General features: G+C 45.7%; 2 protein-coding genes and 1 long non-coding RNA gene across 5 annotated transcripts; 1 reads left to right on the top strand and 2 right to left on the bottom strand.

The window, feature by feature from the left end:
• Positions 1 to 24,083: 24,083 nt before the first annotated feature.
• foxl3 (forkhead box L3) lies at positions 24,084 to 26,561 on the bottom strand. Its single transcript, XM_069905577.1, has 3 exons — positions 26,323 to 26,561; positions 26,054 to 26,222; positions 24,084 to 24,554 (listed from the first exon to the last, which is right to left on the bottom strand). Exons 1-3 carry the CDS (start codon positions 26,430 to 26,432, stop codon positions 24,084 to 24,086), a joined length of 750 nt encoding a protein of 249 aa, XP_069761678.1. The 5' UTR covers positions 26,433 to 26,561.
• A 16,482-nt stretch (positions 26,562 to 43,043) lies between these two features.
• Positions 43,044 to 77,305, top strand: LOC138746957 (uncharacterized). Its single transcript, XR_011347205.1, has 9 exons — positions 43,044 to 43,176; positions 44,784 to 44,859; positions 46,252 to 46,589; positions 49,127 to 49,392; positions 49,907 to 50,168; positions 68,745 to 68,855; positions 69,949 to 70,061; positions 71,093 to 71,935; positions 76,740 to 77,305. It is a non-coding gene; the product is annotated as an uncharacterized lncRNA (long non-coding RNA).
• Positions 67,998 to 137,522, bottom strand: LOC138746955 (extracellular serine/threonine protein kinase FAM20C-like). Of its 3 annotated transcripts, XM_069905706.1 has the most exons (11): positions 136,663 to 137,522; positions 124,872 to 125,044; positions 98,608 to 98,686; positions 87,913 to 88,005; positions 87,698 to 87,813; positions 83,323 to 83,503; positions 78,970 to 79,079; positions 78,391 to 78,472; positions 69,717 to 69,776; positions 69,447 to 69,555; positions 67,998 to 68,874 (listed from the first exon to the last, which is right to left on the bottom strand). In XM_069905706.1, exons 1-11 carry the CDS (start codon positions 137,088 to 137,090, stop codon positions 68,704 to 68,706), a joined length of 1,602 nt encoding a protein of 533 aa, XP_069761807.1. In that variant the 5' UTR covers positions 137,091 to 137,522; the 3' UTR covers positions 67,998 to 68,703. The 3 variants fall into 3 exon arrangements, with proteins under 3 accessions (XP_069761807.1, XP_069761808.1, XP_069761809.1); XM_069905707.1 differs by lacking the exon at positions 69,447 to 69,555 and having other exon boundaries at positions 136,663 to 137,520; XM_069905708.1 differs by lacking the exons at positions 67,998 to 68,874; positions 69,447 to 69,555; positions 69,717 to 69,776 and adding an exon at positions 75,033 to 75,140.
• Positions 137,523 to 144,179: the final 6,657 nt, after the last annotated feature.

The raw sequence follows: 144,179 nt of genomic DNA, 5'->3' as shown, positions 1-144,179 counted from the left end.
GACTGTCAAGAACTTAAATTTGTTCACCCTCTCCACCTCTGATTCCCCCCCCCCCCAGAGATCACTGATACGTACACCTCTGGTTTCCTTTCCTGGAGTCAACAATCAGCTCCTTGTCCTAATTCTGAGACAATCCCAAACCCATTGGTTTCCCCATTGCCATCTCCAGTCTTGATCCACATCCAGATCACTGTCACATTCTGGGCACCTCAATGTTGCATGAAGCAGTAACAATCTGAGTCTCAATATGGGCAAGATGACTTCAGGAGGAACAGGAGCAACCACCCTCGACACATCAACAACTCTGTAGTGGAGAGAGTGGAGAGCACTATGTTTCATGGTTTTCACTTAATTGGTGAACTATCGTGGACGCTCAACATCTCCTCACTTGTCAGGAAGGCGCAACAGTGACTGCACATCCTGAGAAGACTGAAGCGGACAAGGGTACCGGTCACCATACATTCTATAGGAGCTCGATTGAAAGTGTCTTGGTTGGCTGCATCACAGTGTGGTATGGTTAACTGCAGAGAAGTGGATCAATCCATAGGACCACAAGAGTGGCAGAGAGGATCACTGGAGTCTACTACCTTCCCATTGATGAAGTCTACCAGGATCTGTTGTCTAAAGTGGGTGCGCAAAATCATTGAGGACCCCTTCCACCCTGCACACACCATCTTTCAGCTGATCCCATCGGGGTAGAAATCCAGGAGTATCAGAGCCAGCCCCATCAGGCTGAGGAACAACTTCTTCCCATGGGCAATGAGAACACTGAATGACCAAAGGAACTGCTCATGCTGACCATCCGAGACTCTCCCATTCACAAAAACAATATTTATTTATTTGTATTTATAAACACTTGTCTTGCATATTCATTATTTGTTTGTATGCGTACTATATCTGGATGTGTGTCTGCATGTTTTCACACCGAGGACTGGAGAACACTGTTTTGTCGGGTTGCAATCAGATGACAATAAACTTGACTTGACATGGCTTGGCTTTAACCACTCCGATCCAAAGGGAAGCTCCCAGTCTGGAAAAATCCACCTGCTCCCTACAGCTAGAAGACACAGGTTAAGGGGAGAGATTGAAAAGGGAACTGAGGTGCAATTTGTCCATGCAGAGGTTGGTCTACATCTGGAATGAGTTGCCAGAGGAAGCTCTGGAAACAGGCGCAATTGCAACACTCAGAAGTCATTTGGACAGATATAGGTTTAGAAGGATTTGCCAAATGCAAGTATAAGCCAGAAGGCCCTCTTGGTTAGCATGGATGAGTTGGTCCAAAGGGCCTGTTCTGTGCTTCGTGATTTGATGAGACCACAACATCTCCAACCAATACAATCCCAATCTCCACTCTCATCATAATCCTACCACCATCCATCCCTGACCTCATTACCCTCAGCGTTAGTTCCACATGTAGAGAGAAAGGATATAATTTCATTTCCACCCAGACAGTGGTTGGAAGCGGTGAAGATAGACGTGCCCACATTTCAGAAACAGTTGAACTGCCCAGAGATTAAATGTTATGAAAGCCAGTGCTGGTAAAACACAGATGGGTTTTGGTATAGACGTAGAATTAAGGGTTACGGGGAACAGGTCAGTAAGTATTAGCAGCACGGTTAGCGAAGATGGGCAGTATGGTTAATGTGGTGGTTAGCGCAACGTTATTACAGAGCTAACAACCCAGGTTTGAATCTGGCATGGTCTATAAGGAGTTTGTACATTCTCTTCATGTCTGTGTGGGTTTCCTCCAGGTGCTCCAGTCTCCACCCACCCTTCAAAATGTACTGGATTGTAGATTAATTTGGGTGAAATCGGGTAGCACAGGTTTAAATAGCTGGGTTTGGCTTCTACTATCTTGTAAATTAATTTAAATTTTTTTAAAAATTAAATTTAGGTGGAGTTAGGTCCCCAGCCAGATCAGCCATGATCTTATTGAATGGGAGAATAGGCTCCACGGGCCGGATGGCCTCCTCCTGCTCCTGTGTCTAGTGTCCAAACCTGTGGTCATTTGCATTGGTATCTCATCACATGTCCCTCTGGACATTTTAATCAGCAAATACAAATTGATGTTCTTGGGTACATTGCTCTACCAGAGGAGACTGATAACAGTCTGAGTGGGTTAATGACGAGCTGCATCATTAACCAGTTGTAATTAACAAGGTAATGCTAATCTATGGATTAATCCAGTGAGGTATATGGATAAACACACAGAAATGCTAGAGGTGCTCATCAGGTCTCTCAGCCTCCATAGGAGGTAAAGACATATTACCGATGTTTTGGGCCTGAGCCCTTCTTCAAGGTATGTATTAAGAATAGGCAGGTGCATGAATTAAAAGGCTGGGGAGAAGGGAAGAAAGGGCAGGGGGAGGAGCACAGACATTAGACAAAAAGTGTTGATTGGACATGGAGGGGGTAGCTTTGTGAATGCAGAGCTGGAGGAGAGGAGAGAGAAAGAGGCAGAGCTAGAGAGGAGATATAGAGATAGATGAGGGATGGGGGCTTATGGACACTGGAGGTCGACATTAATACCATCTGGTGGAGGGGGTCCAGATGGAAGATGAGGTGTTATTCCTCCAATTTGCAGGTGGTCTCAGTCTGGCTCTGCATGAGACTATGGACAGACATGTCAGCAAGGGAATGGGATGGGGAATTGAAATGGGTGATCACTGGGAGATCCATGCTTTCACAGCGGCAGCACTGAGGTGCTCAACGAAGCGGTCTCCCAGTCTGCGCCCGGTCTCCCAGTCTGCGCCCAGTCTCCCAGTCTGCACCCGGTCTCCAGTCTGTGCCTAGTCTGTGCCCGGTCTCCCAGTCTGCCCCCGGTCTCCCTGTTCAATGGGTGGGTTCTTGATGGGGACATTGTCAAGCAAAGGGCGTGTTGGTGTGCGACAGGACCCTGTGACACCTTTGGCATTACTCCCCACCCCCAGCAATCTCTACAGAAAAGCACATTTGTTCAGTGATTGAAATGTAAACATGGCATTTTTGACAGAAAACCCAAGTTTGCGCACTGAAAGGAAGGCAACGTGTCAGCGAGCGGCGATGATAGATGATTGAATGGTAAATCAATTAGCAATCTAATAAGTCTCAAACTATTTATCTACTCAACATAAAACAGTTGGCCAGTTTAATTGTGTATACGAAACACAATAGGGCTGTTCAACATGGCACAAGACATGGCCCCCCCCATACTCTATCCAAAGGTAAACAGCAATTAAATAGGACCATTCCAATTGAAGGCTGCAAATAAATTTACCTTTGATAAGGCGAATTTGATCAGGAATGGCAGAAGATATGGCAAATTGGTTGCCGCACATATTAATGAATTTCCATTCCTCCCTCAGTTCAGCTCTTGGTCAAACTGATTAGGGTTAATCTTCTGATTAGCATCAGTTTGCTAATTACAACTGGATAATTATGTAAGCCTTTGTTAACCCACTCGGAATATTATCATTCTCCTTCTGGAAGCAATGCATCCAAGAACTCTGACTTGTCCCTGCTGATTAAAATGTCCAGAGGGTCTCTACCGGCGTGAAATGACATAACTTTTGGCAATAAGTCTCATCATGAGATGTCATAAACCTGGAGATAGGAAACAGGAGCAGGAGGTGGCCATCTGGCCTGTCGAGCCTCTCCTTTGTCAAACAAGATCACGGTTGACCTGGCAGTGGACTCAGCCGCCTGTGGGCGCTGTGAGACCAGCTGGGTCCCTCCAGCATTTTTGTGTATTCACTACAATCTACAGATTCTGGTGTTTCACTTCACTCAGCTCCACTTACCTGCCTGTTCCCCGTAATCCTTCATTCCCCGACTACTTAAAAATCTGTGCATCAAACAGATTTAACATCAGAGATAGGAGCAAGAGTCGACCATCCAGCCCATCAAGCCAGCTCCGCCATTCAACGAGATCATGGCTGATCTGATCTCCACCGACCTGCCTTTTCTCCATATCCCTTCATTCCCTCATCATGTAAAAATCTATCCAACCTTGCCTTAAGGATATTTACTGAGGTCACCTCCACTGCTTCAATGGGCAAGGTTCTACTGCCTAGACCACCCGCTGACGGCTTAAAGAACCCAACAGTGTTTTATTTTAAAATCCTGTGACTGCTGGATCTGGACCCTGTCCTGGCAGTGGCCTTGAGGGGTTGTAGACTCCAGGGAAGAAGAGAACTTGCGCAGGACACCCAAAAACAGGGAGACCACTCTCCTCCGCTCCCTTTTGAGAAGAAGGAGAAGCAGAAGAGACAACCCTACAGGATGGTGACTACAGCGGCCGACCAGTGAGGGGGACTGTGCTGGGGAACACACAAGCTGCTGGCAATTAGCAATCATTGGACATAGAGCCTGAAGGCCGCTGGAGACTGGCTCGAGTATTGCTCGATCCATTTCAATGCTGAAGGCATTGGAACCGAGGGTGCCAAGGGTGGGAGGGGTTCCCAGTGGGCCTCGGGTGCTGAGGGCTTCCCGATCATGTCGATTACATCCAGCCCAGTGGGCCATGGGGCCAAGGTGGGAAACTATGGATTTGCTGCAAATGGGGCAGGAGTTCACGTTTCTGCCACTTACGCTGGGAGAGGCAGACAGATCAGGTTTACAGGGCTAATTTTGTAAGTGCCAGAGCTCACCCAAAACGGCGACAAGGAGGTCTCGCGAGACTTGGCCTTGGTGGCCACCATATTGTATTTGACGCTGTATAATTAACAGTAAACTACGAAGTAGGATGACTGGCCGTGGAAGAAACAGGTATGTCCTGAATAGAGAATAGCTCTCAGGGTGCCAGGGTTGTCTTATATGTCGGGGTCCCTGAGCGGGCCTGTGAGGTGCCAGAGAGACCCAAAGCAACCCGATGAGGTGCCGGCCTGGAGCACCACTTCATCTTTAGGAAAGAGAGAAACAATTACATGTAAATCAGTGGTTCGCAACCTTCCCTTCCCACCCACATTCCACCTTGAGCAATCCCTTACAAATCACAGAGCACCGATGGCATAGGGATTACTTAAAGTGGGATCTGAGTGAAAAGAAAAAGGTCGAGAACCAGTGGTGTAGATGTTTCAGGAGAGAGAAAGAATATTGTAGACACATTCACAGAGAGAGAAGCAAGGAATCGATATTTTGTGAAAGAGACAATGAGATGGATTAGGTTGTGGATATTTTAGCAGTGAATGAGAGAACTGTCACGTTTACAAGATACAGTGAAAAGCTCCATCTCCCGTGCTATCCAGACACGTCAACCCATAGTACAATAACAATGAATGAATAACACAGAAGCGAGTTGTATTGCAAATAGTGTTGGGTGTAGAGAAATGCGTAGTTGTAAACATCATCATTTGCCAATGTGAAATCCATTTCAGAGCCTGCTAACAGCAGGAAAGAAACTCTCCTTGTATCTTGAGGTTGGTGGTTTATTAAATGTAGTTGTACAGCTCGGTAATAGGCCCTTACGGCCCTCGAGCCCATGTCGCCCAATTATCCTACATCCCCCGTACATTATGAAGGGTGGGAGCACCCAAAGAAAATCCACGCAGATATTCCTTACAGTCCTGTTTTGCTGGCGCTGTAATAGTGTGGCGCTAACCGTTATGCGATCGCATTTTCAAGCACATGTATCTCCTGCTCCACAGGAGTGGGGAGAGGAGAATATGACCAGAGTGACATGGAACTTTGTTATGTTCTCAGCTTTACCAAGACAAAAGAAGGTACAGATGGAGTCGATGGACAGGATGGGGGTAGGGTTGTGTGGTGTGTACACAACTAACTTCAACTCTCTGACTGAGAGAGATCAGGAGAGGGTCTGCTTGTTGGAGATTGTCCAGTGAACAGTTTCAAGCCCAAAGTTCTCGTAGGCCCCACAATGGCTTTCAACTCTGTCGCTCTGTAAGACAGAGGTTCGGAGGGCCCATCTTGGCAAGACCAACTGGAGGGCTGATCAGAGTTGTAGGGCGGACAGATTTGGGAGCAAGAGTAACGATTTGTAAACCGTGCATTGGAAGATTAGGCGCTGGCGAGGTTCGTCGGGAGCAGAGATCATTGAAATTCAATGCAGGATCTGAACAGGGAGCTGAGGGATGAGAGCGGAAGTGATTATGAGGAGGGGGAGTTTTCAGATAATAATAGCTCCTGAAGGAGTATAAAGGGGGGAGGGGGCAGACAGATAAAGAGAGGGAGAGAGAAAGAGAAAGATGGTAACTTTCCAAGTGTGGCGGTGATGATAGTAATTTGATTTTGGTAGTATTTTATGGAAGATCGTTTCACCTTGATGTGAAGCTCACTATGGTGACATAATGCTGCCACCTGGTGTTCAGGTATTGCTCCAACACTGGAATCTGAACTTCACTGAGTTCAACATTATATTTCAACACATTGATTTTATTGGGTTTTTGAAAATATCCAGGCACAATTTTCTTCGTTGTTTTCTTGTCCTTTGATAGAGTAGGGAGCACAGAGAGTAGGTTATGTTACCAGTTGTGGAGTTCAGAGGCATTTAAACTCAAATATGTTGTGGTCCTTTTTCCTGAAGACAGTGCTCCTTTAGTGTCCTTGCAGAATGGACAGGATGTTCAGTGTGTTACAGGGCAGCAGGTTGTGTCCCACAGGCCGTTCCATCCCACAATTACATCGCCTGAATTTTAAACCCCAATGTATTATTTGCCCCCCTGCACACACACACACACACACACACACACACACGCACTCACTAACACACACACACTCGCCTACTCACACAAACACACTCACACACACACCCTTGGGCCAAAATGGCCTGTTGCAGTGCTTTAGTCTAAAATTTAAAAGACACATTCAGCAGGAAGATGGATAGGAAAGGTTTAGATCAGTGGTTGTGAACTTTTTTTTCCACTCACATACATGTGAGTTGCCTGAATGCAGACAAATGGGGCTAGCTTGGCCAGCATGAATGAGTTGGGCCGAGGGGTCTGTCCCCATGCTGTAAAACACTGTGAGTCTAACTCTGTAAAGTGAGAAAATCCTGGGTGTTTCTGCTAGAGGTCTCTGTATCTGCTCGTGTCGGCCCCATCGAGCGCTCCTGGCATTTTTCACTTTGCCATGTATTTTGTGTTTTCTGTTCTCATCTAATTACTGACTGACCTTTTCCCTTTCCAGTCCTTGTTCTAACTTTACTCGTGTGAGGCGAGCAGTTCTTTGATCCGTTAAATGTGCAAGTTGCAAAATAAAATGCCTGCTGTTTGCACTGATCAGCCCCGGTGAACAAGTTGCTCTGCGGATGAGTTTAGTCTCGGAACGGATGCCAGGGTGCTGCTGAAGTTCAGTGGAGCAGACTTTCACCTTGTTACTTCCAGGTGAACTGTGGCGCCATCAGAGAGGTTCCAGAGGAGGTTCACAAGCATGATCCCCTGTGACGAAAGGGTTATCAGATGATGAGCATTGGATGGGCCTGGGACTGCACTGGCTGGAGAATGAGGAGTGGGAGCGATCTCATTGAAACCTATTTAATCTGCAAGGCCTGAATAGAGTGGACATGGAGGGGATGTTTCCTGTAGTGGGCATCAGAGGGCGCAACCTCAGAATACGAAAACATCCCTTTAGTCCAGAGATGAGGAAGAATTTCTTTACCCCGAGGGTGGTGAATCTGTGAAATTCATTGCCTCATTCGGCCATGGAAGCCCAGTCGTTGAGTAGATTGAAGATAAAAGTAGGAGGGGGAATCCAGGTTCTCGGGGAGAAGGCAGGAGAATGGGACTGTAAAGAACAGTAAATCAACCATGATGATTGGCTGAATAGTCTAAACCCACTGCTATGCCAAAATCATGACTTTAGTATTTAATGTGTGGTTCGTGGAAATATGAGAGAGAGAAAGAGAGAGGGAGTGGGAGGGGAGAGAGAGGCAGACAGTTTGCTACCGGCAGGAATTGCCGAAGCGCATCTTACAGTCCAAACCATTGGCAACCCGAGCTCCAGAATCAAACCTCCAACATGGTCAGGGACACTTCAGCGCCTTCGGCACCTCCTTGCATCCCAGTTCCGATACCTGGTCACCCTCCAGCCAGTTCGTATCAGTCTCCAGCAGTCCGCAGCCCGGTGCAAGACTCCCGATAGCGATCTCCAGCAGCCCATAGCTTCCACGGGTTCCTCGCCTCGAGTCGCCAGCTGCCCGCCACATGCCCGTGGTCACCGTCCCCGCGGGTCATCCCCTCCGCTTCTCCCTCTCAGACGGCGCATGATCTTCCCATCCTCTGGTACCCTGGTCCAGTTCTCCACTCACCTGGAGTCTGTGCCCCCTTGTGGCTGCTGCCGATTAATAGGCGCCGCCATCTTGGGCACTGACCCGCAGTCACGGGATCTTAACTAAAACCACCATCAGCTCCTCTAACGGCCCATTCAAAGCCCATCCAGTCGACGGGGTGGTTGGATCCCACAGGAGCATTGCATCTCCACTCCCTCGCTCCCCGCGGGTCCACACCAGCGGTAACACCACCACTACAGCAACTCCAGCAGTGCCACCATTTTACTGACACACTCGTGGAAAAATTCATTTCAATTCCCTTTGGATGGGAGTTCCGCTGGAAATCATTCCTATGTGTAAAATGTGCAGTTTGCATCTCAAGAATGGATGCCAAACATTGACTGACCATTTTTACCATGGATGCTGATCAAAAAACAAGCAGCTGGAGGGGCTCAGTGCTCAGGCAGCGTCCATGAGTTGAAATGGCCAGTCAACATTTCAGGTCAGGACTGTGAAACACACACTCAGTGACTCTCGTCCCGTCTCCAAAACGTTCCAAGCTTTTTCCAGAGCCTCGGGCACTAAGGACTTCCTGATCATGTTGGAGGGTTTGGATCTGGAACTTATGTGGCTGATGAATCAAACAGGAGCCTTTGTGGCTGCAGAGGCTGCAGGAGCACTGGAGGCGAATCCATGGGCACACAGTGACCCTGAAGGGGCTCCCTTTTGCTTCTCTTTCTCTCTGTTGTGTTGGGAAGAGTATCAGGTTTGGTGGGTTCAGAGACGAGTTTGGACACGTGTGATAATCACACGTAACTTTTATTAACACACAGGAAGAAAATAGGAAACGTTAAACAGTACTCAATCACTCACTGAAGCAATGATATGGAGATTCACCTTGGATTAGGTTGGACTCTGATAAAAGTGAACCTGTACTCGACATGCTCACACACTTGAGTACACACACTACAAACAGAACACATGCCATACCTGCCATGCCCTAGATATGCCCCTGGGTTTAAAGATTAATGTCCTGCTGGAGGAACTCAGTGGGAGTGAAAAGAACAGTCAACACTTAGCTCTAGTAAGTTTTTGCTATAAATGTCTTTAGGTTTAGGGTTGTGTTGTTCCTCAAGTTTCCGCTTGGCCTCACCCTGAAGTAGATGAGGCTGAGGACCGAGACATGTCTGTGTGGGGATAGTGAGTGGATTTTAAATGGCTGGCTACTGAGGGTTCAAGCTTTGATCCACAGACTTTAATTTGGGTAATCATTTCCTCACACCCTTCTCCAATAACAACAGCCCATGATGGGACATCGGTGTTGATCGTTGATTTGCCCTTGATTGTGATGTTTGGATCCAAACCCTAAGAATTATTGGCCAGTTGCTTGAAAGGATTTGCTTATTGTTTCAGAATGAGTTCTGACCAGCACGTTGTCGAAGACCTCAATTCTCTCTATCTATCTCAGCTGATCAAAGACTTAAAATGCACAGATCAGCTCTCAAAAATGCACAGCCCTCTTCCCCGCCCCCCCCCCGTAAAGATATTTGTAAAAATGTTGTTCCCATAGTGGGAAAGTTAATTCATAATTTAGACCTACTGCACGATAACAGGCCCTTCCACCCCAAAAGAGCTTGCCACCCAAATACCCCAATTAACCTGTACGTTTTGGAGGGTGAGAGGAAACCAGACCACCCAAAGGATACCCACCAGAAACCAGGGTTCAAATCTGACACTGTCAGTTTGTACAAAGGAGCTTCATGATTTATCCTCTCATGTACAATTCCTTGCAGGTTTTCCTCAGCAAACCCCAGTAAACATTACCTGAACAGATAGGAGAGATGGAACAGCAATATCTTGTGGTTTAGAGTGTTCTCCATTGAGATAGTGAACAGTTAACTCCAATGGTACTACCACCAATTGGGAAGCTGGATTAATTGTAAAGTTAATTTAAACAATAAAAGTATATTATAAATCTACTGATAGTTTTGTGAAGCAAGACTGAGTTAATAAATTAAGGAAAATACTTGCAATGTTTTAGAAATGTTAACATTTCTAATATGTTACAGTTTAATATTATGCATAAGCATAAATCACTAAATCAATGGTCAAATTATACTCAGTGCCATGTTTCTTCCTGTAAAGTAAATTGTGTTTTTTTTTTTTACACACAAAGTTGTGGATGCCTGGTGGTGGAGACTGAAACATTGGGGGCATTCAAGAGACTCTTAGACAGGCACGTGGATGGAAGGAAAATAGAGGGTTACTAGGTAGGGAGGGTTTAGTATTTTTTTATAGGAAGGAATATATGGGTTGGCACAACATTGAGGGCTGAAGGGCCTGTACTCTGCCGTATTGTTCTATGTATGTTCTAAAATAACTGACAGATTCCTAAGTGACATCTCTAGAGTTTAAGCTAGACCAGCTGGGAACATTTGATGCATATTATGGTAGGTCATTGACAGTTTTTTGCCGTTACTTGAAATTAATTGACCAAATTTTAAACAACCAAGATTCTCTTTTGTTTCTCTTTCTCTCATACTCTAAGGAGCGCCTGACAATATTAATGGTAACTCTTTGTTTGCCTTAAGGCAGAGAAAAATTAAAGTATTTTACATTTTTTAATGCATTATTATGTGATAATAAAAGGAAACTTGAACCTTGACCTTTAGTTACAGGATAAGTGTCTGGAATTCTGGACCATCGAATGACAAACATTTTGAATCCTACTATGGCAGCGATGAGTTTTAAATGTAGATCAACCTGGAGTAATAAACTAATCTCTGCAAGGCTGGCCAAGAAAGGGGTGGATTGTAAAGATCCATCCGCTTTAGCAATCGCCCTCAGGGAAGGATATTTGTTCCCCTTGCCCGAATGCGATTCCAGGCCCACTGGTGTGATTGGGAATGTCAGCGATGGGCAATAAATGCTGGCATTGCCTGTGATATCCACAGCCCTGTGAACAAATACATTTTAAAACACACATCTTCCTCCATCCTGTTTCAGTTTTATTGGATAAACACTGAACCTCGGTTACTGGACCTCTAAGTAAAGCTATTAGAAGAGAGGGGAAGGGGTCAGAACAGAGCCTGAGTCCTCATGCAAGAGGGGCCGCTTTCGATAATGCAGTATCCTTTCAGCATAGCCTTGTGGTCAGCCTTACGGAATGAGGGTTTGAGACGAAACATTCAAAACTTCCCAAAATATTCCAAATCATTTTACAGGGAATAAGTAAAACCTAAAGCCTTCATTTTAAGTTCACATTCAGGTTTATTGACATACGCACTAAGATGCAATGACAGAGGTTGTTTTGCAAGCAGCACCAGTTCGACATCTCATACACAGTGTGGTGCGCTGTTAGCCAGAATCAGACACACACAAGGTAAAGACTGTACAACAGGCTTTAATCCACAAAGACTTCCACAGAGCCAGGCTGGCAATAGCTGCAGTAACTCTGAGTGAGCTTTGAGAGGCCGGTGCAGGCTTATATCCTGGAGGGTGATTGACACCCGACCGGGTAGGGCTTGATCCCTTCAGGCTGACTGATTGACAGCGGCCAGATGATGTCCTGTCCCCTTACACTCCAGCAGGTACAGGTGTTGCCCCCTGCAGTAGGCCGGTGGTGTACCACCACATTCACCCCCTTCTTTAAAATTGTCCCGGGGGTGGGGAGGGGGGGTGCACAGTAACAAGGAATCATACCCACTATGTACATACAATATTTACAGGTTGAGATGGTCCAGCGGCCATTGGGGTCTCTGTGACCGTCGTAAGACTGGCTCCTGGTCACTGGTCATAGGGGAAATGGGGGGGCTGGCGGCAGGGTCTGTGAGACTGGTGTGGTGCCGTGCGGAGGGGTGGCCGGGGGCTGGTGTCAACATATGAGGGTCATATTGGATGGGTGGGGGGGGGGGGGCAGGTTTGTTTCCCAGGGCTGAAGCGGGCCCCTGGTGGTCAAGGAGGTCCTGCATGCCCCATAGCTGCTTGAGGACGGGGATGTATGCCTGGTCAGTGCTGTCCTGGGCTGGAGGATGAAGTAATGTGGTGGGTGCTCCTGCTGGTGCCAGGTCCCTGGTTGAGGTGGTGTCCTCCCTGAACCTAACGTAGGCATAGTTGTGGTTGTGGTTTGCATGTAGGAGGAAGACCTGCTTACGCAGGAGCACCGGTCCCAGGAATGTGAGCCATGCTGGAAGGGACATTCCTGTCGCCGACTTCCTGGGAAATGAGGACATTCATGAGGGGTCTTGTTGGTAGCTGTGCACAGCAGTGATCGAATGGCATGGAGCGCCTTGGGCAGGGTGTCCTGCCAGTACTCCATGGCCGACCCTTTTGACCTGAGAGCCAGGAGGACTGCCTTCCAGACCATCCCGTTTTCACGTTCCACTTTCCCATTGCCTCTCGGGTTATAGCTCGTCGTGCGACTGGTTGTGATTCCCCTGGCGCAGCTCATCACTCATGAAACTAGACCCCCGGTCGCTATGGATGAAGGTGGGGTAGCCAAACATAGTGAAGATCTGCCCCAGGGCCCTGATGACGGTGGCCATAGAGCTGTCCGGGCAAAGGATAGCGAAAGGGAAGAGTGAGTACTCGTCCACTACCGTGAGGAAATAAACTTTCGGTTCATGGAAGGCAGGGGCCCTTTGAAGTCCATGCCAAGATGCTCGAAAGGCCGAGTAGCCTTTACATCATGGGGCTGGGGCGGCGGAAGAAACTGGGTTTACACTCCGCACAGACCCAACAAGCCTCGGTCATGTCCTTGACGTCCCTGATGGTGTATGGCAGGTTCCGGGACTTAATGAAGTGGTACAACCTGATGGCACCTGGATGGCAGAGGGACTCATGCAATGCCTGCAGCCTGTCATCATGAATAGACGTGCAGATGCGAGAGAGGGAATGGGGGAGTCATTAAACTTCCCAGGGCGGTACTGGATGTCATACCTGTAGGTTGCCAACTCGACTCTCCAGCGCAAGATCTTGTTGTTATTGATCTTGCTCTTGTGGGTAGGGTTAAACATGAACGCCATGGCCCGCTGGTCCGAGGAGGGTGAATCTCCTGCCAGCCAGGTAGTGGAGCCAATGGCAGACCGCTTCCACAATCGCCTGGGCCTCCTTTTCAATGGCGGAATGCCCTAGCTCAGAGCCGTGGAGGGACCTGGAGAAGAAAGTGACAGGGCGCCCCTCTTGGTTAAGGGTAGCGGCGAGGGCTACCTTGGAGGCATCACTCTCCACCTGGAAGGGGGAGTCTTCATCCACAGCCTGCATCATGGCATCCGCGATGTCTTGCCGATGCGGATGAAGGCTGCCTGCACCTCGGGTGGGAGGGGAAAAGTTGTAGTTTGGGCCAGTGGGTGGACCTTGTCCAAGAAGCGAGGGGCCCACTGCGAGAAGGTCGAGGTACCTGCAGAGGACCTTTAGCGTGGGGGGGGGGGGGGCGGGGGGAGGGGTAACTCCATTAATAGGTGCATCCTTTCTGGATCTGGGCCGACGACTCCATGGGCCACGATGTACCCCAGGATGGCGAGGCAGGTGGTGCTAAACACACACTTCTCATTGTTGTAAGTGAGGTTAAAATCCCCGGCCATCTGGAGGAATTTCTCCAGGTTAGCATCATGGTCCTGCTGGTCTCAGCCGCAGATAGTGACGCTATCCAGATACAAGAATGTCGCCTTCAGCTTGTGCCGGTCTAACATGCGATCCATCTCCTGCTGGAAAATGGAGTCCCCTTTCGTGACCCTAAAGAGACTCAGCAGAACTGGTACAGGCGCCCGTCCGCCTCAAAGGTGGTGTAGGGCTTGTCCTTCAGATGGATGGAGATTTGGTGATATGCCGACTTCAGGTCAATCATGGAGAAAACCTGGTAGCGGGCTAACTCGTTGACCATGTCGGCGATCCTCAGCAGGGGTTAGGCGTCCAGTTGGGTGTACTGGTTAATGGTCTAGCTGTAATCTGCGACCATCTTCGGCTTATTCCCCCTTTGACCACCAGGACTTGGGCTCTCCAAGGGCTATTACTGGGCTCTATGACACCTTCTGCCAGGAGTTGCCGCACCTCCACCTTGATGGAACTCTCTGTCTGTGGCGCAATAGCATCTACTTCTGGCGTCGATTGGCTTGCAGCCTAATGCAAGATGTGGGAAGAGTGCTGGTGGAGTGATGCACAGTGTGGAAAGGCCGCAGGTTGCCCAGGGCTGAAAGGTTGGTGTGCTGTGTAACGTGAGTGGAGGTTGGGGCCCCCGAAGGCAACGGTGACACTCTGCAGGTGGCACTGGAAACCTAGGCCCTGGCGCTGAGTTTGGGCATGACCAGGAGCCTGAACCCTATGTAAGTCTCCCCTCCCACAGTTATATCGGCCAAGCAGCGCCCGAGGGTACCAACAGTCTTATCCTTGGCGGTGAGGGCGATCGAGCAGGTGGTGGGGTGGACTTTTAATCTCAGGGAGTGGGCCACGCTTGGGTGAATGAAGCTCTTGGTGCTGCCACTGTCGAACAGGCACTTTGTTACCTGCCCGTTGACTTGCATGTCCATCATAGAGCGCCTGAGGTCGTGAGGGATGTCCCTGGTCAGCATGGTGGCGGTTAGGACTGTCTCGGAGTTGGAGTCATCACTCACCAGTTGTGCGCAGCGATTTATGGCATCTGGGGGTGTGGGGAGCGTCGTTACGGCTACCTGGTCATCGCCCGAGTTGACCATGTCAACATCGGTCATGGGGTGCAGCGTGTGGAAGCCGATGGCATGGGGAGCATCAGGAGGGTAGCCTGGTCATTGCCCGTGTTGACCACGTCGACGTCGATCATGGGGTGCAGCGTGTGGATGCCGATGGCATGGGGAGCATCAGGAGGGCAGCCTGGTCATTGCCCGTGTTGACCACGTCGACGTCGGTCATGGGGTGCAGCGTGTGGATGCAGATGGCATGGGGAGCATCAGGAGGGCAGCCTGGTCATCGCCCGTGTTGACCACGTCGACGTCGGTCATGGGGTGCAGCGTGAGGATGCAGATGGCATGGGGAGCATCAGGAGGGCAGCCTGGTCATCGCCCGTGTTGACCACGTGGACGTCGGTCATGGGAGCAGCGTGTCGAAGCCGATGACATGGGGAGCATCAGGAGGGCAGCCTGGTCATTGCCTGTGTTGACCACGTGGACGTCGGTCATGGGGAGCAGCGTGTCGAAGCCGATGACATGGGGAGCATCAGGAGGGCAGCCTGGTCATCGCCCGTGTTGACCACGTGGACGTCGGTCATGGGGAGCAGCGTGTCGAAGCCGATGACATGGGGAGCATCAGGAGGGCAGCCTGGTCATCGCCCGTGTTGACCACGTGGACGTCGGTCATGGGGAGCAGCGTGTCGAAGCCGATGACATGGGGAGCATCAGGAGGGCAGCCTGGTCATCGCCCGTGTTGACCACGTGGACGTCGGTCATGGGGAGCAGCGTGTCGAAGCCGATGACATGGGGAGCATCAGGAGGGCAGCCTGGTCATCGCCCGTGTTGACCACGTGGACGTCGGTCATGGGGAGCAGCGTGTCGAAGCCGATGACATGGGGAGCATCAGGAGGGCAGCCTGGTCATCGCCCGTGTTGACCACGTGGACATCGGTCATGGGGAGCAGCGTGTCGAAGCCGATGACATGGGGAGCATCAGGAGGGCAGCCTGGTCATCGCCCGTGTTGACCACGTGGACGTCGGTCATGGGGAGCAGCGTGTGGATGCAGATGGCATGGGGAGCATCAGGAGGGCAGCCTGGTCATCGCCCGTGTTGACCACGTGGACGTCGGTCATGGGAACAGCGTGTCGAAGCCGATGACATGGGGAGCATCAGGAGGGCAGCCTGGTCATCGCCCGTGTTGACCACGTGGACGTCGGTCATGGGGAGCAGCGTGTGGATGCAGATGGCATGGGGAGCATCAGGAGGGCAGCCTGGTCATCGCCCGTGTTGACCACGTGGACGTCGGTCATGGGGAGCAGCGAGTCGAAGCCGATGACATGGGGAGCATCAGGAGGGCAGCCTGGTCATCCATTGCCTGTGTTGACCACGTGGACGTCGGTCATGGGGAGCAGCGTGTGAAAGCCGATGGCACCCGGAGGCGTGAGGAGCGTCAGTCAGGCGGCCTGGTGCAGGAGGACCACATCATTCTCAACACTGTCGGGGGCCCTCCGTGTCGGCCGCTGCCTGACCCACGATGGTGGCGGCACGTGGGGGCCCGCTGCGTGGCTGACCTCTTGCCCCAGCCGCGTTTGTTGCACCGGGGAAAAGTGACGTCATCATGGCCGGTGGCAGTGAGGTCGTCACGCCTGTCAGAAGTGACGTCACTCCGTGAGCTGGAAGTGACGTCGCTGCCGTTCTCCCCCCGTGGCGCTGGCGGGGCCGGGGTGCTGGGGCCACACGCTGCAACAATCGCTGGCGGGGTCGGTTGTTGCACTTTTGAGGTCGGGGAAGGCAGAAGTCGTCGCGGGGACAATGGGGCCACCTGGCACGCACACGTGGAGGGGCCCGCGGAGGAGGGGCCCGCGGAGGAGGGGCCCGCGGGGGAGGGGCCCGCGGAGGAGGGGCCCGCGGAGGAGGGGCCCGCGGGCGAGGGGCCCGCGGAGGAGGGGCCCGCGGAGGAGGGGCCCGCGGAGGAGGGGCCCGCGGAGGAGGGGCCCGCGGAGGAGGGGTAAAGGGCCGCTGAGCTGCGAAGTGGCCTTTCTTGCTGCATCGAGAACAATACTGGGCCCCAGCCGGGCAGTTTTGGTACGATCGTCGGACTGACCCACACCAGGACCCACTGTCATGGTTAAGCCCTCGAGCGTAGCCCTCGGATGAAGGCGTCCTGGATCAGCCTCTCGACTTCTTCTACATCTCCCCCGGGTTCAGCCAGACACGGTCGGGCCAACACTCGCAGGTGTTCCAGGTAAGACTCAGCCGTCTCCCCGGGTTGCTGGGCTCGGGTGTTGAGGAGGTACCTTGCCCAGACTGCATTCATGGGAGGCTTGTACACATTCTCGAGAGTGTCCATTGCGCTCTTGTATGTGGAGCAGCCTTTGGTTGCCGGGAAGGCGTGGGGACCCAGCTTTGACCGGAGTAGGACCAACCTCTTCCGAGTCCAGGATGCCGCCTTCGTGTGCCTCGATAATGGCCTCGACCGCGTGCTGCTAGATCTCAAAGCTTCCCGGCTTCCCGGTGGCGTGGGTCGACTTCGAGGCTCCCTACGCTCAGGAGTTTTTCCATGGCAGCCATGGGAAAATTTTGTGGATTAAATTGTGGTGCGCTGTTAGCCAGAATCAGATACACACATGGTAAAGACTGTACAACAGGCTTTAATCCACAAAGACTTCCACAGAGCCAGGCTGGCTGTAGCTGCAATAACTCTGAGTGAGCTTTGGGAGGCCGGCCCAGGCTTATATCCCAGAGGGTGATTGACACCTGACTGGGTGGGGCTTGATCCCTTCAGGCTGACTGATTGGCAGCCGGCCAGGTGATGTCCTGTCCCCTTACACTCCTGCAGGTACAGGTGTTGCCCCCTGCAGTAGGCCGGTGGTGTAAAACAGAACAGAGAGGTGCAGAGTTACACAGAGAGATCAGTTGGGATGGAGCAAAGACAGTGTAGATTGACTATTTTAGGGCTCATTTAGGAGTTCAATAACAGCAGAAACTGTTCTCAAATATGGTGGTGCGTGATCTCACACTTGTGAATCTTCTTCCTGGTGGGAAGGGAGTGAAGAGACTGTGGCCAGGATGAGTCATTTCATGTGTTGGAATCTTTTCCAAGACAGCAGGAGTTGTAGATGGAGTCGATGGAGGGGAAGAAGCCATGTGTGATGGTCTGAGCCATGTTCACAGTCCTTTAGTTTCTTAGGAGGAGAAGTCCCTGTTCCACGTAGACATGCACCCTGACAGGATGCTTTCAGTAGAAGTTGTCGAGGGATGAAAGGAGCTGCTGAGTTTTCTCATGCTTCTCAGGAAGTGTAGACACTGGTGCACTTCAAGGACATCGCGTTGACATGGGTGGACGAGGACAGGCCACTAGAGATATTTACCCTGAGCCTTCTACCATCTCCACCTCAGCACCATTGATGTGGGCCATGGAGTGAGCTCCACCAGTGCCTTGGTTGATGACTTTGAGGGGGATGCTATGGTCCTGACACCACCACTAGTTGCTCTAACTCTCCTCTGTGCTCTACCTCATCATTATGCTTCTTCACATAACCACATCGATGTTGCAGTGATGAGTTCAGTCCATTTCCACGGAGCAGGTGAGATTAGCAGCAGGGCGAAAACAACCATCTTAGAAGTGGACACCAATTGAGAGGCCTCCTGCAGTCCTGGTTGGCTCGGATTCTGAAAAGAAGCAAGCGGAAATCTGTGCCAACTTGCGGTTTGCATTTCCAAATGAATGCTTCCTCCCCACACCTTCCCCCTCCCTCCCCTCATTCAGTTCTGGGGTCCCAGGTTCAATCCTTACTTCCAGCACTCCCTGTGACCACATTTGTCTTCCTTGGGCGTGCTTTGGTTTCACTCCTCACCCCAAACACATGGGGATTGGCAGGTTGTAAATTACCCCCAGCATGCAGGTGAGCATCAGAGCCTGACAGGTGTTGGTGGGACTGTGGGCATATGGAATCAGTGTAGACCAGCCATTCTCAACTGGAACCCATCCCTGGGGGGCCACAGCACATTTAAGTAAAAGCCCGGCTTTCTTTTCATCTCGCGTAACTTAAATATTTTATTCTGTTTACTATGAGGTCAGTAGGAGGGTAATACAAGAGAAACCAAAACTTGACTGCTTCACAGGGAAACTTTAAGCTGAGTTTTAATGGGGGCCATGGCCAAAGAGAATGGCAGGTGTAGACAAATGCTGATGGGTGAAGTAGGTGATAGGTGGTTGGGGAGGTTTCTGTGACCTATCCCTCTATTCCCTTTCCTACAGGAATCATTCACCTGCCAAATGTAGGAAGCCCCATTCATAAGCACCTGACGTCCAGTTCAGGAAGGTTCCCAGTTACAGATGTTCACAAGGATGGTGGCGCATTGAGAACATTTCCACAATGGAAATCAAGGGTCCGTTGGTCACTGCCAACAGCAGGCATACTCTGAACCATACGATTTACATTTTTGGGGACCCCTGATTTTCAACCTTAACTTTCATCCCTTATCATCCTCTGCCAGTGTTAATGTTAGTTTGTGAGTGTGTTCCACTTCTGGCTTGCAGCAGGGAAGAATTTCAGTGCATCTGCCCCCTTGTGCTTATGTAGATGCCAATAAACCAGTGGTTCTCAACCTTTTTCTTTCCACTCACACACCACTTTAAGTAATCCCTATGCCATCGGTGCTCTGAGATTAGTAAGGGATTGTTTAAGATGGTATGTGGGTGGAAAGAAAAAGTTTGAAAACCACTGTTTGAATTGTATATGATTGGCTTATTATGTGCACGGTTTCAGAACGCTCAAGGAAATGGGGCAATGACCATTTTTCTCAAGTGAAATATTTCAGTAACAATTGGGTTTAGAGCAGTGATTCTCAACCTTCCCTTCCCACTCACATCCCACCTTGAGCCATCCCTTACTAATCACAGAGCACCAATGGCATAAGGAATACTTAAAGTGGGATGTGAATGGAAAGAAGGTTGAGAACCACTGCAATAAAGTCTCATTCAAGTTTATTGTAACATGTGCAACAGACAAAATGCTGGTGGAACTCAACAGATCAGGGCGGCAATCTCACCATTTCCCACCTCGCCCCTCTCTGCAGAAGTTTTAGAATCCAACTTCCATTTGGGTTGTGCTCAAGTTGACTCCTGTGTCAGGGTCAAGGCTAAACACAAATTTATTGTCAGAGTACATACATGATATCGCGTGTGACCCTGAGATTCTTTTTCCTGCAGGCCAGACAGAATTTTTACTTATTGGTAGTGTGTTTTAAAAAAACCCAGACTCAAGACAATACATGTAAATAAATAAACAAACTGACTGTGCAATACAGAGAGAAAAAAATCAGAATCACAATTTATTGTCATGAACAAGTCACAAAAGTCATTATTTTGCATCATGTTGCTAACATTCATATACACCACCCCTTAAAATAATAAATGTTTAAAAGAGTGCACAAAAAGTGAGGCAATGTCTTTAGTTCGTTGTTCATTCAGGAATCTGATGGCAGCAGGGAAGAAGCTGACCTTGTGCCACTGAGTCCTCATCTTTAGGCTCCTTTTTCCTGATGGTAGCAGAGTGAAGAGGGCATGGCCTGCATGGTAGGGTCTTTGAGGACACTGACTCTTGTAGATGTCCTCAGTGGAGTGAAGTCTGGTGTCTGTGATATCGCAGGTTGAGTTAACAACCCTCTGGAGTTTATTCTTGTTTCGAGTCTTGGTGCCTCCATACCAGGCAGTGATGCAACCAGCCAGAATGCTCTTCACCGGTACTTCTTCATCTGTAGAAGTTTACGAGAGTCTTCAGTGACATACTGAATCTCCTCAAACGCCTCCCAATGTATAGCTGCTGACGATCCTTCGTGATTGAATCGACATGCAGGCTCCAGGACAGATCCACGGATATGTGGACACTCAGGAATGTGAAGTTCTTGACCTTCTCCACTATGAGCCTTCAATGAGGACTGGATCATGTCCCCTGACTTCCTCCTGAAGTCCAAAATCATCTCCTTGTCAATAAATCATAAAGTACAAAAGTAAGGGTCCTTAAATGAGTCCCTGATTGAGTTTGTTGTTGTGGAGTCTGATGGCGGAGGGGGAGCAGCTGTTCCTGACCCTGGTGGTGGTAGCCTTGTGGCACTGATATCTCTTTCCTGATGGCAGCAGCGAGAATAGAGCGTTTGCTGGGTAGTGAGGATCCTTGATTATGGCTGCTGATCCCTGACAGCAGCGTTCCCTGTAGATGTTCTCGATGGCGGGGAGAGTTTTACCTGTGATGTCCTGGGCTGTGTCCACTACCTTTTATTTAATTTAAATCGCATTTGTCAGGTTGAGTAAGGTTCCCCCTTCCTCACCGGCCCTACACATGCCCCAGCCCGTGAAGCGCCACCGAAAACAGTTCCAGATAAACATTGTGACCTTCAATGCTCATAGCTAGAGAGACGGCAGAAGCAGGAATCTGGACCAACAAACAATCTGCTGGAGGGACTCAGCGGGTCCAACAGTATCTGTGGGAGAAAAATAGTGGAGGTTGCCAGCTGGGACCCCTCATCAAGACCCGAGGTGCAGAGGGGAGAGAGCCGGGGTAATGTAAGACACTATCACTGACAATGCTTTCTTGGACACCTCGTTAAACCTCCCTCCGATGGATAATTCAGCCTGGCCACATTCTAAAGAGGAATGGAAAATGCAATACACGGTGTCACACATCTTCGAATCCTTCTTTAAAAAAATCATTTCTAGGGGTCAGATACACAATATATATATATATATACTTCCTGATGCTTCCCAGTGTGGGACGGGAGGTGGTGAATGCAGCTGAGAACATCATGCAAACCTCCCTCCCCTCCATGGACTCTGTCTCTCGCTGCCTCGGAAGATGCACTAAAGGATCCACCACAGCCAGGAAATCCTCCCTTCTCCTTCCTCCCACGCCCCAACGTGGGAAAGCACTTACCAACAAGCTTAAAGACAGTTCCTTCCCCGCGGCCATCAGGCTCCTGAACTAACCCCACCACAGTGTCTCACACTGCCGTTGCTTGGCCATGAGGAGCAGAATTAGGGGGTGTGTGTGTGTGTGTGTGTGTGTGTGTGTGTGTGTGTGTGTGTGTGTGTGTGGATAATATCCTGTAAATATATACAGGGTAGATAGTGATATAGAATTTGTACATTGTTTTAATTCGCTACATGCATTTAGCACCTTTGTGGTTTTTTTTTTGTATTATGAGGGTTTAATTTATGTAAAATTCTTCATAATTGCCAATTTTCATGAAACCCCAGTGATCCGGAACTCGCCATTCGCTCGCGGTGTTGGAGTTAATATCACTGATCGATCAAATAATTTGCAAAGAGCTGGTCGTAGTATTTAATTTTAATTACTTTGCACGCGGGCTTGAGCTAATGGTATAGGGCACATATTCAACAGAGTTCGGGCAGTTCGACCTCGGGGGGTGTCGCTCGCTCGCCTATTAAACGCCACTCATGCTTAACGACGCAAAACAATTTAAAGGTTATATCCTAGGAATTGCAAAAAAAAATCTACGCAAGTTGGTCCAACCCCACCAGGGCTATGCCGATGGTAAAGTGATTGCAAGGTACTCCCGTCATCTTGCGCACAGGAGCACAGACTCCCCAAAGACAAGTCGGAGTAACTTAGCCGGCCAGGAAGCATCCAGGGTAGAAATGGTCGGTCAGTGTTTGGGGTCGGGCTCTTGACATTAACGCAGGCTTCGATTTCCATTCACACACCACTTTAAGTAACCACGGAGTAGCTGTGGAACCCTATGCCACAGGTGCTCTGTGCTTTCTGTGGGATTACTGAAGGTGGTGTGTGAGTGGAAAGAAAATAGTTGAGAACCACTGTTTACTGAGGTGTCCCATGATTCGGGGGCTAAACGAGCTCATTTTATTTGCAGAAACCGACGATAAATTAAATAACCGAGTGAAATGCACTTTATACACAGTAAGTTCTTGCCACAAAGCGAAGGATGGTCCTCCCTGGGCATTCAAGGCCAAAACTCTCCCCACCTTCCAGAACATCTACATTCATCGGGGTCCTTGATTAGCCAAGGTATCAAAGATTATGGAGAGAAGGCCGGGCAAGTGGGAGAATGGATCAGTTCATGATTAAATGACGGGGCAGACTCGATGGGCTGAATGGCCTATTTTGCTCCCGTATTATGTTCATTCTTACCATAAGATCACATGAAAGAAGGAAATAGATAAGAAAATTGTTTAAATGATTGTTGTTTGATCCAACAACTCCGCCAAATATTATTGGGTAGGCTTAAAACTGTCCGTTGATTTTAATTTAAAAGCAGCACTTTGACATTGGTCATTTTCAGAACTTAAACTGGGAAACAATAAAAAAAAAACCAGCCACGATATTTGAACGTTACCACCAGTCGTTTTAAATAGAGTCATAGCGCACTACAGAAGGGAAACAGGCTTTCAGCCCAACTCATTCATGCGGGTCATGTTGCCTGCCCGAGCCTGGTATGGGGACATTAATACCCATGAATGTAAAGCCCTCCAAAAGGTAATGGACACAGGCAAAACCCTCCCCACCATCAAGAACATCTGCAAGGAACGCTGCGGCAGGAGAGCAGCAGCGATCATCAAGGATTCACACCACCCAGCACACACACTGTTCTCGCTCCTGCCATCAGGAAAGAGGTGTCGTGCCACAAGACTCGCACCACCAGGTTCAGGACCTGCTGCTCCCCCTCCACCATCAGACTCCTCAACCACAAACTCCATCAGGGGTTATTTTTCTGTTTTGCAGTTTGTCTACACTTCTTGTTCACATTTTCTCTTAAGGACATGCATCTTTTTCTGAGTACAGTATTTTGCACGACCTATAGTCTGCCTGACCCGCAGGAAATAAAAGAATCTTAGGATTGTATGTGAAAATAAATCTGAAGTCACTGAAGAAACGGTTCACAACGCGGTGCCCGAGTTATGACAATGTTAATGTGCTCGGGGGCTTGTCCAATACTGAGACGGCCAAGGCATGCTTTGTAAAAACACAATACTGGAAAAACTCAGCAGGACTTTAGAGAGCAGAGATCAACGTTTCGGGCCGGAGCCCTTCATCAAGGTAGACAAAAACATGGACAAGGCATGCTTTGTGACCCCTGCCAGATATTAACGAGGGGGAGCTTCACGTCTGTCCGGAGCTGAGGGGAAGAGGTTTCCGGCTGAGGGCACAGACTGAGCCGGAGTGGAAAGGGCTGTTTGAAGGCACGGGTTACGGATAACGGCGTTACTTACGGTGAAACGAGTGCATCGTCCACAGCTGGCGATCCACTATTAGGAATTCGTTCCTCTGTGAGTTGCTCTGAGCTCTGAGGCCGGGTAGAGGATCAGCAGAGGACAGAATGTAATCGATGCTGAATTTGATTTCGGACCCCGCTCTCTGCTCTGTTCCAGTGTCCCGGGGTGGTTTGCTGGAGTTTTCGTTCACGAGGAACATTTCGGGACTCAGCAGCCCATTCTGAGAGCCGCCCGCCTTGCCCCCGTGAGAAAGGTCGCTGTGCAACACGTTGTCCGCTGTTGCTGGGTCGGGAGAGAGCGGCGGTGGGCCCTTGCTGGAGTGAAATTTCTGCATTCTTTTCACACTCCGCCTCCTCCTCCGGTAGTTGCCGTTTTCGAACAGATCCAACATCGATTCGCAACCCGACGCGAAAGTCCAGAAATTACCCTTTCCCCTTTCGTGTCCTTCCAATCTTGGAACCTGGTTGTGTTACAGAACATGTAGAAAAGTTCACCACATTTAGTAATGTTGAGACTTTATATCGGAAAACAGAGCGTTCAAAACCCAGAATCAATCTACAACACCCCCCTTCCCGCTTTTCACTTAAAGCCAACTTCTCGGGAGTCATTGCAGTTTTAAGGACTTCTGCGTGAAACACAGTTGTTAACTGATCCCCTCAGACAAGCTGAAGTGGATATGAGGCCTGGTACAATGGAAACGACCGTTATACATTTTTGTCTCCTATTGACCTGTGGCAATGAGGAGAGTACAGGAGGAAGATGGATCGGCTCGTTGGGTGGTGTCACAACGACAACGTTGGCAAAACCGAGGAGATGATTGTGGACTTCAGGAGGAACCAGGAGAACACCGACCAGCCCTCAGGGAGGGGTCAGAGTGGCTAAATTCCCGGGTGTCAACATCTAGGATTTGATCTGGAGCCTTCATGTCTCTGCAATCAGGAAGAAGGCTCGCTTTGCGAGGAATTTGAAGAGATTCGGTAGCCTCTGAAGAACTTCTACAGGTGTGTAACATGGAGAGCATTCTGGCTGGTTGCACCACTGTCTGTTATGGAGGCACCAACGCTCAGGACAGGAAATAACTCCAGAGGGTTGTTACTCGGCCTATGGGCACCCGACTTCACTGCATCGAGTTCATCTACAAGAGATGGTGTCTGAAGAAAGCAGCCTCTATCCTCAAGGACCCCCACCACCCAGGCCATGCCCTCTTCACTCTGCTAACCATCGGGAAGGAGGTCCAGGAGCTGAAGATGAGCACCCAGCGGCACAAGGACAGCTTCTGCCCCTCCGCCATCAGATTCCTGAGTGAACAAGGAACCCCAGACACGGCCTCACTTTGACTTTTTCTTGCACTATTTTTATTTATTTTGTAAGGTGGTTTATATAAATGTTGGCCCTGTGACGCTGCTCCAAAACGACGAATTTCCTGACTCGTTCATGACAATAAATTCTGGTGCGGAGGTCCTCCGGCACCTTTGTGTTTTTACCACAATCACGGCGTCTGGAGACGATCGCCTTTCACTCCAAGGAAAAGTTTCCTCAGCGAGCAGCGGTTAAATCTCACACAGGGACCGAGCGGAGAAACGCAAACACGGCAGACGCTGGACCAGACAACATCCAGGGAGAGGAAATGCTCAGGCAGCGTTTCGGGATGGGGAAACAACGCAGAAATACTGGAGGGACTCAGCGTCCAGGGGAGCTCAGGATATTAACAATTTCCAACGGTTCGCACAATTAGATCTTCGAGTTACAATTACCTAAAAGGATAAGTTTAAATTTAATCCAGCAAGAATTATTGATAATCAAGAAACTAAAAATGGATCGGAACGAATCGAACGCGTTTCAAAAGTTTTGCCACGTCGTAAAGTTTATCTCTCCTCTGTGTGGGGAGAGGGCGGAGCGAGTTCCCACCCCAGCCCCTCGCATCGCTCCCATTTCCATCTCGGGGCCGTGGAAGCTCACCTTGACGAAGCAGCTGTTAAGGGACAAGTTGTGCCGGATGGAATTTTGCCAGGCTTTCTGGTTTGATCTGTAGTAAGGGAATCTGGTGGCGATAAAGTCATAGATGCCGGAGAGGGTCACTCGGTTTCCAGGGCTCTGTTGGATGGCCATAGCGATGAGAGCGATGTAACTGCAAGACAGCACGAAGCGCGCGTGAGTGTCGCCTGCTTTCCCCCACGTTGGCAACCCCTCTTCTTGCCCCCCACCCCCCCCCCCCCCCCCAGAGCTACCTGTAGGCAGGTCGCGACACTGCCCGCTTTCCCTCGTCTGATCCACAGGCAGGGTATTCGTCGCCATCGTAATTAAAACAGTTGTAAGGGTATTGAGAATTGTCAAACATTTCCCAAACCGTGGATCCAGTGATCCTCCCACACCCGGGTCGTGGTTTAAGACTCCTTCCCGCCAAAGAAATGCTCGCTTCTAATCGCTGGGAGCTCTCCAGAGAGGTTCACGGAGAAGGCTTCCCTATCTACCATTTAATCTGCCGAGAAGACTGGCAATAACTTATTAAATTGGTTAATTCTCGCATGAACCTTTGAACTCGCTGTGTTCAACCAGTGACTGGGCTGCCTGTGGGTGGTCTGACGCGAAAACGCCACCAACCCCTCGCCGGCTCGTTGCGCCCGATATTAGAAGGCAACGTTGTCATTTAGTCGGGGTTGGGGGGAGTGAAGGGGGTCTGCTTTTATTTGATATGCAGGGAAATAAACAAAAAGAGCCCACCCCACCCCCTCCCTCCAACATTTGGCCAATGTGTATTTACATCAGCTCTGTCTCGTTCCCCACCCCAGCACCATCTCGCAGCGCAAGGGGCTGATGCGATCTAGAATGCGAGATAATAGCCACAAATTGTATTTCCGTGACTGAGGCAGAGCCTCGCGTTCAAAGCCGGCGGAACAGAGAATTTCACTGATTCCTGACAAATCGGGGGAAAAAAGTTAAAAGAGAAACAGCCAGAGGGGCATGTTTTCCAGTTTGCGTGTGGCCTTTGATCTGCGTAAAGAATTAAACTAACAGCCACTGTAACGGGGAGAGAATGTTTCCTTCCCCCCTCAAAAATAAACCAGTTTGTTCCCGTTCGGAGCGGTTATAGCGGAGGAATCCAGATCAGGGCGTCAGTGGAAGAAGCCGTTCGGCCCCTCCCTTCCTGCTGTTCCATTCCTTCCAGTCCTACAAGCCTCGTCCTTTCCCCAGCCCAAAGGCAGGGAAACGGGTCGAGCAGGGTTTCGGGGGCCAGGACCCTTCGTCGAGACTGATGCTGTTCGAGATCCTATCTCGATGAAGGGCTCCGGCCCACTGTGTTGACGTTAGCCCCTTCTGGAACAAGCCAATCTATCCCATTGGAACCAAAGCACAGAAATAGTCTCTGCGGCCCTTCTAGTGGGACTAGGCCGAACTATTCTTCTGCCTAGTCCCACTGTCCTGCACCCAGTTCAGACCCCACCTGTCCATTTACCTGACCAAAATGTTCTTCAATGTCAAAATTGACCCTGGGTTTACTACTTGAGCTGGCAGCTCTCCCTGTGCAAAGAAGTTCCCCTTGGTCTTCCCCCTAAACTCTTCCCCTTTCGATCTTAACTCTTACTGGAAAAAGCCGACCGACATTTACTCAATCTCAATTTACTCAATTTTAAATACCTCTATCAAATCTCTCCTCATTCTTCTAGCTCGAGGGAATAATTGGAGGTAATAATAATGACCTTTCCCTGTAACTCAGTTACTGAAGTCTGGACAGCATCCTAGTAAATCTTCTCCGTAATCTTTCAGTTTTATTGATGCCTTTCTTGTTGTTAGGTGATCCAAACTGCACACAATACTCCAAATATAGCCTCAACAATGTCTCACACAACTTCCATTACTCAGCTCCCAAGTCACCCAACTTTTCTCTCTCCAAAACTCATTTCTCCAGTTCATTTCCAGAATCCTCTGTCTGTTTCTCTATGGAAATGAACCCACACCTGCCCCTCGACACTTTTTCACACTTGCTCTATGTATTTATCATCAGGCCACCAGGAAGTAAGAGGAGAACAAGGGGACACAACCTCAAGGTTCAGGGGAGTAGTTTTAAGACAGAACTAAGGAAGAACTTTCTCCTAGAGAGCAGTGAATCTGTCGAATTCTCTGCCCAAGGAAGCAGTGCAGTGGTTCTCAACCTTTTTCTTTCCACTCACATCCTACTTTAAGTAATCCCTACGTCATCGGTGCTCTGTGATGAGTAAGGGATGGCTGAAAGTGGGATCTAAGTGGGAAGGAAAGGTTGAGAACCCCTGCTCTAATCCCAATTGTTACTAAAATATTTTGCTTGAGAAAAATGGTCATTGGCCTATGTCCTTTGGAGTTCTGAAACCGTGCACATAATGAGTCAACTAGGGTCGATTAAAACAGTGGTTTTCAAACTTTTTCTTTACACCCACGTACCACCTTAAACAATCCCTTACTAATCACAGAGCACCTATGGCAGAGGGATTACTTAAAGTGGGATGTGAGGGAAAGAAAAAGGTTGAGAACCACTGATGTAGAGGCTGCCTCATTAAATACAATGAAGATAGATAGGTTGTGGCTGTCCCTCGAGACGAGGATGATGACCTTCATTCCATTGATCTATCTGTGGGCCCTCAAGTGACTTAGGAGTCCAATTTTGGAAAGTGTCCCACCTAGCGAAGACATCTCTGCATGTATTGTTTAATGTGTACTTGATGTTTCATTCCAAGAAGCGCACAGTACTTAACAAATCAACGAATCCCAATGGCATGGAGACGACGACGACAAATGGATTTGTTGCCACCTTCGTTCGCCTTCACAGCCGTGGAGTTCAGAGTAACTTCATCTACCTGCTCCACCGTTGGTTGGATTGTTCTTGCCAGGGACCTTAACACCATGGGTGGGCCTACCAGGAGCACAGCTCCAGATGGCATCACTCTCAGGATCTCACAAGCTTCTCCACCATGAGAGAGAGAACATGGAAACGGTGCAAGAGGCACATTGAATAACAGGGAAATTAAGGGTTGTGAGGAACACGCAGTGGAAGGAGCTGAATCCATGGCTAGATCATATTGTCAGGGGTGCCAGGCAATGTCATGTGACTCTTTATTTGCCTTACTGCAAACAGTAGTTGGTACATCATGTATGATACGTTTTTATGGGCTATTACATGACAATTAAAAAATAATTGGAAACACGGGCATCAGCCATGATTGTATTGGATGGGGCAGCAGACTCAACAGGCTGGATGGCCGACTCCTGCTTCTCATGTTCTTATTATAGAAGATTCCTGGAATGTAGGGATTGGTTGGGAAATTGGTCTTGATGATGAAGAGGGGCTGAATGGCCAAAACTGTTCTCCAACCGTTCTGAGAAATGATGGGGGATTGTTCTGGGCCACGGAAAGGAGAGCAAGGCGGCGGCTCAAAAAGAAATCATTTCTATTCCAAATAACGCTGCTAATTCTCCGAGCGGGTGCATTGTGGGCAGATGGAAAAGGCAGCGTTACAGTTTTAGAAAGTTCATATGAGGCGTTCGCTGCTGATACTTCGGCCGAGTTACACATCAAGTTTAATTTCACATCATCAAAGTTATGGAAGGGACGCCGACAGCGATCAAAGCCGAGCATCCGCGAGTTTCCATTTTACCAGTCCATGAGCCGGTGACGCCCAACTACCCCAATTTACCCCCTTCCAAAACCCCGGGGGAAACACCCGCAGACACGGGGAGAACTTGCAGGCAGCGCCGGATTCGAACCTGTGTCGCTGGCGCTGACCGCACCGCAGCAGAAGCAAAATCTATTTAGTATTTACTACCCGGCTCCCGCCGCTCCTATTATTTGCTTTATAGCCAGTTCAGGCGTTTTATGCAAGGCACGCGAGATCAAAAGCACATCGCGGTTGAATTACATCTGTAATTATGTGGAATCATTGTGTCTCCAGTTGCATCTGTAAACTACACACAAGGAAAGCCCTGGAATGGATTGATCTCCTGCATTCTCAGCCCTTGGCCATGGCTCCCTTAGGACTCTGCTCAAAGTCTATGGGCCCCCTTCCCTGTGATGTCAAGTTTTGGGTTCTTCCTCCCCATTACCTTAAAAAACCCAAAAAGTGATGTTAGGTGAAATGAAAGGAAAACAAGGCTTTTACTTCATTGTGCTGTGGACAGGAGAGGTGGGGGGGGGGGGGGAGCTGTAAGACCCCTGTTGAGAATGGCTGCTCTGAGCCAAGTGTTTATCTGCAGGGGCTTCAGATTTCACCCAGGCTAAACCTCTGGAAATCTAGAGTAAAAATAGGAAGGGCCAGAAACACTCAGGCCACTTGAGAAATGGGTGAGGTTTCAGGAAAGAGTGGCCCCATTTCATCTGGAGGAATAGTCCTTTCGTTGGCATCCATGTGCTGGGCCAAATTGACTCAGTGATCTCAAAGCAAAAGGCACAGGTCCAGGTGCCCAGTTATCGACGAAGGAGGGTGTAAAAACCAGTGAAGTCCAATGCTGATAGGCACGAGGGATGATGCATTGGGACTTCAGGATTGAGAATGGAGGTGCGGAGCAATTTCGTCAGCCACGTCGGTGGAATTTGTTTGCCACAGGCTGCTGGAGTCCAAGTTAATGGGTATATTTAAAGCAGTTCTTCATTAGCCAGGACATCAAAGGTTTATGGGGAGAAGGCTGGGCAGTGGGACTGAGTGTGGAAAATGATCAGCTCATGATTGAATGGCTGGGCTGAACTAGTGGGAGGTTCTATTGATCCAAGCAGGTTGAATCAGTGGCCAAGAAAGTACACCAAAGGCTGTTTTTTTTTAAAAAATGTTTGTCATGTCTCCCATATCCCTCAATAAGATTTACATTGTGGGATGGGAGCTGCTCTGCTCAAGATCGGAAGCTACTGCAGAAGATGGTGAATGCAGCTCATCGCACACATGTAAACAAATAAAGAAGTTTAAACAAACTGCAATACAGAGAGGAAAAAAAAAATCAATAAAGTGCAAAAGTAAGAGCCTGTCAATGAGTTGAAGGTTGAGTTTGTTGTTGAGTCTGATGGTGGAGGGGTAACTGCTATTCCTGAACCTGGTGGTACGAGTTTTGTGGCACCTATGCGCCTTTCCTGATGGCAGCAATGAGAACAGAGCATGTGCTGGGTGGTGTGGATCCTCGATTGCTGCTGCTCTGTGATGCCAGCATTCCCTGTGGATGTTCCTGATGGTGGGGAGGGTTTTACCCATGATATACTGGGCTGTGTCCATTATCTTTTGCAGGGCTTTACACTCAGGGGTATTGGTGTCCCCATACCAGATTGGGTCAGCACACTTTCCACCACCCATCTGTGTTTGTCATACCAAACTTTTGTAAACTCCTGAGGAAGGAGAGGCACTGATGTGCTTTCTTCACAATGCCACTAGTGTGTTGGGTCGAGGAAAGATCATCGGAGATAGTGACTCCAAAGAACTTAAAATTGCTGATCTTATCCACCTCTGATCCCCCAGTCACTGGATTGTGCACCTCTGGTTTTCCCTTCCTGATGGCAACAATCTGCTCCTTGGCTTTGGTGACTGACTGTTATTGGTGCACCATGCAACTGAGTTTTCAGTCTCCCTGCTGGATGCCAACTCATTGCCCCTTTTTATACAACCCACTGCCATGGTATCATCAGTGAATTTATAGATGGTGTTTTGGAACCAAGCCACACATTCATTTAATAAACTCTCATCTCAGTGGTTTGAAAACATACATAGAACAATACAGCACAGTACAGGCCCTTTAGACTTTGATGTTGGCCTGTCCCTTGTATTCCTTCCTTAAAAACAAGTACTAAACCTTCTCTACCCTGTAACCCTCTATTTTTCTTTCATCCATGTTTCTGTCTAAGAGTCTCTTAAATGTCCCCAATATTTCAGCTTCCACCACCATCCACAGCAAGGCATTCCAGGCACCCACGACTCTTTGTAAAATAAAAACTTAACCCTGCGGATAAAAACTTACCTTAGGATAAAAGGCACATCTGTGGATAATTCACATTTCAGGGAATGTTCACAGTGGAACGTGTGGCAAATTCCTTCAAAGGAAGAAAACAATTATGTAAAAATAACTTTAAACCTTTCAACCCATGCCACCCCATTCATTTAAGCTAATAATTATCTTGCAATGAACAGTGAAGGATCTTTCAAGTAAAAATATCTCTCGGGCTAAAAACATAAATATTATATTTCTGGAAAGCATTATTGGCAAAATGTTACACAAAGGACATGTTAAGATGAAAGGGATGGTTTAGTATTTGGAGACATTAAAGGCTGTAGATACCAGAATATGGAGCAAAACCAATTCCTGGAGGGACTGGGGCAGTATTGGTGGAAGGAAATGAAAGGTTGAGACCTTTCATCAAGATTCAATGTGGAATTTGAGCTTTCTAAAGAGTCTGAGGTGATTTGACATGTCTACAGGTGAACTGTAGAAAATAATCTGACTGGCTGCATCACAGCCTGGCTTGGCAATACAGGTGCCCAGGAACTTAGAAGACTGTGGAAGGCAGCCAACACAGCCAGGTCCATCACAGGTTCTGACCTTCTGTCCATTATAGGTATCTGTGTGAAGTGTTGCCTTAAGGCAGCAGCCAACACCATAAACACTCTGGTCACAACCTCTTATTTCTGCTCTCTTCAGGCAGAAGATTCAGAAGCCTGAAGTCCAGTGCCTCTTGAGCTCAAGAACAGTTTTAATCCAACATCTATCACACTCTTGAACCTCCCTGCTTGAGCCTTAACTGCTCCAACAGCACAAAGGGACTGTCTGCACAACTGCAGACAGTTGCATTATAAATATTTATTATCTATCTTATGTATTGTCTCTTAGCTTAATTAAATCCACTTATAAGACCATAAGTTCATAAGACATAGGAGCAGAAAGAGGCTATTCCTCCCATTGAGTCTACCCCACCATTTAATTATGAGCTGATCCATTTTCCCACTCAGTCCCACTGCCTGTCCTTCTCCCCATAGCCTTGATGCCCTGGCTAAACAAGAACCTATCAATCTCTGCCTGACATACAATGACCTGGCCTCCACAAGCACACGTGGCAACAAATTTGGTTGAAGAAATTACTCTACATCCCTGTCCTAAGCGGACGTTATTCAATCTTGAAGTTGTGCCTTCTTGTCCTTGACTCCCACCATGGAAAGCAACCTTTCCACATCTACTCTGCCCATGCCTTTCAACATTCAAAATGTTTCAATGAGACACCCTCATTCTCCTAAATTCCAACAAGTACAGACCAAGAGATGACAAACTATTATCGGTTTTCTTTACAAAGACCTATTCAGCTGCAGCAAGTAAGAACTTTGGTGCATCTGTGCCTTGTACAATGTATATGACAATAAAATCTTCTTCATTATCATCAATCTCATCATGTGGAATTGACAGCCCAGCCACACAGGAAACATTTCTTTGCACAAAAAGTATTCAGTGGAGATGGGTAGACCCTTGCTGGTTAGGGAATTGAGGAATTCTGGAGACAGATTAAGAGTTTAAGTCAGGATAGTCTCGATATCTTTGGATGGAGGAGCAAGCCTGAGGGAATAAATCATTAAGAATATCTACTGGAAAGTTAGGAAAAGACAAAGCACAACAAAATTTAAGAAATAGAAGATAAAGTTACAGAAAAGAGAAAGAACATGGCACCCAAAAAGGAGAAAGTAAAAACTGAAAAAAAGTAGAAAAGTCACCGAAGGTGGCCTTACCTGCATGAAGGAACAGGGAGCTGTGGTGGCGAGGAGTGCCCGATCCCCGAGGTTAGTGCCGGCCCTGAGGTGTCACGACCTCCCGGCCAGTGGACTTCAAAAATGGCTCTCTGAGCCAAACAAAAGTGTGCAATCAAAGGAAAAAGACGACACCAATGGGAGGGGGGCTCAGCCGAGGAGAGGGCAGCCACAGTCCGAACAGCTGAGGGTTGCCCGACACCAGGGTACTCAGCTGGAGGACGTGAAAGGCAGCAGAGGAGGGAGTGAGGAAACAGATGAGGGAGAAAGACGGAGAGGTGACTGACAAGAGGATTCATGTCAGGAGGCCCGACAGACGAGCAGCTCAGGAGGAGGCCCAGCAAGATGAGGCCCGACAAAGAGGTACAAGCAGTTCATTAGGAAAAACAGAAGAGACACAGACACAAAGAAAAGACAAACACAGATACAGAAGAGGAAGAAGAAGACCAAGAACACAGAGAAATAGAAGGTAAAACTGATGGACAAAGAGAAATAAAAGGTAAAACTGATGGACAGAATATAGATACATTTTTTTTGAAGAACAAATGAGATCACTAAAAGAATGGTTATCTTTAGAATTTAGTGCAATTAAAAGGAAAAAATGAAAAGAGCAGAAGATAAAATGCAAAGGTTAGGACTGGTAATGACAGAAATAGGGAAAAGAGTAGAGAATGTGGAAGAGCAGGAAACGGCTGTAGAAATGGAAGTGAATGACTTAAGAAAAATTGGAAGAAAGTGATAAAAATTTAAAGAGACACAAGAGTTGTTATCTCAGAAAATTGATATGTTGGAAAATTATAGTAGGTGAAACAACATAAAAATAGAGGGCCTGAAGGAAGATGAAGAAGGCAAAGACGTGAAGGAATTTATAAAAGGATGGCTCCCGAAGGACCTGGGAATGACAGAAATGCAGGAAGAAATGGAAATAGAAAGGGCACACAGAGCATTAGCTCCAAAACCACAGACAAATCAAAAACCAAGATCCATCTTAGTAAAATTTTTGAGATATACGACAAGAGAAAATATACTGGAACGGGCAAGGAATAAAATTAGAGAAGATAATAAACCACTGGAATACAAGGGTCAAAATATATTTTTTTAACCCAGACCCAAGTTTCGAACTCTTAAAGAGGAGGAAGAAGTTTAATACAGCGAAATCAACTTCATGGAAAAAAGGTTATAAGTTCATATTAAGACATCCAGCCGTGCTTAAAATATTTATACCCAGGGACCAAAAGAGACTCTTCTCGGATCTAGAGGAAGCACAAGAATTCACAAAAAGTTTGCAGGACAGGAGAAGAGATGCAACAAGAATGAAGAACGGCGATAAAGTATATATAAAGATGTAAAAACAATGCATATGTAAGGAACTAAAGAGGGAAAAGAGAAGGGAAGGAAAGAAGGAAGGGGAAAAAAAGAGCTTTGTTATATATGTAAAAAAAGTGTTTTCTGGGGAGGGCTGGGGGGAGAGGGAATAACCGTCACTGCAAAATCAGTTGACGCTTGCGAGCAAGATCATAATCCAAATGGAAAGGGGAGTTGAGGTTGCCTGGCAAGGGATAAGGGGCAACTCAAAGAGGAGGGAGCATTTGGGGTTAAGGTATTATTGGGTGTGGGGACTGTTGGGGTATTTTATGTTTTAAATGTGTTGCCATACATTGGGTTTAATAAGGGAAAACTAAGATGAAAAATGGGGAAAAAGGGGGATGGAGGTGGTGAGGAAGCTGAAAAGAGGTGTAAGCAAGATACAAGATGGCCACGTTGAACTATAAGACTATAAACATTAATGGAATACATAACCAAATTAAAAGAAAAAGGCTACTAAATTTATTGAAGGAGGAAAAAATAAATATAGCATTTGTGCAGGAAACGCATCTAACTGAAGCGGAACATAACAAACTAAAGAGAGACTGGGTAGGACACGTAGCGGAAGCATCCTATAATTCAAAAGCTAGAGGTGTAGCCATTCTAGTTAACAAAAATATACCAATCAAAATAGAGGAGGAAATAATAGATCCGGCAGGGAGGTATGCAATGATAAAGTGTCAGATATACTCAGAATTTTGGAATTTGCTCAATATATATGCACCTAACGAGGAGGATCAAAAGTTTATGCAGGATATTTTTTTGAAGATTGCAGACACACAAGGAAATATATTGATAGGAGGGGATTTTAACCTTAATTTGGATCCAATGTTGGATAAAACTGGACAAAAGACAAGCAAAAAGAATAAAGTAGCCAAATTTATGGTTAAATCAATGCAGGAAATGAAACATGGATATATGGAGGAGGCACAAAACATATTCAAGGATTGATATGTTTTTGTTGTTGGCCCATATTCAAGGGAGAGTTAGGAAAACTGAGTATAAAGCTAGACTACTATCTGATCATTCACCCCTGTTATTAGCAATAGAACTGGAGGACATCCCACCAAGAACTTATAAGTGGAGGATAATAAACTTCATGCTACTTAAAAGACAGGAATTTAGGGAGTTTATTGAACGCCAAATTAAAACACATTTTGAAAAACACAGTATCAGTGAAAGACAAATTTATACTATGGGACGCAATGAAAGCCTTCATTAGAGGGCAGATAATAAGTTATGTAACTAAGATGAAAAAGTATTACAATCAGGAAATAGAGCAGTTGGAAAGGGAGATAGTAAGTACAGAAAAGGAATTAGTAAGAAGGGATGATATAACAAAAAGGAGAGAATTGGCAGACAAAAAAATTAAATACGAAACATTACAAACATACAAGGTGGAGAAGAACATAATGAAAACAAAGCAAAAGTATTATGAACTGGGAGAAAAAACACAAAATATTAGCCTGGCAACTTAAAACAGAACAAGCTAAAAGAACTGTATTGGCATCAAGGAAAAAGGACAAAAAAATTACATATAACCCAACAGAGATTAATGAAAACTTTAAGGAATTTTATGAACAATTAGACCAAACTGAGAACAAGGGGAAAGATGATAAAATAGAGGAATTTTTAGCTAAAATTGAACTGCCGAAATTTATACTCCTCTTCCTCCGAAAGAGGAACAAAACAAACTAATAAAACCATTTGAAATAGAGGAAGTACAGGATATATTAAAAAAGCTGCCGAACAACAAAACACCAGGAGAGGATGGATTCCCAATAGAATTTTATAAAACATTTAAAGAGTTATTAATTCCTCCTCTCCTGGAAGTAATGAACCAGGTAGAAGAAACCCAAAACTTGCCAGATTCATGTAAGACAGCAATAATTACAGTAATACCAAAGATGGGGAAGGATCCACTAACACCAGCATCATATAGACCAATATCTCTACTTAACTCCAATTACAAGATAATGGCGAATTTATTAGCAAACAGATTGGCCGATTGTACCAAAAATAATAAAACAAGATCAAACTGGATTTATTAAGGAAAAACGAACAGCGGATAATGTCTGTAAACTTATTAATCTAATTCAAGAAACCAACAGTGGCTGTTGCTTTAGATGCAAAAAAAGCCTTTGACAGAGTAGAGTGGAAATACTTATTTAAAGAGCAAAAAAAGCCTTTGACAGAGTAGAGTGGAAATACTTATTTAAAGTATTACAGAAGTTCAATCTACCAGAAAAATACATAAACTGGATTAAAGCATTGTATAATGGACCATTGGCAAAGGTAGCAGTAAATGGATATGTATCGAATCAATTTAAATTAAGTTGGTCAACTAGACAGGGATGTCCATTATCTCCCTCATTGTTCGCCTCAACAACAGAACCTTTAACAGAACTGATAAGAATAGAAAATAAAAGGGATAAAAATAGAGGAGTATAAAATCAGCTTATTTGCAGATGACATCATAGTATACCTAACAGAACCAGAAATATCAATAAAAGAATTACATAAGAAATTGAAGGAGTATGGAGAAATATCGGGGTACAAGATCAAAGCAAATAAAAGTGAAGTGATGCCAATGAGTAATGCAGACTATACAGAATTTAAAAAAGAATCACCATTTAAATGGCAAACACAAGCAATCTGATACCTAGGGATCACGTTAGATAACAACTTAAGCCACTTGTACAAACTAAATTATCAGCCACTAATAAAGAAATTGCAGGAAGACTTAGAACAATGGAAAGAATTTCCACTAACGTTGATAGGGAGGGTAAACTGGATTAAAATGAATGTGTTCCCAAAGATACAATACATTTCAAATGTTACCAATTCCTTTAACAGAGAAATTCTTTAATGAACTAAAGAGAATAATAAGGAAATTCTTGTGGAAAGGGAGGAATCCAAGGGTAGCATTAGATAAAATAACAGACAGGTATAACCAAGGTGGTTTGCAGATACCAAACTTTAGAAATTATTATAGAGCCGCACAATTAAGGTATTTATCAGATTTTTACCAGACAAAGGAAAAACCAGACTGGACTAAGACAGAACTAGATAAAATAGGGGAGAAGGTACTGGAACATATACTTTAGAAGTGGGATGAAAAGTTGGTGCAATATAAAAACTCTCCAGTACTGCATCATTTACTTAATACATGGAAAAAGATCCACTTAGAAAGGAAAAACGAATGATCAAATACCAAAATTACTATTGACGCAAAATCCGCTAATCCCTTTTACAATAGACAATCTTTCCTTTAGAGAATGGAAGAGAAAAGGAATCAAAAGAATAGAAAATTGTTTTTTGGGAAATAATTTATTAACATTTGAACAGTTGAAGTACAAATATGGAATAACTCATGGTACAATGTTTGCATATTGAAAGCGTGTTTAAAAGATAAATTGGAAAACAGCTTGAGATTACCTAAGGAAACAGCTTTGAATATGTAATTACAGACACAATGATAATTAAATGATTTATAATGAACATGTACATTAAGCTGCAAGATAAGGAAAATGATGAAATAAACTATAAATCTAAACAGAAGTGGGAAAAGGATCTAAACATAAAGATAAAAAATGAAGTATGGGAAAAGTTATGCTCTGGAACTATGAAGAATAAACACAAGGTTACACATGATACAATATAATTGGTTACACAGGGTATATATCACTCCTCAAAAATTAAAAGAATGGGATTCAACATTATCGAATAGATATTTTCGCTGTAAGAAGGAAATGGGAACAACATTACATGCAACTTGGGCATGTACGAAAGTGAATACGTTTTGGGAAGAATTAAATCAGATACTAAATAAAAATCACAAAAAATAACATACCAAAAAAAACCAGATATTTCTTTTAAGTAACATAAGAAGTAGAGAATTAGGCCTCAAATTGGATAAAGTGCAAAAAAGATTCATTATGATAGCCTTAGCGATAGGAAAAAAAATGTATAATGTCAACTTGGAAAATGGAAGAGAGCATGAGAATACAGCAATGGTCCATGGAAATGAATAAATGTATTCCATTGGAAAAAATAACATAATTTAAAAAATAAAGTCACAATGTTTGAACAAATTTGGGAACCATACATGGAACATGTCAGAGAGCTTGCCTACGACCTCCATCCCCTAAACTGAGAATGAAAATGAAAAGAAGACAAAACGACTAGATTCAGTGTGTAATAAATAGATGACGCATTTTTCTTGTTTATTTTCTTTTGTGTGAAGATATTGTTTTATGGTTTTATTGTATTGTAAATGTTGAATATTTATGGGTTTTGGAGGGGATGGGAAGAGGGGAGGGAGGGAAAGGGGGAAAAGAAGGGAGAGAAAGGGGGAAAGAAGGGAGAAAAGACCATTGTGTAAATTTAATGAGAAACGTTTGTACATATTTTGGTTGATATGGTTCAGTGTGGAAAAATAAAAAAATAATTAAAAAAATATTACAGGGAACATTGCCATCAGAGAGCAGAAGCGATCATCAAAGATCCACACCACCCAGCATACACTCTGTTCTCGCTGCTGCCATCAGAAAAGAGGTGAAGGTGCCACATGTTCGCACCCCCAGGTTCAGGAATAGCTCCACCATCAGATTCCTCAACAATAAACTCAATCAGGGACTCTTGGGTTTGCACTTTACTGATTTTGAAAATTCTCTCTGTATTGCACAGTTTGATTATATTTATAATCTGTTTACAGTTCTTTATTTGTTTACCTGTGTACACTGTGTACAGTTATTTTTTTTGCACTACCAATTAGTGGTAATTCTGGTCACCTGCAGGAAAAAGAATCTCAGAGTTGTACCTCTTCCAACAATAAATCTGAAATATGAAATCTGACATCTGAAGTGGCCTGAGATGTCACGTAAATCCTGACTTTTAAGAGAATCGCAGTGACCATCTTCAGAATGTGAACCCAAGCATTCCTCCAGGGGCCGCGTGGATGTGAAGCACCCTCAGTTTGTCCAATCCCAGCATCTTGTTCGTGTTGATTTGAGTGGGACTCACATGTGCTTATGGTTATGCCACTGGGGTTAAATTACTTCACTAGTAATTCTGTTCTGATAAAAAGGTGATTGGCCTGAAATGTCAATTCTGTGTCTTTCTCCACAGTTGCAGTTTAGCCTGCTTCCAGCAATGTTTGACTTTATATTGGGCATCCAGAGGGATTGACCAATAATGCAGAGACTCATATTAGAACCATAGAACATTACAGCACAGAAATAGGCCCCCTTGGCCCTTCTAGTCTGTGCTGAACCATTTATTTTGCCTCGTCCCATTGACCTGCACCTAGACACTAGCCCTCCATACCCCTCCCATCCATGTAGCTGTCCAAATTCCTCTTAAATGTTAAAAATGAGCCCTCATTTACCAGTGCAGCTGGAATCTATTTCCACCCCCCCCCCACCACTCTCTGCATTAAGAAGATCTCCCCCCATATTCCCCCTAAACTTTTCCCCTTTCACTGTTAACCTCAGTGGAAAAAGCTTATCCACATTTATTCTGTTTACCCCCTCATAATTATAAATACCTATCAAATCTCCCCTCATTCTTCTACCGTCCAGGGAATAAAATCCTAACTGGTTTAACCTTTCCCTGTAACTCAGTTCCTGAAGTCCAGGCTACATCCTAGTAAATCTTCTCTGTACTGTTTCCATCTTATTGATATCTTCCCTGTAGTTAGGTGACCCAAACTAGGAAAAGTTCACGTTAAAATAGCGACAGAGTCCAGTACGTACAGAAGCCAGGACATAGGCGTTTATTATGAATATCAAGACATATTAGACATGTACTATCCCATTATACCCCTGGCAGCGCGATCGCCTTGTCTACAAAATACCCGAGATACGGCGACGTCCCGTTCTCCGATCGGGATTTCTGAACTGTTATGGGACCACGGACTGTACATGACACTGAGGGAGTCTTTGACCCCACAAAAGTGATTCTGCTGTGTGGTCAATAAGCATCTCCTTCAAGACTGGGAACACTGAAACCAGCCAACCTTTAAACCCCACTTAAAATAAATATGCGTTGAAATAATGGGATGCAGGTTCTTTCAGATGGTTCAATGGGTCCAAAACTTCTGTTGTGGTCGGAGCTTTATTGATTCCTGTTTATCGGTCAATTGAATTCATTCAGACCGTGCTTTTCTTCCGCTCGCCTTCACTGAGCTCAGGTTGACCCGTCTCTGGCTGCAGCTGTTCACATCTCTTTCCCCTGCCCTCCGCACGCAGCCCTCTCCCCCCCCCTCCAGCCCTCCCCCCCCCTCCAGCCCTCTCCCCCCCCCTCCAGCCCTCTCCCCCCCCCTCCAGCCCTCTCCCCCCCCCTCCAGCCCTCTCCCCCCCCCTCCAGCCCTCTCCCCCCCCCTCCAGCCCTCTCCCCCCCCCTCCAGCCCTCTCCCCCCCCCTCCAGCCCTCTCCCCCCCCCTCCAGCCCTCTCCCCCCCCCTCCAGCCCTCTCCCCCCCCCTCCAGCCCTCTCCCCCCCCCTCCAGCCCTCTCCCCCCCCCTCCAGCCCTCTCCCCCCCCCTCCAGCCCTCTCCCCCCCCCTCCAGCCCTCTCCCCCCCCTCCAGCCCTCTCCCCCCCCCTCCAGCCCTCTCCCCCCCCCTCCAGCCCTCTCCTCCCCCCTCCAGCCCTCTCCCCCCCCCTCCAGCCCTCTCCCCCCCCCTCCAGCCCTCTCCCCCCCCTCCAGCCCTCTCCCCCCCCCTCCAGCCCTCTCCCCCCCCCTCCAGCCCTCTCCCCCCCCCTCCAGCCCTCTCCCCCCCCCCTCCAGCCCTCTCCCCCCCCCCTCCAGCCCTCTCCCCCCCCCTCCAGCCCTCTCCCCCCCCCTCCAGCCCTCTCCCCCCCCCTCCAGCCCTCTCCCCCCCCCTCCAGCCCTCTCCCCCCCCCTCCAGCCCTCTCCCCCCCCCTCCAGCCCTCTCCCCCCCCCCTCCAGCCCTCTCCCCCCCCTCCAGCCCTCTCCCCCCCCTCCAGCCCTCTCCCCCCCCCTCCAGCCCTCTCCCCCCCCTCCAGCCCTCTCCCCCCCTCCAGCCCTCTCCCCCCCCTCCAGCCCTCCCCCCCCCTCCAGCCCTCTCCCCCCCCCCTCCAGCCCTCTCCCCCCCCCTCCAGCCCTCTCCCCCCCCCCTCCAGCCCTCTCCCCCCCCCTCCAGCCCTCTCCCCCCCCCCTCCAGCCCTCTCCCCCCCCCTCCAGCCCTCTCCCCCCCCCCTCCAGCCCTCTCCCCCCCCCTCCAGCCCTCTCCCCCCCCCTCCCCAACAGCCCTGAAAGCCGCGGCAGTTGCTCCACTCCAGCTGGCAGAAGTTCCACACGTTTGCTACTAATGCTCAGCTGTTAAGCCAGGGAATGTTGCTTCCCAAGCCTGGGAATGAGAACCACATGGTGGTCAGCGCACGGTGAATTGAAGTGGACGGTACAGAAAGAGGCCCCGAGGTTGAATGGAAACACGCTCCGAGAGAGGAGCTTGAAGTTCCTGCTCTAATGAGCCACGTCGCGGACTCTGGTCACGAACAGGAGTGGGTGGGCGGAGGCGCGCCAAGACGAGTGGATACATTGTACTCATTGGCCTCCTTTCTCCTCGGGTCCCTGCTCGTGTCGGTGGGATGATTGGGGAGGGGGGGGAGGGGGTCTGCATCCAGTGACTGGGACATTGGAGTGCAAGGTGACGCGGCGGCTGGCCCCACTTGCGCGCAAATCCCCATGGCGGGAGGCTTTGGAAGCATTGACCTGGCGGTCTCCTTCTGCTTCACCGACCCCTGTCAACGTTATACTGGTTATCTCCCTTCCGCTCAGTCTTGGAACATCGTGCGCTCTTGTTTCATTTTATTTGCAGAACGGTCGAAGCCGATTCCGACCATTTAAATCCGTAGCGCCCAATTGCATCCAATTAACCTCCGTTTTGGAGGATGGGAGGAAACTGGAGCCCCCGGGGAAAACCCACGCAGACACCGAAATCGTACAAACTCCTTCCAGACGGGTAGGTCTCAAAGGCAAGGACTCTGAACAGTTTGGGTAGGGAAGGATTTTATTTACTAAAGACAAGTGTGGGAAGTGCTAACTAATGCAGTATACACACACATTACAACACTGTGGGAAAGAAATAGTAGACAATTAATAACGAACGTGTGGAGAATTGTGTGGGAACAAAATACACACACACACACACACAATGAACTGATCCCGACAATAATCAAGGGGAAAAAAATCACTACGATGCCCCACCACCCCTTGACAGTGCAGGCACGACTCTATGCTACAAGGGACACTAATTAAACACTCCCAACCCTTTTATCAGTGCACATCTTACCAAGTTTCTCCAGCATGCTTCCACATTTCTAGGCCTGGAGTGAAGCAGGGTGGTCCCAAGCAGGCAAAGAGGGAGAACAAATCCCACATGGCACCTTTATGGAGGGCCCAACCCAGGTCATTAGCAAAGACCAATAGCTCAGTGCCAGGTGGGGTTAATCCAATGACAACAGCCAATGGCTCAAGGCCAAGTAGAGCCAGGCTGGAGAGTGCAGTCCAGGTCATTGACATGGATTCAAACAGCAAGGTGTGTACTAATGGGTGGGGTGGAACCAAACCTTGATTGGCAGCTGGTGTGTCCCCCCAACTAGATAGGGGGCGGTGCTGTCACGTGCCAGCCACAACCCTTCCGAATACAATATGTATTGATAATAAATGTGAACTTGACATTGTCACTGCAATACCCGTAATCTTGAAGACAGAATAGGGTGAAAGCTCCTTTCTCCTTGCTCATTCTCTTGGCTTGGAGTCACTCTTTTTTTTCCAATCCAACACTCCATAAATCGTGCCCCTTACACGACTGCATGAGTATTAGAGTTTAGGGTACCATGCAGCTCAATGGTTAACACAATGCTGTTACAGTGCCAGCGACCCAGGTTTGATTCCACTGGGGTCTGTAAAGAGTTTATACTCTCTCCCCATGACCTATGTGGGTTTTTTCTGCATTCTCCTGTTTCCTCCTACCTTCTAATAACGAACTGGGTTGGTAGATTAATTGGGTTTAATTAGGCAGTACGGGTTTCATGGGCTGAAGGGCCTGCTATCATGCTATATCGTTAAAAATTGAACAAATGAAAAACTTGTGAGAATGTTAATAGAACAACCTTTTTTTGTATTTTTTGACAAATAATAATTTTTTTGCAAAATAGAGTGTGGTGAATCAAGTTATTGTCACGTGATAGAGTTTGTTTTGCTCCAGACTAGTTCGACATCTCATACAGAATACAGCGAATAAGGCACAGTACAGAAGTGCAGAGTTACAAAGACAGATCAGTTGTCATGGAGCAAAGGCAATGTGATTTTACTGCTGTGAGGATCATTCAGGACTCTGAATACAGTGAGGGAGATATTGTCCCTGAATATGGCAGGGCATGATCTCACACCTGTTACCTATGGGGGAGGGGGGGGTAAAGAGAGTGTGGCCAAGGTGGAATGAGCCTTTCAATAGGTTGGCTGCTTTTCCAAGGCAGCGGGAAGTGTCAATGGGTGGAGCAGGAGCTGTATCCTAAGAGTTCCTGATGTATGGACATTGCCTGCCTTATTTTGTCCTCCATATAGGCTGCCATCGGTGACTTAACCAGAGGCCTGAAATTCGTCATACTCTGCAGTTTCAAAAATGACAGAGCCTCTTCGTGTGAGTTCTAGCTCTCCTCCAGAACTTAGACCGCTCAAGTCTTCCAACATTCCTTTCCTCCTTTCATCTTTGTGCTAATGTTAGCATTAATTTCCTGCCCGCTATCAGCCGTGGCAGAAGTTGCAGATGTTGCACAGTGTGGCTAGCCAAAGGCGATTGGAGAAGTTTGCAGAATGATGTGTGGATCTTGTGAGCTAATGGGGGTGGGAGGGGATTTATCCCATCCTTCTGCGATTTACCATTCTCATCAGAATAAGCACTTCAACAGAGGAAGGGGGCTATTTGGAAAAGCTCATGGTTTCTTTAAAATCTTTTATTACATTACAGTGCAATGGACTATACAATTTCCCCCGTATGGTAGAACAGGAAAGAAAAACTTGCATTTGTTTTGCACCTTTCGTGCCAAGTGCATTTTTATGATTGACAGGGTGATTTGATTTTTAAAATGCTGTAGGCATTGGGGATCTGATTTTGTAGGTTAAAGCAAAAAATGCTGGAAAGATCCAGCAGGTAAGTCTGTGTCTGTGGAGAGAGGTTTTTCAGGTCTTTTTTAGATTTCAGATTCTCGGCATCTTTTTCGATTTTGTGGATTTTCGGTTGAGGGATCACGAGGAGAACTCCTCCTGCTGATCAAGATACCGATTATCAAAGTTCAGAAATGTTGGAGGAGCTCAGCCGGTCTCGTAGCATCCATAGGAGGTAAAGATATATTCCCGATGACTCAGGCCTGAGCCCTTCCTAAAGGGCTCAGCTTACTTTGAGCTTAATTCGAAGAAGGGCTCAGGCCTGAAATGTCGGTTATATATCTTTTCCTCTTATGAAGGCCGTGAGACCTGCTGAGTTCCTCCAGCATCTCTGTGCTTTGTCTCTGATCACAGCGTCTGCAGACTTTTGTGTTTCACAGGTACTATGATGTTTTCTTCTAACCCCCCCCCACTTAGCTGAGGGAGGGAATGGTAGTTTAATGCCTCATTAAACCAGTCCTGGACCCATCATATAAATGTTATTCTGAAGGAAGCACGACAGCACCTTTACTTCCGAGAGAGTCTGTGGAGGCTCAGTATGTCATCGGAAACCTCGGCAAACTTCTACCGATGTGCAGTGGAAAGTGTGCTGACCGACTGCACCATGGCCTGGTATAGAGGCTTCCTGATTGTGTCAGAGCTCGGGTTGCTGTTGGTTTGGACTTAACTCTGGGTGGGTGTGGAGGCTGTGGGGGCACTGGAGAAGAATCCACAGACACTCAATGACTCTGGGAAGGACTCTCTTTTGCTTCTCTTTCTCTACCTGTAAGGGGCTCTGGGCAATTTCTGCCTGATGGCAAATCTTTGTCTGCCTTTCGGGAGACAAAAGTAAATTTTGTGTAATGTTACATTTTCTGTTTTATTACAGGACAATAAAAGAATCTTGAATCAATACCTCTGAGTGAAAAATCCTACGAAGGGTAGTGGACTCAGTCCAGTTCATTACAGGCAAAACTCTCTCCACCATTGAGCATATCGATATGGAACGCTGCTGTCAGAGGGCAGCAGCCATGATCAAGGATCTACACCACCCAGCATGTGCTCTGTTCTCACTGCTGCCATCAGGAAAGAGGTGCAGGTGCCACAAGACTCACACCACCAGGTTCAGGAGTAGTTGCTACCCCTCCACCACCAGACTCTAACTACAGCCATACTTTGACGTGTCCAGGTTACGTTCTGGAAGTGGGGACGCAAATTGATTTGGGCGTAAGTCGATCATTATAGACTAAATATACTCATCCAAGCTCCCGACACTCGACTGCAGATCCTCAGCCCAGCTGCTCGCTCACCATAGCTCCCAACTGTTCATCCATCCGAGATCCCAGTGCCCTGACCGCAGATCCTCGATATCCCAATGTACTGGTGAGACCAGAATATTGTGTTCAGTTCTGGTCACCTCATTATGGGAAGGATGTGGAAGCTCTGGAGAGGGTGCAGAGGAGATTGCCTGGATTAGAAAATATGTCTCATGAGGAAAGGTTGGCAGGGGCTTTTCTCTCTGGAGTGGGGAGGGATGAGGCATGACAGGATAGAAGTCTACAAGATTATGAGAGGCAAATGCAGGGTGGACAGTCAGCGCCTTGTTCCCGCTGTAGAAGTAGCAATCACCAGAAGACATCTGTACAGAGTAAAGGGGGGAGAGTTCAGGGGAGACATCAGAGGTAAGTTTTTAACAGAGATTTGGAAGCATTGCCAGGAGTGGTGGTGGAGGCTGGAACATTAGGAGCACTTAATAGACACTTAGACAGGGATGTGGATGGAAGAAAAGTCGAGGGGAATGAGGTAGAAAGGGTTTAGTATTTTTTGGTTGGAATATATAGTTCGGCACAGCATCGAGGGCTGAAGGGCCTGTACTGTACCATTCTATTCATGTAAATACTTTAATCGCCACAGAAGAGCATAAAACATAGAAGCAGAAATAGACTATTCAGCCCATCGAGTCTGCCTCGCCATGAAGCTATGGATCAAGTGCTAGAAAATGGGATTAAGGTGGATATTACCCGACTGTTACCATAAACACGGTGGGGTTAAGAGCATACATCTGTGCTGTGTGCTTCTGAACACATTGGAGTACATATGTTGGGAGTTTTCTTGTGTGTGTTTTTTAATCTACTTGCATTACTTCAGATTAATCGTTATCCAAAGTTTGATTCATATTGATAGTTGAAATCTAACCCTGGGTCTTACATCGAACATAGAACAGCACAGCACAGGCCTTTTGACCCACGATATGCCGACCCATATAAACCTTCACAACAATCTAAACCTTCTCTACCTCACACCCATAACCCACTATTTTTCATCGACCTTGAAGTAAGTTCCAAGTCAGTCTTGTATTCCGTTTATCCTTTGGATTTTGGCCAAATGGGTGTTCATTCCTGGTTGCGGCTCTAGATGGAGCTAAAAACACACCGAAATGCTGGAGGAACTCAGCCGGTCTTTTCAGCATCTATAGGAGACAAAGATATATTGCCGACGTTTTAGGCCTGAGCCTTCCTTCAAGGAGTAAGCAGATTAAGCCAGAAGCAGGATATCTCAGAAAGTCTCAGAATTCAAAGGGGTCCAGGCCAATACAGCATGTTAAATGGATACGATAAGGGACGAGGTAAGAATTTATCATGTTTGCGAAAGGAGACAGAATGGAGAGATAATGGGGGAAGAGGATGGGGGTTAACGAAAGCCAGAGAAGTCGATATTAATGCTATCTTATTGGAGGGTGCCCAGTCAGAAGATGAGGTGTTTTAAAAAAAATTTAAAGTAAATGGCATTTAGACATACAGTATGGTAACAGGCCATTTCGGCCCACGAGTCAGCGCCGCCTAATTTACACCTAATGAACCTACACACCTGGAACGTTTTCAAATGATGGGAGGAAATTGGAGCCCCTAGAGAAAACCCACGCAGACACGGGAAGAACGAACAAAGTCCTTACAGATAGCACGAGATTGGAACCCCAGTCTGGCCCTGATTGCTGGTGCTATAAATAAATACGTTCAGGAAGAGATTATAAACATTTCATATGTTATGTACAAAAGAGTAAACCATTTTATTATTTATTAAACATTGAAATATTTCATAAAAGTGTGCCACATTTTACTAAAGTTCACAGTTCAAAACATGACATCTAATCTTCTCGAGGTTCAAGCATGATAAGGTGTTGGGCATCCATTGTGCATAACTGGGAGGGATAGAGTCCTTCCATCTTAGCAAAATACATCTTCTAGCCATTGACAAAAGGTATCACATGGCAATCCGACCCCCATCATCAACTGTTCTCTATCACCACACCAGATAAAACTGGAATGGAATGAAGTTGAATAGTAACCAGGAGCAATACGGGAAAATGCATTAAAAATCTCCTTCCAACTGTAATCTAACGGGACCAAAACGAATGAATAAGGAAGCAACCCCATGACAACATCTGTCACATACAGGAAAAATCTGAGCTAATTTATCTTTGGGTAAATGTGTTCTTTGAAGTGAATAAGTGAATGTCATGCAGAAACAGAAGAGGAATGGACCAATTTTAAACACTTGGTCCTTAGAAAGAATAGTTTCCAAGCCGCTCTCCCAAGCACTCTTAATTTTATTCATAGAAATGCAACACATTTTAGAAATTAAATGAATCTTATTAAAACCTTTTGACAAAGATTTAACCGAAAAAATAAGTCAAAATACAATTGGTATCATGGGAGAATATAAAAGTAACCAACTGTACTGTCCTTTGTTCACCCAATTTACAGGTGGTCTCTGCCTGGCAGAGCAACAGCCCATGGACAGATAACTCAGCAAGAGAATGGGACGTGGAATTGAAATGGGAGATCAAGGCTATTGTAGCAGACTGCGCTAGATGGAGCTCTCTGCCTACAGTTTCAGGAAGATCTGTCTCATCTCCATCGACCAAAGACAACCGACCTTTCACAAAGACTTGCACTTTCACAGCCAACCCCCAAGCAGCAGGCCTTTTAACCACTTGCTGAATCAGAGGAAACGAGGCTGACGAGGGAAGGTTAGCACAGTCAGGGCTTTTCTCTTTGGAACAAAGAAGAGTAAGAGGGGACAATAGGATATCAGAGGCTTGGGAGGGAGGATAGCCAGCCAGCACCTTTTCCCCAAGCTAGAGGCCATCTGTACAAGGTGAAGAGAGGAAGGTTTCGAGGATACGTCAGAGTGGTGGGGGCCTGGAATGCTTTGCCGGAGTGGTGGTGGAGGCTGGTACAAGAGGGACATTCAAAAGACTCTTCGACAGGTACATGGATGAAAGAAAAATAGTTCTGGGTGTGAAGTAGGGAAGGGTTAGATTGTTGTGGAGTAGTTGTGTATAGGTCAGCATAATGTCGTGGATCAGTGCAGTGATGCTCTATGTTCTAAATCCATGTAGACTCTTTTGAACTGTCCAATCAGTCCATCTCACCTGTCTGGTCTCCAAGGTCTAGGATGTATTCCCGTTATTTTAGTGCTCAGAGAACATGGTGTGATCCTTGACCACTCACTGTCTCTTCTTTTCTCCTGATGCTTCCCAGTGTGGGACAGGAGGTATTCGGAAGAAGTTGCAGAAGGTGGTGAATGCAACTGAGAACATCATGCAAACCTCCCTTCCCTATATGGACTCTGTCTCTGTCTCTCGCTGCCTCGGAAGATGCACTGAAGGATCCACCACACCCAGGACACCCTCTCTTCTCCTTCCTCCCACGGGATAGAGGGTCCAATGTGTGAAGGCGCTTACCAACAGGCTTAAAGACAATTCCTTCCCTGCGGCCATCAGGCTCCTGAACGAACCTGTCTGTAAGTATGATTGAATTTCTCATTCAGATGGAAGGGGAAATAGTTAGATCTAAAACTAATATATTATGCTTAAACAGGGGTGACTACCATAGGATGAGGGAGGAATTGGGCAGAGTGGACTGGGAGCACAGGCTCATTGATGAAACAGTTGAGGAACAGTGGAAGATTTTCAAAGAAATATTTTGTAATGCTCAACAAAAATATATTCTGGTCAGGAAAAAGGGCAGCAAGGGAGGGAAAAATCAACCGTGGTTAACAAAGGAAATAAAGGAAAGTATAAAACTGAAGGCGCAGGTGTACAAAGCTGCAAAGAGCAGTGGGAAACTGGAAGATTGGGATAACTTTAAGAGACAACAAGGGGTTACAAAGCGGGTAATAAGAAATGGGAAAAAGGATTATGAAAGTAAATTGGCACAAAATATAAAAACTGAAAGCAAAAAAATTTATAAATATATAAAACTGAAGAGGGTGGCCAGAGTTAACATAGGACCCTTGAAGGATGAGAAAGGAAAACTGGTAGCAAAAAATGAGGAAATGGCCGAGGCATTGAACAAATATTTTATGTCAGTCTTCATGGTGGAAGACACGTCCAGCATGCCCAAGTGCGGAGTTAAGGATGCGAATGTTGGGGAGGGCCTTGATAAAATAGTCGTTACAAAGGAAGTAGTGATGGAGAAACTAATGGGACTAAAGCCAGACAAATCACCTGGTCCTGATGCTATGCATCCAAGGATTCTGAAGGAAATGGCAGAAGTTATAGTAGATGCATTGGTGGTCATAGACCAAAATTCCTAGGATTCTGGGCAGGTCCCGGCAGACTGGAAGACAGCAAGTGTCACACCACTTTTTAAGAAGGGATGTAGGCAGAAGACTGGAAAGTATCGGCCAATTAGCTTGACATCTGTAGTTGGAAAAATGCTCGAAGCCGTCATTAAAGATGAAATAGTGAAACTTTTGGAATGTAAGGGTTCAATCAAGCAGACACAGCATGGTTTTAGAAAGGGAAGATCTTGTTTGACAAACTTGTTAGGATTCTTTGAGGATATAATGGGTGCGGTGGATAGAGGGGAACAGGTTGATGTTGTATATTTGGATTTCCAGAAAGCGTTTGATAAGGTGCCGCACAAGAGACTTATCAGTAAGTTACAGGAAAGTGGAGTCCAGGGAAGTATATTGGCATGGATTGAAAATTGGTTGTCTGACAGGAGGCAGAGAGACGGGATAAATGGGAGTTTTTCAGGTTGGCAGAGAGTGGTAAGTGGGATGCCGCAGGGGTCAGTGTTAGGCCCACAACTGTTCATCATTTACTGATGACTTGGAGGAGGGGAGAAAATGTGGTGGAGCCAAGTTTGCGGATGACACCAAATTGAGTGGAAGAGCAAATTGTAATGAGGATGTGGAGCGTCTGCAGAGGGATAGAGTTAAGCTGGATGAGTGGGCAAAGGTCTGGCAGATGGAGTACAATGTTAGTAAGTGTGAGGTTATCCACTTTGGCAAGAAAAATAAAAGAGCTGAATATTATTTAAAGGGTGAAAAACTACAGCATGCTGTTGTGCAGAGGGAATTGGGAGGGCTTGTGCATGAATCGCAAAAAGTTAGGTTGCAGGTGCAGCAGGTTATTAAGAAGGCAAATGGAATGTGGGCCTTCATCGCTAGAGGAATTGAATTCAGGAGTAGGGAGGTAAAGTTGCAACTGTATAAGGTACTGGTGAGACCGCACCTGGAGTACTGTGTCTAGACTGGTCTCCATATTTGAAGAAGGATGTTTACTAGGTTGATCCCTGGGATGAAGGGTTTGACTTATGATGAAAGATTAAATCATCTAGGATTGTATTCGCTCGAGTTCAGAAGAATGAGAGGAGATCTTATAGAAACATATAGGATTATGAAAGGTATGGATAGGATAGATGTAGGAAGGTTTTTTGAGCTGGCTGGGGAAACTAAAACAAGAGGACACAGTCTCAAGATTCGGGGAAGTAGATTTAGGACAGAGATGAGGAAAAATAGTTTTTCCCAGAGAGTAGTAAATGTTTGGAATTCTCTAACCAGGGAAGTGGTTGAGGCTGCTTCATTAAACATATTTAAAATTCGGTTAGATAAATCTTTACATGATAGAGGAATTAGGGGATATGGGGAGAAAGTAGGTAGGTGGAGTTAGGTCATAAATTAGATCAGCCATGATCTTATTGAATGGCGGAGCAGGCTCGATGACCCATTTTTGGCCTACTCCTGTACCTACTTCCTATGTTCCTAACCCCACCACAGTGTCTCACAGTGTCGTTGCTTGATCGTGTGCGTGTTGTGTGTGTGTGTGTGTGTGTGTGTGTGGGGGGGGGGGGGGGGCGCGATGCTTTGCACTAGAGGCATCATCTGAAATATTTAATCTTTTAAATTACACTTTGAAATAACAAGTTAGTGATATTTTCCATTTACTGTGCTTAAGTATGTGAACCCAGGTAAACAAAATTAATCAGAGCTGGCCAGAAATAGATAGTCACAAATAAATGGAATAAATCAGTGCAGAATGCCAACAAGTCAGGCACAAATAAGTGAAATTAAAGTTGCCCCATCGCATGGATGAGGAAGAGTAAAATAAATCAGTCCTGTCCTTCCAAACATTTGCATTTTAATTTGCAATTATTTTTTTCTCTCCTTGGGGGCAACATGGTTCATGGAGTGATTAGCACAGCACCAGTGACAGGGGTTCGATTTTCGTCCTGTCTGCTCTTCCTGGGTCTAGGTGGGTTTTGAATGGGTGTGCTGGTTTCCTCCCTTGGTTCAAAATGTATGGGGGTTGTAGTTCAATTGGTCGGAATGGAAAGGGCCTGTAACAGTGCTGTGTGTCTGAATTTATAAATTAAAAAAAACACATGAGAACAGGAGTTGGGGTTGGCCACTCAGTTTGATTTTAATTGGTGAAGATCATGAATGATGGAGTCAACTCCGCCTTCCTGCTCTCGATAACCTTTGATTCCTTCAGAGTTCAAAAACCTGCCAAACTTCAGGTTGAGGATATTTAACGGCCCTGCCTCCAGCTCCCCTGGGGTAGAGATCTCCAAAACCTATTATCTCTTCCTCGTATCCATCCTAATTTGCTCTGAAATGTGCCCCAAGTTCTAGATTCTCCCAGGGAGAGAAACAACTAGTTTGTAAATCTCAACAAGGTCACCTATCATTCTTCAAACAAAACAGGTTCCATCTCCTCTACCTTTGCTCACAAGACCGCCCCCTTGACAACAGGAAACAGATAGAGACACAGGAGCCTGGATTTGAGTCGTGCATCACCAGACTCAAGGACAGTTTATTTCCCACTATTATCAGAATGAAGATTACTCCAGAAAAATACACGTTCCCCTCACCTTGTTTAAACTAACCTCTGCTCTCTGGACTGTGCTTTATTCTTCCGTACTTATGCAGGGATAGACTTGCTGGATAGCACGTAAATTGGAACTTTTCACTGCACCACAAGGGGCAATGAATGCTAACCTGAACATTATTTTAACAAAAGGAAACCCATTCAGAATCTGTTCCTACCCATGTTTTCATTTCCTTATATTCCCATCACTGCACATTGTTACATTCGATTCTATTGACACCATGACCACATCCTCATTTCTCCCCCCTCTGTTGTTTGAGAGGCTTCCCCTCAATGTTAACTTGAACATGAACTCGAGCAGTGAGGAAAGTCTGGGTTGGACTATGACGAGTGAAAAATGCTCTGCAGAGTTGATGCCAACTTGTCTAATCACACCTTATTGTTGTGGGGTGTGCTGGACATCACCATGGGAGGTTACCTCGTTGTGGTCTATATAAACCAGCAGACAACCCACGAGGGAGAGGAATATTATCATCTATCATTGACTTCAGATGACAGTAATAAATTGTCTAAACTCTCCTGTTGTATGTCATGGAATCAGTTGCGCTGCTCAATTAGATAACTGCTTGGTAATAATTCTTAATTACATCCATTATCCTCGATATTAATCAAGTGAGCTCGTGTCAGTTGAGTAAACCACCTGATGCTCACAATTAGATTTGAACTTGTTACCCAGTGCGTCAAATCCCTTCGTTGGATTCCAGCTGAAACACCAGTCCCAGTGCAAATGGTGACCAAGGTGTGAGGTGCAAGGTGTTCCCACGCGTGGGCAAGGGTTTCTGGTCAAGGGAGGATTGATTCACCTCCTGTTACTTTGCTGGAAGAGTTCAGAGCAAGTGCGCTGACAATGCCGGAGAATGCATCTTTACGTGCTTCAGATTTCAGATTTATTCTCCGAGTACAAACATGACATCACATACAACCTTGAGATTCTTTTTCCTGTGGGTGAAGCAGAGTTACCACTTATTGGTGCTGCAAAAAAAAACTGTAGACAGGTACACAGGTAAACAAATAAAGAAATACAAGCAAACTGACTCCACAATACAGAGAGGAAAAAAAAATCAATCAAGTGCAAAAGTAAGAATCCTTAAATGAGTCGCTGATTGAGTTTGTCATTGAGGAGTTTGATGGTGGAGGGGTAGCAGCTGTTCCTGAACCTGGGGGTGCAAGCACCGATACCTCTTTCCTGTTGGCAGCAGTGAGAAGAGTGTGTGTGCTGGGTGGTGTGGGTCCTTGATGCTCTACGACGGCAGCGTTGCCTGTAGATGATCTCGATGGTGGGGAGGTTTTTGCCCGTGATACCCTGGGCTGCAGGGCTTTCCACTCAGGGGTATTGGTGTCCCCATACAAGGCCATGATGCAACTGGGCACACTTTCCACCATGCGACGTCATACCAAATCTCCGCAAATTCCTGAGGAAGGAGAGCCACTGTCGTGCTCTCTTCATGATGCCATTAGTGTGTTGGGTCCAGGAAAGGTTCTCCGAGATAGTGAAATAACGCCAGAGTTATGCTGCACAGAAACAGGCCATTTGGCCCACTATTTTCAGACCAACCAATTATACTAATTCTGTTTCTCAGTTTTGCTGGGTTGTGCTTTGTGACATCTGATGGGTAAAATACAAGTCTAAATATGGGTTGTTCTTACATTACAAACCATTTACAGAAACATACATTTATGGGACATACTATGAAATCTTTAAACCCAAGTCGATAGTTTACTGTAAATTTTATTTACAGCCTGGTAAAAGCCGATTTCATTTTAAACCAGTGCTGCCCAATTACACCCAAATTAAGCTACAAATTGCTATCTTTTGAAAGGTGGGAGGAAACCGGAGCACCCGGGGAAAACCCATGCAGACACGGGGAGAACGTACAAACCCCTTACAGACATCTGTACTCTCTTCCCCATCAACCTCGACTCTCCACCTCCTGATGTTAGTTAAAGAGGAAGTTATGTTAGGGTGATAGGCAAAGAGTGCAAGGTTGGGGCACTCTGGATGAAGCAGACTTAACTGCTGAGTTCCTCCACCAGCTCGCTGTTTGCTCCAAATTTCAGCATCTGCATTCTCCTGAGTCTCACGATCCCCTTTGCCCCATTCTGCTTTTGTCCCATTCCCTACCCACATTCTGATTTCCCTCCCTCTCTGGTTCAATCTTCTTCCACCCACGTTCAAGATTCAATGTATTGTCATTGAAAGAAAACAGTGTCCTATTACATGAAATTGCTTTTGGCTGCTGTAAGGCAGAGAGAAAAGCAAAAGAGAGTCCCCCTCAGAATCACCGAGTGTCCGTAGATTCACCTCCCGCAGCCACACAGAGTCCAGTCCAAACTATTGGCGACCTGAGTTCCAGATCTGAACCTCCGACGCGGTCAGGAACCCCTCAGCGCCTTCGGCACCTGCTCGCATTCTGGTTCTGATACCTGGTACCCCTTCAGACAGTTTCGAGCCAGAATCCAGCGGTCCGCAGCCTGGAGCGGGTCTCCCGACAGCAGCCCTCAGCCTCAGTGGGTTCCTCGCCTCAAGTCGCCAGCAGTCTGCCACACACATGGGTCTTTCAGCCACAGAGCCCCCTCGCTGGCCCACCACCGCGGTCACCATCCCGTGGGTCGTCTCCTCTGCTTCTCCTGCCCAGACGGGAGATGGTCCTCCGCTCTCCGAGAGTCTGCAACCCCTGGTGGCCTGCTGCTGATCATAATAAAACTACCTGCCCTCAATCACCCACTTCTCAACCCTTCCTCTCCATTGATCTAGGCAAACGTCTTTTGAACATGGTAAAGGGATTGAGGAGAGGGAGTTGGTGAGTGAAGGTCATGTGCTGTTGAGGGAGAGAATAGCCTACTGGCAGGAGGCCTCAGGTGGAGGCCGCTTGCTAAAGATGCCAGGGGACAAGTGAAGAGACAAGATGATGGGAGGTGTTGATAGGCCAGCGCCTTTTACCCGGGCCGAGACTAGAATGAGAGGGTAGGAAAGTTTAGGAGAGGCATCAGGGATAATCTTTTTACACAGAGGATGGTGGGTGCCTGGAACACATTGCCTGGGGTGGGGGTGGAGGCTGGTATAATAGGGACGTTTAAATGATTCTTGGGCACATGGATACAAGAAAGATCGAGGGTTATGGATGTGAGGTGGGGATGTAGGTTGAGTCGGTTGGCACAACTCTCTGTATTGCAGTCAGTTTGTTTACATTTCTTTAGTCAGTTTGTTTTTGCTCTGCCAATAAGTGGTCATTCTGCCTGGCCCGGCTGGAAAAAATAATCTCAGGGTTGTATGTGATGTCATGTGTCTGAACACTGTGTGCCAAAGGGACTTAACTGTGCAGGAATTTTTTATAATATAAATTTTAGACATACAGTAACAGGCCCCTTTTGGCCCGTGCCGCCCAATTACACCCGGTTGACCTACAGCCCTTGGTATGTTTTTGAATGGTGGAAGGAAACCCACGCAGACACAGGGAGAACATACAGACAGTACCGGATTCAAACCCTGCTCCCGGTAGCTGACGCTGTAACAAGGCCTAATTGGTTTGGCTGGGACTCGGAGGAGGAGCTTGGAGGAGGAGGAGGAGCTTGGAGAGTCGGGCTGTGAGTCAGAGGAGGAGGAGCTTGGTGAAAGTGAGTCAGAGGAGGAAGAGCTTGCTGAAAGTAAGAAGGTAAGCCATTAAAGTCAGGGGCTTACTGGGGCTTGGGCCTACTTGGTTCTGCTGGGAGTTGGAGAAGGAGCTTGGAGAGAGTCTGGCTGTGAGTCAGAGGAGAGGGAGCTTGCTGAAAGTGAGGAGAAGGTAAGCCATTAAAGTCAGGGGCTTACCAGGGCTTGGGCCTACTTGGTTCTGCTGGGAGTCGGAGGAGGAGGAGCTTGCTGAAAGTGACAGGGTTAATTGGTCAAGGGGCCAATAAAAGGAGTGAAAGGGGAGGGAGCGGCCAGTGAGTGAGTGGAGCTGTGAAGGAGTGAGACTTACTGGCTTTGGCTTATCAGGCTTCGGCGAAAGCAGGCAAGGAGAAAAAGTAAGCTGAGTGATTTGCCTTCGTATTCAGAGTCATGCCAGTAGGGTTAGTGTCTGTACTGGGTGTCAGATGTGGGAACAATGGGTGACCTCCACCCTCCCAAATGGCCACATCTGCACCAGGTGTACCGAGATGCAATGACTAAGGGAGCCAATTAGGGATATGGAGTTGCAGATTGATGACCTGCGGCTTGTAAGGGAGAGTGAGGAGTTAATCGACTCAACTTTCAGGGTGATAAATACTCCAGAACCTGTATCAGGTAGGTGGGAAACTGTCAGGGGGGGGAAAGAAAAAAGCAAGAAAAACAGAGAGCGCACCATGACTATCCCACTCAGCAACAGTTATGTTGTGTTGGATTCTGTTGAGGGAGATGACCGGACAGAAGATGGCCATGGGCACCAGGTCAATGGCAATGAGCCTGGCAGAGTGGTGCAAAAGAAAAAGAAAAGAAGAAATGCAGTAGTTATTGGGGACTCCATTGTCAGGGATACAGACAGGGGGTTCTTTGAGCCAGATAGGTATACCCGCATGGTGTGCTGCCTCCCTGGTGCAAGGGGACGAGATATCACAAATTGGGTCCAAAATATTCTGAGAGGTGAGGGAGAGCAGCCTGATGTCTTGGTACATGTGGGTACAAATGACATTGACAAGAAAAGGGAGGAGGTAATGAAAAGTGAGCTGGGACGAAAACTGAAAGACAGGAACGCTAGGGTGGTGATCTCGGGATTACTACCTGTTCCAAATGCAAGTGATGAAAAGAATGTAAGGATAAGGAAAATGAACGTGTGGCTGAGGTGCTGGTGTATAAGGCAAGGATTTGGCTTCTTGAATCATTGGGATCTCTTTTGGGGAAGGCATGATCTTTACAAGAGGGACAGGTTGCACCTAAATCCAAAAGGTGTCAACATTTTGGCAAGTATGTTTGATAGAGCAGTGGGGCAAGGTTTAAACTAATTTGGCAGGGGTATGGGAACCAGTGATAGGGAAAAGGGAAGATAAAGAAATGGCCAGGAAAAGAAAAATAGGAAAAGTAATGTTGGGAGGAGAAAGTAAAAAATCAGATGGAGCAGTGAGTTTTCGGGTCAATGAGAGTGTTAAGAAAATTACAAAGAAAAATAGTTGGCAGAAATCAAAAGAAAAGGTTACAGAAGTCACTAGATATTAAAAGGACAAAGAGCATAAGGGCACTTTATCTGAATGCCCACAGTATTAGAAATAAGGTTAGTGAACTTGAGGCGCAAATCGGTACCCATGCCTATGATTGGGTAGCCATCACGGAAACATGGCTACAAGGTGACCCTAAATGGAAATTAAACTTTTAAGGGTATCAGGTGGTGCAAAGAGATAGACAGGATGGTAAGGGAGGTGGAGTTGCACTCTTAATCAAAGATGAGCTCCAGGCAGTCGTGAGGGATGATATAAGATCTAAAGAGCATAATGTTGAGTCCATTTGGGTAGAGATAAAGAATAACAAAGGGAAAAATTTATTGGTGGGTGTTATCTATCGCCCACCAAATAACAATAGTTTAGTGGCACAGGAAATAAATAGAGAGATAAGTGAGGCATGTAATAATGATACGGCAGTAGTCATGGGGGACTTTAACTTCCACATAGATTGGGAAAATCAAGTTGGTCGTGGGAGTCTGGAAGAGGACTTCATAGAATGCATCCACGATAGCTTTCTTGAGCAGCATGTGAAGGAACCCACAAGAGAAAATGCTCTCTTGGATCTAGTGTTGTGCAATGAGATAGGTAGAGTAAATGATGTAATAGTCAGAGACCATCTGGGAAATAGCGATCATAGTATGATTGAATTTCTCATTCAGATGGAAGGGGAAATAGTTAGATCTAAAACTAATATGTTATGCTTAAACAGGGGTGACTACCATAGGATGAGGGAGGAATTGGGCAGAGTGGACTGGGAGCACAGGCTCATTGATGAAACAGTTGAGGAACAGTGGAAGATTTTCAAAGAAATATTTTGTATTGCTCAACAAAAATATATTCCGGTCAGGAAAAAGGGCAGCAAGGGAAGGAAAAATCAACCGTGGTTGAGAGTATAAAATTGAAGGCACAAGTGTACAAAGCTGCAAAGAGCAGTGGGAAACTGGAAGATTGGGATAACTTTAAGAGACAACAAGGGGTTACAAAGCGGGTAATAAGAAATGGGAGAGAGGATTATGAAACTAAATTGGCACAAAATATAAAAACAGAAAGCAAAAAATTTTATAAATATATAAAACTGAAGAGGGTGGCCAGAGTTAACATAGGACCCTTGGAGGATGAGAAAGGAAAACTGGTAGCAAAAAATGAGGAAATGGCCGAGGCATTGAACAAATATTTTGTGTCAGTCTTCACGGTGGAAGACACGTACAGCATGCCCAAGTGCAGAGTTAAGGATGCGAATGTTGGGGAGGGCCTTGATAAAATAGTCGTTACAAAGGAAGTAGTGATGGAGAAATTAATGGGACTAAAGCCAGACAAATCACCTGGTCCTGATGATATGCATCCAAGGGTTCTGAAGGAAATGGCAGAAGTTATAGTTTTTTTAAAAAAATTTATTTTTCACATGATAAACCATATTGACCAAGATACATACAGACATTTTATATTTTCTTGTATTACTTAGGAGGAAGATCTCTGGTTTTTTTGGTATACTGCTTTTTGTGATTTTATTTAATATCTGGTTTAGATCTTTTTCCACTTTCTCACATGTTCAAATTGCATGAATTGTTGTTCCCGTTTCCTTTTTACAGCGAAAACATCTGTCTGATACTGTTGGGTCCCATTTATTTAACTTTTGAGGTGTGATGTATAGCCTGTGTATCCAGTTATATTGTATCATGCGTAACCTCGTGTTTATTGTATTTGTTACAAATTTTTAAATTATCATTGTGTCTGTAATCACATTCAAAATTGCTTCCTTCTGGTAACCTCAGACTGTTTTCCAATTTGTCCTTCAAGTAGGTTTTCAGTTGGTAGTATGCAAACATTGTATCGTGAGTTATATTATATTTATTCTTCATTTGTTCAAAGGATAATAATTTATTTCCCGAAAAACAATTTTCTATTCTTTTGATCCCTTTTCTCTCCCATTCTCTAAAGGAAAGGTTATCTATTGTAAAAGGGATTAGCTGATTTTGCGTCAATATTAGTTTTGGTAGTTGGTAATTTGTTTTATTCCTTTCTACATGAATCTTCTTCCAAATGTTGAGCAGATGATGCAATACTGGTGAATTCCTACGTTGCACCAATTTTTCATTCCATTTATATAGTATATGTTCAGGTATCTTCTCCCCTATTTTATCTAGTTCTAATCTGGTCCAATCTGGTTTTTCCCTTGTTTGATAAAAATCTGATAGGTATCTTAATTGTGCGGCTCTATAATAATTCTTAAAGTTTGGTAGTTGTAAGCCTCCTTGTTTGTACCATTCTGTTAATTTATCTAATGCTATCCTTGGTTTCCCCCCCTTTTCATAAGAATTTCCTTATTATTTTCTTTAACTCCTTGAAGAATTTCTCTGTTAGGTGTATTGGTAATGACTGAAATAGGTATTGTATCCTTGGGAAAATATTCATTTTAATACAGTTTATCCTTCCTATCAGTGTTAGTGGTAAGTCTTTCCAATGCTCTAAGTCGTCTTGTAATTTTTTTCATTAATGGATGGCATCGCTTGTGTTTGCCATCTAAATGGCGATTATTTCTTAAACTTTGTGAAATCCGCATTATTCATTGGCATTGCTTCACTTTTATTTGCGTTGATCTTGTACCCCGATACTTCTCCATATTCCTTCAATTTCCTATGTAATTCTTTTATTGATATTTCTGGTTCTGTTAAATATATTATAACGTCATCTGCAAATAGACTGATTTTATATTCCTTCTCTTTTATTTTTATCCCTCTTATTTTATTTTCTGTTCTTATCAGTTCTGCTAGTGGTTCTATAGCTAACGCGAACAGTGAGGGAGATGGTGGACATCCCTGCCTTGTTGATCTGCTTAAGTTAAATTGTTTTGATATATATCCATTTACTGTCACTTTCGCCAATGGCCCCTTATATAATGCTTTAATCCAATTAATATATTTATCTGGTAGGCTGAATTTTTGTAGTACTTTGAATAAATAATTCCATTCTACTCTGTCAAAGGCCTTCTCTGCGTCTAAAGCAACCGCTACTGTTGGAGTTTTATTTCCTTCTATTGCATGAATTAAGTTAATAAATTTACAGATATTGTCTGTTGTTCGTCTTTTTTTAATAAATCCAGTTTGGTCTAGATTTAGTATTTTTGGTACATAGTCGGCCAATCTGTTTGCTAATAGTTTAGCTATTATAATCTGTGTTAAGTAGAGATATTGGTCTATATGATGCTGGTGCAAGTGGATCTTTCCCTGTCTTTGGTATTACTGTAATTATTGCTGTTTTGCATGAATCTGGTATGCTTTGTGTTTTATCAATCTGGTTGATTACTTCCAGGAGGGGAGGAATTAATAAGTCTTTAAATGTTTTATAGAATTCTATTGGGAATCCATCTTCTCCTGGTGTTTTATTGTTCGGTGGTTTTTTTAATATCTCCTGTAATTCTTCTATTTCAAATGGTTTTATTAATTTATTTTGCTCCTCTGTTTGTAATTTTGATAGTTCAATTTTAGTTAGAAATTCATCTATTTTGTCTTCTTTCCCTTCGTTTTCAGTTTGATATAGTTGCTCGTAGAATTCCCTTAAGTTTTCATTGATCTCCGTTGGATTATATGTAATTTGTTTGTCCTTTTTCCTTAATGCCAATACCATTCTTTTAGTTTGTTCTGTCTTAAGCTGCCATGCTAGAATTTGGTGCGTTTTTTCTCCTAGCTCATAATATTTCTGTTTTGTCTTCATTATGTTCTTCTCCACCTTATATGTTTGTAGTGTTTCATATTTTTTTTATCTGCCAATTCTCTTCTTTTAGTTGTATCTTCCTTTATTGCTAATTCTTTTTCTATATTTGTTATTTCCCTTTCCAACTGTTTTGTTTCCCGATTGTAGTCCTTCTTTATCTTAGTTACATAACTTATTATTTGCCCTCTGATGAACGTTTTCATTGCGTCCCATAGTATAAACTTATCTTTCACTGATTCCGTATTTATTTCAAAGTACATTTTAATTTGTCGTTCAATGAATTCTCTAAAATCCTGTCTTTTAAGTAGCATGGAGTTTAATCTCCATCTATACATTCTTGGTGGGATGTCCTCTAGCTCTATTGCCAATAACAGGGGTGAGTGGTCCGATAATAGTCTAGCTTTATATTCTGTTTTCCTAACTCTCCCTTGAATGTGGGCTGATAACAGGAATAGGTCTATCCTTGAGTATGTTTTATGTCTACCCGAATAATATGAATATTCCTTTTCCTTTGGGTGTTGTTTCCTCCATATATCCAAAAGTTGCATTTCTTGCATCGACTTAATTATAAATTTGGTTACTTTGTTCTTTCCGTTAGTTTTTTTCCAGTTTTATCCATGTTTGAGTCCAAATTAAGGTTAAAATCCCCTCCTATTAGTATGTTCCCTTGCGTATCTGCTATCTTCAAAAAGATATCTTGCATAAATTTTTGATCTTCTTCATTAGGTGAATATACATTGAGTAAATTCCAAAATTCTGAATATATCTGGCATTTTATCATTACATATCTCCCTGCTGGATCTATTATTTCCTCTTCTATTTTGATTGGTACATTTTTATTGATTAATATAGCTACTCCTCTGGCTTTTGAATTATATGATGCTGCTGTTACATGTCCTATCCAATCTCTCTTTAATTTCTTGTGTTCCACTTCAGTTAGATGTGTTTCTTGTACGAATGCTATATCAATTTTTTCAGTAAATTTAACAGTTTCTTCCTTTTGATTTGGTTATGTATTCCATTAATATTTAAAGTCATATAGTTCAACATAGTCATTTCATACTTTGTTTATCTTTCCTTCCCATTTCCTCATCACCACCTTCCCTTCTTATCCATTTCTGCTTTCTTTTTTTTGAACACATTATAAGACAACATTTCTAAAACATAAAATATTTCCACTATTCTCATATCTAAAATTCCTTTAACCCCAATAGTCCCTCCCCTTTCTGAGTTGGGGAGGAGCAAATGGATCTGGGAGTACTTGTTCACCGGTCACTGAAGACTAGCATGCAGGTTCAGAAAGCTGTGAAGAAGGCTAATGGCATGTTGGCTTTCATAAAGAGGGGATTGGAGTATAGGAACAGAGACGCCCTTCTGCAGTTGTACAGGGCCCTGGTGAGTCCCCACCTGGAGTATTGTGTCCAGTTCTGGTCTCCAATTTTGAGGAAGGACATACTAGCTATAGAGGGTGTGCAGCGCAGATTGACAAGGTTAGTTCCAGGGATGGCGGGGTTGACATATGCTGAAAGGCTAGAAAAACTGGACTTGTATCCGATGGAGTTTAGAAGGATGAGGGGGGACATGACTGAGGTATACAAAATCATCAGGGGGATAGACAGGGTGAAGTCGGATTACTTGTTCCCAATGATGGGGGAGACGAGGACTAGAGGGCATAGTTTAAGAATACAGGGTAGGCCCTTTAGGACGGAGATGAGAAAACTTTTTTTACCCAGAAAAGTGTGAATCTGTGGAATGCTCTACCACAGAGAGTGGTAGAGGCAGATTCGCTGATTATGTTCAAAAGAGAGTTAGATAAGACTCTAGTGGGCAAAGGAGCTAAGGGTTATGGGGATAAGGCTGGAAAGGGGTACTGATGGTAGTGATCAGCCATGATCTGTAAAATGGCGGTGCTGGCTCGACAGGCCGAAGGGCCTACTCCAGCTCCTATTGTCTATTGTCTATTGCCCTTTGTCCCTTGTTGGGCAACCACATCTCCCCTCTCCATTTGGATTTGCGAATCCGCTCGCAAGTGTCAAACTGATTTCGCAGTGACTGTTATTTTTCCCCACCCATCCCCCCCCAGAAAAGATTTTAATCTTCATATATAACAAAGGTCACTCTCTTAATTCCCTCCTTACTTCCTTTCTTCCCTTTCTTTCCCTTCTTAGTTCTTACCTATACTCTATTTTTTTTATATATACACTTGTATGTACATACACACATATACCACATACATATAGTTTGTTGTCATTTTTGTTCTTGATACATCTCTTCATCTCTCTGTCTGTTTTGTAGTTGTTCTGCAAATTTTCGTGCTTCTTCCGGATCCGAGAATAGTTTGCTTTGCTGCCCCGGAATAACTATTTTAAGTACCGCTGGGTATTTTAACATCGACTTATAACCTTTTTTCCAAAGGGTCGTTTTTGCTGCATTAAACTCCTTCCTCTTCTTCAAGAGTTCAAAACTTATATCTGGATAGAAAAAAAATTTTTGACCCTTGTATTCCAGTGGTTTTTTTGTCTTCTCTTATTTTTTTCATTGCCTTCTCCAATATATTTTCTCTTGTTGTATATCTTAGGAATTTTATTAGAATGGATCTTGGTTTTTGTTGTGGTTGTGGTTTAGGGGCTAATGTTCTGTGTGCCCTTTCTATTTCCATTTCTTCCTGTAATTCTGGTCTTCCTAGGACCCTGGGGATCCATTCTTTTATAAATTCTTTCATATTTTTGCCTTCTTCATCTTCCTTAAGTCCCACTATCTTTATATTGTTTCTTCTATTATAATTTTCCATTATATCTATCTTCTGAGCTAACAGCTCCTGTGTCTCTAACTTTTTTATCAGATTCTTCTAATTTATTTTTTAAGTCCTCTACTTCCATTTCTATGGCTGTTTCTCGTTCTTCCACCTTGTCTACTCTTTTTCCTATATCTGTCATGATCATCTCTAATCTATTCACTTTTTCTTCTGTACTTTTTATTTCACTGAATTCTTGTGATTGCCATTCTTTTACTGTTTCCATATATTTTAAAAAAAAATATCCATGTACTTGCCCTTCCCTTCATCTTCCATTTCTCTATGTTCTTCCTCCTCTTCTTCTGAGTCCACTCCAGGATCTGTGTCCTTTACCTCTTTCTCTTCTGGTTTTCTTGTTGGGTTGTTTGTTTTATTTTGTTGGGTATTTTTGGTCTTCTTCCTCTGGGTTGGTCATCTGTTGTTTCTTTGATTTCTTATTTTTATTCTCTTCCTTCTTGTTCTCGTTATTTTCTATGTTTTCCTGTTGAGAGTCTTGCTGTTGTGTTGTAGTTGTCTGTTTCAGCTGTGGAGATTTACTCCTCAGCTGGTCCCCCTTCCCATCAGTGTAATTTTTGTCTTGCGCATCGCGCATGCGCACTTTTGTTTGGCTCCGTGAGCCATTTTTGTAGTCCCGAGTTCGGGGTTTCCACTGACCTCAGGGAGCGGGCTTCCTCGTACTGGTAAGGCCTTTACCTTCCTCCTCCGACGTCCTTCCTTCTTCTTTTCTTCCCGTTGTTTTTGGTTTTTCTTTTTTCGCTGCCATTTTCTCCACATTTTCACTTTGTTATGGTTTTTATGTTTGTGCCTTTGTTTTTTCTCTATTTTTTTAAACTTTTCTGGAGAGGGCTGGAGTTCCCCTACCGGCCACTACTCCATCACGTGACTCCTCCGGTAGTAGTTATAGTTGATGCATTGATGGTCATATACCAAATTTCCTTGAATTCTGGGCAGGTCCCGGCAGACTGGAAGACAGCAAATGTCACGCCACTTTTTAAGAAGGGATATAGGCAGAAGACTGGAAATTATCGTCCAATTAGCTTGACGTCTGTAGTTGGAAAAATGCTCGAAGCCGTCATTAAAGATGAAATAGTGAAACTTTTGGAATGTAAGGGTTCAATCAGGCAGACGCAGCATGGTTTTAGAAAGGGAAGATCTTGTTTGACAAACTTGTTGGGATTCTTTGAGGATATAATGGGTGCGGTGGATAGAGGGGAACAGGTTGATGTTGTGTATTTGGATTTTCAGAAAGCGTTTGATAAGGTGCTGCACGAGAAACTTATCAGTAAGTTACAGGAAAGTGGAGTCCGGGGAAGTATATTGGCCTGGATTTAAAATTGGTTGTCTGACTGGAGGCAGAGAGTCGGGATAAATGGGAGTTTTTCAGGTTGGCAGAGAGTGGTAAGTGGGGTGCGGCAGGGGTCAGTGTTAGGCCCACAACTGTTCATCATTTACTGATGACTTGGAGGAGGGGAGAAAATGTGGTGGAGCCAAGTTTGCGGATGACACCAAATTGAGTGGAAGAGCAAATTGTAATGAGGATGTGGAGCGTCTGCAGAGGGATAGAGTTAAGCTGGATGAGTGGGCAAAGGTCTGGCAGATGGAGTACAATGTTAGTAAGTGTGAGGTTATCCACTTTGGCAAGAAAAATAAAAGAGCTGAATATTATTTAAAGGGTGAAAAACTACAGCATGCTGTTGTGCAGAGGGAATTGGGAGGGCTTGTGCATGAATCGCAAAAAGTTAGGTTGCAGGTGCAGCAGGTTATTAAGAAGGCAAATGGAATGTGGGCCTTCATCGCTAGAGGAATTGAATTCAGGAGTAGGGAGGTAAAGTTGCAACTGTATAAGGTACTGGTGAGACCGCACCTGGAGTACTGTGTCTAGACTGGTCTCCATATTTGAAGAAGGATGTTTACTAGGTTGATCCCTGGGATGAAGGGTTTGACTTATGATGAAAGATTAAATCATCTAGGATTGTATTCGCTCGAGTTCAGAAGAATGAGAGGAGATCTTATAGAAACATACAGGATTATGAAAGGTATGGATAGGATAGATGTAGGAAGGTTTTTTGAGCTGGCTGGGGAAACTAAAACAAGAGGACACAGTCTCAAGATTCGGGGGAGTAGATTTAGGACAGAGATGAGGAAAAATAGTTTTTCCCAGAGAGTAGTAAATGTTTGGAATTCTCTAACCAGGGAAGTGGTTGAGGCTGCTTCATTAAACGTATTTAAAATTCGGTTAGGTAAATTTTTACATGATAGAGAAATTAGGGGATATGGGGAGAAGGCAGGTAGGTGGAGTTAGGTCATAAATTAGATCAGTCACGATCGTATTGAATGGCGGAGCAGGCTTGATGACCCATTTTTGGCCTACTCCTGTTCCTACTTCCTATGTTCCCACCACTATGCTAACTGTCCCACCTCTATGTTCATACACGTGTTACGAGACAGTAGATTGGTGTTTGCCTATTTTAATTTGGATTTTTAGCACAGTAACAAGCTCTTCCAGCACCCCAAGCCCATGCCACCCAAATCCACCTGTGCAGCCTTGGGGAGACAGCACAGACTTTGTGGCTCACAGCAGCAGGTTAGGCTGAATGGTCTCATTCCGTGCTGGAAAATTTTCCCACCCCCGATCCAGCCAGTCACCGAGCCTCAAGGGAAGCGACAGGAGAAAGTAGCGGAAAAGAGCCAGCAGTAGGTCGAATCCATCTGTGGAAAACGAATGTTTCCACATTCCTCCCCCCAGTCCTCACAAAAATAAATATGGAGACGCCAGTTGTTGCCATAACCTTTATTGCACTTTCACCAGGTTGAGAGAGAAAAATAAACAATTACCACAAGGTAAAACTGAGGAACATCGCTAACGGAATGGGTTGGAGACACAGACAGTCGCCATTCCAAACCTACCTGTACGCAAAGGGCTAGGAGATCAGAGCTGGTGAACATGTGGGGATAAATCCCCAGCTTATCTGTGTCTCTCCTTCAGGTGCAAACTCATTTTGTTCAAATCAACGTGATGGATGTTCAAGTTTGCACACATCGAGATGAACCCTTTCTTTATTTCTATTTTTTAATATATATATTTATTTATATATAATCTATATTTAAAAGATTTATGCATTTTAAAGTCTTTCACTTTTTTCTTTTATGATTGCACAACTGTCCAATATTCACATCTTCCTTAGTGAAAAAACACCAAATAAGTGTCTTAACTTAGAAACTTTTAATAATAATATTCTGCGATGGAGTCTATACAAGTTTGGGAACAATTACATCCTTGCTCTGAATTCACTGAATTCAAAAAGTAAGTCAGTTCATCAGTCTCTGAAAGACTTTCTATTTCTCATTTAGATGAGTGATAAAAAACAGAAAGAGAGAGAGAGCCTTGGGCGTCCCTCTACTACCTGTCGCTGGAGGCTAAATTGGTTTTGAAGTCCATCTCATTAGCCACCACATTGGTGTGGCCTTCCTTTTCCACACAGTCACGGACAGTCCTTAAAATGATCCTCACTCTCCTGTCCAGTGCTTGCAGGTGGGGCTCGATCAGAATGGGCGCAAGTTTGTCCTGCATCAACGATTCCGCCATCAAATAGCTCAACTTGTACTCTTCTTTTGCCAGAAGCTGGAGTCGAAGGTAGGTCGATTGCTTGATCCTGCACGAGGAGGGGGCAGAAGGAGGGAGGGAGGCAATCAGCGACGGGGCTCTTCCGCGCACCCCCCCCCACCATCTCACCTGGCGCTTGCCAACCCAAATGGGAATGGTAATGCCTCCGTTTTTATAAACTTTGCCCTTGCTTTCATGTCACTCGTCCATCTTCTTCCCAGGACCATTCCTGTAATCTCCTGCAACTCCCCAAGGTCGCTGAGCTCCTCCACTGGGCTTCCTAAGCTCACTGAAGGTTCGACAAGGTTTCTTTTGTGCTCATCCTCCCCCTCTTTTTCTCTCCTCTTTCTCCCTCTCTCTCCCACTCTCCTTTTTTCCTCTTTCTCTCTCCCCTCTTCTCTCCAAATGTTTGGCCTCCTGCACTGATAGCTTCTTGAGGGGATCTCTGACAATATGTGAAGCTCCCCCTGGGTGAAGGGTGTTTTCCAGAGGGCAAACTGCTGTTGTTTAACTGGGAAGGTTCAGTCTGGAGACTCTGATAGTACTCGAGCTCTATGGTCTGTGAGTGGCGGCACAGTAGGTAGCACTACTGCCCTCCAACGACCGTGGTTCAATCCTGACCTTTGATCTCGTCGGAGGTCGCAGGGTCCTCCTGCGACCTCCGGGGTTTCCTCCGACACCCCTTGGGTGCGCATCAGGTGGGTCAGTTGGCCATGAGAACCGGAGGTTGCTGGCGGAGACAAGAGAGAGAAAGGATTGCAGGGCAATGCACAGGGGTTGTCCTTGACGGCCTTGCTCGAGGGGGGGGGGGGGGGGCGGCTGCCAGAGATGCAATGGGTTGAATGGCTTCCTTCTGCGGCTCACTGAAGGATGAGAGGGCTCAGTACTCACCGACAGCACTGACTCAGCGGCACCAGGATGGAAAGCTCATCATGAGAGTGTTTCCCAAACCTTCAAAGAGGACAAAGCAAAGATGTCAGAAAACCCTCTGGAGATCTCAACAGAGGCTCAGAGATCCCGAAGCCAACAGTTTCCTTCTCCTCCAATCCGTGAGCGTGCTGCCATTCGGACTGACTTCGACAAGTGCTCACTCTGAAGTTTTTATTTGCAAACTTATCTGCAGGGCTGAAGGAAGATCTTGAGGAAATTCCATTATCCCAAAAGGCTGCAGAAATGCCACTGTTTGGTTCAGCATTTCAATGAGAACGCAAAACGGACAGCGCTAGCAGTCCACGGGTAAGTTCAAGTTCATTGTCACGTGTACCCTCCTGCAGTGGGAAAGTTCATTTAATAAGCAGCCCAGCAGGCCAACCCATATATAGTCCGGCAGTTACAAACATGGCGCAGAGTTACCGAGAGAGATCGGCTTGTACAGAAAGGCAACATCATGTGAGATTCATTCAAGAGCCTGATAACTGGTACATGGTGAGGAACTGCAGAGTGTGGCGGAACAGATGGATTTGGGAATGCAGAGACATAACTCCTTGAAAGTGGCATCACAGGTAGATAGTAAAAATGCAGTGAAATGCTGGGGGAACTCAGCCGGTCTAGCAGTGTCCATAGGAGGTAAAGATATATTATCGATGTTTCAAGTCTGAGCCCTTCTTCAAGGTATTAGCAGAAAACAGGAAGGCGAAGAATAAAGAAATTGAAGACTGGCCGGGGGAGGAGTCCAGACCAACAAAAGGTATTAATTGGATATGATAAGAGAATTGATCTTGGCTCTTTGCAAGGAGAGGGAGAGATGGGGTAAAGGCCACCATGGGAAGAAGTGGGGGGGGGGGGTTAATGGAAATCGGAGAAGTTTCACAGGTAGATAGGGTCGTAAAGAAAGCTTTTGGTACATTGGCCTTCATAAACCAAAGTACCGAGTACAGGAGTTGGGTTGTTACGTTGAAGTTAGAAAAGTCATCTGGGAGTAGTTGGGGCAGCAAAGTATCGAATGGCCAGAATCAGCCTCTACTATGGTTTAAATATAATTTTTTTAAATTAAAGCTCAAAAGGAGCTTTTATTTCCCCCGAGGTGGTGACCCCTGCTGAACCTGAACTCCCAGCACTGAGTGGTCCCACACTCACATTGAACTGTCAGTATTTTTAGAATCATTTGCTTGCTAAATGAGGTTGTTTTTATTCACACTTAGTTATTTGTATAGAGCGCTATTTTCTAATTTCTAGTTGGACACTAATTGTACTTCATTTGCTTCCTATTTTACTTGGCTCAATGACAACAAAGATGAATCTAATAAATTCTCATTTATGCCCTCTAGTATTTGGAATTACCACCCTGGGAAAAGAATTCTGACTATCGACCCTCTTATAATTCGACGAACAGTATATTTCGCCGTACAAGTCGATCCCCATTTTTCAGGCTGTCGGGGCCTTCCAGGAATAACCCAATTTTATTTTAAAAAACACCCCAATTGCAGGTATCAAAGCTGTAAATTAGGTTAGTAAAGAATTAATCTCAGCCCACCAGACAGTGACAGCCCTTGGAGCTGAAGCAGTGACATTGCGCTCCCGGCAGGAGCGGGAACCTTGGCCTACCAGACAGCAGTGGCAATGGTGACCTCAGGTAGGAGCGGTTATGGCGGTGCCCAGCGGTGGGGAAGTGTTGGGGAGTGGTGGTGCCGAGGCGCTTCCAGCATCAACGTATCCGCCAAAATGACATCAATCTGGTTTTCTCGAGGAGTCACGTGATGGAGTAGTGGCCGTTAGGAGAACTCCAGCCCTCTCCGGAAAAGTTAAAAAAAAAAATGGAGAAAAAGCAAAGTAAAAGTGTGGAGAAAATGGCAGCGAAGAAAGAAAAACCAAAAACAACGGGAAGAAATGAAGAAGGAAAAGGCCTTACCGGTATGAGGAGGCCCGCCGTGGAGAGAGAAGCCCACTCCCTGAGGTCAGTCGAAGCCCCGAACTCGGGACTACAAAAATGCACAACCGCGCAAGACAAAAATTACACTGACGGGAGGGGGGACCAGCTGAGGAGTAGATCTCCACAGCTGAAACAGACAACACAACAGCAAGAGGAAAACATAGAAAATAACGAGAAAAACAGATCCTGGAGTGGACTCAGAAGAAGAGGAGGGAGAACACAGAGAAATGGAAGATGAAGGGTAGGGCAAGTACATGGATATTTTTTTTTAAAGAATATATGGAAACAGTAAAAGAATGGCAATCACAAGAATTCAGTGAAATAAAAAGAATAAAAAGTACAGAAGAAAAAGTGAATAGATTAGAGATGATCATGACAGATATAGGAAAAAGAGTAGACAAGGTGGAAGAATGGGAAACAGCCATAGAAATGGAAGTAGATGACTTCAAAAAGAAATTAGAAGAATCTGATAAAAAAGTTAAAGAGACACAGGAGCTGTTAGCTCAGAAGATAGATATAATGGAAAATTATAATAGAAGAAACAATATAAAGATAGTGGGACTTAAGGACGATGAAGAAGGCAAAAATGTGAAAGAATTTATAAAAGAATGGATCCCCAGGGTCCTAGGAAGACCAGAATTACAGGAAGAAATGGAAATAGAAAGGGCACATAGAACATTAGCCCCTAAACCACAACCACAACAAAAACCAAGATCCATTCTAGTAAAATTCCTAAGATATACAACAAGAGAAAATATATTGGAGGAGACAAAAAAACCACTGGAATACAAGGGTCAAAACATTTTTTTCTATCCAGATATAAGTTTTGAACTCCTGAAGAAGAGGAAGGATTTTAATGCAGCAAAAACGACCCTATGGAAAAGAGGTTATAAATTTATGTTAAAATACCCAGCGGCACTTAAAATAGTTATTCCGGGGCAGCAAAACAGACTATTTTCGGATCCGGAAAAAGCACGAAAATTTGCAGAACAACTACAAAACAGACAGAGAGATGTAACAAGAACAAAAAATGACAACAAACTATGTGTATGTATGTGTATATATATATATATATATATATACACATACATACATATATATATATACACACACACACATATATATACATATACACATATATATATACACATATATATATATATATATATATATATATATATATAAAAATAGAGTATAGGTAAGAACTAAGAAGGGAATTAAGAGAGTGACCTTTGTTATATATGAAGATTAAAATCTTTTCTTGGGGGAGCTGGGTGGGGAAGAATTACAGTCACTGCGAAATCATTTGACGCTTGCGAGCGAATTCGCAAATCCAAATGGAGAGGGGAGATGTGGTTGCCCGACAAGGGACAAAGGGCAACTCAGAAAGGGGAGGGACTATTTGAGTTAAAGGAATTTTAGATATGAGAATAGTGGAAATATTTTATGTTTTAGAAATGTTGTCTTATAATGTGTTCAAAAAAAGAAAGCAGAAATGGATAAGAAGGGAAGGTGGTGATGAGGAAATGGGAAGGAAAGATAAACAAAGTATGAAATGGCTATGTTGAACTATATGACTTTATTAATGGAATACATAACCAAATCAAAAGGAAGAAACTGTTAAATTTACTGAAAAAATTGATATAGCATTCGTACAAGAAACACATTTAACTGAATTGGAGCACAAGAAATTAAAGAGAGATTGGATAGGACATGTAACAGCAGCATCGTATAATTCAAAAGCCAGAGGAGTAGCTATATTAATCAATAAAAATGTACCAATCAAAATAGAAGAGGAAATAATAGATCCAGCAGGGAGATATGTAATGATAAAATGCCAGATATATTCAGAATTTTGGAATTTACTCAATGTATATTCACCTAATGAAGAAGATCAAAAATTTATGCAAGATATCTTTTTGAAGATAGCAGATGCGCAAGGGAACATACTAATAGGAGGGGATTTTAACCTTAATTTGGACTCAAACATGGATAAAACTGGAAAAAAACTAACGGAAAGAACAAAGTAACCAAATTTATAATTAAATCGATGCAAGAAATGCAACTTTTGGATATATGGAGGAAACAATACCCAAAGGAAAAGGAATATTCATATTATTCGGGTAGACATAAAACATGCTCAAGGATAGACCTATTCCTGTTATCAGCCCACATTCAAGGGAGAGTTAGGAAAATGGAATATAATGCTAGACTATTATCGGACCACTCACCCCTGTTATTGGCAATAGAGCTAGAGGACATCCCACCAAGAATGTATAGATGGAGATTAAACTCCATGCTACTTAAAAGACAGGATTTTAGAGAATTCATTGAAAGACAAATTAAAATGTACTTTGAAATAAATACGGAATCAGTGAAAGATAAGTTTATACTATGGGACGCAATGAAAGCGTTCATCAGAGGGCAAATAATAAGTTATGTAACTAAGATGAAGAAGGACTACAATCGGGAAACAGAACAGTTGGAAAGGGAAATAGCAAATATAGAAAAAGAATTAGCAATAAAGGAAGATACAACTAAAAGAAGAGAATTGGCAGATAAAAAAAAAATATGAAACAGTACAAATATATAAGGTGGAGAAGAACATAATGAAGACAAAACAGAAATATTATGAGCTAGGAGAAAAAACGCACCAAATTCTAGCATGGCAGCTTAAGACAGAACAAACAAATTACATATAATCCAATGGAGATCAATGAAAATTTCTGGGAATTCTACGAGCAACTATATCAAACTGAAAACGAAGGGAAAGAAGACAAAATAGATGAATTTCTAACTAAAATTGAACTACCGAAATTACAAACTGAGGAGCAAAATAAATTAATAAAACCATTTGAAATAGAAGCATTACAGGAGATATTAAAAAATCTACCGAACACACCAGGAGAGGTTGGATTCCCAATAGAATTCTATAAAACATTTAAAGACTTATTAATTCCTCCCCTTCTGGAAGTAATCAACCAGATTGATAAAACACAAAGCTTACCAGATTCATGCAAAACAGCAATAATTACAGTAATACCAAAGACAGGGAAAGATCCACTTGCGCCAACGTCATATAGACCAATATCTCTACTTAACACAGATCTAAACCAGATATTAAATAAAATCACAAAAAGCAATATACCAAAAAACCCAGAGATCTTCCTCCTAAGTAACATAAAAAACAAAGAATTTGGACTTGATTTGGATGGTGCACAAAAAAGATTTGTTATGATAGCCCTAGCTGTAGCAAAAAAATGTATTATGTCAACCTGGAAATTAGAAGACAACTTGAGAATACAACAATAGTATATAGAAATGAATAAATGTATTCCATTAGAAAAAATAACATATAATTTAAGAAGTAACATTACAATATTCGAACAAATATGGGAGCCATACATGAAACACAATAGAGAAATCCTACCGTGGACTTCCACCACCTAAAATGACAGAAGGAAAAGATAACGAAAAGAACTGACTCAGTAAAATTTCTTGTTTGTTTTTATTAAGTGACAACATTGTTTAACGGGTTTAATGTATCTTATAGATTGAACTTCAAATAAATGGGAAAGGGGGTGAGGGAGGGAGGGAAGGGAGGGGGGAAAAGGGGGAGAAAACGACACTATATATTTAAGAAGAAAAATGTCTGTATGTATCTTGGTCAATATGGTTAAAAGTGTGAAAAAAAAAATTTTTTAATCTGGTTTTCTCGGTGAATTTAAGGTCTCAAAAGGTATATCTGGAGTATAAGTCAACCCCCCCCCACCCCCCCCGGACTTATTGAGAAATTTTTAGGGTTTCGCGAATTGACTTATGTGCCGAAATAAACGGTACATCTGTCAGATCATTCTTAGCCTTGATCATTCCAGGTAAGGCCAACAATAAAATGAAGGACTACTGTGAAAGCATGTGTGATAGTCCCCCACATTTGGTGAGCTGATGAGTCTATTTCTGTGCTGTCTGACTGTATATTAGACTTGGGAGGGGCAGCAGGTCGACACCTCCTCCCCACATAATGTTGAAACATGTTCTGGCCTATCGGGGAATGAACATGAGGCACACACTACCCAAGGTGACTATGCACTAGAGCGGTCACCACCCAACAAAAACTCCATGGACGGGAACGGTACAGCAGACTCAAGGCCAGAGAGAGTTTGGACAGGCAGCACCTTTTTGTTCCTCGGGCGTGAGAGTAGGAAACACCAGTGGACATCCGTACAACGTGAGGGGAGGAAAGTTTAAAGGGAGGGGGAATAGGTTTTATTTTTACACAGAATGTATTGGGTACCTGGATTGCATTGCCAGTTGTGCTGGTGGAGGCTGGTACAACAGGGACATTTAAAAGACTCTTAGACAGGCACATAGAGGAAAGAAAAATGCACGGTTATGAGGTAGGGAGGGTTTAGTTTGTGAGTAGGTTTATAGAGGTTGGCACAACATCGTGGGCTGAAATGGCCTATTCTGTGCTGTAATGTTCTATAAGGTAAACAAGAAGATCTTTAAGAAAATATGGACCTCAAATTACTCAAGTTAGACATCACGTGTTAGATCTGTGTGGCCTGGGGAGGAAATAAGTGCCTGGCAGTGTATCCATCACAGGATCGAAGTCCAGCCAATCACTGGTCTTTTAGGTGCAGTCCCGGCACTGAAAACCCCAGATTCATTCCTTGGGGGAGGCAGTGGATGGGGGCTGCAGGAGAGGCTGAGGAGGGAAAGGGGATTAGCAGAGATGATAGGAAGGCAGCTTCAAAATAGTGAAGTAATCCTGCCTGTCTTCCCTACCAAATGATCTCTTCCAGTAACTCTGGTACCGGGCTTCACTTGTACTATATACGGGGCATCCAAATGGTCTGCTCGCAACACAACTAATGCATCATTGGGACACGTGACTTGAATTTGAAGGTGTCAGATGTGAAAACAGAAGGGCTGGAAGTGTTCAAAAGGCACTGCAGCATCTGTAGAGAGTGAATGTTTCAATACGGGGCCTGTCGTATAAACTGAGTCGACCTGGAACGCCAACTCTTTTTCTTTCTTCACAGAAGCCACCCAACCTGCTGATTGTTTCTGTAGCAGATTTCTGCAGATGCTTTTATATTCTGTGGTAGGAAGACTGGGAGTGCAAATACAAGGCATCCAAAGTAGATGCGTTTTATCACCGAGTTCAAGTTAATCATTGCTGAACTAATGCAATGTGAGAAATTTTATCTGCTGCATCGATAAGATCATGGTTATTGCACATTTATACGAAGATTTAAGCAAATGTTATCAACAGGTGGCGATGTGGATGGTGAACCAGAGCAAGAAATGTATCAGGCTTACAGAAATAGGGATAATCAACTATTATTGAACAGGATACCAGGACAGTGTGGAGGATATTGACATGAAGAGGTGATTTACTTCAATCATCAATACCTGAAGTAACACTTTAGAAATATATTTCGTAGTGAAGAATTTTGCACTGGGTGACTAAGAGACCGAGAGAATTTATGTTTGGTTTAATAATTATGTGCATATCTCCAATTAACTAATTGTGTAATTGCCTGTGTGGATTTAGATAACACACTATAATTTTATGCATGAAAATTTGTAAGATGCTTGGTACTCTTTTTAGAATGAGAAGAGGTTGCATTACAGCCTGGTTTGGGAACTCGACTGCCCAGAAGATGGCAAACGCAGCAAGCCCAGACTGGGAACTGACCTCCCATCCACTGAAAACATCTATATATGAGGCGCTGCCTCAAGAAGTCAGTCAACATAATAAAGGCACAGTTAGCGTGGCGGTCAGCGCAACGCCATTACAGCGCCAGCAATCAGGACCGGTGTTTGAATCTCGCACTGTCTGCAAGGAGTTTGCATGTTCTCCCAGTGTCTGAGTGGGTTTTCCCCGGGGACTCTGGTTTCCTCGAACAGTTCGAAACGTTAAGGATAGACTGGATAGTTACATGGAGAGGAGAATGGAGCAGGTACTGGTCAGTGGGACTAGGAGGGTGGGAATTTGTTACGGCATGGACTAGTAGGGCCGAACTGGCCTGTTCTGTGCTGTAAGTGGTTATAAGGTAACGGGAATGGGGGGGGGGGTGGGTGTAAATTGGGCGGTTCAGGCTCATAGGCCGAAATGGCCTGTTACTGTGCTGTATGTCTAAATCTAAAACATTTAAATTTAAAATCACTCTGGTCACAACCTCTTCTCACTGCTCCATTTAAGCCTGAGGTCCAGCACCTCTAGGCTCAAGAACAGGTTTTATCCAACAGCTGTCAGGCTCTTGAATCTTCCCCTACTATCCTAACTAGAACTTACTGCAGGGGTAAAACAGAATACTCCAGGATCACCAGAAAGTCTATCTGCACGTTTGAAGCATCACTTTGTAACAGCAACTGTGAATATTTACGTATCTCTCCTTTGATACCTGTTATTTCTTTTCCTGCTTTGGCATTTGTGGTAAATGTTAGTATTGTAGTATCTAATGCATCTGTTTGGCTGCAGCAAGTAAGATTTTGGAGAATCTGTACATCGTACTCATGCATATGACAATAAACTCATGTTGATGATGCGGGTTAGTGCGGTGAGTGCAACACCATGATGCATTGTTCTATCACACTCCACATCCAAGTTCAAAATGACTGCATCACACCCACACATCACACACACCTCACACACACTGGAGACAGCCCTACGTTCTCATTCCTCACCCTCTTCCATTGTCCAGATGAATAATGAATGAGTCGTTTCCAAACTTTTCGAAGGTTTCATAATGGTGCCGATCCATGTTACCTGTGGAGAGAGCAGCAGGAATCCAGTCAGCCTGAGGACCTAGCCCCTTCCAGCTTCATGGTCAACCCCAGAAGTCTTGAACTAAAAGGTTTACAACTTTAGAAGTGTGAGGGTCCAATAGCCCATTTGGCCCATCGAGTCTATGCCGGCTCCAGCTGGATTAACCCTCCCAGTTCTGCTTCTGTGCTCTTTCCCCAAAGCTGCGGAGCTGCCTGCAACTCGTGCGATCTGTCGCAAGGGGTGAGTGACCTGCCCCTGCTTCCATTTCTTGACCAGTTGGCCACTACACAGGAAGCAATTGGAACCCATTTGGCCCATGGAGCCTGTCTCACTCAGGCCTAATCTCTGTGGTTGTGTACTCAGTACAGGCTGACCATCAGCCCTGGGATTGTCCTGCCCAGCACCTATATCGGCCAAAGAGTAATGCCATGGGAGCAGCGCAGGCTGCTTGAGGGACTATGAGCTGCTTCCCCGAGGGAACAGAGAATCTTCCTTACCCATGAGAAAGTCAAAAACAGTCATGTCGATGAGGTCAAGGAGCCGTGTGCCGGAGTTGTAAGGTGCAGTTTGCTTGACTTCCTCGCAGTAGTCTGGATCGACCTCCCATCTACTCAATGGAAACAGAAAGCCCTTTAGCACCATGGGGGTCGCAAAGTCCACAGCTTGTCATTCCACTGCAAAGCTCCCTCACACTGAGGTCCCTCTCATCCAGTGTCGAAGAACAGCATGGCACAGGAACAGGACGTCAACCTCTCCAGTTTCTCTCTTTCCCTCACCTCTGCCTCCTGTTCTCCAGCTCCCCGGCCCTTCTCTCCCTTCTCCCATCAAAGAGCTACCCTCCTTAGGCCTCTGCCCTCTCCCCTATCATCTCAGCTTCTTCTACCCTCCGACCTATGTCTACCTATGACTTACCTGTTGGCCCATGGTCCTCTCTTCCCCCCATCCCCACCATTTTCAGGTGACTGCCTGTTTTTTTGCTGATACCTGAGAAGAAGGACCCAGGCCCAAAACATTGGTACCCTTTACATCCTCTGGATGCTGCGTGGCCTGCTAAGTTCCTCCAGTCTATGCCTAACATAAAGGGTGCAGACATTGTGTAAAGACATAATTTACAGTAAGTGTAAACCAATTCTCTACTCCTTCTAAACCAGTGGTTTACAAACTGCCCCGCTAGACTCACATCCCCTTTAAGTAATCCCTATGCCATCGGCGCTCTGTGACGAGTAAGGGATTGCTTAAAGTGGATGTGAGTGGGAAGGGAAGATTGAGAATCACTGCTCTAGACCCAATTGTTACTGAAATATTTGGCTTGAGAAAAATGGTCATTGGCCCATTTCCTTTGGAGTTCTGAAACCATGTACATAACGAGTCAATGAGGGACGATTAAAACAGTGGTCTTCAAACTTTTTCTTTTCACCCACATCCCACCTTAAGTAATCTCTTACTAATCACAGAGCACCAGTGGTTTACAAACTGCCCTGCTAAACTCACATCCCCCTTTAAGTAATCCCTATGCCATCGGCGCTCTGTGACGAGTAAGGGATTGCTTAAAGTGGGATGTGAGTGGAAAGAAAAAGGTTGAGAACCATTGATCTAGTCTTTGTATCACACTGGTGCAGATGTTAACCAACCCTCCCAACATCCAGCCACCACTGACCTCAGTGGTCTACGATCTGCAATGTCTACGTCACATCACAATGGTGTGTGAGTTAGCTGCACCCCTTTCCCTCCACCCTCACAGTAGCTGATCCCACGGCTTATTTATTGTAACACTGTAATATCTGGTGTACGTCACACGGGTGTACAGGATGTTTCTGCCTCTTCCACTTCCACCATTACACGACCACTGGACAAAAAAAATAGTGTTACTGTAATGGCAGAGTTGCCGCTGGTATGGGGCCAGTGCTGGTCCCCAGGGTCCTACCGCCTGGTTCTGATCCTGACAGCTCTTCATTGGCTTTAAAAAGGAGCCAATGGTGTTTATAATTAAAATCCTCCCCATTCTTCCCGCCAACACCCCATCCTGTGGTTTACTTATCATAACATCTGGTGTACAAGTCACACTGGTGTAGAAGATCCACCTTCTTCCACCACCACCTCGCCAACCTCAGTTTTATTATGGGTTAGCCTGAGGATTAAATTGTACAAGAAGTGGGGGCTAAAACCTGGGGAAGTGGGATCAAGAATCTGCTACCAGAGTGAAACACGAAAGTCTGGATTGTAGTAAAAACACACTGAAATCCTGGAGGAACTCGGCCGGTCTTTCAGCATACAGAAAAATATTGATGTTTTAGACCTGAGCCTTTCAACAAGTCCTGCCTAACTTCCACCAACTCATTCCCCACAGCTTTACTGTGGACCTCAATTTTTAGAAAACATCTTTCTTCACCTCGAGAAACATTTTGGATTTTCCCTTCTTAAGGTTTAGGTTAAAATACCAACATTTTGGTTTTGAAACCTTATCGACTCGAGTTATAGGCCGTACAGCCTCCCAGGTCGAAGAACAGTCTAGTAACACATGAACAGGGATGAAAACGTAGACACTGACATGTAGTGCTCTGAAAGATCAACACTGAATGGTCTAAAATGTTTGGTACCAGATTCTGGAGCCACGCAGCCGGTCTTTCCACGTCCGTAAAAAGCAAAGATATATTGCTGACATTTTGGGCCTGAGCCCTTCTTCATTTAGTTAAGTCTCAGAATTCAGACAGTGCCAGCTGGGGGAGGAATCCAGACCAACAAAAGGTGTGAATTGGATGTGATAAGGGGAGGGGGGTAAGAATTGATCATGTCTGTGTGAAAGGTGGTAGGGAAGGGAGTGATAGAGCTGGGGGAAGAAGTGGGGGAGGGGGGGTTTAATGAAAGCCAGAGAAGTCAATGCTAATGCCATCCGGTTGGAGGGAGCCCAGTTGGAAGATGGAGTCATTCCTCCAGTTTGCAGGTGGACTCAATGTGGCCATTTATGAGACCATGGACAGACACGTCAGCAAGACGGGGATTTGAAATGTGTGGCCACTGCGAGATCTACATCTACAGTGGACAGGTGCTCAACAAAATGATCTCCCAGTCTGCATCCAGCCTACCTGATGTAGAGGAGACCACAGCGGGTGCACCAGATACAGAAGACAGTCCCTGCAGATTCACAAGTGAAATGTTGCTTCACTTGGAAGGACTGTTTGGGGCCCCGAATGGCAATGAGGGAGAAGGTGTGGGCACAAATGGAGCATCTTCTGCAGTCACAGGGGTAGATACAAAGGGGATGATTGGTGGGGAGGGAGTAGTGGACAATGGAGTCACCCTGTGGAACACAGAGAGTGGAGGGGAATATGTGTTTAGTGGTGGGATCCTGTAGTAGGTGGCAGAAATGGTGGAGGAGGATGTGCTGGATGTGGAGGCTGGTGAGTGAGGACAAGAGGAATCCCTGTCCTCGTGTGTGGGGACAGAGGGGGCAAAGGCAGATGTACAGGTAATGGAGGATATACGGGTGAGCGCCCAGTTGATGATGTAGAGGGAAAGCCACGTTGTTTGAAGGGCATCGCTGATGATCTGGCATGGAAGTCCTCATCCTGGGTGCAGATGTAATGGAGACAGAAGAATTGAGAGAATGGAATCCTTACAGGGGATGGGATGGGAAGAGGCGTAGTCAAGGTAGCCGTGGAGTTGGAAGATTTGCAGAAGACATCTGTCGAGAATTTGTCCCTTGAGATGGAGACAGAAAGTTTGAGGAAAGGGAAAGTGGAATCAATAGCCAAAATGTCGAGATTTTAACCTAAAACTTTTAACCTAAAACTCAAGAGGAGAAAATCCGAAATGTATCTCAAACCGAAGAAATTTTTTTTCCAAAAACTGAGGTCCACAGTAAAGCTGTGGGGGATGAGTTGGTGGAAGTTAAACAGGACAGTGTGACTTATTCACCAGATATGAGAAATATCTCAGGGGAGGAGCTGTGGTGGGAGGAAGGGAGGGGATTGGTTGAGGACACTGTGCCATCAGTAAGACTCAAAGATTTCCTATTTACTGTCAGAGTACATGCATGACATCACATGCAGCCCTGAGATCCTTTTTCCTGAGGGCGCGGCAGTATTACCAGTTATTGGTAGTGCAAAAAAAAAAACAATTCAGATGTTACCCAGGGATCCATTATTGGTGGAAGTGGTGGGGGCAGTAATGTCTTATATGCCAATAAAAGACTGTGGGATCAGTTGCTGATAGGATGGAAGGAATTGTGACTTATTTGGCAGATGTTGCAGCATAGACCTTGGAGATCACTCGATGGGGCTCACTAGTATGATTTATTCAAAGCCATTTTCAATGGGGGTGGGGGAGTCATCCGACCCCTCCCACCCTAGGGGCCACAGAACATTTCTAGAGGGCCACCGACTGAAATCATAAAATATTTTTTAATGTAGTCGGTAGAAGTACGATAGAAACCAACTAAACGACTCCTTCATAGGGAAGGGGGCCCATAAACTTTGAGCAGAGTCCTAAGGGGGCCTTCTCCAAATAAAAAGGTTGAGAATGGCTGGTTTACACAGTAGATAGGGCAGCACAGTTATTGTAGCAGTTAGCGTGACACAATTACAACGCCAGCGACCGGGGTTCAAATCTGGTGCTGTCTGTAAGGAGTTTGTATGTTCTCCCCATGTCTACCTGGGTTTCCTTCCACCATTCAAAAATGTACAGACTTAATACGTTCATTGGGAATTGGGCAGTACTGGCTCATGGGCTGAAAGGGTCTGTTACCATGCTGAATATCTAAATATTAACAATAAGCACCCTGGAAGGCACCCCCCCCCCCCCCCAATTCACTCCTCCCTTGCCATCCACCCCCCACCCCCACCCAGACTCACTCTGCTCGCTTGCGCTTGTGGTATGAGCGTCTCCACGGGTTTCTCCAGGTTTTCCGTTTGGCCAGAGCCAGATCTGGCAGGAAGGCAGCCAGCGAACCCTCAATCCGGTCAGGTTTCCCACACAGAGCGTGCTCGGTAGAACAGTAGTAGGAGCACTCTCCATAGAAGCAGATATTGTTGGCTGCGGGTGGGGAGTGGGGGAAGAGGTTGGGTGGGTGGGGAGGAGAGAGACAGAGAGAGGGTGGCAGTCAGTCAGGTAACCAGGGGAGAGAGAGAGACACCCAGGGGCACAGTTCCCCGAGAGTGGTGAAGATGGCATTTCACACGGTGGTCTTCATGGAGAAAGTACAAAAGATAGGAATCTCATGATTCAGCTGCACAAGGTGATGGTAAGACCACATTTGGAGGACTATGTTAAACAGGAAAGTTTGCAGACACTGGGATTGTAGTGCAATGCACAAAAGTGCTAGAGTAACTCAGGACATGCAGCCTCCACAAGTATTCTCACTGGTTTGTCTTCACTTCCTATAGATGCTGTATGACCTGCTGAGTTTCTCCGGCACTTTTGTGTATTGGGTGCAGTCGTCCAGCTGTAGGAAGGATGCAAATGAGTTGGAGGGCGATCTCAACACCAGCCGCACTGGGCAGCTCACTCGACACCATCCTCAGCGCTCGTCAGCCCCAGCACTCCTGCACTGTCACACGATTATTCATTCAGGCCGCTTGCTGGCTGACACCACCTCCCAAGTTGGGACCTCTCGCAGCAAGATGGAAAAGCAGCGGGTGCAAGGGGAAGTGACCCCTCAGCTTGTGCATGTTGCCTTGGAAACACGCCACTGCTCCTCCATGGCAGTGGGGCCTATGTTCCGGAACTCCCTCCCCAGCAGCATCTTCAGTGATTCTGGAAGGCAGTTCACTCCCCACCTCCTCAGGAATGATGAGGGAAGGACGTGAAGGCAGAAAAAAAATCATCGATGGAAGATGCTACTTTTCAAGATGCTGAGGCCTTACTTGTGTTTGAAAGCTGGAGCCTCCAGATTCAAGTTAAACAAGGAGACTGCAGATACTGGGGAACCGGTGCGTACACAGAAGTGCTGGAGAAACTCAGCAGGTCAGGCAGGTCAGTGTCTCAGGCCTGAGGCCTTCATCAGACAAACGAGTCGATGCAGCCGCCGAGTTCATCACGGCTGCAGTGGTCAAGTGGACGAAGGGCTTGGGCCCGAAATGCTGACAGACTCTTGCTCTCCACAGATGCTGCCTGACCTGCTGAGTTCCTGCAGCACTTTTGTGAACTCCAGATTCAAGGACAATTCATAATCTTGAATGGACCTGTCATTGGTTAAAAATAATTCCCTGGACTATCTTAATTCAACTTTTCTCTACTTTATGCACTTTGTAACACTGCACCATGCACTTTTATTCTTTTATTACACTACATGCTCCATTTAAGCATGAGTTGACTTGTCTGGATAACACGTAAAACAAAGATTTTCACTGTTTGTCAGTACACATGACAATAAACAATTTGAATTCATTTAAAAGATCTTTGAATGGAAGGGTCAATTAAAAAAAAATTTCTGGTGTCTTGGTGGTAAACCCTTCTCCCAGGAACTCTCGCATGAGAGACTTTGGACGCTGGAATCTGGAGCAATGACCAATGCGCTGGAGGAACTCAGCAGCTCGAGCAGCATCCGTGGGTGAAAAGACCAATGTTTCGGGCTGGAACCCTTCATCAAGGCTGAGAGTGCAGGGAGGGGAGGTCACCATTGGAATGAAGAGAGGGTGGGAGGGGTTAGATAGGGGACAGAGGGGATTGGTGAACCAGGGAGGGGTGAAGGATGATGGACAGAGGCAGATGATTGACAGACAAAGGGGAAGAGAGGCAAGAGGAAGAAAAGGGGGAAGGCCGGAGGAAGCTGGATCACACAGGGTGGTACAGAGAGAAACATGGAGACAAAGGATGCTGCTGCTGGAATCAGATAAGAAGAGGAGGTGGTGTTTGTTATCCCAGCAAAGGACCTTGTAATGTTATTATAGAGTTTGTGTTAGAACATAGTGAAACCTTGTTGAATGGACAAGGAGTGTTTGTTCTTTTCAGTTGGGCAACATCTGATACTTCAGGGAACAGCTAGACCAGGCGCCACTTTGGGCAATCCTCAATTCGTTGTCTCTGTCAGCTTAGACACCCCTTTGGAGCAGAAATGGGCTATTCAGCCCATCAAGTCTGCCCCACCATTCAATCATGAGCTGATCCATTTTACCCACTCAGCCCCACTGCCCGGCCTTCTCCCCATAACCTTTGATGGCCTGGCTAATAAAGAACCTATCAATCTCTGCCTTAAATACACCAATGACCTGGCCTCCATAAACTGCCTGAGGCAACAAATTCCACAGATTAAGAAATTCCTCAATATCTCTGGTCTATAGAGAAATTCTTCAAGGAGTTAAAGAAAATAATAAGGAAATTTTTATGGAAAGGGGGGAAACCGAGGATAGCACTAGATAAATTAACAGAATGGTATAAACAAGGAGGCTTACAACTGCCAAACTTTAAAAATTATTATAGAGCCGCACAATTAAGATACCTATCAGATTTTTATCAAACAAGGGAAAAGCCAGATTGGACTAGATTAGAATTAGATAAAATAGGGGAAAAGATACCTGAACACATATTATATAAATGGGATGAAAAATTGGTACAAAGTAGGAGTTCTCCAGTATTACATCATCTACTCAATATTTGGAAAAAGATTCATGTAGAAAGGAATAAAACAAATTACCAATTACCAAAACTAATATTGACACAAAATAAGTTACTCCCTTTTACAATAGATAACCTTTCCTTTAGAGAATGGGAGAAAAAAGGGATCAAAAGAATAGAAAATTGTTTTTCAGGAAATAGATTATTATCCTTTGAACAAATGAAAGATAAATACAATATAATTCAAGATACAGTGCTGGCATATTACCAATTGAGATCCTATTTGAAGGACAAATTAGGAAGCAGTCTGAGGTTACCAGAGGGAAGTAACTTTGAATATGTGATTACAGATACAATGATAATCAAAAGATTTATAACAAATATGTATATTAAACTGCAAGAAAAGGAGAATGAGGAAACAAATGGTAAAACTAAACAAAAATGGGAACAAGATTTAAATATAAAGATAAAAAAGGAAACGTGGGAGAAATGTTCTGGAACGATGAGAAATACAATAAATACGAGGTTACGTATGATACAATATAACTGGATACACAGACTATACATTACACCTCAAAAGTTAAATAAATGGGACCCAACAGTATCTGACAGATGTTTTCGATGTAAAAAAGAAATGGGAACAACAATTCATGCAATCTGGACATGTGAGAAAGTAGAAAAATTTTGGGAAGATCTAAACCAAATATTAAATAAAATTACAGAAAACAATATACCAAAGAATCCAGAGATCTTCCTCCTAAGTAACATAAAAAACAAAGAATTTGGACTTGATTTGGATGGTGCACAAAAAAGATTTGTTAAGATAGCTCTAGCCGTAGCAAAAAAATGTATTATGTCAACCTGGAATTGAAAGATAATTTGAAAATACAACAATGGTATATAGAAATGAATAAATGTATTCCATTAGAAAAAATAACATATAGTTTAAGAAATAATATTGAAATATTTGAACAAATATGGGAGCCTTACATGAAACACAAAAGAGAAAACCTACCGGGGACATTCACTACCTAAATTAACGAAAGGAGAAGGAAATGAAAAGAATTGACTCAGTGGAATTTCTTGTTTATTTTTATTGAATGACAACATTGTTTGACTGGTTTAATGTATCTTAGATTTTGTACTTTAAATGGATGGGGGAGAGGTAGGGAGGGTGGGATGGGAGGAGAAAATGACACTATATATTTGAAAAGGAAAATGTATGTATCATGGTCAATGTGGCTTATGGTGTGAAAAATAAAAAATTTTTAAAAAAAATCTCTGGTCTATCAATCCTGAAGTTGTACCCTCTTGTCCTAGATTCTCCCACCACTCTCCCATCTACTCTCTCTCCACATCTTTCAACATGCAAAATATTTCAATGAGGTTCCCTAGATTCCAATCAGTTCCGGCCAAGAGCCTCAAACACTCCTCATATGATAACCTTTTCAGTCCCAGACCATTGTTATGAACCTTGTCTCAACCCTCCCCAATGTCAGCTCATCCTTTCTTGAATAAGGAGCCGAAAACTGCTCACAGTACTCCAAGTGAGGTCTGCCCACAACGGGCCATCTTAGACAGCCACGAGCTAGGAAGGTGCAGAGTACAGGCAGGATGGTGGGGGGGTGGGGGTGGGGTGGGGAGGGTGGAATCCCACCCAACCAAGTTGCCTACCCGGCGAGATGAAAAATGTCCTCCAGAGCTTCTTGTCACGCGTCACGTCACGGATTTCCCTCGTCATGTTTACCAGTCTCCCAGCGACCGGGGGCACACGTCGGAAATCCAGGATTCTTCCGAGGGGACAGGGAGGAAGGGGGGGAGAGGAGTTAGGGCATGGTCAGGATGAGGCAGCAACGCGAACGCCCCTCCCACCTGTACCGAGGCATTACCTGTCCAGGTGGAAAGCCGCGATCTCCGAGTTATGGCGCTCATAGTCAGAGAAGTAGAAGAAATCTGGAGGTGTCTCTTGCTCTCTGGTTTGCCTGGAAAAGACATTGTAGTTAAACAAGACCTGTCCTCCTGTAAACTGGATCAGACTCTTGAACCTCCCTACTAACACACTTACGAACCGTAAGCTACTCTGGGACCTCCAAAAGATTCGACTGCACTGTTGAAACATCACTTTTTTCTTGCATGAACTGCAATTGCAAATATTTATCTATCTTTTTATATTTATTATCCCTCTTTCTGCCTTGGTGTATTGTGGAGATTTAATGTACACCACTGTCCTGTGTGGCTGCACCAGGTAACAATTTCCATGCATTTGCACATTGTACTCATGTTTTTTTTTGTCATTTTAATCTGTTTATTTTTGGATGTGTTCCCAGGTGCAATCACCAACTTCAGTCATAATCGCTGATCTTCACATTCTTTTTTTAAAATTTTTTAATTTTATTTTTCACACTTTGAACCATATTAATCAAAATACACACAAACATTTCCCTCTTGAATATACACTGTGGCATTTTCTCCCCTTTTTCCTCCCTCCCTTCCCTCCCTCCCTCCCTCCCCCTCCAAACCCATTAAACATTCAACATATATGATACATTAAACCCATTAAACAATGTCATCACACAATGAAAATAAACAAGAAAATTGTGTCATCTACTTTTAAACACTGGGTCAGTTCATTTCGTCGTCTTCTCATTCTATCATTTTAGGGGGTGGAGGTCCGCGGTCGGCCCTCTCTGTTGTGTTCCATGTACGGTTCCCAAATTTGTTCGAATACTGTGACTTTATTTTTTAAATTATATGTTATTTTTTTCCAATGGAATACATTTATTCATTTCCATGTACCATTGCTGTATTCTCAGGCTCTCTTTTGATTTCCAAGTTGACATTATACATTTTTTTGCTACAGCTAAGGCTATCATAATAAATCTTTTTTGCGCTTCATCCAGTTTCAGGCCTAATTCTTTACTTCTTATATTACTTAGAAGAAAGATCTCTGGATTTTTTGGTATGTTGCTTTTTGTGATTTTATTTAATACCTGATTGAGATCTTCCCAAAACTTTTCCACTTTCTCACATGCCCAAATTGCATGTACTGTTGTTCCCGTTTCCTTCTTACAGCGAAAACATCTAATACCGTTGGGTCCCATTTATTTAACTTTTGAGGCGTGATATATAGCCTGTGTAACCAATTATATTGTATCATGTGTAACCTTGTGTTTATTGTATTTCTCATAGTTCCAGATCATAGCTTTTCCCATTTTCATTTTTTATCTTTATGTTTAGATCTTGTTCCCACTTTTGTTTGGGTTTATAGCTTATTTCATCATTTTCCTTCTCTTGCAGTTTGATGTACATGTTCATTATAAATCTTTTAATTATCATTGTGTCTGTAATCACATATTCAAAGCTGCTTCCTTCTGGTAACCTCAGCCTGCTTCCCAATTTGTCCTTCAAGTAGGTTTTCAGTTGGTGGTATGCAAACATTGTTCCGCGAGTTATTCCACGTTTGTATTTAATTTTTTCAAAAGATAATAAATTATTTCCCAAAAAAATTTTTCTATTCTTTTGATTCCTTTTCTCTCCCATTCCCTAAAGGAAAGGTTATCTATTGTGAAAGGGATTAGTTGATTTTCGTCAATAATAATTTTGGTAGTTGGTAATTTGTTTTTTTCCTTTCTATGTGAATCTTCTTCCAAATGTTGAGTAAATGGTGCAGTTCTGGTGAATTTCTATGTTGCACCAGTTTTTTCATCCCACTTATAAAGTATATGTTCTGGCATTGTACTCATGTTGATGCAATCATGAAGAAGATTCGCCAATGACTATACTTCGTGAGGAGTTTCAAGGCTCTTGAAAACCTCTACAGGTTTACCATGGAGAACATTCTGGCTGGTTCCATCACTACCTGGTATGGAGGCACCAACTCTCAGGACAAGAATAAACTCCAGAGGGTTGTTAACTCGGCCTGTGGGCACCAGACTTCACTCCATCAAGGACATGTTCTGGAGGCAGCCTCCATCCTCAAGGACCCCCACAAGGCCATCCCCTCTTCACTACCATCGAGACGGAGGTACAGTTGCCTGAAGACGAGCACAAGGACAGCTTCTTCCCCGCTGCCATCAGAATCCTGAATAATCAAACACACTGCCTTACTTTGTCTTATTCTTGCACTATTTTTATTTACTGTTGTAAGGTGGTTTATGTAAATGTTTGCCCTGAGACGCTGCTGCAAAACAACAAATTTTGTGACTTGTTCATGATAATAAACCTATTGGCCATGAGTTGGCCCAGCTCACTCCTGAGCACCTTTTCCGCGCAGGCGTGCCACTTTACCGAGGGGAGCCTGGCTCCTGGAGGTCAGAATTCACTGGGGACCAGAAACTCAAGCAGGCACTCCCGGTCCTGGACTGAGGGAAGCCTCGAGGGTCAGAGGTGACGACATTTAGGATGAGATGTTGGAAAACATCTGCAGGAAAAATAGGTTATGGGTGTGAGGGAGGGAAGGGTTGGATTGTTGTGGAGTAGGTTTCCATACATGGGCACAATGTTTTGGGCTGAAGGGCCTGCAGTGTGCTGGAAAGTTCTATGTCTGCCTTCTCAAGGGGAAGCTAAAACAAAATGTCCTCCCATTTTTGATCTGGTCACCATCGTTGGCCTTTAGGATCTTTCTATGCACACATTGTCTGCCAAAAGTGCTGGCTTGGAGGGGGCAACACTGTAGAAGGCCCCCTCAGGCCACAAGCTGCCGAATTACACCCAATTAATCCTTACAGACAGTGCCGGATTCAAACCCCTGGCACTGTAAGAGCGTTGCATTAACTACGACACTAACTGACCACACCATTTTATTGTTTGTAAAGTGCTTTTGTAGGACGTGCTGATAGTGTTTGGATGGGTCGGGAAGATTCAAGAGCTGTTGGGTAAAAACTGTTCTTGAACCTAGAGGGGCTGGACTTCAGGTTTCTGTACCTACTGCCTGAAGGGAAAAGTGCAAAGAGGTTGTGACCAGGGGAATGGGGGTTGTTTATGATGTCAGCTGCCTTCTTGAGGCAGTGCCTCACACAGATGTCTCCCTGTGATGGACCTGACTGTATTTACCACTTGAACTTCAACATATAGCACGGTCACAGGCGCTTTTGGCCCATGAGCCCATGCCACCCAAAAGCACCCAATTGACCAACAACCTCCAGTGCATTTTCAACCGTGGGAGGAAACCAGATCCCTTGGAGGAAACCACGCAGATGTTAACGGACAGCACCGGATTCGAATCTGGGTCGCTGGCACTGTAACAGAGTCGTGCTAACCGTGCCACCCTTTCTGTGCCTTCAGTGTTCCTGAACACTTGTATTCCCAAACCAAGCTGTGATAAAACCAGTCAGTATACACTCCACATTCACCTGTAGAAATTTGATAGGGTTTCCGATGACATGCCACATCTCTTCAGAAAGTAAAGGCATTGGGGTGCCTTCTTCACAGTTGCCTTGAGGTGCTCAGATATGTGGGAGTCAGCTCTCTCCATTGACATGCCCATCAAAGAGGACAAGGTACAAGGTCCTATGACCTCCCTTTCAAAAATACAAAATAAGCTCCTTGATCTTGACATTGGGAGCAAGAATGTTGTTTTAACCTCTTCCAGCTCTCCATCTCCATCCAGTATTCTAACTCAACATTTCCAGTGATTCGGCCAACAACGGTGGGGCCTACATTTGAATTTTTGAATTGACTGACAAACAGCAAGAAACCTTGTTTTGCATGCTATCCAGACATGTCAACAGCAGGCAGAACAAGAATAAAACAGCGCAGGGTATAGTGTTAAAAAGAAAAGAACAGTTAAACAGGGGTCTGCAATACATTGGAAGGTGGGCCTTTGGGAAGCACATAGGAGCTGAAGGTTGTGATGCAAGCGGAAGTCTTTTTTTTAAGTTGGAATTGGATTTTAGTTCATCTATCATTCGATTGTAACAGTACAACCTGACGAAACAGCGTTCTCTGGTCCACAGTACAAGAATTAGTGCAAGCACACATATAGACGAAACACACATACAATCTATACAAACTGTATACACAGAACCGATATACCGTACATGTCCCATATAGATATATTATTAATAAATAGTAGACACACAGAGTTCAGATCAACACTCATTCACAAAGTCATGTTCTCCTTGTGGAAAGAAGCTGTTCCTCAGCCTGGTGGATCTCGTTCTAATATTTCTGCATCTCTTTCTTGATGGGATTAATTGGAAGAAGCTGTGTGGGTAGAGGGAGGGGTCCCAAATGATTTTGCAAGCTCCCTTTAAAAAACAATCCTAGTTAAATCATGTCGATGGGGGGGGGGGGGGGCGGTGAGGAGGGGAGGGAGACCTCAGTGATCCTCTCTATTTCTTTTTATGGTCCTATCCGATGCTCTACCCCATCCGCACCACATTTTGATGCAGCCGGCCAGGACGCTCTCAATAGAGCTCCTGCAGAAAGTGGACAGTATGGTAACCTCGCCCGCTTCAGTCTTCTCAGGAAGTGTAGTCGCTGTTGCGCCTTCCTGTCAAGTGAGGAATTTAGAATTCTTCTGACCATTTAGAAGCTGCAATCCAATAACTGCCTACGAGATGCTGTGCAGCCAGCAGTGGAACCCAGCCAAGATTGTGCCGACTGAGCTGTTGCATCCAAGCTGGAAATGTGGTCAGTGTAATTCCCCTCATGGGCAGCCCAGCTCTGGGAAGCAGAGGAGGTGAAACTCAGCAGGTGATGGTGTTGAATCAGGAAGGGCAGGTGTCCCTGCCGGTGGGGGGTGTGACCCTGGTGTGATCAGCACACTTCACCACACTCTTCTGCCCCTGCCAGAGCCTGGCACACAGACTGGACTGGCTGCCGGTTGCAGACTCTCTCAGGCAGAGCTCCGAGCCACCACTTCCAATGTGATGGCCATGAACTAATCAGCTGCAGAGAGTGTTGCTGGAAACACCAAATACGAGAACAAGCTTTGATAAAAGATATAACAAGTGACACCAAAGCATGGATGATCAGTCAGAAGAGGTGGTGGGAGGTCACAGGGTGAAACGCTGGCTGGCGCATTTTAAGCAGAACAAGTGGATTGAAAAATTAAAGTCAAACTGTTTATCCACCAGGGAGCTGCTAACGACCAGATAGTCCTTACACTTGTTACGAACTGCAATCAGATGTTTTTCCACTTCCTTCTTAATGTGTGCACAGATTTGGCCCAAGTTCCCTGTCCTTCTGAGTCAGCAGGTTGAGGGAGGTCAGACAGTTCTTTATGAAACAAGTGGAGTCTGACTGTGCAACCCATGAGCCCCTTGTCCCTCAGCAACCAGTCCCTGGTCTATGGATAGATGGAAGGTGGGGAGGGAGAGGCTGGAATTTCTTTTTACGTAGAAGGTCCCTTCTGGCTCATGAATTGGGTGTAATTGGGGCAGCATCGTGCTGCCCAATTACACCTAATTAACCTACTGACCCCTTCCTTGCTTTGGAGGGTGGGGTGAGAAGGTTCACCAGCAGTACTAATGGTCACAGGACCTTCGTCAGGGATTCACAAGGCCCCTCCAACCAACCAAAGCCCCCTCTCCTGCCAATCCCCTCTCCACAATCCACCCCAAAGATCTCTCCCTTGCCCCAACTTACCCTCAAAACGATTCTGGTCTGCATCTGCGTGGCAGGCTGAGGACAGGGGTGCCACAACACTACCCTGCTTGGCAGGGAGGCATCTCTCTCTGCTCTCTCCCATTCCTGTCACTTCCTTCCATCTCTCTGCTCTGTTGTCAGACTACATGGTCTTTCAGTCCCAGATCTCTCTCTCTCCTTCCTCCATTTTCTCTCTCGTTCTGCCCTTTTCCCCTTCCTCCATTTGCTCTCTCTCTGCCAGCTTTGTCCTCTCTCTCTGCCCCCTTCCTCTGTTTTTTCTCTCTCCCAGATTAAAATTCCCTAGCATTTGGATGGAGCCAGTCTCCGTCTTAGTTGGAGTTCCAATCCAATGAAAATGAGCTTCCCCTGGGCACTCAAGGTTTCTCTCACAGACCTAAGGCACAAAGGCCCCAGTGGTCGAATATTGGGGTGGGAGCTAACTAGCATAAATGTGTGATCGAGGTAAATTCAGTACTTGAAGACGCTACAGCTCTTGCATTGTTCTCAATAGTTCATGGAGCATCGCACATGCCTTCTCCCCCATAAAGCACTTTTGGATGTGCATGAATGGATGGGAATGGTGCTATTGAAATGCAAGTGCAGATTTCAATTATGTGATGGGATCCAAGAGGCATCTCGGGCCAAGTGAGTAAACAGAGTTCTAAATGGCAGACCACTGGCTATAAAAGGGGCATTGAATTGAACAAAAAGCCATGAAGCCAGACATTTTGCATAATTTAATTGAATTGCTGTGAATGAATCCCCAGATCTTGCACTGACAATCTGTACGCACCATTTATCAAACTGCACGGCTTAATTAAATCACTGCAGTTTTGGCAAGGAACTCACATTTTAGTGAAAGCACACTTCCTTTTGTTTTCCAAAGCATCAACCTTAGATATTTGTCCTGAAAAGTTTGAATAAAGTATCATTTTACTTCAGCAATGTCTCGACTTCCTCGGAAGCCCAGGGAAATTTGGCATGTCCCCTGCGTCTCTCTCTCTCTCTCTCTCTCTCAACAACTTCTACAGGTGGACCATTGGAAGCGTCACTGTGAGGGACAGGATCTGCTCCACCTGAGACTGCCAGAAACTGCGGAGGGTTGTGAACGTGGCTCACAGGCCACCACACAAGCCCCCTCTCCTCCATCTATAGCCCCTTTGCCACTAAATTGGTCGTTCGGTATCCCCGGATAGGAATGAGGATTTGGCTTTTCACACGTGACCACTCCTAACTGGGACACTGAACACACCTTCACACTTGCAAGATGCCATCCCCGGGCATTAGGACTGTTCTAACTACTACCAGTGACATCATGACACATGGAGCGATGGTGAACCTGCCCTAAATCCTGATCAATTTATTATGATCTTATATTCAAACAAAATTGATCATGCCTAATTATAACATAATTAAGCTTTATGTACAGCACAGTACTTGAAGACGCTACAGCCCTTTAGCCCTGTTGTTGTTGTGCCGATCTATCTAAACCTTTATAAGGGACTGTGGGAAAGAGCTAGCAATAAATAGCAATAGTTTTTAAACAGGGTGGGAAAGTTGGTAGCACTGTAGCACACAATTTATACAACATGGGAAAGTTAGTTGGTAGGCTACAGTGCACAGTATATAAATACCATCGGAAAAAGCAATGGCGGACCTGCCTTCCCAGAATTTCTCTGCCACATGGCATTCTGGGAAGTCAGGTCCGCCATTGCTTTTCCCCCATAGTCTTTATAAATTGTGCGCAATAGTGCTACCAACTTCCCACCTGTTGAAAAATTGTCCATTATTGCTATTTATTGCTCTTTATTTCTTCTCTCTCCTGCTGCGACTTTCCCATGGCAAAGTTTATACCTTCATTTTAATCTTTTCTTCCTTCACGTTCCTGCACTCATGCAAAAACGTGGGTCATTTCTATACCAGAAGCAATGCTCCATTCTACACTTGCCTGATTGCAACGCCGGCATCTGGAGATGCTGAGCATTGTACTAGGGGGTCGAGGCTGTCAATCCCCAGTGCGAGATGACGTCATCTGACGCTGGTGTTGAGAAGATTTTCTTTTCATTAAAAGGCTGATACATTAAAGGCCGATTGGCTGTTAATACCTGGGGCCACTTCCAAGTACGAAAGGGGCTTATAACTCCCGTTGCCTTGGAAAAGCAGCCAACGTATTAAAAGTCTAATCCCACCCAGGTCACACTCCCTTCTCCCCTCCCATCGAGAAGAGTGAGATTATGCACCATCAGATTCAAGGACTGTTTCTATTATCGAACTCTTGAACAAGCCCCTCTCAATAATACGGTGCCTGCCTTTACTTCTTACTATCTGATCTCTGTGTAACTCAAGTACTATGTATGAGATGTCTACTGGTCCGCTTGCAAAACAACCTTTATCACAGCAACTTGGTGCTGGTGACAATGCACTTGAACTTGAAAATGAGACTCTGGTGAAACATACTCCAGATGTTCAATCACCACAGTCCATTAATCTCTTGGTACTGGTGATACAGGACGAGCAAATTTTCCAAACTATTGGTTGTAATAGTCACAGAATAGAAGCAGTCCTCTCAGTCTGAGGTTCCGATCAGAGCTCGTCCCACTGACTGGTGCACAGCCCACATCCCTCTAACCCCTTCCACTCCACAGACCTACACAAACGCCTGTTCAATGTGACTGGACGCACCTACATCACTCTGACAGCCCAGGCCCGAAACCTTGCGTTACCCTGTTCTTCCTTCAGATGCTGCGTGACCCACTGGGCTTATCCAGCATGCTTGTGCATTGCACTCAACCCCAGCATCTGCAGACTCCCTTGTCTAACTTGAGAACTCTACTAGTGGATCTCATCACGTCTCAGCCCCTCCCTCGCTCTTTCCACCCGCTATTTTTTAGCGTTAATGAATATTTATCTATCAATCCTTTTATATCTAATACTTCTTTTCCTGCCTTGGCATATTGGGGTAATCTAATTGATTCTTTTGTAGTTGGTGTATCTGTGTGATTGCAGCACGTAAAGAATTTCAGTGCATCTGTAAATTGTACTTGTTTACAGAGAACATAAAAGATTCCAGCACGGTACAGGCCCTTCAGCCCACGATGTTGTGCCGACCTATGTAAACCTACTTGCTCCACAACAATCTAACCCTTCCCTATCTCACAACCATAACCCTCCACTTTTTTTCTATCATGAGCCCATTTAAGAGCCTTTTGAAGGTACCTATTGTACTAGCCTCCACCACCACCCACTGCCAAAGCATTCCAGGCATCCATTACCCTTGGTGTTAAAAAAAAACCTACCTCTGACATCTCCTCTAAACTTTCCTCCACTTACCTTCAATGGAGTCCTCCTATAGTCTTCCCAGGAAAAAAGGCACTGGCTGTCCACCCTATCTAGCCCCTCATAACCTCTATTAAGTCACATCTCATCCTTCGTTGCTCCAAAGAGAAAAGCCCTAGCTCAGTCAACCTTGATTGATAAGAACTGTGTAAAACACAAATGTCTGCAGACACCGTGATTGTAGCAAAAACACAACGCTGGAGAAACTCAGCAGGTCTTACACAGCAAGCCCTTGATGAGGGGGCTCAAGCCCAAAACATTGGTTCTGTATCTTGATCTTTGCCACATAAAGTACATTGCTGAATTTCTCCAGCATTGTGTTTTTACTTCATAAGATGTTCTCCAGCACAGCCAACAGCCTGGTAAATCTCCTCAGCACCCTCTCCAAAGCATATCCATCCTTCCCGAATGAAGTGACCAGCACTGAAAGCAATACTCCAAGGGACAAGAATAAATTCACATCACATCATCCTTGCGACATGTATGACCCTAACTTACACTAATTAGGGATACTCTGACACCACGAAAGTCACTTTTTTGTACAAAGATAACTGTAAATATTTAGAATCTATTTCTTGTATTTATTATCTCTTTCATTCATTGAAGTAGACTTTTGTACTGTATTTTTTAAAGTTATTTTTTTCCCCTTTTATTTTTATTGCCAGAGGACATACATGACACCACATACAACCCTAAGATTTTGCGGGCCGGGCAGAATTTCTACTTAACAGTAGAGCAAAAAAGCAGTACTCAAGAACAGATAAGTAAACAAAAGAGAGAATTGCAAACCAAGAAAGAAATGTACACAAACTGACTGTGCAATACAGAAAATAACTAGTTAATAATAAATAATGTGCCAAGTCTTTAAATGAGTCTGGTATTTAGGAGCTTGATGGTGGAGGGGTAGCGACTGTTCCTAAACCTGGTGGTATGAGACTTCAGCTGCAGCAAGTAAGAATTTCGATGCGCATGTACATTGTACAATGTATATGACAAAAAAACTTTATCAACCTGCTTCAATGCCCTGAATTTATCCTCTGCATTCCTCTCCCCACCTGCCGCACTGCTATAACGTCTCCCACACCCTCCTGCCAGAATGTGACATCTCACGCCAACGGATTCAAGGAGATGAACAATATAAAGCTGCAGATGCTGGCGTCTGGCACAGAAAGCACTGGAGAATCTCAGAAAAAAGCCTCAGGCCCCCAGCATTGACTATTTTTACTTTCTATGGATGCTGCAGGGCCTGTGGAGATTCTCCAACATTCCAGGCACCTGAATGAACATCACACCAGTCAAACAGTGTTACCCTCTGGGTCTAGCCATTACAAACTTCTTGATTAGCCAGGGCATCAAAGGTTATGGGGAGAAGACCAGACAATAGGGCTGAGTGGGGAAATGGATCAGCTCCTGATTGAAAGGGCAGGCTCAATGGGCTGAATAGCCCTATTTCTGCTCCTAGGTCTCATGGAATATTGTTGCAGCCTCTTCAATCCCAGTAATATCCCCGTGAATCCTTTTGCTCCTTTTCAAACAACAGAGAGAAAGCAGAGGTATCCTTTCATCAAGCAGAAGAAGCAGTCAAAGTGATAGCAAACTGGTCATTTACATCCAGCGACCACCGCATCTTGTGGCTAAATAAGTAAAAAACTACTCACTTCATCGGTTTGAACAGGGCCTGCCCGTAGTTTTGGAAAGTCATGATGAGCTTCAATTGTGTGCCTCCAGATTTCATCGCTGGAAAGGAAATATAAAAGGACAGTCAACGGAAACGCACATTTCATTCAAAATGGAAACTGCAGTTCAGTGACTTGAGAATGTAAGGAAGTAACCTGCATTTATTCAGCACCTTCTACAAACACTCTGAAGGGACCCTCTTTAGCTTCTCTTTCTCTCGCGTACTGGAGTTTGGTTGGCACATGCGTGAGTTAAGTGCCCTAACAGTATTGAATATGCGCCCTTAACTCGCATGCACGTGCCAACCAAACACCAATACGCGAACCCTCCGTGCATGCACCAACTGAACTCCAATACAAGAACCCTCTGTGCATGCACCAAGTCAGGGTGGACCTGTAATTAGGAGATGGGTGGGTGCAGGAGTTAATACCCAGATTGTCAGGGGGGGGGTATGTTTGTCACAGGAAATGTATTAAATCCCACTTAGGTACACGGTCCCTTTGGGAAGGTCACACAAACTTAAATGTGAGCACTGATAAAGATGAACTAATTTTGAAAGACATTTCACAGCATATATTCAACATGCCAGCTACAGGGGACACAGGATGTCACTGAGGAGGGGAGGCCCCAATACATCCTGGAGTATGAGCAAGTGAAGCTTTCATTCCAAGTAGTCGCTGGCCATTTTATTAAAAGGATAGTGAGGTAGGGCGAAGTGGAGGTAACTGCCATTATCTAAACAAAGGATGGATAAACTCGTGGGGATGACTGCCTCCCTACTAGGTCATGAAAATATATGAAATGAAATAATCTAAAAACATTATTTTCCTCAGACAACAGTATATGGAAGGCAATAGTGGATTTCATTATCGCTAACTGACATGGTTGAGAGTTGACTCCTAGGATAAGGGAAGTGATCAATAGTCAACAAAACTCCAAAAACTAAATTCTAGTGATCCGCAAGCCTGCCGACATTTTTTCAGACCTTGATGAAGGGTCGTCCAAAACATCCATTATGTATCTTTATCTTTGCTATATGAAGGACACTGTTCGATCTGCTGAGTTTTTCTAGCATCATGTTTTTATTTATTGCCAAATTCCTAGTCTCCCTTGAGAAGATGACATGATCTTCCTTCTTGAACTGCAGTCCTTGCACTGAAGGTACTCAGTATTCTTCCAGTGCAAGGTCTTTGTCACTTGCACCAAGATGTGGTGATAGAGGTTGTATTGCGAGCAGACTGGTGCACATCTCATACAAGACACAGAGCAAAGTGCAGTTACAAAGTGAGATCAGTTGGTACAGAGCAAAGGGCAGCCTAATTTAACCAGGGTGAGGTTCATTCAGGAGTCTGATAACAGAAGGAAAGAAATTATCTTTGAATCTGGTGATACATGATCTCACTCTTGTGAATCTTCTTCCTGATTATTTTTGGGGGGGAACGGGGTGAGGAGAGTGTGGCTACTGGATGTCTTTTAACATGTCTTAAGGCACCGGGAAGTGTAGATGGAGTTAATGGAGATGTGGATGGGGGGGGGGGGGGGGGCGATGCTGTGTGAGTGATAGTCTGAGCCATTCTTGGGTTGAACAGTTCCTGTCCCACTCAGTGATACACCCCGACAGGATGCTTTTAGTGGAGCTCCTGGATAAGTTGTTGAGGGAGGTAGGAGATGTGCCAAATCTCCTCAGGCTCTTGATGAAGTGGAGGTGCCAGAGTGCTTTCTTGGCCATTGCATCAACATGGGTGGAGCAGGACCTGTCACTGGAGATGTTTAACTCCTAAAGGGAAAGGAATTGCAAGATTTGGACCCATCAGCAATGAAGGATGATGTACGATATCAGAGGTGCTGGTGCTTCACGGGACTGCGGTAGAGCTCACAGGTTTGGCTGAGGTGAAACATATGGGAGCTCTCGACGAAGGGAGTAAACGTTTGGCATTGATCAGCTCAAGTATCTGCCTCATCCTGGAAGCTACCTATTCCGAGATGAAAAGGATAGATTTTCATACTTCGAGCTGGCTTGCGCTGGCTTTCCGCCAGTGTGCATAATTTCTTATCTTCTTTCAGTAACGATGGGAGAGATTGAGACCAACTGCAGGGCTTTATAAATTTTACAGCAGGTTCGGTCTCGTTGTATTCACCGGATGATATTAGCAGCTGACCTTAGGGGAGAGAAAAGCAATCTGTGCCTCTGTTTTCCCAGAGATGAAAATGTCATCTTGAATTAACTGCAGACACGTTGGATATTTCTGCAAAAATCAGTGGAGCAAGTCAGGCTGACAAGCACAGAGCCTCCTGGTTTGATATTATGTACGACAATCTGTGTAATGTACTAATGGTGTTAGTCGGTGGCGTTTCCAGGCTTCTTCTGAAGTGTCTCATGATACCCCAATAATTGGTGAATGTTTTATGGAGATTTAACAAAGAAACAAGCCTACAGGCCACTGAATCAGTGCTGGCCACCATCCCCTTATATTTACTCTAATCCCACCATAATGTAGGAGCAGAATTAGACCATTCAGCCCATCAAGTCTGCTCCACTATTCAAATCATGGCAGATATATCTTTCCTCTCAACTCCATTCTCCCCATAATTTGACGTCCTTATTAAAGAAGTTATTAACCTCCACTTCTAATTTACCCAATGACTTGGCCACCACAGTCGTCTGAGGCAACAAATTCTGCAGATTCACCCACATCTGGCTGAAGAAATGTCTCCTCATGTCTGGTCTAAAGGGATGTCCTTTTATTCTGCGGCTGCGCCCTCTGGTTCAAGACTCTCCAACTACTGGAACCATCCTTTCCATGTCCACTCTCTCAATATTCAGTCAGTTTCAATGACCCCCTCCCTCCCACCAATCCTTCTAACCTCCAGTGAGTACAGATCCATTAAACACTCCTCAATGATTAATCTTCCCATCCCGGAAGAAGGGAGTCAATTCTAATGAGTTGCCAGGCGATTGATTGCACTGGACAAAGTTCTTTTAGAATTTTTTTTTTTTTTGCTTATATGTGCAGCCCTGGAGATGGGACAAAGACGAAAGGCTGCAAACGCTGTGATGGTAGTAAAAGCGCACCAAAATGCTGGAGGAACTCAGCCAGTTTTTTCAGCATTCAAATGGAGGTACAAAGATATATCGCCAACATTTCAGGCCTGAGCCCTTCAAATAAATCGGTTTTCTTCTGAAGTTCGGCTGGGCAATGTTCAGCAGGAGCTCCAGGTCAAACAGATCATTCAAATGTTGCATCACCCAGCTTTATCTCACCAGCATTAAGGACAGCACTTGGCTGTGAGCATGTCACACACACGCTACAGTAACCTCTCAATGTGAAATTTATTCCAGATGATTACTGACAAGACTCGCGGTTGAGGAGCATGAAGGGTAAAGGGTTGGAAGCACATGGACACCGTGGACCAGTCGGTTAGCTGGCTCTGCCCAACTCCCGTGGTGAACATGCATCCCTTATCACTGGGATGATCAGGTGTCACTTCTCGCGCAGGTGGGGATTCACTCCCTCAAGAACACAGTGTCAGGCCCTTGAAATTAAACAAGAGAGTCTGTAGATGCTGGGATTGCAGTGCGATACACCAAGTGTTGGAGAAACTCAGTAGGTCATGCAGCGTCTACAGGAGGTAAAGAGTAACTGACGTTTCAGGCCTGAGTCCTTTGTCAAGGTATGGGCAGAAGGTAAAAAGGCAGCAGGAGGAGAGAAAGGACAAAGGGACGGAGGGAGATGCACAGGCTGATGACAAGTGGGAGGGTGGAAGAAAAAATAAAAGCTGATGAATGATGGGGAGAGATATCTGAATGGAGTGGAGAGCTGGTGCAAAAGAGGGGGTGGGAAGAGAAGAGAGAGTGGGCGAGAGAGAGAGAGCGAGAGATCACTAAAACTGGAGAATGTTAATGCTGTCTGGTTGGAAAGTGCCCAATTAGGTGTTGGTCCTTGAATCTTCCCAGAGAATACTACAGTACATAGGTAGGCCCTTTGGCCCATCTAGTCTGCCCCAAACTATTATTCTGTCCAATCCCACTCTCCTGCACCCAGACCTCAGCCCACCAAACCCCTTCCATCCATAGACTTGTACAAATTTTTCTTAAACATTAAAATCGAGCCTGCATTCACCACTTCAGCTGGCAGCACATTCCACACGCCCACCACTCTCTGTATGAAGAAGTTCCCCACCCACCCAGTATTCCCTTCCACCACATTTCCTGCACTACTGTAACCTTCAACTACCACAAACTACCGATTGGAAGTCACGTGATGGAGTAGTGGCCGGACGGTGAACTCCAGCCCTCTCCAGAAAAGTTGAAGAAAATAAAGGAAAACACAAAGGCACAAAAATAAAAATTAAAGTAAAGGGAGTATAAAGGTGGAAAGAAGATGGCGACGAAAAAAGAAACATCGAAACCAACGGTAAGAAGAGAGGAAGAGAAGACACGGAAGAAGGAGAAGGCCTTACCTGTTCGAAGAGGCCCGTGGTGGAGAGAGAAACCCGCTCCCTCAGGTCCAGAAACTGGACTACAAAAATGGCTCGCTGAGCCGAGTAAAAGTGCGCAACTGCGCATGCAAAAAAACACACCGACGGGAAGGGCGACCAGCTGGGGAGTCGATCTCCACAGCCGGCAATGACAGCTACAGAACAGCAGCAGCAAGAGGAGAACATAGAAGACAACGAAAACAAGAAAGAAGAGAAAGAGTACAGTAAAATGGAAGAAGAAGGGAAAGGCAAGATAAAGGAGGTACTTTCTCTTATTAAAGAATACATGGAGTCATTTAAAGAATGGCAAGCACAAGAATTTAGTGATTTAAGAAGAATAAACAGTACAGAAGAGAAAGTGAATAAAATAGATATGACCTTAACAGAAATGGGAAAGAAAATGGATAAGATGGAAGAACGAGAAGCAGCAGTAGAAATGGAGGGAGAGGACTTAAAAAAGAAATTAGAAGAATCTAATAAAAAAGTTAAAGAGACACAAGAGCTATTAGCTCAGAAAATAGATATAATGGAAAATTAGAACAGAAGAAATAATATAAAGATAGTGGGCCTTAAGGAAGATGAAGGCGGCAAGAATATGAGAGAGTTTATAAAAGAATGGATCCCCAGGATCTTAGGATGTCCAGAACTACAGCAAGAAATGGAGATAGAAAGGGCACATAGAGCATTAGCCTTTAAACCACAACCACAACAAAAGCCAAGATCCATTTTAGTAAAATTCCTAAGATATACTACAAGAGAAAAGGTACTGGAGAAAACAATGGAGAAAGTAAGAGAGGACAACAAGCCACTGGAGTACAAAGGGCAAAAAATTTTTATTTATCCAGATACAAGTTTTGAACTCCTGAAGAAGAGAAAGGAGTTCAATACAGCAAAGGCGATTTTATGGAAGAAAGGGTATAAATTTATACTAAAGCATCCAGCGGTATTGAAAATATTTATTCCAGGACAGCAAAACAGACTATTCTCGGATCCAGAGGAAGCACGAAAATTTGCAGAACAATTACAAAATAGACTGAGAGATGAAGACGTGTAACAAGAGTACAAAAGACTGCGAACTAAAAAGGACACATAAGTTTTGAACTCCTGAAGAAGAGGAAGGAGTTCAATACAGCGAAAACGATCTTATGGAAAAAAGGATAAAAATTTATGTTAAGGTACCCAACGGTACTTAAAATAATTATTCCAGGGTAACAAAACAGACTATTCTTGGATCCAGAGAAAGCAAGGAAATTTGCAGAACAACTACAAAACAGACAGAGAGATGAAGACATGTAATAAGAGTAAAAATGACCACGATCTATATGTATATGTGTAAAGGGGTATATGTGTGTATATATATATATATATATATATATATATATATATAGTGTGCATACATGAATGTATCCGTATTTAGAGGAAAATATATAGAGTATAGACAAGAATTAATAAGGGAGGGAAATGGAATAGAGGGAATAAGGAGGGAATTAAAAGAGTGACCTTTGTTACATATGAAAATTGAAATCTTTTCTGGGGGGGCTGGGTGGGGAGGAGTTACGGTCACTGCAAAATCAGCTGACGTTTGCGAGTGAATTCGCAAATCCAAATGGAGAGGGGAGAAGTGGTTGTCCGACAAGGGATAAAGGACAACTCAGGAGGGGGAGGGGAGATTGGGGTTAAAGAAGTTTTAAATAGGAGAATAGGGAAAATGTTTGATGTTTTAGAAATGTTGTCTTATAAAGTGTTCAAAACAAGAAAGCAGAAATGGATAAGAAGGAAAGGTAATGATGGAGAAACGGAAAGGGAAGATAAACAAAGTATAAAATGGCTACGCTGAACTATATAACTTTAAATATTAACGGAATACATAACCAAATTAAAAGGAAGAAACTGCTAAATTTACTGAAAAAAGAAAAAATTGATATAGCATTTGTGCAAGAAACACATTTAACTGAATTGGAGCACAAGAAATTAAAGAGAGATTGGGTAGGACACGTAACAGCAGCGTCGTATAATTCAAAAGCAAGAGGAGTAGCTATATTAATTAGTAAAAATATGCCAATTAAAATAGAAGAGGAAATAATAGGTCCAGCAGGGAGATATGTAATGATAAAATGTCAGATATATTCGGAGTTTTGGAATCTACTCAATGTATATTCACCTAACGAAGAAGATCAAAAGTTTATGCAAGATATTTTTTTGAAGATAGCAGATACGCAAGGGAACATATTAATAGGAGGGGATTTCAACCTGAATTTGGATTCAAATTTGGACAAAACTGGGAAAAATATTAACAGAAAGAACAAAGTAACCAAATTTATAATTAAATCGATGGAAGAAATGCAACTTTTGGATATATGGAGGAAACAACACCCAAAGGAAAAGGAATATTCATATTACTCGGCTAGACATAAAACATATTCAAGAATAGACCTATTTTTGTTATCAGCTCGTATGCAAGATAGAGTAAGAAAAACAGAATATAAAGCTAGAATATTATCGGACCATTCACCCTTAATATTGACAGTAAAGTTAGAGGACATCCCTCCAAGAATGTAAAGATAGAGATTAAACTCCATGTTACTCAAAAGGCAGGATTTTAGAGAATTAATTGAAAGACAAATTAAAATGTATTTTGAAATAAACACGGAATCAGTGAAAGATAAGTTTATACTATGGGATGGATGCAATGAAAGCGTTCATTAGAGGGCAAATAATAAGTTATGTAACCAAGATGAAGAAGGATTATAATCAGGAAACAGAGCAGTTGGAAAGGGAAATAGCAAATATAGAAAAAGAATTAGCAATGAAGGAAGATACAACTAAAAGAAGAGAATTGGCAGATAAAAAAATAAAATATGAAACACTACAAACATATAAGGTGGAGAAGAACATAATGAAGACAAAACAGAAATATTATGAACTAGGGGGAAAAAACGGACAAAATTCTAGCGTGGCAGCTTAAGACAGAACAAACTAAGAGAATGGTATTGGCATCAAGGAAAAAAGACAAACAAATCACATATAATCCAAAGGAGATCAAGGAAAACTTCAGAGAATTCTATGAACAATGATACCAAACTGAAAACGAAGGGAAAGAAGGGAAAATAGATGAATTTCTAACTAAAATTGAACTACCAAAACTACAAATAGAGGAACAAAATAAATTAATAGAACCATTTGGAATAGTAGAAATACAAGAGATAATAAAAAAATTACCAAATAATAAGACACCAAGAGAGGATGGGTTCCCAATAGAATTCTATAAAACATTTAAAGATTTATTAATTCCTCCCCTCCTGGAAGTAATCAACCAGATTGATAAAACACAAAGCTTACCAGATTCATGTAAAACAGCAATAATTACAGTAATACTAAAGCAAGGGAAAGATCCACTCGCACCAGCGTCATATAGACCAATATCTTTACTTAACACAGATTATAAGATAATAGCTAAACTATTAGCAAACAGATTAGCAGAGTATGTACCGAAAATGGTAAATCTAGACCAAACTGGATTTATTAAAAAAAGACGCACAACAGACAATATTTGTAAATTTATTAACTTAATTCATGCAGTAGAAGGGAGTAAAGCGCCAACAGTAGCAGTTGCTTTAGACGCAGAGAAGGCCTTTGACAGAGTAGAATGGAATTATTTCTTCAAAGTATTGCAAAAATTCAGTTTACCAGAGAAGTATATTAATTGGATTAAAGCATTATATAAGGGACCATTGGCGAAAGTGACAGTAAATGGATATGTATCAAAGCAATTTAACTTAAGCAGGTCAACACGGCAGGGGTGCCCACTATCACCTTTATTGTTCGCGTTAGCTATAGAACCACTAGCAGAATTGATAAGAACAGAAAATAATATAAAAGGGATAAAAATAAAACACGAGGAATATAAAATCAGTTTATTTGCGGACGATGTTATAGTATACTTAACAGAACCAGAACTATCAATAAAAGAATTATATAAGAAATTGAAGGAATATGGAGAAGTGTCGGGTTACAAGATTAACGTAAATAAAAGTGAAGCAATGCCTATGAATAATGCAGATTTCTCAAAATTTAAGAAGGAATCACCATTCAGATGGCAAGTGCAAGCAATAAGATACCTAGGTATACAAATAAATAAAAACCTCGGCCAACTATATAAACTCAATTATTATCCACTAATGAAAAAATTACAGGACGATTTAGAGCATTGGAAAGATTTACCACTAACACTAATAGGAAGGATAAACTGTATTAAAATGAACATTTTTCCAAGAATATTATACCTATTTCAGGCATTGCCAATACACCTGACAGAGAAATTCTTCAAGGAGTTAAAGAAAATAATAAGGAAATTTTTATGGAAAGGGGGGAAAACCGAGGATAGCACTAGATAAATTAACAGAATGGTATAAACAAGGAGGCTTACAACTGCCAAACTTTAAAAATTATTATAGAGCCGCACAATTAAGATACTTATCAGATTTTTATCAAACAAGGGAAAAGCCAGATTGGACTAGATTAGAGTTAGATAAAATAGGGGAAAAGATACCTGAACACATATTATATAAATGGGATGAAAAATTGGTACAATATAGAAGTACTCCAGTATTACATCATCTACTCAATATTTGGAAGAAGATTCATGTAGAAAGAAATAAAACAAATTATCAATTACCAAAACTAATATTGACACAAAACAAGTTACTCCCTTTTACAATAGATAACCTTTCCTTTAGAGAATGGGAGAAAAAAGGGATCAAAAGAATAGAAAATTGTTTTTCAGGAAATAGATTATTATCCTTTGAACAAATGAAAGATAAATACAATATAACTCAAGATACAGTGCTGGCATATTACCAATTGAGATCCTACTTGAAGGACAAATTGGGAAGCAGTCTGAGTTTACCAGAGGGAAGTAACTTTGAATATGTGATTACAGATACAATGATAATCAAAAGATTTATAACAAATATGTATATTAAACTGCAAAAAAAGGAGAATGAGGAAACAAATGGTAAAACTAAACAAAAATGGGAACAAGATTTAAATATAAAGATAAAAAAGGAAACGTGGGAGAAATTATGTTCTGGAATGATGAGAAATACAATAAATACGAGGTTACGTATGATACAATATAACTGGATACACAGGCTATACATTACACCTCAAAAGTTAAATAAATGGGACCAAACAGTATCTGATAGATGTTTTCGATGTAAAAAAGAAATGGGAACAACAATTCATGCAATCTGGACATGTAAGAAAGTAGAAAAATTTTGGGAAGATCTAAACCAAATATTAAATAAAATTACGGAAAACAATATACCAAAGAATCCAGAGATCTTCCTCCTAAGTAACATAAAAAACAAAGAATTTGGAATTGATTTGGAGGATGCACAAAAAAGATTTGTTAAGATAGCTCTAGCCATAGCAAAAAAATGTATTATGTCAACCTGGAAATCGGAAGATAATTTGAAAATACAACAATGGTATATAGAAATGAATAAATGTATTCCATTAGAAAAAATAACATATAGTTTAAGAAATAATATTGAAATATTTGAACAAATATGGGAGCCTTACATGAAATACAATAGCGAAAACCTACCGGGGACATTCACTACCTAAATTAACGAAAGGAGAAGGAAATGAAAAGAATTGACTCAGTGGAATTTCTTGTTTATTTTTATTGAATGACAACATTGTTTGACTGGTTTAATGTATCCTAGATTTTGTACTTTAAATGAACGGGAGGGGGGAGGTAGGGAGGGTGGGATGGGAGGGGGGGGGGAAGAAAATGGCACTGTATATATTTGAAAAAGAAAAAGTATGTATCATGGTTAATGTGGTTTATGGTGTGAAAAATAAAAAATAAAAAATAAACTACCACAAACTACCCTGGAGCCACCAAAAGATCTGTCTGCCCTTCTGAAACGTTCCTTTTAACCTCGCCAGGTACAACCCTCATTACTACTGAAGGATTTTGGCCTGAATGTCGACTGCCGTTTGCCTTCCACAGATTCTTCCAGTATTCTGAGAGTTCCTCTTCCCTTTCTTCTTGCATCAACTATAACCGTGAATATTTATTGATCCTTTCCTTTTCTGTCTTGGCATTTTGTAGTAATTTAATTGACTCTATTGTAGTTTCTTTATCTTACATACCTGTGTGGCTGCAGCAAGCAAGAATTTCAGTGCATCCATACATTGTACTTAAGGATATGACAACAAACTCTCGTTGAATACGATGAATATGCTTCAATGTTTCTGCATTCAGATATTTCGTTTCTTCTATGTTCCAGAAGTTGCTCCATTTTCATCTTTCCCTCCTCAAGACCTGGTTGCATCTGCTCTTTCTTCCCCCCCCCCCCCCCACCATCCCCCCCGCTAGCCCTTTTTACACTGCCGTAAAGAAGATCCGTCATTAAGTTGACTTTGCTGGTTTGCACTGCACCAAACAGCGCCGGCATAACGCTGCCCCAGAGTGTCATTTTACAAAGCATGCTGGCAATCTGGAAGCAAAAGAGGTGTATTGTGTAACACGTCTGCATCTAGTGTGACAGCTTGCCCTTTTTGCACAGATGTCAATTGAGTGCTGTGACGACCTTCGCTGCCGGCTACAATGACCCCATCCCATTCCACATTCGTACCTTTTACACAGAACAGCGTGGCCCAATATTCCCGCCTTGAAGAGGTTGTGTAAATGGAGCTTTTCTCTCTCCATCACACGCCTGCCCCTTTCTCCCAACTCTGCCCCTACCCCCTTTCCTCAAGCTGTCTGCCATCATTCACCCCCTCCCCCATCCACCTACCACATGATGGTCCCTGTCTCATCCCCCCTCTCCTCTCTTTGAATTAATTTTTTTAAATTTACGTTTTTAAATGTAAACATGCAGGACAGTTTCAGCCCATCCAATTACACCCCATTGACCTACAGCCCAGGTACATTTTGAAGAGTGGGAAGAAACCGGGAAAACCCCACGCAGACACAGGCAGATCGTACAGACTCCTTACAGACAGCACGGGATGAGAATCTCTGTTGCTGGCACTGTACCAGCATTACACTAACTGCTGCACTAACCATGTAGCCCAAGTATGTGAACTTATTGTCATATACAGTGTGCAGGGGCACCAAAATTCTTACTTGCAGCAGCCGCACAGGTGCAAGTGAAGCACTAATTACAATAGTCTAAAATTAATTACCTCGCTCTGCCACAACAGAAAAATAGCTAATAAATGCAAATCAACAAGTAAATATTCAGTGCGAATGTTGAAGCGATGTTTCTGTGGCACAGAAAGATCTTTTGGTCTCGGAGTAGATTATGGTGAGGGTAGTGTAGCATTGGGCTGTTCGCAAGTACGACCGAAAACGGTGACAATTTCTCTTCTCCCACACACAGATCAAGGGGCACAACATGGAATTTGGACGGCTTAATTTTGGCCAGCCATCTCCAGGGCTGTGCATCCAACCTAGATATTTCCCCACCCCCGTAGAAGAACTTTGACCAGCGCAATCAATCGGCCAGCAACTCATTGGAATTGGCACCTTCTTTCCTTCTTAAATTTGCTTCCTATCCCAACAGCATCTTTCTTGCATCGCCCTCAGTGCTTATCACTTGGAACACCACTCCAGTTCCAAAAAAGTGTGTGGGTAGCTAGGTTAATTGGTCAAGTCTAAGTTGCCTCTGGAGTGAAGGTGAGATGTATAATCTGGGTGGAGAGGGCGAGGTGGGTGAATGAATGTGCAGAGAAGACAATGGGTTGGGATTACGGGTACGAGCAGCTTTGGCTCACAACTGAGTTCGTCCATCCACTCAGAATTCCAGGGAATGCACTCTCTCGCAGCCTTTCTTCTACATAGAACACTTCAGCCCAGAAACAGGCTCTCTCAGCCCTTCTAGTCTGTGCCAAACCATTTTTTTTTGCCTAGTCCCACTGACCTGCACCTCGTCCATAGCCCTCCATACCCCTCCCATCCATGTGTCTAAATGCTTCTGAAATGTTAAAATTGAGCGTGCATTCACCACCTCAGCTGGCAGCTCGGTCCACACTCCCGCCACTCTCTGTAAACATCCTAGGGCTATTGTTAAAGCTGGGACTTCACTGTACGTTTTAGGAATGGGAGAAGAAAAGGCTAATCACTGATTATGGTTTATTCCACACGCTAACGAACACCTCTCCAGCATTAGAGACTTGCATGAATTGCCGTTTGTGTGGGAGAGTTCTGATCATCAATCGTGCTTAGCAGAAATCAACCGAAAACAATCCTGGCTGGCAGATGGTGGGAAAACTGCATGCCAGTGGAATGCATACGAGAGTAAAGAAGTCTCACTACAATTCATTAGGGCTTGATCAGCAAGTTTGTGAATTAAAAACAATGAAAAGATAAATGATAAAAGCTGCAGATGTTGGAAATCTGAAAGAAAATGCTGGAAAAGTGAGTATTGTCATGTGTACCGATATAGTTTTTTTAAATTTAAATTTATTTCGGCTCGCTAGTCCGTGCTGCTCAATTTATACCCCATTAACCTACATCTCCAGTACATTTTGAACAGTGGGAGGAAACCAGAACCCCCGGGGAAAACCCACACGGACAAAGGGAGAACAAACCAATTCCTTACAGGCAGTGCAGGCTCAACCCTGGTCGCTGGCACTGTAAAGGCGTTGTGTTAAGTGCTAGCCAACCGTGCCGCTTTGAGTGCTATCTAGGCAAGTTAACACACAAACCAGGTAGTGCAATTATAACAGATAAACAAGTGTTACAATAAGTCATATGGTGCAGGATGTGGGGAAATGGGGAGTGTTGGAAGAAGAGGTTGTTGAGTGGAGGTCAATAAGATTATGAGGCACTTAGCCAGCACTTTTTTCCCAGGGTGACAAGAGCAAAGACCAGACGACATCTAGTTAAGGAAAGAAGATAGAGGGAGTTTTTTTTACATAGAGAGTAGTTGGTGCCTGGAATGCTCTGCCAGAAGTGGTGGTGGAGGCTGGTACAATAGGGGGCATACAAAAGACTCTTAGATACATGGATGTAAGTAAAATAGAAGGGGCAAGGTAGGGAGGGGTTAGATTGTTCTGGAGGTTTATAATCGGTCGGCACAACAACATGGGCTGAAGGGCCTGCATTGGGCTGGAATGTTCTAGGTCTAACTTTTGCCAGAGAGAACCATTGAAGAATGAACAGGGAAGCACTTCCAGAGGGCTGCAGATGTGGACTCGGCTTTGATGTCTCCAGTTGCAGGAAGACTTTTTTTTAAAATAGCTTAACTCCTGTGAAACCCTCTCAAAAACAGGTGGAGATTGGAGGTTATTTTGGCAGCACACATTTGTGGGCAGAAGGGTCTTTTACTGAGCTGTACGTCTAAGTTTAAAATAGAAATATGATCCAGGGTTCCATGGGATGTCCCTATCACCTGATGCACAGTCAGCTTTTTGCATCTCAAAAAAAAAATGCTCGAGGACCTCCAACTAGTACGGTGACTCAGCTTTCCCTGGCTTCACTTAATCAGAACAGTGCTGTTCCTTTTGTTCATCCGTCTAAATGGACAATTTCACATATTCCCCCTGTGTACGTGTCCCAACATTTTCCCCATTCACTTAACCTATCAACATCTCGGCGATTCCATTGTACTTTCTGCGCAACTTAGCTTCTCACTTATTTTGTCATGTCTGCAATTTTCCTCTTGTACATTTAAGTCCTTCCACAGAGTAGTTCAGATCTGTGTTATCAGTCCCAGCACTGATCCCTGTGGTATAATCTGGGTGGAGAGGGAGAGGTGGGGAAAGGGAATGTGCAGAGAATATAATGGGTTAGGATCTGGGAATCGAGCAGTTTTGCCTCACAACCGAGTTCCTCCAGATCCCCGCGGCTATAGGTTGTCAATCCATTAGACTGTGAGAATCATGATAAAGGATCCCAACCCAAAACAGTCAAACCATTTCTTTCCACGGATGTGGTTCAACCTGCTGAGTTCCTTCAGCAGCTCACTGCAAAAGATTCTAGCATCCGCAGGTTTTTTTGATGCTCCACACAACGTGCCGAAATCCCCTCACTCTCTCCGAAGAGGGTTCCGAGGAGCTCTTTCACTCATCTCATCTCCTGCTGTCTTGTCTATGACCTCATTTAGGCACAGTGAACAGGCAACTACACCAGGACACTCGACTACACCAGGACACTCGACATCATTTCATTTGTCAGTAAAGTGCAACAGCGACTGCACCTCCTGAGAAGACTGAAGCGGGCAAGACTACCGGCCACCATTATGTAACCTTCTACAGGAGCTCTAGCGAGGGCGCCCTGGTACAGTTGCTGGAGAAAAATGGATCGGAGGTCCATCCACAGGACCTTAAGAGTGGCAAAGAGGATTACTGGGGTCTCCCTTCCCCAAACCCCATGATCTACCGGAATCCTTGTCTGAACAGGGCGCACAAAATCATGGAGCACCCGTTCCAACCTGCACACAGCATCTTTCAGCTGCTCTCATCAGGAGGATCAAAGCCAGCACCACCAGGCTGAGAAACAGCTTCTTCCCACAGGAAGTGAGAATACAGAACGACCAAAGGAACTGCGCACACTCACCCTCCAAGACTGTCATGCACAAAACATTTATTTATTTGTGTACATGAATACAGGTTCTGTATATGTATTGTTTGATTGTATGTGTGTTATGTCTGGTTGTGTTTCTGTGTGTTTTGCATCGAGGACCAGAGAACGCAGTTTTGTCAGGTGCAATCAGATGACAATAAATTTGACTTGATACAGTGCCAGTTCAACCATAGCCAGGTGCCATGGACAGTCTCTTCCAGAATAGGTAGAACTGGAGAAGGCTTAAACTGTCATCAGCTGTGGGATGACAGAATGTGGAAGGATTATGTAGGCCTGGGAATGTTTCTAATCGGGAAGTGAAACCTGGAGACCCAAGGGAGCTTCAAAACGGGTTTGGCCAGGTGAACAGAGGGATGTGTTTTGGCTTGCTGTTGAAAACCTGGAGCAGAATTTGAGAGCATGAGGAGAGGGTGGAACTCCCATCCATAGGGTGGGGTGGGCCTGGCTGAGCTGAGGCCAGAGATCTTTAAGAGAGTATTAGGTAAACACAGGGGAAAGAAAGGCACAACTTGAGAAACAGGAGCAGGAGTCAGCTATTAGAGCCTGCCCTGCTGTTCAATAGATCATGGCTCCACCTACCCTCCCCCCAATCCCCATAATCTTTAATTACCTAACTAAGCAAAATAGAAACACACACCTACCTCTGTCTATAAGCTATTTATTGAGGCGCCTCAACTGTTTCCTTGGGGATGGTGTTCTAGATTCACCACCTCTGGGAGAAGCTGTTTCGCCTCACTTCTGTCCTAAACCTACTTCCCAAATCTTGTTCTCGTCTCACCTGCCTTTGGCAATAACTTTCCCGCCTCTCTTACATTCCTATGAGATCCCCTCTCGTTTTTCTGTGGGGCAGGGTTATGGAGGCAGAAAGAGGGATAAATGCTGGCACGGGCTTGTGGGAGGAAGGAGCCCTGACCCAGGCTCAGCTGTGGCCACGCAGAACTTGCAGCACCCTGCAGAGATTTGCATGCCATGGTTAGAAACCACATAAAGGGAGAGGCGCAACTGCAGACAGACAGAGGGAGGAGGATAATTACATGGACGAGGTTAAACAAGCTGAATCAAAGGGAGAGATAATACAGGAAGGTTGGAAAATGTTGTAGCAAGAGTGACACGTTTGAGCAGGAAGAGGAGAAGGGGTGTAGGTTCAGTGTTGGTGTCTCAGACCTCAGAAGGCAGGACAGGTGGGGATGGGGAGGGCAACCCATGAGCTGGCAGCTTGAATACATGAATTAAAGACAAAGGGTGGTGAGGGGGTTTAAAACCCCATTGGCTGAGAAGTGAAGGTGAGTGCAGCAGAGGGAGCTCACTACCAGCTCCACACACTCCCATCGTTGCACCTGTCTGCATTTGTCCTCAGAACGCTCTCAGGAGAATAAAGTTAAAGATCAGTAGAGCAGAGGCCAAACCAAGTCACCACTTGGAGAGCCTGGACGACGAGGCCAGGCGGGGACTGGGGGGGGCCGCCTGGATGACAAGGCCGGGCGGGGACGGGGGGCCCGGACGACGGGGCTGGATGGGGATGGGACCTAGACCACGGTGCCGGGTGGGGACGGGGGCCTGGATGATGATAGTATTGCACGAGTTGGGCAATATAGAAAAGAGAAGGAATGGAACAGCAGGGGAAGCCGTTGGAACTGGCAAGGACCAGCTGATGGAAAAGTGGACATTCCATAGAAAAAACATAGAAACATAGAAGATAGGAGCAGGAGTTCGACCCTTCGAGCCTGCTCCGCCATTCAACGAGATCATGGCTGATCTTAAAGTTCAGTACCCCATCCCCGCCTTCTCTCTGTAACCTTTAATACCCTTATACTGAAGAAATAAATCTAATTCCCTCTTAAATATATTTAATGAACCTGCCTCTACTGCCCTCTGTGGCAATGAATTCCACAGATTCACCACCCTCTGGGTATAGAAATTCCTCCTCATCTCGGTCCTCAATGGTTTGCTTATTATCCTCAAACCATGGCCCCGGGTTCTGGACTCCCCCACCATTGGAAACATCCCATCTGCATCCATTCTGTCCAGTCCTGCCAGAATTTTATAGGTCTCTATGAGATCCCCTCTCAATCTTCTAAACTCCAGTGAGTACAATCCCAATTTGCGCAATCTTTCCTCATAAGTCATTCCTGCCATTCCAGGTATCAGCCTGGTGAATCGCCTCTGCACTCCCTCCATTGCAAGAACATCCTTCCTTAGATAAGGTGACCAAAACTGCACACAATTCTCCAGGTGGGGTCTCACCAAGGCTCTGTACAGCTGCAGTAAGGTATCCTTGTTCCTAGACTCAAACCCTCTTGATATGAAGGCCAACATACCATTTGCCTTTTTAACCACCTGCTGTACCTGCATGCTCGCCTTCAGAGACTGATGTACAAGTACCCCTAGGTCTCTCTGCACTTCCCCATCTCTTAATCTATTGCCATTCAAATAGTAATCTGCCCTCCGGTTTGTATTACCAAAGTGGATAACCTCACATTGATCCACATTGTAGTGCATTTGCCATGTATCTGCCCAGTCCCTCAATTTATCCAAATCACACTGGAGCTTCCTGACCCCCCTCTTCCGTGCACATAACCCCTCCTAGCTTAGTGTCATCTGCAAATTTGGAGATATTACATCCAATCCCCTCATCCAGATCATTAATGTAAATTGTGAACAGCTGGGGTCCCAGAACAGATCCCTGTGGCACCCCACTGGTCACCGCCTGCCACTCAGAAAACGAGCCATTTATCCCAACTCTCTGTCTTCTACCTGCCAGCCAGTTCTCAATCCACATCAATACTTTGCCCCCAATCCCATGAGCCTTGATTTTGGAAGCCAGTCGTTTATGCGGGACCTTATCGAAGACCTTTTGGAAGTCCAGGTACACCACATCCACTGGCTCTCCCCCATCTATTTTACCTGTCACCATCTCAAAGAATTCCAATAGATTTGTCAAGCACGATTTACCTTTTGTAAATCCATGTTGACTCCGTCCGATCCCTTCTCAGCTAGTCATATGCTCCGCTATTACATCCTTAATAATGGATTCCATCATTTTGCCCACTACTGATGTAAGGCTCACCGGCCGATAATTCCCCGCTTTTTCTCTACCCCCCTTTTTAAATAGTGGGGTAACATTAGTTACCCTCCAATCCATGGGTACTGATCCTGAGTCTATCGAGTTCTGGAAAATAATTCTTAAAGCATCTGCTATCTGAATGGCCACTTCCTTGAGTACCCTAGGATGTAGATTATCTTTGGCTTGGCTTCGCAGACGAAGATTTATGGAGGGGGTAAAAAGTCCACGTCAGCTGCAGGCTCGTTTGTGGCTGACAAGTCCGATGCGGGACAGGCAGACACGATTGCAGCGGTTGCAGGGGAAAATTGGTTGGTTGGGGTTGGGTGTTGGGTTTTTCAGGCCCTTGGGATTTATCTGCCTTCAATCCCATCAATTTCCCCAAGACCATGTCCTTGGAGATACTGATTTCTTTCAGTTCCTCCCTTGCATTAGTCTCTATGTTTCCCAACATCCTTGGGAGGTTATTTGTATCCTCTCTTGTAAAAACAGAACTAAAGTAATAATTTAATTGGTCTGCCATTTCCTTATTCCCCATTATATTCCCCTGATTCCGACTGCAAAGGACTTACTCTGGATTTCACCAATCTTTTCCTCTTGACATATTTATAAAAGCTTTTGCAGTCGGTTTTTATATTTGCCGCAAGCTTACTTTTGTAATTTATTTTTGCTCTCTTGATTAATCCCTTTGTCCTCCTTTGGTGCATCTTGAACTGCTCCCAGTCTTCGGTTGCGGTACCAAGACTTCCTTTCCACGGAACACTGGAGGGTCTGCCATTCCACTGGAATCTTCTCACAGACAATAGAACAATTACAGCACAGAAACAGGCTTTTTCAGCCCTTCTAGTCTGTGCTGAACCACTTGTCTGCCTAGTCCCACTGACCTGCACCCAGTCCATAGCCCTCCATACCCCTCTCATCCATGCTCCTATCAAAATTCTTCTTAAATGTTAAAAATTAGCCCAAATCTATCACCTCATCTGGCAGCTTGTTCCACATTCCCATCACACTCTGTGTGAAGAAGTTCCCCCTAAACCTTTCCCCTTTCACCTTTAACCCACGCCATCTAGCTTGCATCTCTCTGACTCTCAGTGGAAAAAGCCTATCTACATTTACTCTGTCTAACCCCCTCATAATTTTAAATACCTCTATTCCCCTTGGAGCATAGATGAATGAGGGGTGACTTGATAAAGTCCTAACCTGTTACCTTTCCCTGTAACTCGGTTCCTGAAGTCCAGCAACATCCTAGTAAATCTTCTCTGCCCTCTTTCAATTTTATTGATATCTTTCCTGTTAGGTGACCAAAACTGCATACAATACTCCAAATTTGGCCTTTATACAACTTTACCATGACATCCCAGCTCCTATACTCAATACCTTGATTTATGAAGGCCAAGATGCCAAAAGCTCCCTTTACAAACCTATCCACCTGTGTCGCCACTTTCAGGGAATTATGTATCTGTGTTCCCAGATCCCTCTGTTCTACCACACTCCTCAGTGCTTTAACGTTTACCGCACATGTTCTTTCTTGGTTCATCCTTCCAAAATTCAAGATCTCAAACTTGTCTGCAAACAAGACATCACAAACTTCTTCCCCAGGCCAGGAAGCAGGCCCTTGAACTCACACTGGTTGAACCCATGGTTATTGTGGTTTGTCCAATTTAACTGGTAGTTTCAATATTTGTGAACGTGTTTTACACAGATCAAAACTGTGCAGTTTGAACACTGAGCTTTAACTGGTTTTGATGAGCATGGATGTCTGTTGGTGTCAAAGACAGACAAACATTCGGGACGATTGACAGCCGGGAAGGGCGGAGTGGGGGCGCAGATCCTCACCACCTGTCAATCAATTCCTACTGAACAGCCAGTTATTTACACCTCATTCCCACTTCACAGCCGCCCACACCCCCTACCACCATCACCTGGGCTAACTCCCCCAATACCCCTAGGTCACCACCCCATCACTGCCCTCAGCTAACCTTCCCCAATGCCCCCTAGCCCCATCACTGCTCTGTGCTAACCTCCAGTTCCCCAGCCTGATCTCTCACTATCCTGTGCTAATCCCCCTCCATCCGACGTCCCCCAATATCTCCTCTGCCCTGACCTAAACAATCCACACTCCCTGTCACTCCCTACGGCCCCATAACCCCCCCCCCCCCATTCACTGAGGCTCAAGGAGTGCAGGTGTGAGGCACAGAAGGCAGTTCTACTGCCTCTCAGCTCCAGAAGCCCAGGTTCCATCCTTGTCAGTGTGGAGTTTGCATGTCTTATCCATGACCAGGTGAGCTTCCTCTGTGGAGGGCACCAGTTTACATGACATTTGGTGGACTAACCAGCTGCCCTGGGTGTGTGGGAGTGGTAGGGGTACTGGGGAGAGATAATGGACAGGTGAGAGGCAGCAGGTTACAGGGAGTGAGGAGATGAGAGGTAGAGAACAGAGCCTCAAGATTCAGGGAGTTGATTTAAGATGGAGATGAGAAGTTACTGCTTCTCCCAGAGGGCAGTGAATCTGCGGAGATCTCTGCCCAAGTAAACAGTAGAGGCTGTCTCATTAAATATATACAAGACAAAAATAAGCTAGATTTTTGAATATTAGGCAAATTAAGGGAACAGCTGGGTAAATGGATCTTATTATATGATGGAGCAGATGGTCAACTCCAGCTCCCATTTCTCATATTTGGTGACTCTAAGAAAGGTTAAGGCAGACAACTTCTGTTTAACGAGGCAGGACTAGTTCTATGCAAGAGCAACTCAGCCATTTTCATTCCCCTGTCCAGTTCCCCCAAACCATTTCCTTTGGAGCTCTTGTGCACAAAGTTAACACTTTCCACCACCAGCACTCCTTACCCCTACCTCCAAACCACTCACTAAGAATATAAACTTTCTTGAGCTTATGAACTAGAGCTGTCATACAAATTGACCATGGTTTAACTGACTAGCAGAACTGAAAGGGGCTGAATGGACCCCCTCCTGTGTGCCTGGTGACAGACAGAATTGACGGCCATCAAGCACAATTCCTTGAGTGCAAGTGGACCCTTGAACTCATCTGCCACTCACTAGCCATGGTCTTTCAAGAGGGATGCTGAATTAAGCATCGTGCTGAGCTATTACACGGCCAACACAAGAGTGCTGTGGGGAAGGACCACAGTCTAGAGCAGACATCCTCAACGGAGACCCTACGGTCCCCCTCGGGAATAGCAGCAGACTTAATTAAAACCCTCACCTCACGTAACACGAATATTTTTTATGCAGTCGGCAGGAGAGCAGTATGGAAGAAACCAAACGTAGCTGCTTCTCAAGGAAGTGCACCCATAAATTTTGAGCAGAGTCCAAGGTGTGGGGATGGGGGGGGGTGGGGGTGATGTTCATAGCTGAAAACAAGTTGAGAAAAGGCAGGGGTTTGGATCTTTCCATCACCGGGTATCGAGGGGCTAAGACCAAGGGGAAGCCCCTCAAACAACAAGGAGGGGTGGGGGGAAAAGGAGAGAGTTCCTTCTAAGCTCTGTGGGCGTGCACAGTTGGTCTGTGTGTGCGCATGAAGGCAAGCACTGCGCGCCCACAGCCTGCTTTGTGTCCGCACAACTGAGAGAAAGCTGGCGCAATGCTGTTAAATTAATGCAACAAAAATGAAAATGTTTGGCTACAAACTCAAGGGTGGGAACAAACTTTGAATGTTTTTCTATCTGTAAATAATTTATTGTGAATAAAGTCTATTTTTGATTTAGAAAAAAGAAATTAACACCCTTTAGCTAATGCTGGCCAATCCTAATAGAATCTCCCACTAGCAACATCACTGGAACAGATGAGCACTTCCAATTTATGTTTTAATTCAAAAGCATAAAAAAGTGGCATCTATTATATCAGAGAGCATTGTGACCTGGGCTCGTGAGGCCGGGTGTGAAATTAAAATTCCCTGATTGAAATGCAACTTCCTAACTCCCAGTTTGTATCTATTTCTTTGTAATTTTGTGCCTGCCTTCAAAGTTCATTCACTTGTGACGTCGTTAGCCAGAGTTGTACACTCACTAGCTGCAGGCAAACAGCATGCATCTTTTTATTTTTAAACCATCAACGTGGCACACTCTTTAGGAAAAATTGTTTACAGCGGTCGTACACTCATTCAGATGGGATTATATTTAATTGGAAGATGTTTGCAATCAATCCATCAGATTTATTTAATAGTTTAAAAGCATCTAAGCATTTTAGAAATAGGAGCAGAAGTCGGCCAACTGGCCTGCTCCACCATTGAACGAGATCATGGCTGATCTGGGCATGGACACAGTTCCACCTACCTGCTCCCTAAAGCCCATTCTTCAAAAACCCTTCTTTTTTGTTGTCTTAAATACATTTAATCTGCTGCTTCGTTGGGCAGAGAATTCCACAGATTCACTATTCTCTGGGAGAAGTGGTCTCTGCCTTAAATTCATTCCACCAAATTTTGAAGCTATGTCCCCTAGTCTCACCTGCCAATGGAAACAACCTGCCTGCTTCCACCTTATCTATTCCTTTCATACGTTGATATACAAAATTCCCCCCTCAACCTTCTAAACTCCAATGAGTGCAGCCCCAGGTTACTTGAGCTCTCCTCAGAGACTAACCCTCTCATTTCCCAAGTCGACATGGTGAACCTCCTCTTAACTTCCACAAGAAAGGAAGCCAGAGCCACGCACTACTCCAGGTGTGGCCTCGACAGTACCCTGTAAAATTGCAGCAGATCCTCCCTGCTCTTAAAATTCAATCCCTCCCGCAATGGCCAACATCCCATTTAGCTCAAAGATCATCAGAGGGAATGAAATGAGAAAAGACACACCTATAGGGTACCAAATAGCATACTTAAAGGCTTCACTTAAGCTGAAACTTCCAGCTTTTTAGACACAGGGGGCCAAGTTGGTGCAAGATGTTCAAGACGTACACGAGACGGTTTGGTTTCTTTGTTATTCAGCAAGTCAATCCATACACAAGTACTTGAAATGAAACAGGGCAGAGTTAGTAAATTGCCTCCTAATTGTGTAGGCGAAGTGGTAGAATCTTCAAGTTTATTGTACTCAAGATGCCATGATAATGTTTGTTTTGCGAGAGTTCCAGTGAGACACTTCATACATAGTACAACAAGCAAGACACAGTACATGCATGCAGAGTTACAGAGGGAGATCGGTTAGAATGGAGCAAGGGCAACATTATTTTACAGGTGCGAGGCTCATTCAGGAGCCTGACAGCAGTGGGAAGAAACTGTGGAACAATTCCACATTGCTCACTCAGAAACCCCACTCATTTACTCCAAACCCTTCTTCCCCCCTATACTCCCTGCATTCCCCTCAACTCTCCTCTGCCCATTAACCCACCCACTCACATTTTTGGGATGTGGGAGAGGAGCACTTGCAAACTCCCCACAGAGAGCACCGGATTGAACCTGGGTGTCTGGAACTCTGTGGACGTGGCTCCATCACTGTGCACCTGTGCTCTCCTTTAAGTGTGAGCAGTGTGAAAGTAGTGTATTTTTGTAGCACCCTTTCAGTGCATCCCAGAACACCTCAACACCTACAAGTATTTGAGTCCCTGTTGCCCTGATTAGTTTGCAGCAAATATCCAGAAACCCCAAAAGTGAATAAGAGCACATGATAGGTTTGTTCAACGAGGAATACTGGTCAGGCTTATTCTTAAACATTTTCCCCCTAGAATCGTCCTCCCTGGAGAAGACTGTGGGCATTCACTTTATCTGTACCTCATGACTTTATAAACCTCTACAAAGTCACCCCTCAGCACCCCCCCCCCCTAATGCTCTAGGGTATAAAGACCCAGTATCTCCAACCTCTTGGTGAATCTCCCCTGGATACCATACCTCCCAATTTCTTGATGACCTCACTAGAGCTGGCTGGGCAAGTAAAACTACACACAGAAACAGGGAGGGATGAAACCAGAGAGGTTTGTGATGCCGGTGGAGAACTTTCAATTCCCTGGGAGATAGAACACATCAGCAAAGCCCATAAGGATTTGGGCTGCAATCTTAAAAATAACCCACATAATGAATGAGAATAAAAAGACCACTGACTTGGTCAATCAATATCAGGTAACTAAATGCATGAACTTTTCAAGAGAACAAAGAAACTCCACAGGACACTATCCTCAATAAAGCCACCCAATTATTGAAACCAGCAGCAATCAGGACTTGGATCAAAATTGAAAAGGGAAAAAAGCCCTCTTTATGAAAATCCAATCTGATTATAATTTGATAGGGTTGCATATAATATCAGATTGTGTGTGATTATTGATATTTTTGGCCAATATCAGAGGGCTTTCAATATGTGTACAAGGGGCAATCTATAAACCTATGGGGTGGCACAGTTGGCGAAGTGGTTAGCACAACTCCGTTACAGCACCAGTGAATGGGACCGTGGTTCAAATCCCGCACTGTGTGTAAGGAACTTATACACTCTCCCCGTGTCTGCGTGGGTTTTCCCTGGGGGCTCTGGTTTCCTCCCACCATTCAAAACGTACCAGGGGTATTGGTTAATTAGGTGTAAATTGGGCAGCACGGACTCGTGGGTGAAATGGCCTTTTACCGTGCTATATGACTAAATAAATTTAAAAAATAAAATTAAACCTGCAATGGAATTGGATAATTGGCCTGTTTCACTACTCCATCAACACAGGAGCCCAATTAGTCAGTTTGCTGGTTCCTTGGTGAAGCTACTCAATTAGCCCAATCCGCTTCTCCTGCCCTGTTGCCCCCATAATTTTCCCATCAGCTTTGTGTCCAATTCTCTTGTACAGATTCCTTTCAATGTCCTTCCACAATCTTTTCAAAGAGTCACATCCCATGCATCATGACAACTTGCTCTTACAAAAAGTGTCCCAACTAATTGCCCATCTAAGTCTTCCTGCAAACAACATTTCTGCCCATCAAAGCAGTTTCTCTGCTTACTTCATCAAGAAGATTCGATAAGATGGCACATTAATGAGTTCACGCTGCAAGACGAAGCGTGGATTGAAGACTAGTCATCACCTGGATTACTGCGAAGAGTTCTGTTCTTACTTGAGGAGTGTCTGACAGCCCTTAGCCTGTACTCTTTGTCTTCTTTCTTCCAGCTCCCCCCATCTCCTTTCCTCTCCATTCACAGAGCCAACCCTCCTCCCTCTGCTTATACACCTGCCTTTGGGACTGTGCTCCTCGCACTTTCCCACCCCCACCATTATGTTCGGGCACCTGCTGAAATTTTATTATACCTTGATGAAAGGCTCAAGCACATAACATTAATTATGTATTTTTACAAAGGACATTGTTTGACCTGCTGAGTTTCTCCAGCATTGCGTTTTTACTTCAACCACAGTGTCTGCAATCTCTTGTGTTTTACCTGGGCCTGTAGAATGAGGGGAGAGATCTTATTGAAACACTTTCAATGTTGAAAGGCGTGGACAGAGTAGATGTAGAAAGGTTGTTTCCCAGGATGGGAGAGTCTAGGACAAGAGGGCCCAACTTCAGGATTGAAGGTGTCCACTACAGATGCAGAGGAATTTCTTTAGCCAGAGGTGGAATTTGTTGCCACAGGCGGTTGTGGAGACCAAGACACTGGGTGTATTTAAGGCAGAGATCGACAGGTTCTTGATTATTCAGGGCATCGAAGGATATGGGGAGAAGACCGGGTAGTGGGGCTGAGTGGGAAAGTGGATCAGGGCAGACTTGATGAGCTGAATGGCTGTTTCTGCTCCCACATCTATGACTACATTAAAAAAAACATTTTATGTGACCCCACTGAGAATGGCTGATTCTAGTGCACAATTACCTTAAAGGTGTATCTGCAATGATAATCCACAATAAATGTTTATTCACCTCTATCCCTCGAGACATTATTCTCCAATTCCTCGGTTGGATAGCACAGCCCCTAAATGATTGCATTTGATCACTTCCACCTTCTTGACTTGAGGTAACAAGACAAGAGAAATTCTCACAGGGGGATACATAATCACCTTCTGAGAGGCAAAATTTGTCTGAATACAAGAACAGTTTACATTCGCTGTGTTTCTGCTTTTCGGCATGCTGCAGAGAAGGTCTTTGTACAAGGGCTGAGGTTTATTTGGGTGGGGTCAGATCAAAATTTCCTCACCTACACTGGAGATCTGTTGAGTAGCCAGATCCCTGAGCAGAGCCTCGATGGCTGGGTTGTGGCGAGAATACAATTCGTATCGGTTTATCCCAATGTGAAATTTCAGCCAGTTGGGGTACGAGTCGATGGAGGTGGTGCTGGTGGGCGGGAGGTCACCTTCCTCTTCATTGGTCCTGAAACAGAATGGGTTTGGAAGTCAGAGCCACCCCGGTCAATGCTCCAGAATGCGGGATTGGGGGTGGGGGGGGAGGTGGGGAGCCTCCCTTGCAGCTGGGGAAGACACAGCGAAGGGTCCGGCCTCTGCTGCTGACTGCACGGATTTTGTGCATTCCACTTGTGTCCGTGGGGGTTTCCTCAGCTTGCTCCTGTTTCCAGCCCTACTTGGTTCATTTCCCAATTGGGTTGGCGGAGATACAGACCAGAGGTCAAGCATGAAAGGGGGAGAAGATGGGGGGGGGGGGAAATATTAGGGTGAACTGACCACCCCCCCCAGAAACATAGGGACCCCCAACCACCCGCTCCTTCTAGATTGTGATACCTCCCACAGTTCTGAGGGTGGAATCGCTGCCCCAAAATTTTGCTCCTTCTTCCCCCACGAATCCCACTCAAGTCACTAAGTTTCTTCCCCTGCCCTTCCTGCACAACGTCCCCATCCAATTGCACAGGAACAGAGGCCAGTGGGTGAATTTCCTCCCTGTAAGCCACCCCTTGCATGTGGAGGAAGGGGGGAAGTTCACTGGAATCTGGGGAAAATGAGTTACAGGAAGAAGCAATGGGCGATGGAATAACTTTGTGCTCATCAGAGTCTCAATGGGTCAAATTGCCTCCCCAAAACCAGAATCATGGAGAAAGCCTCTGTGACGAGCAGCTTATGTGGGGGGGGGGGGGGGAGGGGAGGGGAGAAGCATTCGATGTTTTGAGGCAGGGATCATCCTCAGAACTGTAGGTGGAGGGCAGGGGTCACCTTCCCCCCCCCCCCCCCCCACCATGGCAGTGCTGGTGGGGAGGAGTGAGGAGCAGGACAAGAGATGGATAGGAAGACCGGTTCAGATGCGACATGCAATCAGGAGCAAGAATACTGACCATTACCAAGGTATCCGGTGGTGAAAGGGGCCTCAGTGTGATCATGGACAAGGATGAAAGAGCTTAGCTGAAGTTGGAAAAGTCAACGTCCATGGAGATAGCAACACAAACAGTCCCTTCGGCTCAACTCATCCATATCGTCTAGCTGAACTAGCCCCACTTGACTGTATTTGGCCCATATCACTCTAAACCAGTGGTTCTCAACCTTTTTCTTTCCACTCACATCCCACTTTAAGTAATCCCCATGCCATCGGTGCTCTGTGATTAGTAAGGGATGGCTTAAGGTGGGATGTGAGTGGGAAGGGAAGGTTGAGAATCCCTGCTCTCGACCTAATTGTTACTGAAATATTTTGCTTGAGAAAAATTGTCATTGGCCCATTTCCTTTGGAGTTATGAAACCGTGCACATAACGAGTCAATTAGGGACGATTAAAACAGTGGTAAATTTGCAGGTTGACTTAGTGGTGAAGGTAAATACAATGTTGACATTCATTTCAAGAGGAATAGAATATAAGAGCAGGGATGTAATGTTGGGGCACTGGTGAGACCTCGGAGGATTGAGAGCAGTTTTCTGGGAATGAAAGGGTTTGACATTTCTTGGCCTGAACTTTTTGTAATTTAGGAGAATGAAGGGGGCATCTCAGAAACATTTTTTAATGTTAAAAGACTTGGACAGAGTAGATGTAGAAAGGTTGTTTCCCGTGGTGGGAGAGCCTAGGACAAGAGGGCACAAGTTCAGGATTGAAGAGTGTCCGCTTAGAACAGAGATACGGAGGAATTTCTTCAGCCAAAGGGTGGTGAATCTGTGGAATTTGTCACCACAGATGGTTGTGGAGGCCAGGTCATTAGGTGTATTGAAGGCAGGGATTGATAGGTTTTCGATCAGATGGGACATCTACTGATAGAAGGCCAAGCAGTAGGACTGTGCAAAAATGGATCAGCTCATGATTTAATGGAGGGGAAGATTTGATGGGCTGAATAGCATATGGATTTATAATGCATTGAATGTGATTCTAGCCCACTGCATGTGCCCTTCACAACACCAAGAGACCCAAATGTTGGTTCCAGGTGAGACATCACTTCATCCAGGCTAGCATACTGCACTGAACACGAGGTGAGGAACCCACACACACTGCAGGTTGCTGGCGACTGCGGCCGAGGGATTCACACCAGGCTGCGAACTGCTGGAGATTGGTTAGAGACGGACTAAAGTAGTACAGGCAGTGGAACCGGGATGTGAAAGGGTGCCGAGGGCACTGTAGGTTTTCTGATAGCGTCGGAGGTTCGGATCTGGAGCTCAGGCTGCTGATGGTTTGGACTGGACTGTGTGGCTGCGGGAGGGCTGGAGACGAGTCGACGGACATTCAGTGATTCTGAGGGGACTCTCTTTTGCTTCTCTGACTGAAAGACAATTTCTTAGGATGGCAAATCTGTCTGCCTTACGCCGGACGAAAGTAAGTTCCGTGTAATATTGCACTGTCTTTATTACGTGACAATAAAGGAACCTTGAATTCAGTGTTCACACTGTCGTTATGTTGGAGAAACCAAACCCAGACAGGAGAATCCTTACACCAAGCGCCTGCATCCTGAATTTCCCGTCACACAAATTTCCAATCCCGCTCTCGTTCCCATCTGCCTGATCCTGCCATCGTGAGGCCCGAGATAAGTGAGAAGAAAAATCACCTCATCTTCTGACTCAGCATTTGGAAGGGTGAAGGCATATGGATAGGAAAGGTTTGGAAGCACATGGGCCAAGTGAGGGCAAATGAAACCAGATCAGGGAGACAACTTGGATGGTGCGGCATTCCAACCTGCTGTCCGAGGCCTCCTTCCCACCTCATGTGTACCAACTGTGTGGCCTGGCTTCACTCATATTCCACCCACATTAGGGCCTGTATCCCTCGACATCTTTTCCAGCCAAGTACCTGTTCAAATACCATTTAAACGTTGCAATAGTATCTGCCTCCATCTCCTCATCTGGAAACTTGCTCTGATATTCACCATCTTAAGCTTCACCTTTTTATACATGTAGACCCTTCTGGCCCATGAACCCATGCCACTCAATTAACCTAGCACCCCTGCAAGTTTTGAAGGGTGGGAGGAAACCGGAGCACCCGCCGGAAATCAACGCAGACACAGGGAGAATGTACTAACTCCTTACAAAGAGCGCTGGATTCGAACCTGGGTCACTGGCACTGTAACAATGTTGCACTAACTGAGCCACCCATTTTAAATGGCTGCACCACCCCCCCACCCGCCCCCCACTACACACCCTGCCCTGGGAAAACTATTCTGACCATCTACCCTATTGAATGCCTCTCATTACTTTATAAACCTTCTCAAGGTCTCCACTCAGTTGCACATGTTACAGCAGAAATAAATCCAGCCTATCCAATTTCTCTTTGTATCTCCCTTCCAGGCAACATCCTGGTGAGTCCCCTGTCTTTTGAAACTCTGGAACAAGAGTTGAAGCACTCAGCAGGCCAGGCAACACGTGTGGAGAGAAACTGATTAGAGAAGTTTAAAGTGTCTCACATCCAAAACATTAACCCTGTTTCTCTGGCTGCTTAACTCTCCAAGGCTTCCAGCAAGGAACAAAGACTCGACCAGTCACCCTCTACCACTTCCCTCCTCTGCCTGGCAGAACTTGTCCTCATTCTAACTCGTCCCACTTCCTCCAAATCAAAGGAGTAATCATGTGTCCCTGCATGGGTCCCAGCTATGCTGTCTGTTTGTGGGCTTTGTGGAGCAATCCTTGCTGCAAACCTACACAGGCAAGGCCCCTCAACTCTTCCTCCGGTACATCGATAACTATATTGGGCCTGCCTCATGCACCCGTGATGAGTTTGTCAACTTCATCCACTCTACAGCCAATTTCATCCCCGAACTCAAACTCTCCTGGTCCATCTCGGATTACACTCTCAGCTTCCTGGATGTGTCTCTATCTCGGGAGACACGCTTTCCACCAACAGGTACTACAAACCCTCTAACTCCCACAACTACCTTGACAATACTTCCTCACACCCTGGCCCTGCAAAGATTCCATCCCCTTCTCTCAATTTCTCCATCTTCCAGTCCAGATCTTCTGAATTATCTGCCTTCTTCCACAAATGTGGCTTCCCCTCCACCACCATCAACTCAGCCCTCACCTCCATTTGCCCTGACCCCAGATGCAACAAACATAGAATCCCTCTCATTCTCACCTACCATCCCACCAGCCTCTGCAACAAACACATTATCCACTGGAATTTCCAGCACTTACTACAGGACCCCACCACCAGACACTTTCCCTTTTTTCTCCCCTCTCTGCCCTCCGTAGGGACCCTCTGTGATTCCCTCCCCCCACCGGCATCTTCCCCTTGCGCCCACATCTCCTCCCTCACCATGGTCTGCAGCCCTAAATAGGCCTTTCACATGAAGCAAAACTTCACTTGTACATCAACAGGCCTGGTTTACTGCATCTGGTGCTCCCTTTGTGGCCTCCTCTACATCGGAGAGGCCGGTCACAAAATGGGAGATCACTTCACTGAGCACCTCCACTCCCTCCGCTACTACAGAGACCAGTAGCCAACCATTTCAATTCTGAGTCACACTCCCACACTCACATGTCTGACCATGGCCTTTTGTACTGTCCCACCCAGACACCCGCAGATTGGAGGAACATCGTATTTTCCTTCTGGGCACCCTCCAGCCAGATAGTGTTAGCATCGACTTCTCTGCTTTCTGCTAACCGGCTCGCCTTTTCCAGTTTTTCCCTCCACTCACCCAGCAATCCTTCCTCTCCCTGATCACTGCTGTCCCCTCCCTCCCTTCTCCACCCATCATCTCCTGCCTTTGCCCAACCCTCCCATCCTTTTATTCGGACGCCTGCTGACATTCTTCCACACCTTGATGAAGGGCTCAAGCCTGAAATGTCAGGTTCTGTATTTTTACCTTTGCTACATAAAGGATACTGTTTGACCTGCTGAGTTTCTCCAACATTTTGTGTTCTTACTTCAACCATAGTGTGTGCAGATTTTTGTGATTTACTTCCAGCATGTATACCTAAGGAAGAGCTTCTATAACAGAGGAGAGAAACAAGGTGGGGGGGAGGGGAAGAATAAAAGATGAGTGCAAGGAAGGGAGGGGGTGATGGAAGGAAGGAAGGGTCCTTCACCACCCAGGTCATATCCTCTTCTCACTGCTACCATCAGAAAGGATCCTGACGAGCACCCAGGGGTACAAAAACATCCTCTTCCCCATCAGATTTCTGAATGGACAACAAACCCCAGACCCTTCCTCACTTTTGCACTAATTTTTATCTTTTTTTTTAAAGATAGTGTATCTATGGAGATGTAATTTATAGCAATTTTACATCTGCAATGCACAATATCGCTGCTGCAAAACAACGGATTTCGTGACTTACTCGAGAACATAGATTCTGAAAAGGGAAGAGAGTGGAAGATTTTAAATTTAGACAGAGTACGGTATCAGGCCAATTCGGTCTGTGGCGCCCAATTTTGCACCCCATTAACCTGCACTCCCACTACGTTTCGAACAGTGGCAAGAAACTGGAGACCTCGGGAAAACCACGCAGACGCGGGGAGAAACTCCTCAGACAGCACGGGCCCGGTCATGATTGTTGGTACTGGTGCAGTGTTGTGTTAACCATGTTGCACCTACAAAGCAGAAAATGTAGTAGGATGGTTGGGGGGGGGGGGGGTGGGGGCGGGGGAGAAGATGAGGATGGAAAAGAATAGAGAAAGACTTAGGCAAATTATTTTCTATCCTGCAGGGGGAAATAAAAAATAAAGCCGTGGAAGAGATGACAGGTGCTAGAACCTGAAGCCAAAAGCAACAAAAAAATCAATTTTCCTCCTTCAAAACATATGGGTTCGTAGGTCAATTGGGCAGGCACAGGCTCGTGGACCAGAAGAGCCTCTTACTGTGGTGTATTTGTGTTTAACATGTATGTATTAAACACAACTCACTGGAGGAACTCAGCGGGGAGAAAAACAATGGTCGACCTTTGAAGCCAAAACCCTTCATCAAGACGAAACAGTGTGGAATGGATATAATAAAGCAGTGAAAGCCGCTACACACTCGATTACAGGCCATGGAGGGCGGGTGTTTTGAATGTGAAGCCGAAAAAATTTGACATCCTTGGATTCCAATATCATGTTGGATAAGGAATATTCCTGAATTTCACTATCAAGAAATTATCCTTTCTAAATATGTGACACATCTCCAATCTCTTCAGCCTAATTGCTGCCTTGGATATAAGCTATCTCATATTAAAATAATACGCTAATGAAATATTAATTGGACCAGAGCATCAGTGATGTCAAGGAGAAATGAGAAAAAGGGAGAGAGAAATAGAGAGGATGTGTGTCAGTATTGGCTGTATGTGAATGAGAGGCAGAAGGAATGCGCGTGAGAGGGAGAGAGAGAGAGAGATCTGGGGCTGAGGAAGCATGTAGTCTGACAACAGAGCAAAGAAGGAAGGGAGCGACGGAAAGACATAGACAGACGCACACCATAGAGTGAGAATGGTTATTAGCCTTGAGGTTACCAGCTCCAGTTAGTTGCTACTGTAATCCGTCCTGCTTCACAATGTGTTTTTTTATGAATAGAGAAGGAAGAGGGAGTCAATGCAAATGAGAACAATAGTCCTTTAACAGAGAGGTTTAAGCATGTGAGGAGGAACGAACGTGGGATCACAGCCTCACCAAGGACAAGATAACAAAAATAGGTTTATGACAGGCCTAGCTTTCTTATGCCAGGATAGATGGTCCCCGGTCTGTTTAATTGACAGCCTCCTATTTTTCTCTCTCCCCCTTATTCCATCAGTCTTCTCTCTCATGAACTCTTGTCCTCCGCGCTCTATTTCATCCATCTCCTCCCCCACCTCTTTTTCTCTGTACCCCTCTTCCTGGCCATCTGTCTCTCTCTCTGCACCCTTTTTCCAACCCATCTGCCTCTCTTTGCACCCCACCGCCTGCCATCTGCCCCCCTCTTGCCATTCTTTCCCTGTCTCCCTCCCACTCTCTCTCTCCCTCTCCTCCACCCATCTGTCCTCAGTCCCCTCACCAGCGGGACACTGCGGAGCCAAGCACCCAGCCAGGTGTTGCAGACTGATGCCTGTTCCTGACAGCAACAGGCACAAAGATTCAGAAAGGTTGAAGAAGCACGGAGGCAGAAGGCCCACAGTTTAATGCAGCACGAGACCTCTCACAATGGAAATCAGCACAAGTTAAAATCCTTGTTACTAGCAGTCACATAATTAATGGAAGGTTTGGACAAAAATCAGGAAAATTAAAGGCACAGGGGTTATTCAGCCCAATTCCACTTCTCAATCCACATTGATATCAGTGCTCACAAGATGCATTCTCAATGTGCCGAGTTCCTGGCATCGATGGCCCATTCAGAAGCGAATTTCGAAGAATATTTCTCAACTTGCCCCAGTCATTCCACTGAAGAATAGTTGAAAGTTATGAATCAGAACCAGGCCATTTTGCCCATCATCTGTGTGCCAGGCAAATCCCATCTTCCAGCGCTGGTTCTGCACCCCTTGCAGGTCACAGATCCACGGGTTCATACCAAAGACGTGTCACAAGTTTGTACTTCCCACATGCTTTCAGGCAAAATGTTTCACACTCCCCTCCACCCTCTGGGTAAATAAGCATTTATCTATATCCCTACCCATCCTTCTACCAATGATATCTGTCCAATGGATTTTAACCCATCTACCAGGTCTTCAAACATTTCCTTTCCATTCAATACCATTTTAAGTAATCCCTATGCCACAGGTGCTCTGTGATTAGAAGGGATTGCTTAAGGTGGTATGTGGGTGAAAAGAAAAAGTTTGTAACCACTGTTTTAATCGTCCCTCATTGACTCGTTATGTGCACGGTTTCATAACTCCAAAGGAAATGGGCCAACAACTTTTCTCAAGCAAAATATTTCAGTAACAGTAGTTCTCAACCTTCCCTTCCTACTCACATGCCACCTTAAGCAATCCCTTACTAATCACAGTGAACCGATGGCATAGGAATTACTTAAAGTGGGATGTGAGTGGAAAGAATAAGTTTGGAAACCACTGCTCTAAAGGATACAATGTCTTAAGAGTCGGTGCAGAGGAGGTTCAGCAGGTTGATTTGGGAAATTAGGTCCTTGGCTTACGAGGAGGCATTTAGTAGCCTGTATTATACATATTGTTCAGACGGATGTGATCCAATACATACTCTAAAAATTATGAAAGGAATAAGTAAGATAGAATGAAAAATGTTGTTTCTGCTGGCAGGTGGGACTAGAACTAGGGGACAGAGCCTCAAGATTTGGAGTAAGCAGATTTAAGACAGATGAGGAGAAACTGCATCTCCCAGATGATAGTGTATCTGCGGAATTCTCCACCCAATGAAGCAATAGAGGCTGCCTCATTAATTGTAATTTAAGACACAGTTCGATATCTTTTTGTAAAGAAGGGGTTTAAGGGCTCTGGGGAACAGGAGGATAAATGGAGAGGAGTCCACGCTAGATCAGCCATGGAATAAAGACTACAGTACAGGCCCTTCAGCCCTCAATGTTGTGCTGACCCATATCTTTTGGCATGATCTTGTGAATGAAGGAGCAGGCTCCATGGGCCAGATGACCGAATCCTGCATCTGTTTCTTTACGACCTTATGAGCCACAGAAAGGTTACGTCAGGCAGCGTGCCATTCTATTTAACAAGGTATGACTGGTTCTACACAAGAGCGACCTACCCACTCTCACTGCCCCCGGTCCTTAAGCATTTTCTTTTGAGCTCTTGTCCACAAGATTGCTTCAACGACCCACACTCCTTCCCCCTCCTTCCCACCACTCAATTAAAATATAAATGTTTCCCTCCCATCATTTTTAGCAGTCATGCCTTCAATCCGGGTGACATAGGGATGAGACGAATCGGTCCATCACCATCCCACCAGCTCTCTCCTCTCAGACCTTTGCTCTCATGAAGGTTACAGCTGCATAGAGGGCTACGCAGTGGCAAGACTTGCTTCCTCAGAGCTCCAACAACCCCAGTTCAATCATGACCCAAAGGAGGTGTCTGTGTGGAGTTTGCACGTCCTCACTTTGACCACTTGGGTTCCAAAGACATGTAGGTTGAATCAATTCACCTCAACCTTTTATTATCCCACTCACATTCCACTTTAAGTAATCCCTATGTCAACGGTGCTGTGATTAGTAAGGGATTGCTTAAGGTGGTATGTGGGTGGAAAGAAAAATTTGAAAACCCCTGTTTTAATCGTCCCCTCATTGATTCGTTATGTGCATGGTTTCAGAACTCCAAAGGAAATGGGCCAATGACAATTTTTCTCAAGCAAAATATTTCAGTAACAATTGGGTCTAGAGCAGTGATTCTCAACCTTCCCTTCCACTCACATCCCACCTTAATCACAGAGCACCGATGGCTTGGGGATTACTTAAAGTGGGATGTGAATGGAAAGAAAAGGGTTGAGAACCACTGGGTTCAATGGTAATTTCTCTGAGAGAAGGTATGTGGCTGGAAAATCAGGGTGATTAGGTAGGTTGGATAGAATCCAGGCAGTGTTGATGGGAATGTCGGATGGATAAAATGGAATTAATGTGGCTTAAAACACCATTATAAATTGCCACCAGTGGGGATAAGGCGGCGACTGAAGGCAAGATGGGGGTTGGGGGGGACCGAAGGCAAGATGGGGGTTGGGGGAACTGAAGGCAAATTGGGGGTTGGGGCAGACCGAAGGCAAGACGGGGGGGGGGGGGACTGAAGGCAAGACGGGGGGGGGGACTGAAGGCAAGACGGGGGGGGGGGGACTGAAGGCAAGACGGGGGGGGGGGGACTGAAGGAAGACGGGGGGGGGGACTGAAGGCAAGACGGGGGGGGGGACTGAAGGCAAGACGGGGGGGGGGACTGAAGGCAAGACGGGGGGGGGGGACTGAAGGCAAGACGGGGGGGGGGGACTGAAGGCAAGACGGGGGGGGACTGAAGGCAAGACGGGGGGGGACTGAAGGCAAGACGGGGGGGGACTGAAGGCAAGACGGGGGGGGACTGAAGGCAAGACGGGGGGGGACTGAAGGCAAGACGGGGGGGGACTGAAGGCAAGACGGGGGGGGACTGAAGGCAAGACGGGGGGGGACTGAAGGCAAGACGGGGGGGGACTGAAGGCAAGACGGGGGGGGACTGAAGGCAAGACGGGGGGGGACTGAAGGCAAGACGGGGGGGACTGAAGGCAAGACGGGGGGGACTGAAGGCAAGACGGGGGGACTGAAGGCAAGACGGGGGGACTGAGGCAAGACGGGGGGACTGAAGGCAAGACGGGGGGGACTGAAGGCAAGACGGGGGGGACTGAAGGCAAGACGGGGGGGACTGAAGGCAAGACGGGGGGACTGAAGGCAAGACGGGGGGGACTGAAGGCAAGACGGGGGGACTGAAGGCAAGACGGGGGGGACTGAAGGCAAGACGGGGGGGACTGAAGGCAAGACGGGGGGGACTGAAGGCAAGACGGGGGGGACTGAAGGCAAGACGGGGGGGACTGAAGGCAAGACGGGGGGGACTGAAGGCAAGACGGGGGGGACTGAAGGCAAGACGGGGGGGACTGAAGGCAAGACGGGGGGGACTGAAGGCAAGACGGGGGGGACTGAGGCAAGACGGGGGGACTGAAGGCAAGACGGGGGGGACTGAAGGCAAGACGGGGGGGACTGAAGGCAAGACGGGGGGGACTGAAGGCAAGACGGGGGGGACTGAAGGCAAGACGGGGGGGACTGAAGGCAAGACGGGGGGGACTGAAGGCAAGACGGGGGGGACTGAAGGCAAGACGGGGGGATTGAAGGCAAGACGGGGGGGATTGAAGGCAAGACGGGGGGGATTGAAGGCAAGACGGGGGGGATTGAAGGCAAGACGGGGGGGATTGAAGGCAAGACGGGGGGGATTGAAGGCAAGACGGGGGGGATTGAAGGCAAGACGGGGGGGATTGAAGGCAAGACGGGGGGGTTTGAAGGCAAGACGGGGGGGTTTGAAGGCAAGACGGGGGGGTTTGAAGGCAAGACGGGGGGATTGAAGGCAAGACGGGGGGATTGAAGGCAAGACGGGGGGATTGAAGGCAAGACGGGGGGGGGGACTGAAGGCAAGACGGGGGGGGGGGGGACTGAAGGCAAGACGGGGGGGGGGGGGACTGAAGGCAAGACGGGGGGGGGACTGAAGGCAAGACGGGGGGGGGACTGAAGGCAAGACGGGGGGGGACTGAAGGCAAGACGGGGGGGGGACTGAAGGCAAGACGGGGGGGGGGGGACTGAAGGCAAGACGGGGGGGGGGGGACTGAAGGCAAGACGGGGGGGGGGGATTGAAGGCAAGACGGGGGGGGGGACTGAAGGCAAGACGGGGGGGGGGACTGAAGGCAAGACGGGGGGGGGGGATTGAAGGCAAGACGGGGGGGGGGATTGAAGGCAAGACGGGGGGGGGGGATTGAAGGCAAGACGGGGGGGGGGGGATTGAAGGCAAGACGGGGGGGGGGGGACTGAAGGCAATATGGGGGGGATGGCGGGGATAGCTTGGGTGAACTGACCACTAATTTGACTCCAGTGTGTGGCAGAGGGGTAGAACTGGGGGGGGGGGGGGATAGTTGATCGGAATACGTTAGAGGGGGAGGTTGGAATGTCCTCCGTGCCAGTATGGACTCGACGGGCCGAATGCCGGGAGAAAGTGGACTCACCAGTCACGGGGGCCGGCGGCCTTGGCGTTGAACCTGATATCCGAGTTGACGTTGAAGAGGATGTCCGGCGGCCGGAGGGTTCGGCCCGGCCGCTGGTAGAGGGGATGAGCCAGCAGGGCAGCCAGGCGGGAGGGGCGGCCGGCGGCGAGGGGGGCCCGGGGCTCGGCCTCCGACACCAGCCTCTTGCCGCTGCGGTTGGCGGCCGGAGCCGCGTCGCTGCTGCTGAAGTCCTGCAGGATGCGGAGGGTGTGCTTGACCCAGTCCGGCGCACGGTGCTGGCACGGGCAGCCCCCTCCTCCGGCGCCGGCTCCGGGGCCACCCGCCGACGACCTCGTCTCCAGCCTGGGCAGCAGGTCCGTCAGGATGTGCATGGTGCAGGCGAGCAGGAACACGGCGAGGACGAAGAGCCGGAATCTCCGCGGCAGCATCGTGGCGACAGAAGTGTGTGTTGGGGGGGGGGGGGGGGGTCGTAGGGAACACGGGCGCTGAAGCCTCCGCCTGCAGGGCAGCGAGCTCCGCTCAGCGGGCTGGCGGCTCACATGGCCGGGAACGGAGCCCGTTCCCCTCTCATCCGCTCGAGCCCACTCCTCTCAGCCCGACACGCTTCACCTCTCCCAGCCCAGCAGCATCAGCCGCCCGCCGGGGCCGCAGGAGATGTGCGTGGGGCGTCAGGTCCCCTGCCAGTGACGGAGGGAGCCCACTCAATGGGGGGGGGGGGGGGGGGCGGCAGAGAGAGGGGAGGGAAGAGAGAGAAGAAAGAGAGTGTGAGGGGAAGACACAGGGAAGGAGGCAGAAAGACACAGTGAGAGAGGGGACAGAGAGAGGGGGGCAGTCAGACGGAGAGGGGGGGCAGTCAGACGGAGAGGGGGGGCAGTCAGACGGAGAGGGGGGGCAGTCAGACGGAGAGGGGGGGCAGTCAGACGGAGAGGGGGGGCAGTCAGACGGAGAGGGGGGGCAGTCAGACGGAGAGGGGGGGCAGTCAGACGGAGAGGGGGGGCAGTCAGACGGAGAGGGGGGGCAGTCAGACGGAGAGGGGGGGCAGTCAGACGGAGAGGGGGGCAGTCAGACGGAGAGGGGGGCAGTCAGACGGAGAGGGGGGCAGTCAGACGGAGAGGGGGGCAGTCAGACGGAGAGGGGGGCAGTCAGACGGAGAGGGGGGCAGCCAGAGGGGGAGAGAGGGCCAGACACACAGAGAACAGGCGCAGAGAGAGGGGCAGACTGAGCGGACAGAGACTGAATCCTCTCCCCTGGGTCGGAGGAGTAAACGGTGCCTCCTGGGCCACTCCCCTTTCTCCGGAGACACGAAATGAGGAGCGGACGAGGCCAGCTGATCTGTACCTCGCTCAACCGACTCTGTCGCTCCGCCAGATGCGCTCGCAATCAGGGCCCAGGCAAAGTAAGGAGGTGACGGCGGGCGCAGAGAGACCCCTCGGCCGCTCGCACATCCCACTGCCTCCAATCAGAGGGAAGGGGCAGGGTTCAATCTCCACCCACCTTCCCCTGCCACGGAGAGAGAGACTGAGCAAGAGGAGAGAGAGAGTGAGCAAGAGGAGAGAGAGAGTGAGCAAGAGGAGAGAGAGACTGAGCAAGAGGAGAGAGAGAGTGAGCAAGAGGAGAGAGAGACTGAGCAAGAGGAGAGAGAGAGAGACTGAGCAAGAGGAAAGAGAGAGAGACTGAGCAAGAGGAGAGAGAGACAGACTGAGCAAGAGGAGAGAGAGACTGAGCAAGAGGAGAGAGAGAGAGTGAGCAAGAGGAGAGAGAGAGTGAGCAAGAGGAGAGAGAGAGTGAGCAAGAGGAGAGAGAGACAGACTGAGCAAGAGGAGAGAGAGACTGAGCAAGAGGAGAGAGAGAGAGAGAGAGACTGAGCAAGAGGAGAGAGAGAGTGAGCAAGAGGAGAGAGAGAGAGAGAGAGACTGAGCAAGAGGAGAGAGAGAGAGACTGAGCAAGAGGAGAGAGAGAGAGACTGAGCAAGAGGAGAGAGAGAGTGAGCAAGAGGAGAGAGAGACTGAGCAAGAGGAGAGAGAGAGTGAGCAAGAGGAGAGAGAGACTGAGCAAGAGGAGAGAGAGAGAGAGACTGAGCAAGAGGAAAGAGAGAGAGACTGAGCAAGAGGAGAGAGAGACAGACTGAGCAAGAGGAGAGAGAGACTGAGCAAGAGGAGAGAGAGAGAGTGAGCAAGAGGAGAGAGAGAGTGAGCAAGAGGAGAGAGAGAGTGAGCAAGAGGAGAGAGAGACAGACTGAGCAAGAGGAGAGAGAGACTGAGCAAGAGGAGAGAGAGAGAGAGAGAGACTGAGCAAGAGGAGAGAGAGAGTCTGAGCAAGAGGAGAGAGAGAGAGACTGAGCAAGAGGAGAGAGAGAGAGAGAGAGACTGAGCAAGAGGAGAGAGAGAGAGAGAGAGACTGAGCAAGAGGAGAGAGAGAGAGACTGAGCAAGAGGAGAGAGAGAGAGACTGAGCAAGAGGAGAGAGAGACTGAGCAAGAGGAGAGAGAGACTGAGCAAGAGGAGAGAGAGACTGAGCAAGAGGAGAGAGAGAGAGAGACTGAGCAAGAGGAGAGACTGAGCAAGAGGAGAGACTGAGCAAGAGGAGAGACTGAGCAAGAGGAGAGACTGAGCAAGAGGAGAGAGAGAGAGAGAGAGACTGAGCAAGAAGAGAGAGACTGAGCAAGAAGAGAGAGACTGAGCAAGAAGAGAGAGACTGAGCAAGAGGAGAGAGAGACTGAGCAAGAGGAGAGAGAGACTGAGCAAGAGGAGAGAGAGACTGAGCAAGAGGAGAGAGAGAGAGAGACTGAGCAAGAGGAGAGAGACTGAGCAAGAGGAGAGAGAGACTGAGCAAGTGGAGAGAGAGAGACTGAGCAAGAGGAGAGAGACTGAGCAAGAGGAGAGAGAGAGAGAGTGAGCAAGAGGAGAGAGAGAGTGAGCAAGAGGAGAGAGAGAGGGAGAGAGACTGAGCAAGAGGAGAGAGAGAGACTGAGAGACTGAGCAAGAGGAGAGAGAGAGAGACTGAGCAAGAGGAGAGAGAGACTGAGCAAGAGGAGAGAGAGAGAGAGACTGAGCAAGAGAGAGAGACTGAGCAAGAGGAGAGAGAGAGAGAGACTGAGCAAGAGGAGAGAGAGAGAGAGACTGAGCAAGAGGAGAGAGAGATAGAGACTGAGCAAGAGGAGAGAGCGAGAGACTGAGCAAGAGGAGAGAAAGAGACTGAGCAAGAGGAGAGAGAGACTGAGCAAGAGGAGAGAGAGAGAGAGAGACTGAGCAAGAGGAGAGAGACTGAGCAAGAGGAGAGAGACTGAGCAAGAGGAGAGACTGAGCAAGAGGAGAGAGAGAGAGAGACTGAGCAAGAGGAGAGAGAGAGAGACTGAGCAAGAGGAGAGAGAGACTGAGCAAGAGGAGAGAGAGACTGAGCAAGAGGAGAGAGAGACTGAGCAAGTGGAGAGAGAGAGACTGAGCAAGAGGAGAGAGACTGAGCAAGAGGAGAGAGAGAGAGACTGAGCAAGAGGAGAGAGAGACTGAGCAAGAGGAGAGAGAGAGAGAGACTGAGCAAGAGAGAGAGACTGAGCAAGAGGAGAGAGAGAGAGAGACTGAGCAAGAGGAGAGAGAGAGAGACTGAGCAAGAGGAGAGAGATAGAGACTGAGCAAGAGGAGAGAGCGAGAGACTGAGCAAGAGGAGAGAGAGAGCGAGAGACTGAGCAAGAGGAGAGAGAGAGACTGAGCAAGAGGAGAGAGTGAGCAAGAGGAGAGAGAGAGTGAGCAAGAGGAGAGAGTGAGCAAGAGGAGAGAGTGAGCAAGAGGAGAGAGAGAGACTGAGCAAGAGGAGAGAGAGAGAGACTGAGCAAGAGGAGAGAGAGAGAGACTGAGCAAGAGGAGAGAGAGAGAGACTGAGCAAGAGGAGAGAGAGAGAGACTGAGCAAGAGGAGAGAGAGAGAGACTGAGCAAGAGGAGAGAGAGACTGAGCAAGAGGAGAGAGAGAGAGACTGAGCAAGAGGAGAGAGAGAGACTGAGCAAGAGGAGAGAGAGAGAGAGAGACTGAGCAAGAGGAGAGAGAGAGAGACTGATCAAGAGGAGAGAGAGACTGAGCAAGAGGAGAGAGAGACTGAGCAAGTGGAGAGAATCACATTGTGTATAATAGAGGGACAAAGATGTGGAGACGGACAGAGGTTGTGGGAAGGAAGAGCGAGGCGACACTGGCAGAGAGATGGCGAGAAAGAGTGGGAGAGAGAGGGTATGGATATGTATATAGAGGGATAGATATAGATATAGAGAGGGGTAAAGAGAGAGAGGGATGGATATTGAGAGGAAGAGAGAGAGGGGGATGGTGGTATATATATATAGAGAGAGAGAGAGGGGGGGGATAATATATAGTGAGGGGGTGGATATAGAGGGAAAGATGATGATAGAGACAGTCCATGTTGTGGGGAGGGAACAGAGTCATGTATTATGAAAGAGAATGGTGAGAGTGAGTAAAGAGGATTGATAAAGAGTACGTGAGCGAGAAAGGTATTTCAATGAGAATGAGGGGGAAGGAAAAGCAGCAAAACAACAGTGGATCGAGTAGCATCTGTGGGAGAGGCGGGGAAGTAGGAATAGTTGGCTTTGGGTCGAGATTCTGTATCAGGTGATAGAAGGAATGGAGGGGGTTGGGGGGGCGGGGAAGGTGGGGGGGGCGGGGAAGGTGGGGGGGGCGGGGAAGGTGGGGGGGGCGGGGAAGGTGGGGGGGGCGGGGAAGGTGGGGGGGGCGGGGAAGGTGGGGGGGGCGGGGAAGTGGGGGGGGGCGGGGAAGGTGGGGGGGGGCGGGGAAGGTGGGGGGGGGGCGGGGAAGGTGGGGGGGGCGGGGAAGGTGGGGGGGGCGGGGAAGGTGGGGGGGGGCGGGGAAGGTGGGGGGGGGGCGGGGAAGGTGGGGGGGGCGGGGAAGGTGGGGGGGGCGGGGAAGGTGGGGGGGGGCGGGGAAGGTGGGGGGGACGGGGAAGGTGGGGGGGACACAGTGGGGAACCGAAGATGAGGTGGTTGGGGCGGGAGGGGGAGAGAAGGCATGAAACTTTAGAGGGTTGTTAACCCAATCTGCGATATCACAGGCACCAGACTTCACTCCATCGAGGTCATCTACATGAGGCAGTGTCTTAAAAAAAAGTAGCCTCTCTCCTCAAAGACCTCCAGCACCCCAGCCAGGCCCTCTTCACTCTGCTACCATCGGGAAAAAGGTACAGGAGCCTAAAGATGAGCTCTCAACGGCACAAGGACAGCTTCTTCCTCGCTGCCGTCAGATTCCTGAATAATCAAAGCCCCAAAGACACTGACTTACTTTTTGTGCACTACTATTTTTATAGTAATGTCATAAGATGGTGATAATATGAATGTCTGCTCTGTGATGCTGATGCAAACACTGAATTTCATGACTTGTTCGAGGGCACTGGTTCCTTGTCACTGTGTGTTTTGTGGAAACAGATGGGCTCAGAGCCAACTCTCACCATCAGTAGCCCAGCTGCCAGGTGACTTGTCAGCACAAATCGACAGGAAATGGCTTTATGTCATTTGTGTATTTTTAGTTGAAACTGAAATCCTGTTAATGAATGTGGCTTGAATGCCCACGACAAGTATATTGCAGATGGGACAGCTCTACAGAGCTGAAAGCCCGTTCTCATCTCTCCCCCTCAGGCACATTGATGTCTGTCATTGGAAATAAGTTAATACTGGTGGATTGTTTAATACTGCGCAAGAGGCACTGGACTATTCAAACCAACTTTCAAAATGGATATGGTGTGTTGGAGAGAGAGAGAGAGAGAAAGAAAAAGAGAGAGGATGGATTTAGAATGGGAGAGAGAAGACAAATGGATATAGTAGGGGAAGAGAGGAAGCTCTAGAGTGGGAGAGAGAGGACGGATAGATATAATGAGGTGGGGGAAAGAGGGGAATGGATCTAGAGTGGGAGAGAGAGAGGGGACGGATGGATATAATGGGGTTGGGGGAAAGAGAGGGGATGGATCGAGAGTGGGAGAGAGAGAACGGATAGATATAATGGGGAGGGGGATGCGGAGATAGAGACAGACTGCGGGGAGGGGTAGACAGGGAGCAGAGAGACAGTCATTATGAAAGAGAAGGGCGAGAGGGACGGATAGAGCGTGGTTTGGTCTTGGAGTGGCGGGCAGTGTAACCCATGAGGCAGAAGATTCTTTGCCTCCGACCAGGAAGGTTGACTGTCCTTTCCTACCCGTGGATGCTCTCTGACTTGCTGAGAAGATTTTAGGTTTTCTATTTTATTGACAGTAAAAACATCTTGATTTTCTCCAACAGCCTCATTGCTTAAAATTCCTACATCCTCAGTCTGTGCGTTTCCTGAAGATCCTTCAACACCCAGGGTTTCAGAACCCAACTCCTCTGGCTTAGTTATTTTTTCAGGATGCTGACATTTCTCTGTCAGGGGTTCTCAATCTTGAGTTTTCCCCTCACTCTCCACCTTAAGTCATGCCCTACCAAGCACAGCTACTATGGGGTCAATAAGGGGGTATGTGAGTGGGGGGGGGGGGGGAGACTCTCTTTCTCAGCATCATATCCAGAGATTATAAAAATGCTGCTGGCTGGAAGCGGAGGAGAAATGAGCAGTGTCTCGGGTCGCCAAGGTCGATGCTGCTCTCCTCGAGTCGACTGCAGTCTGGTCAATCGGGGGGCGGAATCAGCGGCTCCCAACGCTCGGGTTAAAATGCTCAGCTCTCTCTGTAATCTCAGCAGCGGAGAATCTTCCCCCTTTAATCATATCCCAATTGTGCATTTCATCATATCCAGCGACATGCTTCGTTATGATCCAGAGGTTTGGGATGGTTCTGTCCGCGCCAGATCCTGGCAGCGAGGCGACGGGCACTTTGCCACGACCCACGTCTTCGCTCATGACCAGGCGTGTGGCTCCACAGACTGACATTTAGCCCATTGCCTCGGTCAGGAAATTCGTCAACTTCTTTCCCCTCATCATCCTGTTCAGGGACACACAAAAGGATCCATATTACCATCAATTATCCTTAGCTGTCTTAATAAAGTTCATATTATTATCCATCAGACACTCAGTGGAGGGAGGAGAGTTTAGGGGAGATGTTGCAGTGCTTCTCAACTTTTCTCTTCCCACTCACATCCCACTTTCAGTCATCCCTATGTCATTGGTGCTCTGTGATGAGTAAGGGATTGCTCAAGTGGGAAGGTTGAGAATCACTGCTCTAGACCCAATTGTTCCTGAAATATTTTGCCTGAGAAAAATTTGTCATCGGCCGATTTCCTTTGGAGTTCTGAAACTGTGCACATAACCAGTCAATGAGGGACGATTCAAACAGTGGTTTTCAAACTTTTTCTTTCGACTCACATCCCACCTTAAGCAATCCCCTACTCATCACAGAGCACCGATGGCATAGCGATGACTTAAAGTGGAGTGTGAGTGGAAAGAAAAAGGGTTAGTTTTTTTTTACAGAGTAGTGGGTGCCTACAATGCATTGCCAGGGGTGGTGGTAGAGGCTGGAATAATAGGGGTATTTAATTTTTTTATAAA

This window comes from Narcine bancroftii, chromosome 12, assembly GCF_036971445.1.
Source record: "Narcine bancroftii isolate sNarBan1 chromosome 12, sNarBan1.hap1, whole genome shotgun sequence".
NCBI lineage: Eukaryota > Metazoa > Chordata > Chondrichthyes > Torpediniformes > Narcinidae > Narcine > Narcine bancroftii.
The sequence above is the reverse complement of the archived record's forward strand: the minus strand, read 5'-3'. Positions and strand labels throughout refer to the sequence as shown.

What these genes read in the sequence shown, in the direction of transcription:
- foxl3 (XM_069905577.1), bottom strand. Translation starts at nt 26,432, where the DNA reads ATGTTTGACAATTCTCAATACCCTTACAACTGTTTTAATTACGATGGC. An exon ending in GTGTCGCGACCTGCCTACAG is followed by an intron (nt 26,223 to 26,322) that starts GTAGCTCTGGGG and finishes GCTGTCTTGCAG; the next exon opens with TTACATCGCTCTCATCGCTA. An exon ending in TTAACAGCTGCTTCGTCAAG is followed by an intron (nt 24,555 to 26,053) that starts GTGAGCTTCCAC and finishes TAACACAACCAG; the next exon opens with GTTCCAAGATTGGAAGGACA.
- LOC138746955 (XM_069905706.1), bottom strand. Translation starts at nt 137,090, where the DNA reads ATGCTGCCGCGGAGATTCCGGCTCTTCGTCCTCGCCGTGTTCCTGCTC. An exon ending in TGTTTTTGACTTTCTCATGG is followed by an intron (nt 78,473 to 78,969) that starts GTAAGGAAGATT and finishes CTCTCTCCACAG; the next exon opens with GTAACATGGATCGGCACCAT. An exon ending in GACCTCCGACGAGATCAAAG is followed by an intron (nt 68,875 to 69,446) that starts GTCAGGATTGAA and finishes CTCCTCGTGCAG; the next exon opens with GATCAAGCAATCGACCTACC.